General features: G+C 47.8%; 1 protein-coding gene and 1 long non-coding RNA gene across 2 annotated transcripts; both read right to left on the bottom strand.

Moving 5' to 3' along the window:
* Nucleotides 1-18,268: 18,268 nt before the first annotated feature.
* On the bottom strand, nucleotides 18,269-19,713 carry LOC130109400 (shaker-related potassium channel tsha2-like). Its single transcript, XM_056276292.1, has one exon. It carries the CDS (start codon nucleotides 19,711-19,713, stop codon nucleotides 18,277-18,279), a length of 1,437 nt encoding a protein of 478 aa, XP_056132267.1. The 3' UTR covers nucleotides 18,269-18,276.
* A 40,123-nt stretch (nucleotides 19,714-59,836) lies between these two features.
* Nucleotides 59,837-132,299, bottom strand: LOC130110853 (uncharacterized). The gene is made up of 3 exons (XR_008810078.1): nucleotides 132,277-132,299; nucleotides 113,921-113,984; nucleotides 59,837-60,017 (listed from the first exon to the last, which is right to left on the bottom strand). It is a non-coding gene; the product is annotated as an uncharacterized LOC130110853 (long non-coding RNA).
* Between the last annotated feature and the right edge of the window lie 11,880 nt (nucleotides 132,300-144,179).

The raw sequence follows: 144,179 nt of genomic DNA, 5'->3' as shown, positions 1-144,179 counted from the left end.
TATTGTGTGTTGTTCCATTTCCATAAACCAGAGCTTACTCCAGCTAGAGAGGCTAGACTAAGATGGTGTGCAAATCACAGGCAGAGATGAATGAGAGCAAATTATCATTATGCCCTGAGAGTATTCACTCTTCTTGCAAATTGTGTCATTTAGAATGCGCTAGTAACGGAAACAGTGGACCTCTGCAGAGAATGACTAGAGAACTCTTACTGGTCGTCTAGTCACTATGTATAACTGGTCGTGTAGTGATTATGTGTGACTGGTCATCTAGTCATTATATGTAACTGGCCGTCTAGTCATTATGTGTAACTGGTCGTCTAGTCATTATGTGTGACTGGTCATCTAGTCATTATGTGTAACTTCTTGTCTAGTCATTATGTCTGACTGGACGTCTAGTCATTAGGTGTGACTAGTCGTCAGGCCTTCTAGTCATTATGTGTGACTGGTCGTCTAGTCATTAGGTGTGACTAGTCGTCAGGCCTTCTAGTCATTATGTGTGACTGGTCGTCTAGTTATTATGTGTGACTGGTCGTCTAGTCATTATTTGTAAAGTTGGACGACTCACCTTACATGTGCCGCATGGGAGCAAATGGATCAAGTTACATCTCAGAATATTGGAGGTTTTTTCATCGACTGTGGAAACCAAGTGATAATTTACCCTGTGAGAAATTAACAATAGTTCAGTAATCTCACCAGCATTTCTGCCACCTCACCAGTGGGGGACCTGACTCTCCATCAAGTTTTAACATCTGGGAACGTTCCAGAGAACTTTAGTGCCTCATATGTTTTTCCTCTGTTGGAGACTGAGTGAAAGGCCTGTTGGAAGATAATGCTTCACTAAGCGAGGAAGAGCCTTCATGCTGTAACATGCACGAGCCTCCTGATGGGTCACTGTAGTTATCAGAACTTGTGTAGACCAGAACTTTGTAAATTCTTCCTAAAGAATGTACAAATAGGTTGTAAAGAAGTTCTTTAAAGTTAAATCTCAGGTTCTTACACGGTTGTGATTGCTACTGGTCACAGACTACTTTCCGTAACCAGTCCAAATGTTACACAACACCGAACCTCTTTCACTGATTAGTCTACAGAGATCACAGGCACCATGGGATGAAGTACTGGGTGATGAAGCACTGGGTGATGAAGCACTGGGTGATGAAGTACTGGGTTATGAAGCACTGGGTGATGAAGCACTGGGTGATGCATAATGTGATGATATCGCCACCTGAAGTAAATTCACACATACACAGAGGCACTAGCAGTCACCACAACACGACAAACACACATCTGCATGCTCCGTCCTCTACAACAGCCATGTGAGGTTTGAACCCAATGAGGATTAACGATTTATTTGATCAAAAATAAGATCACAGTGGAGAAATGCCCAGAAGAACATGACAATCATAATGAGGGGGAACTGCATCTTACTTCACAATGTTTCCAGAGTACAACTTCTGTCACACCCTGACAGCTTTGTAAACGTATTCTTGCATGAACGTGGTACAGTGGTTACACTTCTGCAAGCCTGAAATCTGCCATTGATCATGCAGCGTGGACTCATCCTGCAAGGCCTGAACCATGCATGTTACATGCCGTGACTACTGGATGCAGTTTAAACAGGATGTGTACGAGAGGCCACCAAGTACCATCGCACTGCAGCATGGCACAACACAAGCATGTACATGTGTACATGTGTGTACATGTGTACATGTGTGTAGATGTGTGTAGATGTGTACATGTGTGTAGATGTACCCAAGTACCACCGCACTGCAGCACAGCACAGGCATGTGCATGTGTTTACATGTGTACATGTGCGTAGATGTGTGTCGATGCGTACGTGTGTAGATGTGTACGTGTGTACATGTGTGTCAATGTGAACATGTGTGTAGATGTGTAGCTGCAGCTGCAGCATCTCGTCTGACAGGAATACAGCGTCAGGCCTGATGGTTTTGCCAGACCAGTGTGCATGTGTTGATATTATGTACTTTGAGCATAACACTGGCATGTGTATTACACATATGCAGAGCATAGTGATAATCACAACCTTTATATATATATATATATATATATATATATATATATATATATATATATATATATATAATGAGAAAAATCACAACTCTCCCTTCATTGTTTGAGGATGACATTGAAATGTTTATGTGAGACTGAATCATCAGAAGCCCAGACAGTGGCAGCAGTAATAAAAGATGGGGGTTGATGGAGTACTGTGTCCTGTACATAATGATATGAGTTGCAGGGCAGCTCAGACAGGAGGCTGACATGAACCACATATCCGTTTGTTTGTTTGTTTGTTTGATTGTTTGTTTTTTTGGGGGGGGGGTTCCCCCTTTTTCTTCCTACTTATATCCGGCCAATTACCCCACTCCGTCGCTGCTCCGCCCCCTCTGAACGACCAGAGGAGGCGCTAGTGCATTGACTAGGACACATGCCCACATCCGGCTTCCCACACGCAGACACGGCCAAATGTATCTGTAAGGACGCCCGACTAAGCCGGAGGTAACACGGGGATTCGAACCGGCGATCCCTGTGTTGGTAGGCAACAGAATAGATCGCTACGCCACGCGGACGCCCCTGTAGTATTCTTAAGGGGTTTCTCGAAGTAACGAGATTCTTTTTGTTTTTGTTTTTGTTTTTCTATGGAGTGGTGTAATTTGTACCGTAGTAATATACAAGTTGTGATCACTGCGAGGCATTGTGTCAGTTTACAGCACGTGTGTCAGTAGTGACCCGGTGTTGAGGCAGATGGATGAAGCTGTGGAGGGGAGGGGTGAAGCTTTGGAGGGGGAGGGGTGAAGCTGCGTAGAAATGAGGGGACACTGAGGTAGATGCATCAATAAAAGTTACAGCATTTTGATCGAACTGAAACACAAAGTAATCAAACATTCAAACCAACAATAAAGTCGAACGCCAAACACCTGCAGAAGATGCATTCAGCTGTGTTTCTGCTCTCTAACATTCTGAGAAAACACTTTTTTTCTTCGTTTTTGTGGCAACAACTTTCATTTGAGCCGTCCATACTTTTGTATTTATTGAGGCAAACAAACGAGAGAAAAAACAAAAAAACAAAAATAGAAACATATTAGTAGAAATATTAAAAAGCTAAAAAATATTTCACAAGTGTTACCAACCTCTTTTCATATAAAACATATGTAGTACTTTAAAAAAAATGCAGATTTAACGATAAAATCCATCCATCAAACAGAAGAAAATCTTTTTCTAATCATTAAATTATACCCACATGCTGCTGTTGTTCCCACATTGTACACGTGCGCTGCTGCATCAGGTCTGAGTCCTTACTGCAGCCGTGAAACCGGTTTCATTGTGTTACGTGCTCTTTCGTTCAAGCATACAGCAATATGTTTTGGTATCGGACATGAGATGCAATGCACAGGCCAGACGTCTCGCAGGTTCAACCCTCCAGCACCTCTTCTCACAGACGGTGTGGTTTCTACTACATGATCCCACAAACACCATGTACACTCATCTACAAACCCAGCAGAGGATAACAGTGACCTCCCTCCACCGCAGGAGGACTGGAGGAGGAGCTCCACCTCCATCGCTGTCATGGTTTGTGTGTGTTTCATCCATGCAAAGTCAGCCGGGGTCTTCTGTGTAGAGTCAGTGTTCTAACCCCCAGTTCATCTCACCCCCTACGTGGGATAGGGATGATGATGTGGAGGTGCAGCAGTGAGGACTCCTCTGGCAGGTGTTGCTGGCCCAGAAGGCGATGGTGCAGGAGGCTGCAGGAAGCAGCATGCATGAGCTGCAGGAAGCTGCATGCAGGAAGTTGCATGCAGGAACTTCTTGTAGGAAGCTGCCTCCTCCTGGAATCTAGAGGAGCCGGTACAGCAGTGTCCCTCGGAGCGTTTGACCTTGTTTTGTTTGGATGTGACATGGCGCCATGGAGAGATGGGATGAGGTCGGGCCTGCTCATCGTTTCTTCCCTTGGAAACCAAAACAGGTTCAGCGGACATTCTGGCTGCAGTGTTGCATTTTTCCTTTTGGGAGAAAACATATTCTATGTTCGGTGTTCATTTTGAGCAACACTGAAAAGCATTTGCACATAACTGAAAATATATAAGCTGTGTTTGTTCTATGATATCTTACACCCCCTGGAGTTAAAGTGGGATAATTAAGTGAATTACTTTCTCCAAGTCATCTGTACAGTGATGTGTGGCACGTGTGTCTGATGCCACAGTGGCAGCTATCATCATCAGCACACTCTGTTGGTGACGGGGGAGACCCTGAGCTCTGTAGGGCAGGGGGGTTCTCTGCTACCATGGCTGTCAGGACTAATAAGTGGCACGTGCCGGCCTCACATGGACACACTACATAGCCATGGTGCAGCAATACCACAAAGCTACACACAGCTTCCCACAAAACCAACTGCAAACGCTCTGCTGAATGAACACAATGCTGTAATATGTGTGTCTCAAGGGATGTCTGCTACACTGGAAATGTTGAGCTCAGATTAAATTTGCTGTCTTCCTCTGTGAGGGCACTAGTCCCTCTGTTTATGTCCTCACTGTTTTAATATAGCATGGCCCCGATGTGCTCTCCCTGTCATCATAACCCCACAAACATCCTGCACACAAAACCATGCTGACTATAACTGTTCTCCACACACAACCATGCTGCCTGCAGACACCTCAGCTGTCCTCTACACACAACCATGCTGCCTGCAGACACCTCAGCTGTCCTCTACACACAACCATGCTGCCTGCAACTGTCCTGCACACACAACCATGCTGCCTGCAACTGTCCTGCACACACAACCATGCTGCCTGCAACTGTCCTGCACACACAACCATGCTGCCTGCAACTGTCCTGCACACACAACCATACTGCCTGCAAAGACCTCAGCTGTCCTCTACACACAACCATACTGCCTGCAACTGTCCTGCACACACAACCATGCTGCCTGCAACTGTCCTGCACACACAACCATGCTGCCTGCAACTGTCCTGCACATACAACCATGCTGCCTGCAACTGTCCTGCACACACAACCATGCTGCCTGCAACTGTCCTGCACATACAACCATGCTGCCTGCAACTGTCCTGCACACACAACCATGCTGCCTGCAACTGTCCTGCACACACAACCATGCTGCCTGCAAAGACCTCAGCTGTCCTCTACACACAACCATGCTGCCTGCAACTGTCCTGCACACACAACCATACTGCTTGCAAAGACCTCAGCTGTCATCTACACACAACCATACTGCCTGCAAACACCTCAACTGTCCTCTACACATAACCATACTGCCTGCAAACGCCTCAACTGTCCTTTACACACAACCACGCTTTATGCAACTGTCCTCCACACACAACCATGCTGCCTGCAGCTGTCCTCCATACACAACCATGCTTTCTAGAAAACCTCAACTGTCCTCTACACACAACCATGCTGCCTGCAACTGTTCTCTACACACAACCATGCTTTCTAGAAAACCTCAAGTGTCCTCTACACACAACCATGCTGCCTGCAAATGTCCTCTACACACAAACCATGCTTTCTGCAAACACCTCAAGAATCCTCTACACACAACCATGCTGCCTGCAAAGACCTCAACTGTCCTCTAAACACAACCATGCTGCATGCAAACACCGCAACTGTCCTCTACACACAACCATGCTGCCGGAAACCCCTCAAGTGTCCTCTACACACAACCATGCTGCCTGCAAACACCTCAACTGTCTTCTACACACAACCATGCTGGATGCAAAAACCTCAACTGTCCACTACACACAACCATGCTGCATGCAAACACCTCAACTGTCCTCTACACACAGCCATGCTTTCTGGAAACACCTCAAGTGTCCTCTACACACAACCACGCTGCATGCAAAGACCTCAACTGTCCACTATACACAACCATGCTGCATGCAAACACCTCAACTGTCCTCTACACACAGCCATGCTTTCTGGAAACACCTCAAGTGTCCTCTACACACAACCACGCTGCATGCAAAGACCTCAACTGTCCTCTACACACAACCATGCTGCCTGCAACTGTCCTCTACACACAACCATGCTTTCTGGAAAACATCATGTCCTCTACACACAACCATGCTGCCTGCAAACACCTCAACTGTCTTCTACACACAACCATGCTGGATGCAAAAACCTCAACTCTCCACTACACACAACCATGCTGCATGCAAACACCTCAAGTGTCCTCTACACACAGCCATGCTTTCTGGAAACACCTCAAGTGTCCTCTACACACAACCACGCTGCATGCAAAAACCTCAACTGTCCACTACACACAACCATGCTGCATGCAAACACCTCAACTGTCCTCTACACACAGTCATGCTTTCTGGAAACACCTCAAGTGTCCTCTACACACAACCACGCTGCATGCAAAGACCTCAACTGTCCTCTACACACAACCATGCTGCCTGCAACTGTCCTCTATAGTCCATGGGCCAGAGCCCAAAATTTCCTATTTCGGTACACTCAAGGTGGCAAAACTTACTTATAATTTTTGAAAGGATCCATGTCTGTAGATGATATTTTGGTATGATAACCATTCCTGAGTGGCAGCTGTATCACAGTTATCAGCTCATGAAGTTAACCACCCCCCAAAGTAAAGTGCATTTTAGACGCTGGTGCATATCCTGGTTTAGCCTCATGGTCAGGACATTTTTCAATGTTCTATAATATTGTCTTTGGTATCATTTTAAAGGGGACCTTCTTAGCTTTCATTCAAGCCCTGTTGTGGATATTTCTCACAAATATAGAGGTCACTTGAGCTCTTCAACCCGTCAATAACACACATCTTTCTGCAATTTTCGCCTAAACTATATACTTTCTTTTAGCCCTGTGGCATCTAGGAATATCAGGGACACAAAACACAAAAACTGGAATACTCACAGGACTGTAAAGATTCAGGAAATGTATAATATACCCATACTATTTCATTGTGTGAGGTGATTGTGAACCTTAAATTAGAAGGGCATTATTACTAAGAAACTAACTAGACCAAAGCCAGTTAGTCCATGGGTCAGACCAGATATCGATATCACCCAAGGTGACACAACTTCACTGGTGCCATTTTATTTGGTACACTAACAGAAGTAAAATAATACATGATAACCTTTCCAAATGAGCAGCTATTTCATTTTTCTTTCAGGAAACCTGTTTCTGTGCCTCTCACGATTGTGTATTTGCCCAGATTTTTACAAAAATAGCATTTCAACACCCCTGGTACTGATTAGCCTAGCTTAAACTCTGGGACAGTTCTTAGTTGGCCAACAACCAAGGATAACCAGTACTGTGTACTTCCATTCATTGTGCTAAGCTAGGCTAACGTGCAGCCAGATAGCTTTCTACTAAACACATATAGAGGAAACTGGCATCTATCTTCTTGTCTCACTCTGGAGAAGATTGTAAGCTAATTTCCCATAATGTTAGCATGTTCTTTTAATGTATATGTTAATATGATTAGTTAAAGTGGCTATGAGGAACTTTCATCTTGTGTTGATTTTAGCGGCCTCATGTGGACAAAATACAGCTGTTGCATAGCAACTAGGTAATGTTTCTATTTGTGGCTATGTAAGATAAATAATGGTAATATGACGCTGGTGAAGCAAAGTAAACTTTGTTTTAGTAGTGTTCATACACCTAAGTTACATGTATTTGTTTATATGTGGCAGGTGAAAACTGACTGAATATGGCCACTGGTGAACAAGCAAGTTTTTACCCAATACCAAAGCGCCCACGGGTGGAGTGCATTATCCACTGTTCTGATGATACAGATAAGCTGGTTTCACTACAAAGTGTCGACTCATGGAGAACTCTGCTCAGGGCAGCTCAGATACGAAATCATGCACCAGTTTTGAAACTGGCAAAATACATTCCTGAGGGACAGATTCCAGCAATCTACTACCACAGAAAGTGTCAGTATCTTCACTATGAAGCAAATTCTTGATGGCCTCCTTGCAAAAGAAAAGAAAAGTTGTGTCTCTGCTGAAGAGAAACAATCCAAGAGAGTAGCTCGACATGCTCCAAGTACATCTAGGACTTATGATGCAGAGTGCATATTTTGTCAAAAAAACAGCAAATATTCCAAGAGACAGAATACGAGAGAAGTACTGGTGCAGTGTCGAGAACTGCGAGCTGATGCAAAGATCAGGAGTGCCGCCACAAAGAAAAGGGACAGCAGAATCCTTGCCATTGTGAGTAGAGACCTTGTAGCAGCTGAAGGGCACTACCACAGGTCATGCTATAGACTTTACACCAAAGAAGAGGTTTCCAAAGGAGAGGTTGCCAGCAATGAAGATGATGATGCTGCAGCCCAGTATGAAGCTGCTGTGAATAAGGCATACAATGAGCTGTTCCTCTTCATCAGGATGGAGCTTTTTGGCAATCCTCAAGTGATGACAATGACTGATCTCTCTTCTAGACTGGTAGCTTCAATGAACTCCCAAGGCATTGCCCAAGTCAAGGAATCAACCAAGAAGCACATAAGGCGAAACCTGGAGACTGAGTTTGCTGGAGCCTTGCAGATATTCCCTGATGAGAAAGGAAAATTCCTCCTCTATCCCGATAACTTGTCCATGAGGGAACTTGCCAAAGAAAATCAGTCTCTCAAAAGGGAGCTGCAGACCCTGAAAAGTGTCAGTGCACAATATGTTATAGCCAAAGCAGCCATCAAATTGAGAGCAGACATTAAAAGTCAAGATGTTCCTCAAACCTGGCCGCCTGAAGTCAAACCAGAAGCAGAATGTCCTACCATTCCAGAGTCGCTCATTATCTTCCTGTACTCTCTACTCACAGGCTCAAATGATCCTGATCATGCATCCCAGAGAGTGCAGTGCCTTCTGCAGTCATTTGGCCAGGACATAGTACATGCAGTGACATGTGGAAATACCAAGCCTTCCAAGCACATTGTTCTGCCATTCAGTGTCAAATCGTTGACAGGAAATGTAGAGTTGATAAACATCCTCAACCGACTTGGTCACAGTGTGTCCTATTCACAGATGGAAGAGATCAACACTGCCCTGTGTCTCCAGAAACTCTCATCATGAGGGAGTGGCATTGCCCTTCCAGCTAACATCCATCCTGGCATATTCACAACTTTAGCCTGGGACAATATCGACCGTCTTGAAGAAACTGTCAGTGGTGAGGGAACATCTCACAGAGTCAATGGGATTGCTGTGCAAGCAAAGCCAGTCAACCCACTTCCTGTCCAACCCATGCCCACTGTTCCCAAAACAAAGAAGAGAAGCATTGATGGACCCCCACCAATGTTACCAACTTACAATGCTGGACAACGGGTAGGGCCACCACAAAGCAAAAAGTCAGATGCCGATACTGCAGCCAATACTAAGCTTGCCAGAGAGAAAAACCTTCTTTGGGTCCTAGCACGCATGTCACAACAAGAAGAACAGTCAGTCAGCAGCTGGACAGGCTTCAACATCCTGACTCGAGGAGAGATGACGGTCATCCCCGACAATATAGGCTATCTGCCTACCATCAATGCTCCAGCGACACAAATGTCTACTGTCAACGAGGTGCTTAACCAGTCACTGAGCATCATGCAGTGCTTAGGCCTGAGGAAGATTGTATGTGTCTTTGACCAAGCCCTGTATGCGAAGGCTGTCGATATCACATGGAAACACCATGACAAGTTCCATGATATCATCGTTAGGCTTGGGGTATTCCACACCATCTGCACACTGCTGGCAATAATAGGAAAGCGTTTCCAAGATGCTGGACTCAAAGACCTCTGCATTGAGTCTGGCATGATTGCAGAAGGCTCAATTGCTGGTGTTATGGATGGCCGCAAGTAAAACAGGGCAGTGTGACTAAACAAGCTCCTGTATGAGGCTCTCATGCGACTGACCTTGAATGGTTTCCTGTCCTGGTTGGAAGAAACTCACAGGAATGACATGGTTCACCTGAATGAGATACTGAAGACCATTGACATCCTTGGGAAAGAAGTCTCACAACATGCTTTTGAAGGAGATGAATTATGCACGCTACCTCCCCTACTACTACGCCCAGATGTCTGAGCTGCCCATCACACACCCAGATGTGTACACAGAATTCATGGAAGGAGGCTTCTCAGTCCAACTGGGCTCCACCAATCCCTTTGGCCGAATCCCTGTTGACCAAGCTATAGAAGAAACGGTGAACAAAGACACCCAAACAGCTGGAGGGACAAAGGGATTCAGCTTGAAGCCAGGAGCTGTGACCAAATATTATCTCACAGCTGAGTATAGAAGCATGTACCTCAGACAGCTGAGAGACCTGACAGGTCAAGGCAGGTGCAAATGGTCTCATCCAGATCTACAGAGTCCAAGGATCAAGAGAGATGAAGCAGATGTCCAGTCTCTCATGGACCTTATGGAGAATAACTGGCTCAATCCTATGTCCCCTGATGAGATTGATTTGGTTAGCCTCTCCACTGGCAACATGGCTCCACCTGATGTGACCATAGATCTCTTGAGAGCTCTTGAGAAAGGAGAAGAGGCCTACCAAGCATTCCAGCAAACAAGGTTAGATGCAGACCCACCACCTGTGAAATTCCACGACAAGATGACCAAGCAAAGTCTGAAAACATTCTCCAATGTCAGCACAAAACAAGCTCATGGAAAGAAAGCACAGGATGTGGTTCTGAAGGCAGACAGAAACCTTTTCAGTCACATGATCCTGGTGGCTGAAAGCAGGAAGGTGAATCTGAAGGATGTCCTTGCCTACCCATTGGGCCCACTACCATGGGCACTGGCAAATGCTGATGGGTCCTTACGAAAAACAAACAAGGCTGCACTTGCCAGAGAGCTTGAAAAGAATGTATCTCCTGCAGAAGACATCCCAATCCCATCTACTTCCATCATTGATGGGATGAGCCTGGTCCAAAAAATGAATGGCAACAACAAAACCTTTGCACAGGTGGCAGAGTCAGCCTTGACCCAGGTCCTCCATGAGGGAGCACAGAGTGGGAGGATTAATGTTGTTTTTGATGTCTATCACCAGACTTCGATCAAAGATGCTGAACGACTGAACCGGGATGGAGACATCACTCTCCAGTACAAGAATCTTGCAGGGGGACACCACGTCCAGCAGTGGAGAACATTTCTGTGCAGTTCCTCCAACAAGACCAGTCTCATCAAGTTTCTGGTGGAAGAGTGGAAACTCCCACGATACAGAGCTATGCTGCATGGCAAGGTGTTGTACATGACCTGTGAGGAAACCTGCTACAAGTTGAAAGAAGATGGGTGTGAGGAAGCAGCAGAACTGCACTCCACACATGAAGAAGCTGACACCCGTCTGCTCCTGCATGCATTGCATGCAGCAAATGCGGGCTCAAAGTCAGTTATCATCACAGCTGAGGACACTGATGTCATGGTGCTTTGTCTTGGCTTCCAGAAGGACATCACCTGTCCCATCTACCAGAAGTGTGGGACTCAGAACCGCACACGGTTTGTCGACATCACCAAACTGGCAAGTTCACTTGGAGACAGCATCTGTGACAGCCTAATTGGCTTACATGCCTTCACAGGCTGCGACACTGTCAGTGCATTCGCTGGTCGAGGGAAGCTGAATGCCCTGAAGATAGTGAGAAAGCACACTTCCTGCCAAGAGACTTTTAGTCAACTGAGACAGACATGGAATGTGAGTGATGAGCTGTTCCAGAAAATTGAGCAGTTCACCTGTCGGATGTATGTTGCTAATAGCAGCACTGCTGAGGTGAACAAACTGCGTTACCAGCTCTTCTGCACCAAAAGGGGAGAGGTTGAGTCCAGCCAGCTGCCACCATGTAGAGACTGTCTCTTTATGCATGTTCAACGAGCCAACTATCAGGCAGCAATATGGAAGTGCTGTCTGCAGGCTAACCCTGTGGTGCCAAGCCCTACTGAGTATGGATGGACAGATGATGAAGGCAAGCTGGCCATTTACTGGATGCGCTCCCCACCTGCACCAGATGTGGTCTTGGAAATGCTAACATGCAAGTGTGTGCATTCATGCAAAATGCCAAGCTGCATGTGCCTGTCAAATGGACTTCCATGCACAGACATGTGCAGGTTACAGACCTGCAGTAACCAAAAACAGCAGGATGGTCCAGAACTGGACTTTGAACTTGGGGAGTCAGATGATGAGAGAAACGAGCAGTTTGATGAATGACAGTGTGATGATTCTGATGGTATTACTGTGGTAGTAGTCTATTGATGCACAGGATGTTGATTCTGGACTTGGTTACCCAGAGCTTGATAACAATAATGTAACCATATTCACATATACCCATTACCCTACCCATTACCATTACATATACCCACTAATGATATGGGATTACATGTATCATTGACTAAGTATATGTAAATGTCAATGTTGTTTAAAATATTAAAATAGTTCATTACCTCACTATGGTATTCCTTTTTATCATGTATTTTGATTGTGTATTTAAACAAATGTATAGAGACCAGTTTGTGACCTAACTGGCTTTGGTCTAGTTCTCATTTAAGGCTCACAATCACCTCACACAATGAAATAGTATGGGTATATTATACATTTTCTGAATCTTTACAGTCCTGTGAGTATTCCAGTTTTTGTGTTTTGTGTCCCTGGTATTCCTAGATGCCACAGGGCTAAAAGAAAATATATAGTTTAGGCAAAAATTGCAGAAAGATGTGTGTTATTGACGGGTTGAAGAGCTCAAGTGACCTCTATATTTGTGAGAAATATCCACAACAGGGCTTGAATGAAAGCTAAGAAGGTCCCCTTTAAAATGATACCAAAGACAATATTATAGAACATTGAAAAATGTCCTGACCATGAGGCTAAACCAGGATATGCACCAGCGTCTAAAATGCACTTTACTTTGGGGGGTGGTTAACTTCATGAGCTGATAACTGTGATACAGCTGCCACTCAGGAATGGTTATCATACCAAAATATCATCTACAGACATGGATCCTTTCAAAAATTATAAGTAAGTTTTGCCACCTTGGGTGTACCGAAATATCGTCTGGCCCATGGACTACTACACACAACCATGCTTTCTGGAAAACATCATGTCCTCTACACACAACCATGCTACCTGCAAGTGTCCTCTACACACAACCATGCTGCCTGCAAACTTCTCAGCTGTCCTCTACACACAACCATGCTGCATGCAAAGATGTCAACTGTCCTCTACACACAGCCATGCTGCCTGCAACTGTCCTCTACACACAACCATGCTTTCTGGAAAACCTCAGGTGTCCTCTACACACAACCATGCTACCTGCAAATGTCCTCTACAGACAACCATGCTTTCTGCAAACACCTCAAGTGTCCTCTACACACAACCATGCTGCCTGCAAATGTCCTCTACACACAACCATGCTGCATGCAAAAACATCAACCGTCTTCTACACACAACCATGCTGCCTGCAAAAACCTCAACTGTCCTCTACACACAACCATGCTGCCTGCAAAAACCTCAACTGTCCTCTACACACAACCGTGCTGCATGCAAAGACCTCAACTGTCCTCTACACACAACCATGCTTTCTGAAAAACATCAAATGTCCTCTACACACAACCATGCTGCCTGCAAAAACATCAACCATCTTCTACACACAACCATGCTGCCTGCAAACACCTCAGCTGTCCTCTACACACAACCATGCTGCCTGCAAACACCTCAAGTGTCCTCTACACACAACCATGCTGCCTGCAAATGTCTTCTACACACAACCATGCTGCCTGCAAAAACCTCAGCTGTCCTCTACACACAACCATGCTGCCTAAACCACCTCAACTGTCCTCTACACACAACCATGCTGCCTGCAACTGATTTCTGTAGCTCCTCACTACAGCCCACCTCCTACACATCACTGCGACCGTTGTGACCCCTTATGCATGTCTACATGCATATGTGCAGATTGGTATTCAACATCTTTTATCCCACTCATCCTGCTGTTTTGATCACAAACACACAAACACACTCTCTTTGCATGTGCACACTCCCATATGCACACACACAGTACAGCCAGTCACAGAAGCTGCCCTACACTTCAGGCCATATTTGTCATCACCACTACAGTCAGTTAAACATGCTGAGCAGCTTTCTTCTCCTCTGTCTGCTGCTTCCTATTCCTCTGTCTGCTGCTTCCCGCTCCTCTGTGTGCTGCTTGCTGGTTCTCCAGACAGGGAGAAGTGTGATCTGTTGCTACACAGTGCTACAGAGATATCCACAGAAACCATAACACGAAAGAAATCAAGAAACATTAAAAAGTGAAAATAAGGTGGGTCAATTTCCTGAGCTGTGATTGGTCTGGCCACTTAATGGACATGCCCACCACTGTGAAACTGCCTCTTCATGAGATGGTGACCACACCCAACATGTACAAAAACATAAATGTGACTGACACACAACATGGACTTGGCTTGTGGGGACTATTTTACATGGCCAAATAAATCAGCTTCTCATGATATTTGGTTACTGTGATCCGGTCACAATGGCAGCCACAGCTCACACATACCCAGCACAGAGGAGAGGGAACAACTGAAGGTGGTCACATGATGATAATTCATCACACATAAGTGGCATAAATCCCCGGATTAAAAGTCAATCGATGCATCACTGCTTTAAATAACTGTGACCTTTGCACCGAATGAAAATGTCACATGCGTTAATGCACTGGGCTGGAGACTGGACTGGACATAGCCAGGGAGGCTCACCTGTTCTCACACACACGCACACACACACACACACACACACACACACACACACACATGCAAACACACACACACGCACACACATGCACACACGCACACACACACACACACGCATGCAAACACACACGCACACAGTTGCTGGCCCATCACAGACTGATAGTATTACAGTTATATTGTGTTTCTGTGCAGCTTGGGTGTGTTTATGCAGCAGTGTTGTTTGGGCTGTTCCTCTCCGTCGGTCAGGAGGAGTAACAGTGAGAGCAGAACAGCACAGTGGCTTTGGTGTGTTTGTGCAGCAGTGTTGTTTGGGCTGTCCCTCCCCGTCGGTCAGGAGGAGTAATGGTGAGAGCGGAACAGCACAGTGGCAGAAGCACCGTCCTCCTGCAGGCCACTGGAGCGCTAAGGCCAGATTCCCTCAGCAGTGACATGGATGCTAACAATAGCTGTCGGAGTGTAACCCTGCCCTGTCGTGTGTGTGTGTGTGTGGGGGGGGGGGTGCCTGTTTACCTCCTCCTGTCCTCCTGCACTGATTGCATATGCAAGGTCAGGACTACTCCTGCAGGAGGAGAGGCCGCAGAGCAGAGTTTTCCATAGTTCCCTAGGAAATGCAGAACAGTTGATGCACGTGCACACTGTTGTTGCAAAGCCACGGCATTGTGGAGTCATTGTTGGGTTCGAGACAAGCTGCTGCACTACACACACATGTAAGACACACATATAGGAGGTAGATAGGACAGGGTGGACAGTGTTATCTGCAGAGTTTTTTTACACACAATTTTCCTCTGCTTCCCCTTCTCTCTGTTGTGGGGAACAAAACAAGCCTCAAATGAGCTGAGAGCTGTACTGCCACTATCTGCAGAATGAACGGAGCTGAGCAACAGCCATCCTCCTCATCCACCCTATACACTTCATTTGCAAGACCTTGGTCCCCTGTTGTGTTACCATGATTAAACCTTGCCAGCTACTGCGCTCAGTCATCAAACACTGTGTTGTGGGTATATGTATGTATGTGTGTATGTGTGTATGTGTGTATGTGTGTGTGTATGTATGTATGTATGTATGTGTGTGTGTGTGTGTGTGTGTGTGTGTGTGTACACATATACATTATATATATACATACACACACAGACACACACACACACACACACACACACACACATATATATATATATATATATATATATATATATATATATATATATATATATATATATATATATATATATATATATATATATATATACACACATGATGAATTTATGTGAGAGTGAGTGAGTATAAGATGTAGCTAATAGAATAAATAGGACCCCACTGCAGCTGCTCTACTGCAGCCTATCAGAACACGGAGCATCGAGGACCGTGTGTCTGCTGCAGTCAACCACGACAAACAACTCCAGCGGCACACACTGCCACCTAGAAGACAAAGAGTGGTAGTATTACTCTGTGTGACTCATCACTCACAGTGGCTGGATTGGTTACCAAACACACCAGCTGACTTGTGCTGCGCAGCAACATTGGCCTGCATTCCCTTATCTTGTTATTGAGGCTAGATTATCATCCCCAAGTGAGCAATGCAAAATGTGGCGTGCTGGGGGCTGGGGCTTCTGCCTACATCCTGCTGCTGCACAAACAGTTCGATCTGCATATGGAGATAAGGACTTCTTCTGCATCACTAAACATGCTGAGATGTTAGATGGAGTGAGAGGGACCTAGGTTGTTATTGAATGTGTGTTTCACAGCATGCTCACCACTCACCTGTGTGTGAAATTTCCCACGAGGTGATGGCCTCCAGGTGATCCTGGTGGTCAGGTCAGTTCACATCTGCAGAGTTGTCTGTCTGTCCTGCGCCACGGCTGGGGTAGAGGTCTGACCACTTACTTCCATTCAGCAGAATTCAGTCTACTCTTGTCAGCAAGGGCCTCCTTCATGAGTACATCCACAGTGGAGAGGAGAACCCACCTCACAGTCAGGTCAAACAATACTCCATCTGTCTTCATAGTTTCCTTGTTCTCGTTGATTGATTGGAGTGTGTGGAAGTAAGGTGCTAGGAAGTGGGCTGATTTACGACTGAGTGACATCTGATGGGTGACCTGGTTAATTGTGCCGTGGATTTCGAATCCAGATTTAATTTGACAGTTTTTTAACAAGTGGGTGCCTGAACAGTGGGCTGTGTGCCTGAATTTCTCCTAATCTTTGTGAGTTTCTGGAGACAAAAAGGCTGAATAACGTATGTGGGTCACGTTCTCTTCTCGGCTAATGCGCACAGGTAATGGATGTAAACCACGCAGCTCTGACAACATGGTGGATTAGGGCCTCACGTGAGTCTTCCTCTGCAGGTCTCATGTCCTCTGATTACGATGGCAGACAGCACAGAAAGGTCTGGAAGGTTGCAAGGTTGCTATAGAAACTGCATCCGCAGGCGCCTGCAGGGTCCTTTTTAATACACACGGAGGCGCTGTTGTTCTGGAGAGGCTGCATTTTGTATTTTTATTCCAGATAATCTGGCATTTACAAATACTTGATAGAGGCTCAGGCGAAGTTAAGTTTTTATTCCTAGAAGGATTTCCCCCTCCCCCAAATCTGTCTGTTTCATTGGCAGGGACTTCACCTAACAGGTGTAATTTTGTAGTAACATTTTTACAGCGTTACAGTGATTATATGTAGTACACACTGACGGGGTGACATCGAAACCAAAATAAACGCGCGCAAAGGTATTGGTATTTTGTTTAGTTTCTATATTCACTGTAATGAATCAATACATAGCAGCTACTTTATGATGAAAAGTGCTTAACTGCGATACGGAGGGATGTGAGATTTGGAGGGGTGTGAGCTTTATGGTAATTTACGCATGACGAAGGCTAGGTAGTTATTACGCATGACAAATATTAATTTGAGCAGATTCGTTTTTTCGCCAAAAATCAAAATAATAATTGTGTTCCACAATAAGGGACAGGTGGTTTTGGTGTGTGTGTGTGTGGGGGGGGGGGTCTTGCAGGGACGTTATTTCTCACAGTCTCGAGACGCGGCGGTGCCGACACTTCAGCCATAATGGACGCTGCGCGGACGCCGAGGGTGGAATCACAGGTGTGCGTCGAATCACGATCACACCTTCTGCACGAGCTTCAGTTTTCCGTAATGTTCCGTAATGTTCCGTAATTTAGATACATTGGTCCTGGTCAGGTCTCTAGTAGTTCCCTAGGCTAGCTACTTCATAGACAGTAAAACAAATGTAAACTTTGAAACCCCAGACTTGCAAGTAGGGTGATAATAAATGAAACAGTACTGAGAGTACGTTGATAAAGTGCTACAATCAGATAGGATGAGATAGTTTTAGAAGCTTTGCTTTTTTCCCTTCATCACCAACAATTATGCACATAATGGAAGACTACTAAGAGGGGAAGGTTGAATAATCTCGTACAATGAAACATCCACGGTTATGATATTGTATGAAATACATCCTTCTGCATTTAGTGATGCCGGGAACAGGGCTCGCCAGGTTACTGAAGCCCGAGCGCAAAATGAGGATGAAGTCATTGAAAGAATCGCGCGTCTCTCAGCTTACCACTGATGCGTAATTCACCAATCATACATCTGTAAGCTTACCAGTGTAGGTTTTATGTGGGCTGCAGTTGGTGTATTTTATTGAGTCCGCATCGTCACTGTCCATGTAGTCTGATTTTGTCAGTGACGGTTTGCTGTCACTCCTTTTGAATTCGCCGAACGACGGCTGCTGCTGACCGCAGGTCACATGAGTGTACTGGAACTGCTCCTCATGCTCCGTCTCCCTGTGGTAGAAGTAGTTGAAATTGGAGACAATGACTGGAACAGGTAACGCGATGGTGAGCACCCCAGCAATGGCACACAGTGACCCAACGATTTTGCCTCCAATTGTGACCGGGCACATGTCTCCGTAACCCACCGTGGTCATGGACACCACCGCCCACCAGAACGCGTCGGGGATGCTGCTGAAGCCAGAGTCTGGGTCGTCGGTCTCAGCAAAGTACACCGCGCTAGAAAACAAAATGACCCCTATGAAAAGAAAGAATATCAAGAGTCCGAGCTCTCTCATACTGGCCTGGAGGGTCTTGCCAAGGATTTGAAGACCTTTAGAGTGTCTGGACAGCTTGAAAATTCTGAACACTCGTACCAAGCGAATGACCCTCAGGATGGCCAAAGACATGGCCTGCTGGCCGTTCCCCTGATGCTCTGCCAGCTCTAATCCCAGCGTGATAAAGTATGGCATGATTGCCACAATATCGATAGTGTTCATGATGTTCTTGAAGAAGGCGGGCTTGCTTGGACAGGCGAGGAACCTCACCAGTAACTCGAAGGAAAACCAGATGATACAGAGGGTCTCCACTATGAAGAAGGGGTCTGTGAATGGATTGGGCTTCTTTGCGCGTGTAGTTCCATTCACTGCGAGATGGTCATCAAATGTTTTGACATCCTCTCGAAATTCGGGCAAAGTCTCCAAACAGAAAATGACAATCGATATCAGAATAACCAACACAGAAACTATTGCTATTCCCCTGGCAGGCCCGGAACTCTCTGGGTACTCGAACAGAAGCCAAACCTGCCGCTGGAATTCGTTGTCTGGCAACGGACGCTCTTCCTCCTTGATGAACCCTTCATCCTCCTTGAAATTTTCGATGACCTCCTCCCCCAGTTCATAAAATTTTATTTCCTCCATGAATATGTCCACCGGCACGTTGACGGGTCTCCTGAGCCTCCCGCCGGACTGGTAATAATAGAGAATGGCATCGAAGCTGGGTCGGTTCCTATCAAAGAAGTATTCGTTCCTCAGCGGGTCAAAGAAGCGCATTCTCTTCCTCGGGTCGCCCAGTAAGGTGGTCGGGAACTGGGCCAGCGTCTTCAGCTGCGTCTCGAAGCGCAGCCCGGAGATGTTGATGACCACCCGCTCGCAGCATTCCTGGTCGGCTCTCTGCGGGTCACAGACGTCGTGGGACAGGGCTGCCAGTGCCACAGTCTCATCCAGGTTCTCCCCGGGCACTACGGTCATCTTTCTCCCCCTAAAGGGCAAGGCTTCTCGAACCACGATCGTGCGTCGTGCTCCTTCCCCCCCTCCCCACCCTTTTAAAACCCGTGCGTATTTTGACAGACAAGTAAGCTGCGGTCACTTGTGGCGCTTTTAGTTGTTGGTTTGTTTGGTTTCCTTTTGTTTGGTTTTTTTTTTTTGGCGTCTTTTTTAGTCTCACGTCTGCGGGTGCGTTGGTCGTGCGGGCATTTTCTCCTCCTGTGCGCGGCGTGTCCCGTCACCTTCCCCACGTTGGTAGTCTGTCTGGACGATGGGCAGTCACATTCACTGCATTTTAAGCAGCAATGCCCTCCCCGAGCTGACGTGCGTAGACTCTCTCTCTCTCTCTCTCTCTCTCTCTCTCTCTCTCTCTCTCTCTCTCTCTCTCTCTCTCTCTCTCTCTCTCTCTCTCTCTCGCTCTCTCTCGCTCTCTCTCTCTCTCGCTCTCACTCACTCTCTCTCTCTCTCTCTCTCTCTCTCTCTCTCTCTCTCTCTCTCTCTCTCTCTCTCTCTGTCTCTTGTCTCTTGTCTCTCTCTGTATCTCTCCCTTTGTCTGTCTGTCTGTCTGTCTGTCTTTCCCCGAACGCGAAAACACACACACACATGTAATCATCAAGTGAATGAGGTGATGAATGTGTTCGGTTTATTATTCGGTGGAAGGAATAAATAAACAGCAATACGCCACCGCATGGGGTCTACTGTGCTCCAAAACACTGGTGCGTAATGTACCTGTTGTTCGAGCGCAGGGTATTATTCAGGGTTAACACTGGAGAAGGACTGGATACAACACAGACAGGAGGGTTTACGCAGGAGGGAATTCTGTTTGCAAACATTACTGATGGTCTAGACATTCCAATGACATCTTATGAGACCAGCCAAATTTTAGATTTTGTCAATAAATTATGAAGATCTAATTAAATGCATTATATGTTAAACTTGTCCTTCCTTTCAATATAAAGGTACTGTCCCCGTCTCCCACTACTTCACCATGTTGTGTTTGTGTGTATGTAGTTGAACATATATGGACTGATGTGTGATGTCTGCATCACCTGTATGAACGGAGGCAGTTTGGCAGTGTGTATCAGGTCTGTAATGGCTTTGCTGCAAATGACTCTGCACACACTTCAAGCTGTGGAGCTTTCTTTACGTTAAAGAAGAAAGTTCACGACAACACGTGCTTTGTTTCAGAGAGGACAGTCGCGTACATGGTGTGTGGACGGTGATTAGATGGTGTGTAGATGGTGTGGATGGTGTGTGCATGGTGTGTAGATAGTGTGTGGATGGTGTGTGGATAGGATAGTGTGTAGATGGTGTGTGGATGGTGTGTGGATGGTACATAGGGACGGTGTGTAGAGGGTGTGTGGATGGTGTGTAGATGGTGTATAACTGGTGTATGTGGATAGTGTATAGATGGTGTATGTGGATGGTGTGTAGACGGTGTGTAGATGGTGTGGATGGTTCTTGGTTGGTGTGTAGATGGAGTGTAGATGGTGTGTAGATGGTATGTCGATGGTGCGTAGACGGTGTGTAGATGGTGTGTCGATGGTGAGGATGGTTTTTGGATGGTGTGTAGATGGAGGGTAGATGCTGTGTAGACGGTGTGTAGATAGTGTGTAAATGGTGTGTGGATGGTATGTAGATGGTGTGTGGATGGTATGTAGATGGTGTGTGGATGGTGTGTAGACGGTGTGTAGATTGTGTGGACGGTTTTTGGATGGTGTGTAGATGGCGTGCAGATGGAGTGTAGATGGTGTGTAGATGGTGTGTGGATCGTGTGTAGATGGAGTGTGGATGGTGTCTAGATGGTGTGTAGACGGTGTGCAGATGGTGTGTAGATGGTGTGTGGATGGTATGTAGATGGTGTGTGGATGGTGTGTAGACGGTGTGAAGATTGTGTGGACGGTTTTTGGATGGTGTGTAGATGGTGTGCAGATAGAGTGTAGATGGTGTGTAGATGGTGTGTGGATCGTGTGTAGATGAAGTGTGGATGGTGTCTAGATGGTGTGTAGACGGTGTGCAGATGGTGTGTAGACGGTGTGTAGATGCTGTGTAGATGGAGTGTGGATGGAGTGTGGATGGTGTGTAGATCAGTGGCGAGCGGTAATCAGTTATAAATGCGGTGCATGCCCAAGGCATTTGAAAATGGCAATATAATTTACTACAGTATAATAATGAATTGAAAATCTATTTTCAAAAAGTAACGTGACCATTATTTACATTAAAACGTGTCATTTAAATATTTGTTTCTCAATGTCTTTGATTGTTTTCTTTTCAAGCGGCAACAGCGGTCTGGTTTTGCGACTCGCATCACCGCGGTCTGCCACATCTATCCTGCTCACGGCGAAGCTGCCAAGCGTTCAGCTTACTTCGCGCATGTGCTATGTGACTCCGAATATGAAAGTATATTGTGAACGTGGGAGTATGGTGGGCAGGAAAGCTGGCTGTGAACCAGCTTATCCGGAAACACACATGCGCAACGCTGCCATCTAGCGAGCTAGTTACTGTAAATTGGCCCTTGTATGTCTTGCTCAGTTAGCTCAGCGCCATACGTTTCAGTACCTGTCACTATGAGCGACAATTCGCATATTATAGAATCGTTATGTCCTGTCCCGTTTTCTCGGAGGACTTTTGAAGAGAAAAGGATGATTACTTCAGGAGGACGTCCAACTTCCGAACTTGGCATCACAAAATCAACGAAGAATTTCGTCCGTCACTTTCAAGCTACCACATACAGACATGACTAGCTGTCTGCCCGAAGGTTAGCAAACTATTCTGTTAGCCATGTCTCCTTTTTTCTACAGAACACAGTCTGGACCACGGCAGGTTATGGCGATTTAAACAGTCTCATACAGCAATGACAGAACACGAGGTGCACCTGCACACACACATTGCAGGGCTCTGTAGTCTCACGCATTGGGCGCGAGACACACGCATTTCAACTCGTTCACTGACACGCCACACCTTGTATTTCTCACGCAGAGACCCAGGGTAACGCCCACCAAGTTGCGCCGCTATTTTTCATAACAGTGGAACAGGTAGGAATCAAGTGGATTCCCCATATGGTTGAGAAGGGCCTGCCACGCAACAGCCAATCAAATTAAAGAATATAGCTGCCGAACAGCCAATCAAATAATATAATTGCTGTATCCGGGTAAGATTTAGATATTCCCGCTACAACAACTTGACAGAAGAGGACAGCTATCTACTAACTTAGTCACAAATCCGAAGTAGGACGACAACGACGTGGGAGAAGACCATATCCTATGCAGTAGTGGATCTAGAGATTTTTTCCTGGGGTGGCAAAGGGGTGGCAAGACTGTGTCCCAGAGGTGGCAGATCCGCGCCTGTGAGGGGGAGGGGGATTCTAAATCGGCGACTTCTGTTTGAGATGAGTTTGGTGCGGGTCTCATTGACCTTCACCATGCATGTACATAAAATATACTTTAAAAACATATTATCTGATTTATAAATGGGGTGGCAACAGGGGTGGCAAGACTGTGTCCCAGAGGTGGCAGCTGCCACCCCTTGCCACCCTGTAGATCCGCCCCTGATCCTATGTGTACAGTAAGTTATCTCATCATTAATGCCGTTGCTGGGGAATATTGTCTCTTTTTACTCTCTATGAATATTGTGTCCAGGCAGTTGGTTTAACCGGAGTGTGTGAACTAGCCTAGCTAGCTTAGGGTGACCAAACGGCCTCTTTTCCCCGGACATGTCCTGGGGGGGGGGGGTCATACATTCATGAAAATGTCCGGTTTTCTGTGGTAGGTTTGCGTGTTGCTGAACTGTTATATATTATACTTTTACCGATCTCAAGCAAGCCAGCTGCTTTATCAGCGATGTTAATGGCAAGAAACTGCTACGTGTTGCCTAGCAACAGGTGCAGAGGAGTCTGTGAGGTGGAGAATCTGCAGCGGTCAGTATTTAAAGTTTAAACATTTCAAACGTCACAGAATTTAAAACGACTCCCCTGAAACTAAACTAAGATACTGATATTATATTAATTTCTGGCGTTAGGTGATGTTAGCTAATTTGCGATTGTTGCTCAGACATGTTGATAATCAAACAACTTTAATGTTGGTGAAAATTCCTTTCAAAAGCAAATGAAGACATCTGATCCTTTTTAAAGAAGAACCAAAGTGTCAGTAACTGTTTACACATGATTAACTGATAATTTTCTGTAATTAATCCAAATATTAATCTTTGAAATTAGTGTGAGATTTATTTACTATTTAATGCCAACCCTTCCTTTTCCATTAGTGGCTCAAGAGCAGAGTTATTATAGTATAAGTGATATTAATGTGCTGCTACTTGTGTTGTAGTAAGACATGAGTATTATTTATAAGCTAAACTAGTCACAGCTTGTCCAACTGATTTGTTTGACTATCAGGCATCATTTTATTCTGAAAATCCTGTCAGCAGCAGCCTGAGCAGCACAGAGACACACAGACAGGTGAGCTGCAGCCTCTCAGGTGAGCTCTGATGTCATAGTGAAAGATTTGAGATCTTAGTTCAGGAGTTGAATGAAAGAAAAATAATACAAAGTTTTTGAGATAGTGTGAGGATCAATGTGGGTCTGTGTCATGAAATACACAAACTGAAAGCCAGAATCTCAGGTGAGGTTAGAAAAGCTCATAGCAGCTGTTACAGAGCAGCAGATTACCTACAGGTTTCTATACATTTATGTTATTATAACATTTCATGTGACAGAGTTATGTTATTTTTAAATATTAAGTGTGGTCTCAGATTTAAGTATTCTATCAAAATAAAATGTAAAAATCAGAGAAAAAGCCATGATAATAATTTAATATGCAGGTCAGCACATGCATATTCATTAGTGAACATGTTGCAAGTGAGACTCTTTATGTGCCTTGAAGAGAAAAGAGAGACAGAGAGCAGTTAAGTTAAAACCAAACCTACACCCACAGGGCCATTAAGCATGTACTTAAATAATATAAATAATAATTTTCTATCCATACAGAGGAGGCCTACTTTAAATATATTCAAATTATAAGGTATCTTTGAGTAAACTCCGAGTATAATTGAAGTATCTCGAGGCTGGAGGCAAAGTGTCCTCTTTTTTTGGAACGCCAAATATGGTCACCCTGAGCTAGCCAGTTGAATCCCTGCAAATTTCAGCAGCTATACTGACACTTGTTTTTTAGTCTTAGTTCAGGACCCATTATTCATAAAGCTTTTCTCTTAGGCCACCACTAAGAGTACTTATAAATTGCACTAAAAGTTTTTTGTTTTTTCTTAAGAGTAATTCATTCATTTCTTAAGAGTAGTTCACTTCATATAATTTACTGTTGTTTTTTTCTGGTTGTTATGAGCTCTCCATTTCCATGGAAATACATTTGGAATATTCAAAAAAGTGAGATTCATAAGCTTGGTGTTTTACTGTAAGACAGATTGTAACCTGACATCAACCCTGTCGTTTGTATTCATAATGCACATGTATACGGGCTTACTGCGCATATTAAGTGACATTCTCCTGTTCTCGTTCAGGTCACTAGTTCTACCTGCACTAAAAAATTATGAATTAAATAAATGTTTTTATTTGTATGAATTTATGTGTCATTTATCAGATCAGACCCCCATCCCCACCCCAACCAAACCCCCACCACCGCCGCTGCCAAAATCTCACTCTGAACTCAGTTCAAAACTTGAAAGCTCTGCACATTGTCTAGTGAAACTTCACACATTTGGCAACACACGAATCCATCATCAGTTGAAAGAGGGCGTGCGAAGCCACAGAGCAACATCACGAGCGCGTTAAAAAACGGACGTATTAGAGACTCGTGGACATCGTTGTGTACCCCAGAACCCAGGAGCAGACATTCCGGGGACAGTCGTGGGGGGGGGGGGGCTCTGACAATCGTGGTAATTATATTGAGCTCGTCAACCTACTCCGGAAATATGATGAGAGGCTAGCCCGTGATTTGGAGACGTGCAGTGTCTTTTCTGGCGTGTCAAGCCACATCCAGCATGATGTGATGGAGTCTGTGGGGAATGTGCTGCTGAATGAAATAACACCTGGAATCAAACACGCAGGCTTTGTAGCCATACTAACTGATGAAACCAACGATGTGTCCAACTTCGTCCAGCTTTCTACAGTGTGGAGGTACGTTACCAAAGAGGGTGTGTGTGTGTGTGTGTGTGTGTGTGTGTGTGTGTGTGTGTGTGTGTGTGTGTGTGTGTGTGTGAGTGTGTGAGTGAGTGAGTGAGTGAGGGGATGCGAGCGTGTCATTTGCAGTGATGGGAGGGGGTTGTAATGGGCGGGCGGTCGTGCGTGCGTGCCCGGGGTGGGGGTGGGGACGAGGTAACATACCCAGCTTCAAAGGTCACTGCTCGCCACTGGTGTAGAAGGAGTGTGGACGGTGAATAGACGGTGTGTAGATGGTGTGCATGGTTTTTGGCTGGTGTGTAGATGCTGTGTTGATAGTGTGTAGACGGTGTGTAGATGGTGTGTAGATGGAGTATAGACAGTGTGTAGATGGTGTGGATGGTTTTTGGATGGTTTGTAGACTGTGTGTAGATGGTGTGTAGATGGAGTGTGGACGGTGTGTAGATGGTGTAGATGGCGTATATATATGGTGTATGTGGATGGTGTGTAGACGGTGTATACATGGTGTGGATGGTTTTTGGATGGTGTGTAGATGGTGTGTAGACGGTGTGTAGATGGTGAAACAGAGCTGTGCATGGCAGGTAAACGCTGCATTAACAAGCTCGGGGAACTGAAACAGAAAGTTCTGGGAGGAATCAGAAGTTCTGGGAGGAACCAGAAGCAGTGACGTCTATTCTTGAAATAGCTGAATTCCTCCCACGGCTGAAGGAAAGTTTCTTTTCCCATGGAATGCCTCGGGGAGCTGCCCGGGGAAGACGAGATGACACAGAAACAACAATTTGCATTTGTACAGAGTAGAGATAATCACCATGCAGTAGTAATACTAACTCAGAAGTTAGGATTGTGTATAAAGCATGGTGTGTATTGTGTATAAAGCAGGGATTGTGTGCAGGGATTGTGTATAAAGCAGTTGTGTCACGTCATCCACATGGTGTCTGAGGCCTTGTTGTTCCTTCACACCAGTACGGGGAACATTACATTAGAGTTTTGGTGTCACGTCATTGTTTTGTTGCTTGGCTTTCATTACAATACACTACACAAACCAGATACTGTGAAGCTTCTTGCACTTTTTCAGCAGTTGTTTTTTCTTCCTTACTTGTTTTGGTGGTAATTTAGATCATAATCATCTCAGCAATTTCTGCACTGACTCACCCCCCAATTGTCACTTGCAAGCATCGGTGGAATCTGAGCCTGCAGTCTGGGACCACCTCACTTCCTATCACCGCCCACCACACACATGCACACACACACACACACACACACACACACACACGTGCCGTGCACACGCACACACACATCAGCCTTGTACAGTGTCTGTTCCTGTTTCTGTTTCACACGTCTGTCAGAACACAAGTTTAGAAAGCATACGACTTATTCTCCAGCAGTTTCTGCAATATTTCCCCACTCACACTCACCCTCCTATTGTCTTTCTGTCATGACCAGTAGACTTGTTTACTTTCTACCACATATCTCATCTACCACAAGAATTTCTCCTTGAGACTATCTCTGGTGAGGTCACCTCCATCTTGTGAGATCTAGTACAGTCCCATGTACTGATAGCTGTTAGCTATTCAGGTGGACAACACAGCAATTACCAACAATATTTTTAAAAAAAAATTAAACTTCCTGCAGAAGGAAGATGAGTTATCTCAGTGTCATTTTCTAGTTTGGAGTTGTCGAAATCTAAATAAAAAATATCGCAGCATGTAAACGTTGGTTGATTCTAATCTAAATAAATGCTTAAATAACATGACAATAAAACCTTTTTTTTTTTGCAGAATGGTGATTCTTACTATGTTGAGTACAGGGTGATGATAAGCAGACATGGCCTTAAAACCCAGCCGAAGAGCCATGAACTTAGAGTCCTTACAAATGTCATGGCTGATGTCCATTACACCCCTGATAACATTGGATACCTTTAATGTCCTTGAAACTAATGTAATAAAACTGTATCATTGAAAAGCCCTTGATTATGGGTTTTTTTCATAATGAGAATAGTTGAGTGTGATTGCAGTTGAATCTTGTTTCTAAAAATAAAAATGTTACTCCATCTCATTATGTAAAATCCCCGGATATTCCTAGCAGAAGGGCTATGTGTAGAAAGTAGGCTAATGTACCAGGGAGAGGCTGGGGAATCCTCTGGAGGAGGTCCTCCTGTGGGAGCAGAGCTGTCTGTCACATGGCCTGCGCACGGCCTCCTACACATCACTGTTCAGAGGAGGACTTCCTGATATTGCATACTCTACGCCGGATCTACCATATGGGCAACCTAGGCTGCGTAAAAAGACCCTCCGCGATGGGAGAAAAAAAATGGCGGGCTCCACAGATACATGACACAAAGCTTGACCCATTCTCTTGATGATTATCCAATCAAAATGAAATAATAGTAGTTTCCAAGAAAATTAAGTCTCATGATCGATTATCGTATTGGTGAGATGGCTGGACAAGTGGTGGCTGGTGAGCAAGCGGCAGTACACTGTATAGATTGGCTAACAGTCAATGTGGGTGGGCATAGAGAGCGCGTGGCTTACTTTGCACAGATTCAAGATCAGTTTTTATTAAGCCAAGTCGAGGTTAAAAACAATGGAATTAATTTTTACCTGACCCACTATCAGTTAGGTTGTATCAGCGAGAAGTGCGCGGCAAGCAGCAGAAAATGGACGGCGTTAACCAAAAGCCCAGCGGGGCTGGCAAAGAGCGAAAATAAATTAATAGGAAATGAAAGAAGCGGCCACAATACAAAATGTCCTGCTAAAGAGTTTTTGTTTTTGTTTTTTTGTTTTTTTTCTTCAAAAAAGCAAAACAAAGTGAAGAAGAGGGCATTCTGATGGAGGATGTTGAGATAGCAAGTAGTAACGATAGCCTGAAAGCGCCTACCATCGGTTGCAGCAAGACACAGTCTCAGCTAGCTAGCAACGAAAACGTTAGTCTGGAAGTCTTTAGCCCCAGCAGCGACACACTGCCTCAGCTAGCTAGCAACGAAAACGTTAGCCTGGAAGTCTTTAGCCCCAGCAGCGACACACTGCCTCAGCTAGCTAGCAATGAAAACATTAGCCTGGAAGTCTTAAGCCCCAGCAGCGACACACTGCCTCAGCTAGCTAGCAATGAAAACGTTAGCCCGGAAGTCTTTAGCCCCAGCAGCGGCACACAGCCTCAGCTAGCTAGCAACAAACACGTCACCCTGGAAGTCTTTAGCCCCAGCGACACACTGCCTCAGCTAGCTAGCAACGAAAACGTTAGCCCGGAGGTCTTTAGCCTCAGCAGCGACACACTACCTCAGCTAGCTAGCAATGATAACGTTAGCCCGGAGGTCTTTAGCCTCAGCAGCGACACTGCCTCTGCTAGGGGTAAAACAGAATAGGGAAAACGACGAAGAAACGGGAGAAGAAACGGACAAAAACGGGTTGACCAAACTGAGCAAAATAAGATAAGACTCCTGCAAACCTGTTGCCAGTTGTGCTGAGGAATGGACTCCAGATGATCTTACCCAACGGTTTTTGTTGCGTTCAGGCTTTTTCTCACACTGCCTGTATCCAACTGCGAGGGAGAGAGGACATTTTCACAACTGAAACGGATAAAAAATGAACTCAGAACAACCATGGGTCAGAAAAGGCTTTCAGCGCTCTCTTTGATGGCCGTCGAGTCTGAGCGTGTGAGGGAGCTGGATTTTGAGGACTTGATCACAGAGTTCGCAAAGAAAAAGTCAAGAAAGAAGAACTTCTAAAGGTAAGAACCATGTATTATGTTGTCTGTGCACTCAGCAATATTATCTGTTGTGATTGTGTGTTGCTATGTGTTTTGTGGGCGAGTTTATTTGATATGCTGTTTGCATAACATGTGTATTGCATCACTGTGATGTGATGCTGCTAAATTGTATTGCAGTCAGTTTGTCAAGTTGATTATATGTTGGTTTTTGCAGTTCTGTGTGAAGTTGCGTAGCCCACTTGATGCGCCTTATTATGCGTTGTTGTAAGCCTAGTCCCAGTCAGTCACATTATTATGTGTCAATAATAACTGGTGTGCTGTCTGCGTGGGTGGTTTTCCACGAACACAAATATTGCCATAGTCTAGAGTCATACACTTTAATCCATTGTTTCCTTGTCTTGTGGTTTCTGAGTGAAATGGCAGTACTTTGTCTTCTGAACTACCTGCTCAGCTGGACTGGTTATTCAGCCTTTGACCAATAGGTGTGTGATTATGGTCTGGTGGATTTGACATTCAAGCTTGACTGGAAACTCAAAATAATTAAGGTGGGGTTTAATGGCTGGGCGTGGTGTGTGTGTATGTGTACGTGTGTGTGTGTGTGGGGGGGGGGTATGAGCTTCAGTCCCCAGGGGCCCCTGGGGGGGTACTAATCCAGCTTTGTACATACTGATTCATTTACAGGATTCATTCAGGATAATTTCGGGGCTATTTGAGTGATATACTTTTTCTAATGACAGCTTTCTTATTGTGATTTGTTGGAGCCTCAACATGAGTTTCTTGACAGCTGACACTTCTACTTGCAGCCCTCTACTGGGATTTAATGTGAGTAGTTTAGAGTTGTTATGAATGTCTTCTGAACGGGTAAGTTGAAGGTGAAAAATGACCTTTTGTGTTTGTTTCAAATGAGGTTAACTTGGAAAAAAAAGTATTCCATGGTATTTTTCTTGTTTTGACAACATATTATATATATCAATCATCCCCGCGACCCTGAGAGCAGGATAAGTGGTTTGGATAATGGATGGATGGATATATGTGTGTGTGTGTGTGTGTGTGTGTGTGTGTGTGTGTGTGTGTGTGTGTGTGTGTGTGTGTGTGTGTGTATGTATATATGTATATATGTGTGTGTGTGTATATATATATATAGATAGATAGATAGATAGATAGATAGATAGATAGATAGATAGATAGATAGATAGATAGATAGATACAGTGCATCCGGAAAGTATTCACACCCCTTCACTTTCCCCACATTTTGTTATGTTACAGCCTTATTCCAAAAGGGATTAAATTCCTTTTTTTCTCTCATCAATCTACACACAATACCCCATAATGACAAAGTGGAAAATGTTTTGCAGAAATTTTTGAAAATTTATTGAAAACAAAAAACTCAAATATTGCATGTACATAAGTATTCACACACTTTGCTATGACACTCAAAATTGAGCTCAGGTTCAACCCTGTTTCCACTGATCATCCTTGAGATGTTTCTACATCTTGATTGGAGTCCACCTCTAGTAAATTCAACTGATTGGACATGATTTGGAAAGGCACACACCTGTCTATATAAGGTCCCACTGTTGACAGTGCATGTCAGAGCAGAAACCAAGCCATGAAGTCAAAGGAATTGTCTGTGGACCTCCAAGACAGGATTGCATCAAGGCGCAGATTTGGGGAAGGGTACAAAAAAATTTCTACAGCTTTGAAGGTCCCGAAGAGCACAGTGGTCTCCATCATTCGTAAATGGAAGAAATTTGGATCCACCAGGACTCTTCCTAGAGCTGGCCACCCAGCCAAACTGAGCAATCGGGGGAGAAGGGCCTTGGTCAGGGAGGTGACCAAGAACCTGATGGTCACTCTGACAGAGCTCCAGCATTCATCTGTGGAGATGGGAGAACCTTCCAGAAGGCCAACCATCTCTGCAGCACTCCACCAATCAGGCCTTTATGGTAGAGTGGCCAGATGGAAGCCTCTGCTCAGTAAAAGGCACATGACAGCCCACTTGGAGTTTGCCAGAAAGCACCTAAAGGACTCTCAGACCATGAGAAACCAGATTCTCTGGTCTGATGAAACCAAGATTGAACTCTTTGGCCTGAATGCCAAACGTCACGTCTGGAGGAAACCAGGTACCTCTCATCACCTTGCTAATACCATCCCTACAGTGAAGCATGGTGGTGGCAGCATCATGCTGTGGGGATGTTTTTCAGCGGCAGGAACTGGGACACTAGTAAGGATCGAGGGAAAGATGAATGGAGCAAAGTACAGAGAGATCCTTGATGAAAACCTTCTCCAGAGCGCTCAGGACCTCAGACTGGGGCAAAGGTTTACCTTTCAACACGACAACGACCCTAAATACACAGCCAAGACAACAAAGGAGTGGCTTCGGGACAAGTCTGTGAATGTCCTTGAGTGGCCCAGCCAGAGCCCAGACTTGAACCCCATTGAACATCTCTGGAAAGACCTGAAAATAGCTGTGCAGCGACGCTCCCCATCTAACCTTACAGAGCTCGAGAGGATCTGCAGAGAAGAATGGGAGAAATACCCCAAATATAGGTATGCTAAGCTTGTAGCTTCATACCCAAGAAGACTTGAGGCTGTAATCGCTGCCAAGGGTGCCTCAACCAAGTACTGAGTAAAGGGTGTGAATACTTACTATGTACATGCAATTATTTCAGTTTTTTATTTTTAATAAATTTGCAAAAATTTCTACAAAACCTTTTTCACTTTTTCATTATGGGGAATTGTATGTAGATTGATGAGAAAAAAAAGGAATTTAATCCATTTTGGAATAAGGCTGTAACATAACAAAATGTGGGGAAAGTGAAGGGGTGTGAATACTTTCCGGATGCACTATAGATAGATAGATAGATAGATAGATAGATAGATAGATAGATAGATAGATAGATAGATAGATAGATAGATAGATAGATAGATAGATAGATAGATAGATAGATAGATAGATAGATAGATAGATAGATAGATAGATAGATAGATAGATAGATAGATAGATAGATAGATAGATAGATAGATAGATAGATAGATAGATAGGTGTGTGTGTGTGTGTGTGTGTGTGTGTGTGTGTGTGTGTGTGTGTGTGTGTGTCTGTCTATCTATCTATCTATCTATCTATCTATCTATCTATCTATCTATCTATCTATCTATCTATCTATCTATCTATCTATCTATCTATCTATCTATATACTATATATACTATATAGATATATATAGATATATATAGATATATAGATATATATATATAGATATATATAGATATAGATATAGATATAGATAGATAGATAGATAGATAGATAGATAGATAGATAGATAGATAGATAGATAGATAGATAGATAGATAGATAGATAGATAGATAGATAGATATGGATATGGATATAGGTATAATAAACCTTTAAAAACCTTTGGAGGTTTACCGGGCACGACCAACTGGGTGGAGACCCCGGGGTAGACTCAGAACTCGCTGGAGGGACTACATGTCCAATCTGGCCTGGGAATGCCTTGGAATCCCCCAGGAGGAGCTGGAGGGTGTTGCTGGAGAGAGGGACGTCTGGAGTGCCCTACTTAGCTTGCTGCCACCACGACCTGATCCTGGAAAAGTGGCTGATGATGAATGAATGAATATAATAAATAATATACATATATAATTGCCTCTTTGCTACAATGTGATTTCCTGCTAAGGACTGTGTTTTTCTTTTTTTTAATTTTCTTTTTTTATGCTGTGCTGTCAGCAGGCTTGGCATATACAACACAGGGAATTTGTATGCCTATGTCATTGCAAATATTTAATTCCACTCCAACCACAAATGAGGAGTGAGACAAAAATCTCTGACAGTATTGTCACATTGTAATATGTTCATGAACAGAAAAACAAAGTATAGATAGTTAAGTGTGTGTCCTGATCTCGGAGCACACTTCCTTTATACCTTGCAGCCCAAACATGTTTATTGTCACAGTCACAAAGGTGTGTACCAAGAGTTTCTCCTCAAACCTGCTTAGAGGAAGTAGTTTATCTTTATTGCTGGACTTTCATCCTAACAGAGTTAATCTGCAGGTGGAGTTCAGGTTCTCCACCTGCAAAGGCCATCTTATATTAAGTATCAAGAACCACTTACAGGGTGTCATGGTGGCGCAATAGTTAGTGAGGTCGCCTTGGGTGGTCATCCCAGGTCGTCCTCTGTGTGGAGTTTGCATGGTCTCCCCGTGTCTGCGTGGGTTTCCTCCGAGGGCTCCAGTTTCCCCCACCATCAAAAGACATGCATGTTAGGGTTAATACTCCTGTCTGTGCCCCTGACCGAGGCATGGCAAGACGAACTGGAGTTGGACCCTGGGTGCTCCACAGTGGCTGTCCACTGCTCCTAGCTACACAGCTAGGATGGCTTAAATGCAGAGAAAGAATTTCCCTACGGGGATCAATAGAGTATATAAAAATAAAAAAAATAAAAAAGAACCCCCCCACTGAACCCCCAGCTGCACTCAGGATCTGTGTTGAGGATGTGCATCAGCTCTTCCAGAGACAGAAGACCAGGAAGGCACCGGGCCTTGATGCTGTGTCACCCTCCTGTCTGAAAGTCTGTGCTGACCAGCTGGCCCCCATCCCCACACTGATCTTCAACAGATCGCTGAAGCTATGTGAAGTCCCCTCCTGCTTCAAGAGCTCCACTATCATCCCAGTCCCCAAGAAACCCTGTATCACAGGAATAAATGACTACAGGCCCATTGCCCTAACGTCTGTGGTCATGAAATTCTTCGAGTGTTTGAGTGACTGGTTTTGGCCCACCTGAAGGAAATCACAGGCCCCCTGCTTGACCCCCTGCAGTTTGCCTACCGAGCAAACAGGTCAGTGAAAGACGCAGTCAGCATGGGATTGCACTACATCTTCCAACACCTTGACTCCCCAGAGACACATGCAAGGATCCTGTTTGTGGACTTCAGCTCAGCATTCAACACCATCATCCCATATATAGTTTCCATCAGTACCCTGTGAGGGCACAGCACCAATGGCGGTTGTTGTTAACCCTGGCCTAGACTAATCCGGTATGCCATTCCTGGTCTTATCATTCCGCATAGTGATTTGGTAGAATTTTACATCGGATGCCCTTCCTGACACAACCACTAATCCTATGGATGGGGGCACAGGATGCTATCCCAGTATTCATGGACTTACGCCCATGCCTGTTGCCCAGGCCAGTGAAACCAAATGATCCAATCCAATTCAATCCAATCCAAACCAATCCAATCCAATCCAATCCAACCAAATCGTATCCCTCCCTACGTTTTGTTCCGCCCTAATATCCTATAGGAAATACGTCACATTACAGGAGATACACTCTGAATGCTGTTTGATATTGTCCTGAACTGAATCAAAAAAAGATAAACACCTTGCCCCCTTTTGTAATTTTTGCACTGCTCCTTCTCAGCTACAGAATTACACTTTAAATCAGATAGTTTGTTTATAAAGTTTTATGTGGACTTACACATGATTATTTATATCTGTGAAATTCTGTGCCATGTTTCTAGGCTATATTGGTTTTGTTCAAGATCTCTTCCCTGTCCTACACCCTCACTAGAAGTATGGGCGATTGTGTCTTACTAGCTGCCCTAAAGCTGTACCCCCGAACGTCACATTAATACACTGTCGATTCCCATAATGCACTGCTAAAAACCTGTCTTCTCTCTGTCGCTTTTAAATATGTAGGGATTTTCAGTTATTTGTTTATTTATTTATATGTATTTCATTCCATTTTTATTTAATTTAATTTAATTATTGTATTTATTTTATTCTCATGTTCTATGCATTTCTTTGTGTGTGTGTGTGTGTGTGTGTGTGTGTGTGTGTGTGTGTGTGTGTGTGTGTGTGTGTGTGTGTGTGTGTGTGTGTGTGTGTGTGTTGCATGCTAAAATTCTGTGGAAAGACGAGGGACTGGTTGGATATGTTTTGATGCAGGTGTGCTACATTGCTGGCACACCAGTGTTGCTCTTAGCAGCTGCTGCCAGGGTGGTGAAGGTGACTAGAGTGCTGCAGTCATTTGAGTGACTGACCCTGCTGGTTCCCTTGTCCTGGAGAGATCCCAGGTCTGTGGAGCACATTGATGTGTTCACTTTAGACGTTTACATGAAGTTAGAAAAAGTGGATTTATTGTGTTATTATGGACTTTTAAAATACATGTAAACGTGTTAGTCCGACTGAAGTCGTACTAAATCGAATTTCTCGAAGTCGGACTAACACACCTAGATAATGCGGTTGGGGATGGATTTACTCTGGCATGTGTAGCGTCAATCGGCCCCGAACTAGCCTAGGCGTTCTGCGCATGCTCCATAGTTCCCGCGGTTCAATAGCAACCAGCTGAAAGGGGGCATATCGCCACCTACCGTACCGGGGTCGGACATGCTTCCGTCAATAAATCGATTCTCCCCTGGTTCTTGTATACTGGGACAACGACAGTAGTCCAATTACATGGCCTAATCGAGCTATAACCGTGGCTCGACTTAACTGTGCATGCAACTGACTGACTGTCAGCCCCGACATGTCTTGCGTCGATGCATTCGGGGGTTGCATGGCTCACTATAAATGCTTCTGCATGACAGAACCCATTAATTCCATGGTAAGTACATGTTCACCATGACAAATGACCAGGACACACACACACACACACAAAAAGCAGATTCTCGTTTGTTGACGGGCTTAATTGACAGGGAATTTATTGTAACAGATCAGTGGATGAGTATCAGCTCCCAATGGAGCAGGCTAATACAAGACCAGAGTAAGGTTTTGGGCTGGGAAGCCTTATTTTATAGCAGGGCTGATGAGTAAAAGCAGCATATATTAAAAAGGGTCCACTACTGAGAGGAGCGGAGCATTATTATGTCTGTTTGTGTACCCTATCATACACAAATGAGGCAGATTTAGCATCACATAGGGCAGTGTGGAGTGGGGTAGGGGCAACATTAGCTGCAGCTGATTGGAAAAATGGATGGAGCTTAATCAAGGAGAGCTGTGCCAGCACCGTGCAGTATGCTAGGGATGTATCAGTCAGCACAGCCAGTGTAATATTCTAGTCAGGGGGGAAGGGGTGAGGGGGACCGGCTGACCTCCCCTCCCCCTCCCCCAACTCCCAGAACAATGGATGGAGCATGTGTTTGGTGGAGCAAATGTGGGAGCCGTGCCACATTTTCCATGCCTACCCTCTTGAGAAGGGGTGGGGGCGAAGCTCAGCCCTGTATCACATGTCTCTAATGACCCAGCATCACTGGCATCAAGTCGGACGACACAGAGAATTCCCTGATAAGGGAAGCAAAGCAAGAACAGGCCATGGTGGGGAAATTGTCTGGAGTAAGCTGTGCTGCAGGAGAAGCCCTTCATCAAAGGGATGATGAAATAGAAAGAGATGTGTTTGGAGGCAAGATCTAGTATACTGTGGGTATGGAGCCAAGGTATGGAATGTAATTCCATCTACATGTATTTTAGCCATACATGGATGCAAATCAGTGTAAAAATAGTTCTGGTGGGATACAACCTATAGATTTGTGTTTTGTTGAATTAAAGAACATTGAAACTGTGATTTACCAGTTAGCTATTTTCCCAAATTGAGTCGTTTTAATCGGGTTAGCTGTGCCCATGCTGCTGCAGCGCCTGATTACTCTGATCTTGCTCATGTGTGTCTGTGACCTCTCTTCAGACTTCATTAGCATGGTTGATGAAGCTCCCAGACGACCCTCTGTCCCCATATGACTGCACCACCATACCCTCCCCAACACACACACACACACACACACACACACGCACACAACACGTATTGAGGATAATCAATTTGCAAATAAGTACTCATGGAGAAATGGCCATAATTACAAAGCTAATGCAGAAATAATTGTATTATTTATTGTCTTATTATGATTTATTCTGACATGACACTTGGTGCAAACAGACATAGGTTATTTTGCCCCCCTCCCCCATCACCCCCAAAGATGAGAAGAAAATCACTAAGGTCTTTTTTTATTATTTCAAAGCATGACGGCTGCAAAGAGTTGGTCATTGAACTGATGTTGGGGGAATAACTGTGATATGGCATCCACTCTATCTAGTAGTGTGTCACCTCTGACTCCTGACCACGACAGAGCTACTCATGGAGCTTATTTTCTGGTGCTCAGCAGCCTCACCCAGTACTGTCCATACAGTGTCTTTGTCCACGTCTGCGTCTAAGTTTCTCTTCGTTTGATGGCTGGGAGAGCTGGTGCCGGATCGGCTGGGAGAGCTTGGTCTCCTGCGTCTTGTGGGCCCCAGGATCATGGCTCTGCCTGGAGCTGTGCCCGAAGAGGAAACACTGAGCACAGTCTGACAGGACGTGGAAGCGGGGCAGGCTAAGCTCACTGCTAGCCCATGCAGACTGGCAGTTCCGACAGTCACCCTGGCTGGCGTTCGTTCTCCTGGACAGTGATTTTTTTTCTTGTTGTTTAGTATGGACATATGTGCTAGTTTGGATATGCGTGTTCTTGTAGTTTTTGGATGTGTTTTTGTCTTTGTGTTGCACTGCTGTGGACTGGGGGAAATTACATATATTTTCATTTCATGTCCGCAAGTGCATGAAATAAAACGACAAAGTGTTTCTGGTTCTGATTCTGAAGTGTTTTTAAGAGAGTAGAATGGGTACGTACCACTGAGGATTAACATGTTGAGACCCCTCTTCTCTGTTTTGCAGTGTTTCATACTCACTTAGTTTTCACAAACCCCCTTTTTTCAAGTTTTGCAATGCCAAAAACACAAGTATGTTTTCCTTGGCTGTCACCAGAGCTGTGTGTGGTGACACACTCAGAACGCCCCTCCCACATAACCTTCTTGCAGGTCTATTCAGCCATGCATTACCACCACTACCACCACACATTGAGCAAGGCAGCACCTGGCGAGCACTAATGTGACTATCTCAGGATCAGCGGAGTTGGCAGATTGTAAAAGGGCATAACAATAGGTTGAACATTGAGGACGTTGAAAACATTACCAGTCATATTATATTAGGGGGTGGAGGGCTGTGTAGCCTAGTCCCCATTATAGAAGGGATTATCACCCCCTGAATCCTATGCTGTTGGCAGTGTGAACTGGGCCTGTAGCAGTCCTGTGACTAACTGATTGATGGCCCGGCCTGCAGCCGGACTCTCTGAATCCCTGCTCCATACTAAAGCAAACACTGTCCTGAAAAACCTATTCTTATTTTTAGTATATGACTACGTTTACATAACGGGCTTGGGTAATAATAGCTCCATCGATCACTGGTGTACCATGACCAAACACTCTGGGAAAGCTGGGATGAGAAAACATCTAATTGTGCCAGAAAGGCTAGCCTCCTCAAATCCCAGGAAGTTGAATCAGTTCATCTGGACATGAAGTTTATTGGATGAAACGTTTCATCACTCATCCAAGTGACTTCTTCAGTCTCATCATAGTCTTAATCATAGCCTCATCATAGCCTCATCATAACTTCCTCAGTCTTTCTTGGCTCACAGCCTACTTGTCAAGACCAAGCTTTCTCTTACACTATTGAATCTCTCCGTAATAGATACATTAACGGATACAGTAATAGATAGTTATATATACAGCAATAGACAGTTACAGATACACTAACAGGTACAGTAATGGATAGTTACAGATACAGTATTAGATACATTAACAGATACAGTTATAGATACAGTAATAGATGCAGTAATAGACACATTAATATAAGTTGTGTTAGGGTTTGTGTAAGACCCCAAGCGCACGACACCAGACAGAGATGGGGTTAGCCGAAAACTGGCGTACTTTATTCCTTACGCGTACAAATAGTCAAACACAGGAAGGCAATGAGCGACAAGAAAAACGGAAAGTCCAAGGGGAAAAACTCGCGGGTAATCCAAAACGGGAACACGGCAGGATACTTCCACGGGGAAACTTTGCAAGGGAAAACATAAACCAAGGGCTGGGGTGAGTTCGGAGAGAAAAGGACCGTGAGGGAAGAGTAGCCGCTACTGCGAGGAGGTTACAACACGAACTGACAACGGGCGCGTGGGAGGCCACCAAACTTAAGCCCAGCCCTGACGGCTAAGCCCGGTCCTGACGAGCTGATTGGCTGCCGGTGCGGGGTGGGCGGGCCATGGCGCGGGGTGAGCGAGCCGTAACAGTACCCCCCCCTCCACGGGAGCCACCAGGCGACTTGCCCGGCTTGTCGGGATGGGAATGATGGAACTCAGTGAGCAGCTCAGGGTCCAGGATGAGCTGGCGGGAGACCCAGCTACGTTCCTCCGGACTGTAGCCCTTCCAGTCCACCAAATACTGGAACCCCCGTCCTCGGCGCCGGACGTCCAGCAGACGGCGGACCTTCCACTGGGGGTGCCCATCCACGATCTCAGGGGGAGGCGGAGCCGGGGCCGGAGGCATCAGAGGACTGTGGGAGACAGGCTTAACCCGCGACACATGAAACACGGGATGGGTCTTCAAGGAAGCCGGAAGCTTCAGACTCACCGCCGCGGGGCTGAGAACCTTCCTGATCTCAAAGGGCCCGACAAACTGGGGGTTCAGCTTCTTCGCGGTGGACTGAAGCGGGAGATCCTTCGAGGACAGCCACACCATTTGGCCTGGTGGGTACGTAGGCGCTGGGGACCGGCGTCGGTTGGCTCCCCGACTGGCGCGCTCAGCTGCCCGGAGCAGAACAGCTCTGGTCACCTCCCAGACGCGACGACACCGGTTCAGTTGGGCCTGCACGGAGGGAACTGCCACTTCCGACTCCTGCGTGGCAAAGAGAGGCGGCTGGTAGCCCAGGGACACCTCAAAAGGTGAGAGGCCGGTGGCAGAGCTGACCAGGGAGTTGATGGCATACTCGACCCAGGGGGGGAACCGGCTCCAGGAGCTGGGCTTCTTGGCGGCCGCGCACCGGAGGGCAGACTCCACGCTCTGGTTCATCCTCTCCGTCTGTCCGTTAGTCTGTGGGTGATAGCCAGAGGAGAGACTAACAGAGGCACCCAACCCCTTACAAAAGGCCCGCCATACCTGGGAGACGAACTGGGGCCCTCGGTCCGAGACGACGTCCAGGGGAAGGCCGTGGAGACGGAACACGTGGCTCGTCAGGAGGTCCGCCGTCTCAGAAGCCGATGGGAGTCTGGGGAGGGCCACCAGGTGCACTCCCTTACTGAAGCGGTCCACCACTGTCAGGATCACAGTGTTACCCTGGGAGGGAGGCAGTCCGGAGACAAAATCCAATGCCACATGGGACCAGGGCCGGCTTGGAGTTGGGAGGGGCTGCAGCAGACCCGCGGGTGCCTGGTGAGAGGCCTTGCTGCGAGCACAGACGGAGCAGGCCCTTACGAAGTCCCTGACGTCGATCCTCATGGTGGGCCACCAGAAACGCCGAGCCAGAAAGGTGAAGGTGCGGTAGACACCCGGGTGGCAAGCAAACTGTCTGGCATGGCCCCACTGGAGAAACCGGGGCCGGACTGCGTCCAGGACGAATAGGTGGCGTGGAGGGACGTGGCTCGGGGCGGGATGGGAGCGCAACGCCTGCCTGACCACGGTCTCGATGCCCCAGGTAACCACGCCAACCACCCTGGCCTCAGGAAGGATGGGAGTCGGCTCCTCTGTAGCTGGCTCCCTCCTCGGGTGTTGTCGGGACAGGGAGTCTGCCTTCGTGTTGCGGGACCCGGGGCGATAAGTCAGCGTGAAGTCAAACCGACTGAGGAAGCTGGCCCACCGTGCCTGCCGACCACTGAGGCGCTTGGTTGCCCCGATGAACGTCAAGTTCTTATGATCAGTCCAGATGGTGAAAGGCTGTTCCGCTCCCTCCAGCCAATGGCGCCACTCCTCCAGAGCAGCCACCACTGCCAGCAGCTCCCGGTTCCCGACATCGTAGTTCTCCTCGGCGGGGAGGAACCGGCGAGAGAAGAAGGCGCATGGGTGGACCTTCTGGTCAGACGCTGACCGCTGGGAGAGGACAGCCCCCAACCCGGTGTCCGAAGCGTCCACCTCTACGATGAACTGCCTCTTGGGGTCGGGGTGGAGCAGGACCGGGGCGCTGGTGAACCTCTCCTTGAGGGACTGGAACGCAGAGCGGGCAGCCGGGGACCAGATGAATGGCTGGGAGGGGGAGGTCAGCCTGGTGAGAGGTTCTGCCACGCCGCTGTAGTTCCGGATGAACCTCCGATAGAAGTTCGCAAACCTGAGGAAGCTCTGTAATTCCTTCCGTGATCTGGGATCGGGCCAGTCCACCACAGCCTGGATCTTGCGGGGGTCGGCTCGGGTCTGTCCCCTCTCAACGACAAAGCCCAGGTAGTCAACGGAAGGGGAATGGAACCGGCACTTCTCTGCCTTGACGAAGAGCCGGTTCCGGAGGAGACGTTCAAGTACCCGGCGGACATGCTGGACATGTTCCTCGAGGGTCCTGGAGAAGATGAGGATGTCATCGAGGTAGACCACCACAAACTCGTCGAGCATGTCGCGGAGAATGTCATTCATGAGAGCCTGGAATACCGCCGGGGCGTTGGTGAGGCCGAACGGCATGACCAGGTACTCATAATGTCCCCGGGGCATCTTAAAGGCTGTCTTCACTCGTCCCCCTTCCGGATCCGGACCAGATGATAGGCACACCGGAGGTCCAGCTTAGTGAAGACTGTAGCCTGGGTGAGGGGCTCAAGGGTGGAACTCATGAGAGGAAGGGGGTACTTGTTTTTGACGGTTATCTCATTGAGTTGGCGATACTCAATGCAGGGTCGGAGGCCCCCGTCCTTCTTCTTCACGAAAAAGAATCCAGCTGCCACCTGGGAGGACGAGGGCCGAATGAGCCCCGCTGCCAAGGACTCGGAGATGTACTCGTCCATCGCAGCTTTCTCGGGGATGGTCAGACTGTACAGACGACTGCTGGGAAGGGGTGCCCCAGAGTGGAGGTCGATAGCACAGTCATAAGGCCGATGAGGAGGAAGAGATTGGGTCCGGGTCTTGCTGAAAACCTCACCTAACTCATGGTACTCAGGGGGAACAGAGGAGAGGTCGGGAGGAGGGGCACTAGGGGCACTAGGGGGGATGGGGCAGGAGCAGCCTGGAGACATTGGGCATGACAGGAGGAGCTCCATTCCATGATGGTACCGGAGGCCCAGAGGCGATGTGTGGCTCATGCTGCACGAACCAGGGGCGCTCTAGGATCACAGGGACTAACGGGGACTGGATGATGTAGAACCGATTACCTGCTATGGTGAGAGAAACTGGCCTTCATGGACCAGGAAGCAGTGGCCCACTGAGCTGCTCGGCCTGTGAGCAGGTTGGTCACGTAAGCGACCCGGGCAGCATCAGACGTGAACATGCTGGGTTGGTGTAGGAAGACCAGCTCATACTGCATGATGAACGTGGCACAGGTCTCAAAGTCACCATCAAATGGTCGTGGGCTGGAGAGGCAGGGCTCCCGGGGAACTGGGTTGAGCCCCACAGGGTTAACCGGGGCAGCGGACCCAGGGGGCGGGTTACCCACGACTCCAGGGGCAGGCTGGCCCGGCGGCTGGATGGTGAGAGCCGCCGTGATGGTTTGCAACTGCCGCAGGAACTCTACTTGTTGGCTCGCCAACGCCGCCTGCTGCCTCGTTAGGTTACCCACACAGGCCTGGAGGGGCTGGACCCGAGTCTGAAGATCTCTCACCGCGGCGGAGGCCGCCTCTAGCTGCTGGCTGTGGGAGTTAGTCAATTGGATCTGTCCGATGAGAGCCGCTCGAAGCGGACTGGCCGGTACGCTCTCTGTGTCGGCTGGGGTCGTAATGGTCAGTTCGTACTGTTAGGGTTTGTGGAAGACCCCAAGCGCACGACACCAGACAGAGATGAGGTTAGCCGAAAACTGGCGTACTTTATTCATTGCTCGTACAAATAGTCAAACACAGGAAGGCAATGTATTGTATTTTTAAATCACGTCAGGACACAGCGCTGTCGCTTGACACAACCTCTCCGTGGCATTCTTTATTTAGACTGACACAGCATCAAAGGCAGACCCGATCAAACAACCAAGAGCCCGCAGGCATCACCAATCGATCCCAGCACAATAGAACAGCACCAAATCAAATGCAGCACTGTCGATGTGTGCATACATAACATCCCCCCCCCCCGGCAGGATTTCAAACATGAAAGGTTGACACAAATCCTCTAGGTGGCCAGGGCGTAAACGTGTGCGAACAGGTCGCGGGGTGGCCTGAGGCTGGGCAGGCCAAGGTGGGGAGGGAGATGGCAGGGGAAGCTGAGGCCCAGAAATGTCTGGGGCCCGTGTAGGAGCTGCATGAAGCACCGGGGCGTCTCGCCATGCTGAGGGAATGGCTATGGTTGTGTCACCAGCTGTGTGTGGCGGAGCTGACACCTTCCGTAGACGACTGGAGTGCCACCGAGTGCCATCGCTGAGGAAGTAAGTGGCTGGGCCCAGCTGACGGGTGACTTGGAGAGGAGAGGACCAGTATGAAGCCATTTTATTGTCCCTGTGGGGCCTGCGGACCCTGACCCAGTCTGACACATTGATGTCTGGCACCCTGGTTCGTTTTGACTGGTCAAACCGTTGCTTCATCCGCGTCTGCTGACGAGTGACTGAGGCTCTGACCCCAGAGGGAGGTGCCTGAGGTGTGGAGGGGCGGAGCCTGTCAAGGGGCATGCACAGTTCCCGGCCTAGCATGAGAGAGGCTGGGGAGACGCCTGTGGTCGAGTGCTGTGTGGCCCGATAGTGCAGCAGAGTGTGACGGATGGCCTGCGTGAAAGAGCACCCTTGGGCCATGTGTGCTCTGAGGCCATTCTTCAGTGACTGGTGAAAACGTTCAACGCCGCCATTGGCCTGGGGGTGGTAGCACGCAGTGCGTATATGACGGATGCCCTTGCTTTCGAGATAAGCAGTGAACTCAGCAGAGACCAGCTGAGGGCCGTTGTCAGTGGTGATGGCCTTTGGGAGGCCCCAGCGAGAGAAAAGAGAGTCCAGGAAGTCGATGATGATCTGTGAGGTCACAGTGCCGGAAGTGGTGAGTTCAGGCCATTTTGAGTGTAGATCGTAGGCAACCACCATGAAGCGTTGGTGGTGGGGAACTCCATGGATCTCACCACAAATGTCCAACTGCAGGTGTTCCCAGGGCTGAGAGGGCCAGGCGAGAGGTTGCAGGGGTGGGGGAGCCTGGTGGCCAGTCTTGCCACTCACAAGGCAGGCAGAACAGTCCTTCACCAGAGCCTCAATATCTCTGTCTATCCCCGGCCACCACACCTGGTCTCGGCAGCGCTGTTTCAGTTTCACAATGCCCAGGTGGCCTTCATGCGCCGTATTCAAAACACGTGCACGGAGAGCAGCTGGGACCACTGTGCAAAACCCACGTGCCACGCAGGTGTCGTTCCAGCAGGAGAGCTCCTGTCTGACTCGGGCGAACGCAGCCAGCTCCTCTGGGACCTTGTGAGGCCAGCCGTTCTGGATGTAGGTGCGGAGCTGGGAGAGGACAGGGTCCTGTTCGGAGGCTGCCCTCAGCTCCTGCAGAGAGACAGTGGCCTGGAGGGGTGTGTGTAGCATTTGGACAATGTCCTTTTCCACACAGTCAGTGTCCGTCTGTGGAGCTGGGGTGGAGACAGAGCGAGAGAGCAGGTCGGCGACAACATTGTCTCTGCCTGGGGTGAACTGCAGGCTGAAGTTGTACTGGCGTAGGCGGTCAGACCAGCGGTGCAGCCTCAGGGGTTTGTGGCCTGTCCCAGATGTGGACAGCAGCGCTGTCAGGGCCTGGTGATCTGTCCTGAGGGTGAAGGAGCGGCCATAGAGGTAGAGGTGCCACCTTTCACAAGCCCAGATACAGGCTAACGCCTCACGCTCACCCACGGAGTACCGCTGCTCGGTCAGGTTGAGGGCACGGGAGGCGAAGGCAATGGGCTTCTCCACACCGTTCTGGGTTTGAGACAGCACGGCCCCTAACACTGTGGCTGATGCGTCACAGGTCACAAAGGTGGAGCAGGAGATGTCGAAGTGAGCCAACACTGGTGGTGAAGTCAGTTGAGTCTTGAGATCACGCACAGCGTCACTGCATGCCTTTGACCACACCCATGGCTCGTCCTTACGCAGCAGCTGGCGCAGGGGGGCTGTGGTCGCAGAGTACTGGGGAAGAAACCTCAGGTAGTAACTTGTCATACCCAGGAAGGAGGCGACCTGGGCGGCCGAGCTGGGCTCAGGGATGGCCTGAATGGCGTCCACGTTGGATTGTAGTGGAGTTACACCGCTCGCTGACAGCCGGAACCCCACGAAGTCGATGGCTGGCACAGAGAGGGACACATTTCTCAGCATTGAGAGTTAGCTTGTGCTTGGACAGGGCTGCGAAGACCATGTTAAGGCGCTTGTCGTGGATTTCACTGGTGGGCCCGTGTACCACTATATCGTCCAGATAAATGGCCACGCCCAGTATGCCAGCCAGCACGGAGACCATGATTTTCTGGAAGCAGCTAGGGGCGGAGCTGAGACCAAAAGGCATCCTGGTGTAGCGAAACACTCCTGCATGTGTCACAAAGGCTGTGAGGTTTCGGCTGCTGGGGTGGAGGGGCACCTGTAAGTACCCCTGTCTGAGGTCGAGCTTGGAGAACACCTCAGAGCCATAGAACTGAGCAGTGAGTTCTTCTGAGGTGGGCAGTGGATACTTATCAGGGACCACTGCCTTATTTACTGCACGTAGATCGACGCAGACACGCAGGCCCCCTGACTTCTTCTTAGCCACCACGAGGTTTGAGACCCAAGGTGACGCGTCCACCGGTTCAATGATGCCAGCTTCCAGCAGTTGTTGCAGCTCGGCGGAGACCCCATCACGGAGAGCCAACGGGATGCGGCGCAGTGGTTGGATGACAGATTTCACAGCAGGGTTGAGGAGAGGTTGATGGGTGAAGGCGGAGAGGCAGCCCAGCCCCATAAACAGCGATGGCCACTTCTGCTGCCAAGGTGTGGCGACAGTCAGGATTGCTGCCCCCCTTGTGTCTAAGAGGAGAACCCCAGAGCGGAGAACAGGTCCAGGCCCATCAGGTTGGCCCCACGGCGTGCCACATGAAAAACTGCATTGGGCACCAGCTTGGTTCCATAGCGGACAGTCAGTTGGAGAGAGCCAACCAGATCGATTTTGGAGTCACCATACCCACAGAGGACAGCTGAGGGTGCGGACAGTGGCAGTGAACCGAAAAATTGACTGTAGGTATCAACATTCAGGAGAGACACACCTGCACCGGTGTCCAACAGCAGGGGGATGCACACATCATTAATGTTGACTGTGCATGATTTGAATGACACTGGCCCAGAGCTCACCTTGTGAATGACGGCGGTTGAAGACTGGGGGGTGTGGCCCTCTGACCCAGCCGGGGAAGATCGACAGACGTTGGCAAAGTGATTGTGCTTACCGCAGCTACGGCATGTCTGGCCACGGGCAGGGCAGTTCTGAGCCCTTGAAACATGAGACCGAGACCCACAGTTACCACAGAACTGTTGAGGGCGGGGCCGAGAACGCCGTCGTTGCAGTTGCAGGACGTCCCCAGTGGAGTCGGCGCCCGCCTCGCTCTGGCTGGGTTGCGTCCCGAGGGGCAGCCGTGAGTAGAGGGAGGAGTCGTTGGCAGCTTGACTGGAGGTGGCCACTTGCTGTGTATTTAGCATAGCAGCACACTCAGCTGCTCCCTCAACCTGTAGTGCGATGGTAATTGCTCTGGACAGCAGCAGATCGTCTTTTTCCAGCAGGAGAGTCTCACGCACCTTTGCGTTGTTGGTGTGTTCGATTAGCTAGTCGCGAACCATCTCGTCCTGAAGCGCGCCAAACTTGCATGAGCTAGCTAGCCCTCGCAAATTAGCTACGTACTGCCGCACAGACTCACCAGGCAGTTGGTGTCGCTGACGGAATATAAATCGCCAAAGGAGGGCACTCTGTGGAGCAGCGAAATGGGTGCTCATAAGTCCCACAGCTTCGGCAAAGCTTGTGACGTTTCCCAGAGTCCCGAGCACACGATGACCCTCTGCTCCCAAGCAGTGTAGCAACAGAGCCGTCTTCCTAGCCTGGCTCACGTCGTCGAGCCCTGAGGCGATGATGTAATTTTCAAAACTATGTAGCCAGCGAGTCCATGGTACCGGAGGCTCGCCAGGTAATGCCAGGAAGGGGGCAGGTGGTGGGAGAGATATCAGCCATCCTCGTCGCCAATATTGTATTTTTAAATCACGTCAGGACACAGCGCTGTTGCTTGACACAACCTCTCCGTGGCATTCTTTATTTAGACTGACACAGCATCAAAGGCAGACCCGATCAAACAACCCAGAGCCCGCAGGCATCACCAGTCGATCCCAGCACAATAGAACAGCACCAAATCAAATGCAGCACTGTCGATGTGTGCATACATAACACAATGAGCGACAAGAAAAACGGAAAGTCCAAGGGGAAAAACTCGCGGGTAATCCAAAACGGGAACACGGCAGGATACTTCCACGGGGAAACTTTGCAAGGGAAAACATAAACCAAGGGCTGGGGTGAGTTCGTAGAGAATAGGACCGTGAGGGAAGAGTAGCCGCTACTGCGAGGAGGTTACAACACGAACTGACAACGGGCGCGTGGGAGGCCACCAAACTTAAGCCCAGCCCTGACGGCTAAGCCCGGCCCTGACGAGCTGATTGGCTGCCGGCGCGGGGTGGGCGGGCCACGGCGTGGGGTGGGCGAGCCGTAACAAGTTGTGTGGGAAGATGGCAACGCGAATTCACGTTCTTAACGGCCTCACACAGTACCGGTATGGGAAGATGGTGACGCGCCACAGGGACCACAGCCCCTGGCTGGAGGCGAATTTACGAATCCTACTATGGCCACGCCAAGACCCGCCCTACTCTGTCTGTGATTGGCTGGGTTGCATGCAACTCAGCTGGACGCTTTAGAACTCTATCGTACCCTCGCTGTTAGCATTCGAAAACGTCACAAAAGAGCTTCTACGCTGCTTCAATGCTGTATTTTGCTTTGTGGAGACGTTTCGTTTGGCTACTAAAGATAAGTTTTTGCTTCCACGTTGACAAGATGCAATGAACCATTCATTTAAGTATATCTGGCCATGGAAGTTGCCGAATTATTTGTTCATTGCCTTGCTGTTTTTTTTTTTAAATAACTGTAACGTTATGTAGCCTATAGGCTACCCTTTTGACCACATTCTTCATGAGTTATTTCATGTTTATGTGTATGTTTATGTTTAGGCATTTAGCAGACGCTTTTGTCCGAAGCGACATACAAAAATACAACAATCTAAATTAACATCAAATTTAATCAAATTGTGACCTAAATTATTATGTTGTTGAGCCGAAGGAACGGAGAAGACCGTAGGTTCACACTTTAGCCGTGTAGGCAACTTTCTTTAATCCACGGTAAATCAGAGAAACAACAAAACCAAAGGTCGACTGAGCGGAGGCGGCAAGAATAACCAGAAAACTGGCTGGACAACCATAACTTAACCCTGCGTTAACCTGCCAGGGCAACCATGACTTAACCCTTAGTTCCTGGGTTGAATTCTGTCCCCAATACGTGTCCACCACATGAGCCCCCCCAGAATTCGCCCTAGTAATCGAAGTCAGGCAGGCGCGGGGGGACGACAGGCCGTCCGCGGCGGCTCCGGGTAACAGGGGCCGGAGTGTCTCTGGGAGGCATTGACGCGGGCCTGTGGAGGTCGGCCTGAGGAGCAGAAGAGGCAGCGCGGGCCTCCACGGGGGGAGGAGGCGGAGCCGGGGGACGACTGCGACGAGGAGGTTGGGCTAACTCCAACGGCTGCGTCAAGTCCAGGTGTGCGGGTTTAACTCGGTCCACTGAAACATGCTCGGCCGTGCCCCCAAAATCCACCACCAGGTGCTTAGTTCCCCGTTCCAGGACGCGGAAGGGGCCGTCATAAGGGGGTTGCAGAGGGGGGCGGTGAAGGAGGAGAAGGTTAAGGCATCGACCAGACGGCTGTTCTGAATGTCCACTAGCAAACCGTAAGCGCACAAAAAATCAGCTGCGAGGAGGGGAAGCGTTACATTGGCCATGACGAACTCCCACGTGAAACGTTGTCCACCAAAACACAGTTCTACAGACCGCACGCCGTAGGTGTGGATAAGGCTGCCGTCAGCCGTCGCCAACTGGGGGCCCCGCTCCCCGCCCATGATGTCGACGTCAGTAGCAGGGAGCACGCTTCTCTGTGCGCCCGTGTCACAAAGAAATCGCCGACCGGAGATGGTGTCGAGGATGAAGAGTAGCTTGCTCGTATCGCCAACACTCATTGCCACTACTGAGTGTTGGCCCTCTCGTTTCCCGTCGGCCTGTAGTTGCAGGGGGAACGGCACCGTTTAGCTTTCGCACCAAATCGAGCGTGGTACATACAGAGTCCAGAGGGCTTGTAGCGGTCTGATGCTGTGGCGCCACCGTCGGGCCACGCCCGCGATGTCGGCGGGGGGCCAGTGAAGGTAGGAGCCAGCACCCCGGCATGGGAGGAACGTTGTGTAGCGACGAAGAATCGGTCAGCCTCCTTTGCCAGCTCACGGGGATCAGTGATGGTAGAGTTAGCGAGCGCAGTCTGGACGTGGGGCGGCATGTTGCGCAGAAACAGCTCCATAAACAGGAAACATGGCTTTTCTTGACCCAGTAGGTTTAACATCCTGCTCATTAGCTCCGATGGTTTGCCATCTCCCAAGCCCTGAATTGCGAAGAGGCGACGTGCTCTCTCCGTTGTTGACGGTTCAAAAGTTTCAAGGAGGAGATGTTTAAGTGCGGCGTATTTACCATCGGCCGGTGGGTTGGTTATGAAACCGCTTATCCTGGAAGCCGTAGCGCACCCCAGCGCTGCCACTACGTAGTAGTACCTGGTCTCGTCTGCTGTTATGTCTCTGAGCGCGAACTGTGCCTCAGCCTGTGTGAACCACGTAGCCGCGGAAGACTCCCAAAACTCCGGCAGTTTAATTGCAACGGCGTTCGTAGCCATAATGTGTGTGGTTTCAGAAAACGTATCTGAAAACCGACGTCGGGGTCACCAGTGTAGAGCCGAAGGAACGGAGAAGACCGTAGGTTCACACTTTAGCCGTGTATGCAACTTTCTTTAATCCACGGTAAATCAGAGAGACAACAAAACCAAAACTCGACTGAGCGGAGGCGGCAAGAATAACCAGAAAACTGGCTGGACAACCATAACTTAACCATGAGTTAACCTGCCAGGGCAACCATGACTTAACCCTTAGTTCCTGGGTTGAATTCTGTCCCCAATACGTGTCCACCACAATGTGAATTATAAGATAAGAAAAAAAGCTCAAAAATCCCAGGGAATAGGAACAGGTTCTAACACTAGTAACCCTCATTGATGTTGCAGGTGTTAAAATCTATTTTGCAACAAACATCACTCATACAAACCAGATCTTTGGTTGGTCCTCTTCATTGCTGTGGCCTGCCATGATCCATCAGCAACACAGTCATAAGCTACCAACAATACTTATAGATACCAACAATAACAACAAATCTCACCACATATGACCAGGACATTTAACTAGGTAAATATACGGTGAACAGATGTGTCTTCAATCTCCTATTGAAAGACTCTAAACTATCAAGATTTAGTAACTGCAGCAATATGCTCAGTAAAAGTCAGTCCATCATCAATCATTACACTGTGGAGTTAGAAAACAACGAGACAGGAGACGTGAGAGTAGACGTAGTCGAGGTAGTTTACTAGCTCCAACTTTGCATGTCATACCTTCGACAACGACACTGAACTGTGAACCGGAAGCGGAAGTCTATTATCTGACCCCTCGCCTCTTCCCTTAAAGGTACACTGTCCTCTTAGGTGAATGTCTCTAGTTATCTAGATGTGGGTCACCACACAGCCCCCCCCCAGAATTCACCTACACAAAACAATGCAAAACAGCAAAAGCGCAAGTCATGAACATAAAAATAGACTCTACAACAGAACAGTCAATGACATAGTGCAAAGTCACGGGGAAAACAAGTGATGAGTCGGGGGGCGGACCCTGCGGCCATAACGGCTGCGCTTCACAGGAGGGGAAACAGATGGGGCCGAAACCCGGGCCATAGGCGGGGCCAAAGCAGGAACAGAGGCAGGTGCCGGGGCCGACCTAGGAGGGCGTCCCCGCCGCGGGCGTAGGGCCAATTGCATCGGCTCCCCAATGTCCAAGTGAGCGGGCTTGAGACGGTCTATAGCGACCCGCTCCAGCCTGCCCCCCATGTCCACCAAAAAGTTCTTATCCCCCGCCTCCAGGACGAGGAAGGGCCCGTCGTATGGGGGCTGCAGTGGGGACCGATGGCTGTCGTGCCTAATGAAGACGTACCTCGCCGATGGCAGATCCTTGAAGACGTAGGACCGGGGGAGGCAGTGTTGAGACATCGGAACGGGAGCGAAGGCACCGGCAGCGCTCCGGGACGCACTGAGGTGAGAGGCTGCCGACCAGGGAGCCGTAGCATCCAGAAGAAACTCCCCCGGAACTCGCAGGGGCTGGCCATACACCAGCTCAGCGGAGGAGGTCTGGAGGTCTTCCTTCGGGGCCGAACGCAGGCCGAGCATGACCCATGGGAGCCGGTCCATCCAGTCGCAGCCAGTGAGGCTTGCCCGCAGAGCGGCTTTCATGTCCCGATGGAACCGCTCACAAAGTCCGTTGCTCTGCGGGTTGTACGCCGTAGTGCGGTGGATCTTCATCCCCAGGTGCTCAGCGACCGCCGTCCAGAGCTCCGAGGTAAACTGGGAGCCCCGGTCGCTCGTGATGTCACCAGGCGTGCCGAAACGGGCCACCCAGCAGCCGATGAACGCCCGTGCTACCTCTGCTGCCGTCGTGGAGGACAAGGGAATAGCCTCTGGCCACCTGGTGGCCCTGTCCACAATAGTGAGGAGGAACATATAACCACGGGAGGGGGGCAGGGGACCCACCAGGTCAACATTGATGTGGTCAAACTGCCTCTCTGGAACCACAAACAGCGCCAAAGGGGCCTTGGTATGGCGGTGCACCTTGGCGCGTTGGCACGCCACACACGAGCCGGCCCAGGCTCTAACATCCTTACGGAGCCCAGGCCAAACAAACTTGACGCTCACCAGCTTGGTCGAGGCCTTCACTCCCGGGTGGGAAAGGCCGTGGATGGTGTCGAAAACTCGGCGCCGCCAGGAAGTAGGCACCAGGGGGCGCGGTTGACCGGGGGAGATGTCACAGAGGAGGGTGGTGTTGGCCGCGTCGAACGTCACGTCCTCCAGCCGTAGCGCCGTAGGGGTCGACCGGTAGTCTTGAACGGTCGCGTCCTTGGCTTGGTCCGCTGCCATAGCGGCGTAGTCGAGTCCCAAGTGAACGGCGTTAACAACCGCCCGTGAAAGGCAGTCGGCGGCGAAGTTATCCTTGCCCGACACGTGTTGTATCTCCGTGGTAAACTCGGAAACCGCCGCGAGATGGCGCTGCTGACGCCCAGACCACGGTTCTGAGGTTTTGGCCATACAGAACGTCAGCGGTTTGTGGTCCACGAAAGCGGTGAACTGTCGGCCCTCCAATAGGAACCTAAAGTGTCTGGTTGCGAGGAAGAGACCCAGTAGTTCCCTATCAAAGGTGCTGTATTTGCGCTCGCTCTCACGGAGTTGTTTACTGAAGAACGCCAACGGCTGCCAGCCCCCCCCACCCACTGCTCACACACGGCCCCCACGGCGTAGTCGGAGGCATCCGTTGTAAGGGCTATGGGGGCGGCAGGCGACGGGTGAGCTAGCAGCGCAGCGTTGGCCAGCGCGGTCTTGGCGGCCACAAAAGCCTCGTCCATCCCCGAAGACCAGTCCAGCTCGTCCTTAGACTTCTTACCCCGCAGGGCCTCATACAGGGGATGCATGATGTGGGCGGCACGGGGCAGGAAACGGTTATAAAAGTTCACCATGCCCAGGAATTCCTGCAGCGACTGTACAGTGCGGGGGCGGGGGAACATGGTGACAGCCTCAACCCTGGCAGGGAGGGGAACGGCCCCCTGTGGAGTGATGTGGTGCCCGAGGAAGGTGATGGACGACTCCCTGAACTGACACTTAGCTGGGTTGATGATGAGGCCGTGTTCGCTGAGCCTGTCAAACAGCTGTCTGAGGTGCGTCATGTGTTCCTCCACCGACGCGCTGGCCACGAGGATGTCGTCTAAGTACACAAACAAAAATGGCATGTCGCGGAGCACATAATCCATAGGGCGCTGAAACGTCTGCGCCGTCCCTTTAAGGCCGAAAGGCATACGTAAAAACTCAAAGAGCCCAAAGGGTGTGATGACAGCCGTTTTTGGGACATCCAGTGGGTGGACCGGCACTTGGTGATACCCCCGCACTAAGTCGATTTTGGAATAGATGGCAGCGCCCGCCAGGTGGGTAGAGAAATCTTGTATGTGCGGTATGGGGTACCGGTCGGGGGTCGTGGCATTGTTTAGGCGACGGTAGTCCCCGCACGGGCGCCAACCCCCGTTGGCCTTAGTAACCATGTGAAGAGGGGAAGCCCACGGGCTGTCAGAACGGCGGACAATGCCGAGGCGCTCCATAGTCGAAAACTCCTCCCTGGCTATTGCGAGCTTGGCCGAGTCGAGGCGTCGGGCCCGGGCGTAAACTGGGGGGCCCACTGTGGTGATATGATGTTCCACGCCGTGCTTGGCCACCGCCGAGGAGAAGGTGGGTGTGGTGAGCTCGGGGAAATTTGCGAGCAGGCGTTGGTATGGATCCCCGGTGGAGAGTGTGTTAGCGAGGCACAGCGCTCCAGCGCCCCCAAGCGTGCAGGGGTATGACGCAAAAGAGACGGCATCAATCACGCGACAGTTTTTAACATCCACCAGCAGGTTGAAAGCACAGAGGAAATCCGCACCTAGGAGCGGGGTGGATACAGCAGCCATCACAAAGTCCCAGCCGAAACGTCGGCCGCCAAAACACACGTCCACATGTCTGATACCGTACGTCCGAATGGACGTGCCGTTGGCGGCGTCCATCTGGGGGCCGTGACTGTCGGTCATCGTGTCCACAGCTTGTGCTGGTAGTATGCTGCGTTGAGCGCCAGAGTCAACCAGCAGCCGCCGGCCCGACAAGGAGTCTCTGATGAACAACAGCTTGCAGTTACGGCCGGCGCCCATAGCCGTTAACGAGCGCCGGCCTTGGCGTTTCCCTGAACCCTGTAACTGCAGGGTTTGCGACACCGTTTTGCCTTTGCCCCAAACCTGGCATGGTAATAACAGAGCCCGTCGTCAGGTTGGCGGCGGGCTGTCACCGCAGCCGCGGTGTCCATATAGTCGTACACAGGTGGTGGTGGGGCGGTCTGGTGGGGTAGCAGGGCATGCACAAACTGTTGCCGGTTGGCCAGGAAAACCCTGTCTGCTTCAGCAGCCAGAGAACGGTAGTCCTTGGAGGCGGCGAGAGGAGAACTGGCCAGTGCTGTGCGTACAGGTGCGGGGAGCTGCCTCAGAAAAATGTGTGTGAAAAGAAAGGCCGGATCAGCCGATCCTAGCACAGACAGCATTTTTTCCATTAACTCAGACGGTTTGCCGTCGCCGAGGCCATTCGGGGACAGTAAACGGTCTGCCTTCTCCAGCTCCGGCAGTTCAAATAGTTTCAGGAGGAATGTCTTTATAGCATCGTACTTGCCAGCAGCTGGCGGAGCTTCCAACAGTGTCATTGCTCGCGCCGTTGTCGATGCGTCTAACGCCGCCACTACGTGGAAGTACTGCGTTGCATCCTGCGTTATCCCTCTTAGCTGGAACTGGGCTTCCACATGTTGAAACCACGGCCGTGGATTATGCTGCCAAAAGTCGGGTAGCTTCACAGTAGCGGTGTAAATGCTAGCGTTAGCAATAGCCATGTTGTTAGCACCGGCGTCGTCGTTGTCAGACATACTCGTATTAGTAGTTCGATCACGTCGGGGTCACCAATGTGGAGTTAGAAAACAACGAGACAGGAGACGTGAGAGTAGACGTAGTCGAGGTAGTTTACTAGCTCCAACTTTGCATGTCATACCTTCGACAACGACACTGAACTGTGAACCGGAAGCGGAAGTCTATTATCTGACCCCTCGCCTCTTCCCTTAAAGGTACACTGTCCTCTTAGGTGAATGTCTCTAGTTATCTAGATGTGGGTCACCACAACACCCAGATTCCGTGCAGTTTTAGACGAAGTCAGGGAGAGTGAATCAAATTGGACGCTGATCTGCTGGGAAATAGTTGGGTTGCATACAAAATGACATAGCCTAGTTTCTCATTCTTAGAAATTCAAAGTAAATGTAATGAGTAATGTTTACCAAAGCGGTGTTTCAGTTATCATGTGTAATAGTGGCACAAAAAGGTGTTCATATACAAAATATGTAGCCCACTAAGCCTAGTAGCAATACCAAAGGAGTAAGCTACCGAAAAGAAAATGGTTAGGCTACATGATAAAACTCTCTCACTGAATCAATAGCCTGCTTTATCAGTGGAAATCGGAAAGACATTTTCCACTTACCATATTGAGCTATACACTTTGGCTATACCTTCTTCAAAAAGAACAGTTGTTTCTCTATACGTGTATCCTTCTTGAATAGTACGCCTGATTATTTGTGGAAATGTTATAAGGAATAAATTATTATGGTGCCAAGGAAAAAAAAAATCTGGTGTTGAAAATTATTGAAAATGATTTCTCTTTGTCTCAAGAAATTAGTCATGTCGAATTGAGATCTCATGTTTTCAACTCCTTTATTATCACAACGTTACGAACTTACATCAGTGTAATTTGTTCAAGTCTCTTGGGAGATGTCCTCTTTCGCTTAGCTCCTCCAAGCGAAGCGCTAGTCCACCACACACATTTCAAAAGCGCGGTAGTCGAATCAAAGATAGGGGTGACTTGTTGTGACGGACCAATCAGAAATGGAGGCGGGCGTGTCTTTTCGGGGTCTTGGCGTAGCCATAGTAGGATTCGTAAATTCGCTGCCCGGAGTTGCACCCGAGGAGGAAGCTTGGAGGGCGGTCTGACAGGACGCGTAATCGGTGCAGGCTGAGCGAACTGCTAGCCCATGCAGACTGGCGGTTCCGACAGTCATCCTGGCAGGTGTTTGTTCCCTTGGACAGTGATTTTTATTTATTTATTTGTTTATTTATTTATTTATTTATTTATTGGTTCGGATATATGTGTTAGTTTGAATATGTGAGTTCTTGGATGATTTTTTGTGTGCTGCACTGCCGTGGTCTGGGGGAAACGGCATTTCATTTAATTTCATGTGCACAAGTACATGAAATGAAGTGACAAATAAAGTGTTCCTGATCCTGATACAGTTGTAGATACATTAATAGGTACAGTAATAGTAGGAGCAGTAGTAGTAGTAGCAGCTACAGTAATAGAGTCAGCAATAGATACAGTAATAGATACAGTAGTAGATACATTAATACAGATACAATAATAGATACATTAATAGATAACAGTTATAGATACAGTTATAGATACATTAATAGAAACATTAACATATACAGTAATAGATAGTTATAGATACATTAATAGATACATTAACATATACAGTTATAGATACATTAATAGACACAGTTATATATACAGTAATAGATACAGTATAGTTATAGATACATTAATAGATACAGTAATAGATACAGTAATAGAGAGAGGCCTTTAGATTCTTGAACGGATAAGTGTTTCAGAGAGCAGGGGGGTCCGTTTAATTTTTTCCTTGGCAGTTATAAGCTGGTGTACAGATTTTGCAGGAGATACATTCAGGCCGATGTCAATGAAAAGCTCCCATTTAGAACATCAACGTGTTATTTAATGAGTGCACTAGAATCATGCGTCTGACTATACAAATGTGTCACAACAGCTGCAGGAGTCACTTAGTAACTGGTAGTGAGATACAGAAAGAGAGATGGCATCAGTTCAACATGTTTCCGCGTTTCTTCTCAGTTTTTGCCTTTTGTTATGAGAACTGATGGAACAAACCTTCATGACATGAGTTATAGTTCAAGAATAATGTGAAAACTGTCTTAATAAAAAATGAATACAAAGTGATAAAGTAGCCTTATTTCATTGTTTATGAAAAAAATCCTTCTGCTTCCGGTGTGGGAAAATGGCGGCGCAAATTCACATTTACGGCGGCCTCACCCAGTACCGTCCATGCAGTCTTTGTCCACGTCTGCGTCTAAGTTTGGATCAGCTGGGAGACCCTGGTCTGCTGCATCCTGTGGGCCCAGGGACCACGGTCCTGACCAGAGCTGCAACCAAAGGGGAAATAGTAACGGCAGTCTGACAGGACGTGGAAGTGGGGTGGGCTAAGCTAACTGCTAGCCCATGGAGACCGGCGGTTCCGACATTCATCCTCGCTGGTGTCCGTTCCCTTGGACAGTAATTTTTTGTTTAGTTTGGATATATGTGTTAGTTTGGATATGTGTTCTTGTAGTTTTTGGATGTGTTTTTATCTTTGTGTTGTACTGCTGTGGGCTGGGAGAAATGGCATTTCGTTTCATTTGATGTACGCAAGTGCATGAAGTGAAATGACAAATAAAGTGTTCCCGATTCCTGATTATGGACATGTTAATTGTCAAGGCTGTGATAAAATGCTGTCAGAGCAAACGTTTTTTATAGTTTAAAGTTGATGCATTATATACCCCAGTGTTATATTTTTTTGCAGTGCAGTCGCCTTGAAAAGGGATCACGTATCCTCGTGGTGAGGTGCTTATCATCATTATCTGGTGTTCCTCCTCTGAGGCAGTCATGGATGACGAGTGCTGCTCTCCCAGTTGCCAGGCAGAGGTGAGCCGACTACAGAGACCATACAGCCATGTCATTCGTATTCAGACAGTTAATCATAACTGCATACATCACATGCAGTTACAGCCTCGATCCACATCGCCCAACAACTATGACAGCCATGCATTTAACAGAAACCGTAATGTTTATAGGGTCGTCGGACCAGATGGCAAGAAGCAGAGGAGCATGGAGCAAAGATTGACCTGTCACACCCAATCTCCCACCTTCACCATTCACACAGCGTTTCGGGCAGTCATGACATTTCCCCGCCCAATTAAGATGAAATAGAACTTCCGAATCAGAATCAAGTTTATTGGCCATAGGTTCGCACATACATGGAATTTGACTCCAGTCGTGTGGCTCTCTTAGTGTACTTAACATAGAACAGTACAACACAATAGTCTTCACATATATACACAAGGATTGACTTATACAGGTGAAATAAGACTTACATATATATGCCTGAGGTAGATGGACATTACAGAGCGTACTAGTAGCACTAGTATATATACGATGTACAGTACAGTATATACAAATTAGTTGGATTTATTTGACAGTTTTAAGTGTTCATTTGAAAGACTGCCTGCAGAAAGAAACTCTTTTTTATCTGATTGTTTTGGAGTACAGTGCTCTGTAGCGCCTACCAGAGGGCAGGAGTTGGAACAGGTTGTGACGAGGGTGTGATGGGTCTACAGTGATGTTGCATGCCCGTTTTCTGAGTCTGGAGGTATATAAGTCCTTAATGGAGGGCAGGTTGGCACCAGTGATTTTCTCTGCAGACCTAACTGTCCATTGTAGCCTGTCCCTGTCCTGTTTGGTGGCCGATCCATACCAGACAGTGATGGATGTGCAGAAGACAGACTGGATTATTGCAGTGCAGAACTGAATCAACAGTTCCTGAGGCAGGTTGAACTTCCTGAGCTGGCGGAGAAAGTAGATCCTCCCCTGGGCCTTTTTGATGATTGTTAGCACACATCCCTGGGGAAGGGGGCGCCAGTGCTGATTGGTGTTGGATGTGATTTTCCCTAGCCTCACCTGCTGCCTCCTGTCTGTCAGGACGTTTTTAATCCACTTGCAGATGGGGGCTGGTACAGTGAGCTGAGTGAGTCTAGAGTAGAGGTGATCTGGGACGATGGTGTTGAACGCTGAGCTGAAGTCCACAAACAGGACCCTTGCATGTGTCCCTGGGGAGTCAAGGTGTTGGAAGATGTAGTTCAATCCCATGTTGACTGTATCATCCACTGACCTGTTCGCTCAATAGACAAACGGTAGAGGGTCAAGCAGACAGCCAGTGAGTTCCTTCAGGTAGGCCAAAATCAGTCTCTTGAAGGATTTCATGACCACAGACGTCAGGGCAATGGGGCTGTAGTCATTTAATCCTGCTATATGGGGTTTCTTGGGGATCGGGATGATAGTGGAGCTCTTGAAGCAGGAGGGGTCCTCACACAGCTCCAGATCTGTTGAAGATCAGTGTGAAAATGGGAGCCAGCTGGTCAGCACATACTTTCAGACAGGAGGGTGACACGCCATCTGGGCCCAGTGCCTCCCTGGTCTTCTGTCTCTGGAAGAGCTGGCACATGTCCTCAACACAGATCCTGAGTGCGGCTGGGGGTTCAGTGGGGAGGGGAGAGTGGCTGGCAGGGAGTGCAGTTGGTTTTGTGTTGTGCCCGGAGAGGGTGAGAGGTGCAAAACTTTGCTTTTCAAACCTGCAGTACAACCCATTTAGGTCAGTTCATGGTTACCTGCGAGTGACACAGTGGCACAGTGGTTAGCACGGTCACCTCATAGCAAGAAGGTCCTGGGTTCTAACCCTGGGGTAGTCCAACCTCGGGGGTCATCACGGGTCATCCTCTGTGTGGAGTTCACATATTCTCCACGGGTTTCCTCCGGGTGTTTCAGTTTCCTCCCACAGTCCAAAGACATGTAGGTCAGGTGAATCAGCCATGCTAAATTGTCCCTAGGTGTGAATGTGTCGACCTCCAGTTTTTACTCATTGGTCCATTTCCTCAGTTTTAACCAAAGGCTTTGCATATTTTAGTTTCTGCCTGTAGGCTGGGATATGTAAATACTTGGCTAATGCCCATGTGATCTGAGCTGAAAGCCCAGTTCAAACTAATATGGATCCAGACCCCTAAGGAGGACCTTCGGAGTTGGGCAACCGGCTCAGAAACTGAGGTGTACAAATACATTGCCAAATACACATATATCCTATTATCTCATCCCATTAACTTACATCTATAAAACAGTGAAACAGGTGGGGATAGGCTGAAAACTGCTGTGGAGGTTCTTCAAGGTGAGCTGCAGGAATCTGAAATCATGATGATATGACGACAGCACTACTATCACCATTAATTTGACTGGTTAGCTTGAATGCAGAGAGCTAAGACAGCAGTTGTAGATATCCAATACACTACACTGTGACATGTTCCATGAGACTTGATTCATCAGCTCATCTGTCACTGTCCTGTTCCTTTCATTACACCTTCTACCCATTCTAACAATCTTCTACACATTCATTACACCTTCTACCCATTCATTACACCTTCTACCCATTCTACCCATCTTCTACCCATTCATTACACCTTCTACCCACTCTACCCATTCATGACACCTTCTACCCACTCTACCCATCTTCTACCCATTCATTACACCTTCTACCCATTCATTACACCTTCTACCCATTCTGAAATGTCTTGGTGATTTAAATGTAAGAGTGAAGTCAGGCTGCTCATAATGACAAAGCTACGAGGGGATTTCAGATTCATATCCAGGTCCTTGTAGCAATACAAGATGTCCTGCATCAGTCTCTTGAAAAGTCTTATCATGGGTAGTGAGAGGATGAAGGTTGTGGTGCTAGTACACTGACACAACACGTGCTTGCTGTGTGATCAAATGGGTTCTAACAATTTCTATTAGCACTCCCAATTCGATAGAGTGTCAGTATTTAAAGTGTGTACATGTGTACAGTTGTGTGGGTGTGTACAGTTGTGTGAGTGGGCACGTGTGCAGTGGTGTGAGTGTGTACATGTGTACAGTTGTGTGTACTGTTGTGTGGGTGTGTACATGTGTACAGTTGTGTAGGTGTGTACATGCGCACAGTCGTGTGGGTGTGTACATCTGTACAGTTGTGTGGCTGTGTACATGTGTACAGGTGTGTGGGTGTGTACATGTGTACAGGTGTGTGGGTGTGTACATGTGTAGAGTTGTGTGGCTGTGTACATGTGTACATGTGTATGGTTGTGTGGGTGTGTTTGCAAGTTTGTACTTGTGTGAAGGAAAGATGGGAGTCATGTCATTGCTCCACTGACAGTGACATGTAGATTTACCACCCCAAACACACACACACACACACACACACACACACACACACACACACACACACACACACACACACACACTCTCTCTCTCTCTCTCTCTCCCTCCCTCTCTCTCTCTCTCTCTCTCTCTCTCTCTCTCTCTCTCTCTCTCTCTCTCTCTCTCTCTCTCTCTCTCTCTCTCTCTCTCTCACACCCTCTCTCTCACTCTGTCTCACACACACACACACACTCTCTCTCTCTCACACACACACACACACCCACACATACACTCTAACACACTGTCTCATTTTCTCTCTCTCACACACACACACACACACACACACACACACACACACACACACACACATACACTCTCTCTCTCTTTCTCTCTCTCTAACACACTCTCACTCTTGCTCACACTCTCTCTCTCTCTCACACTCACAACACACACACACACACACTCACTCTCTCTAACAAACACTCTCCCACTCTCTAACACACTCTCTCTCGATCTCTCTCTCTCTCATACACACTCTCTCTCTCACACACACACACTCTCACTCTCTCTCACACACTCTCACTCGCTCTCTCACTCTCTCATTCTCTCTAACATACACTCTCTCACTCTCTCTAACACTCGTTCTCTCGCTCTCCCTCACACACACACACACACACTCTCTCACTCTCACACACACTCTCACTCTAACACTGTCTCGTTCTCTCTCTCTCTCATACACACTCACTCTCTCACACACACAAACACACATTCTCTCTAACACACACTCTCTCTCATTCTCTCTCACACACATGCACTCTCTCTCTCACTCTCTTGCTCACAAATTCAAATGGCTTCATTTGCATGACGTAACACTGCCAAAGCAGGTGTTTAAATACTGAAAAGCTCAATAATCGTTGGAAAACATTATTGAAAACAAACACACTACAACAAAGAAACACAACACTGCAAATATACAACACACAGCAAAGAGACATTGTACAAAACAAAACGAACACACTGTCATCAAATAGAACAGCAACAGCGTGTGTTAGGTGACTGTAACTCATTGTGCCTCACATTAAGGCAGGCAGCAACATAGACAGCTGCTAACTTACACTCACTGTGCCTCACTTTATGGCAGGCAGCAACATTCGCAGCTGTTAACTTATACTCATTGTGCCTCACTTTATGGCGGGCAGTAACATGGACTTCTTCTAACTTACAATCACTGTGCCTCACTTTTTGTAAGGCAGCAATATGGACTGCTGCTACCTTACAGTCACTGTCTCTCATTTTATGGCAGGCAGCAACATAGACTGCTGCTAACTTACAATCACTGCGCCTCACTTTACAGCAGGGGGTAACATAGACTGCCACTAACTTACACTCACTGTCTCTCAGTTTATGGCAGAAAGCAACATAGACGGTTGCTAATGAACACTCACTGTGCCTCATTTTACGGCAGGCAGTAACATAGACTGCTGCTAAATGACAATCACTGCCCCTCTCTTTATCGCAGGCAGCAACAAAGACTGGTGCTAACTTACACTTACTGTCCCACACTTTATGGCAGGCAGCAACATAGATGCTGCTAACTTATACTCAATTTCCCTCAGTTTATGGCAGAAAGCAACATAGACGGTTGCTAACTTACACTCACTGTCTCTCACTTTATAGCAGGCAGCAAAATAGACAGCTGCTAACTTACACTTACTGTGCCTCACTTTACGGCAGGCAGTAACATAGACAGCTGGTAACTTACACTTACTGTGCCTCACTTTACGGCAGGCAGTAACATAGTGTGCAGCTATCTTACACCCACTGTGCCTCGCTTTTAGGCAGCAGCAACATAGTCTGCTGCTAACTAACACTTAATCTGCTTCACTTAATGGCAGGCAGCAACATAGACTGCTGCTAACTTACACTCACTGTCCCACACTTTGTGGCAGGCAGCAACATAGAGGCTGCTAACTTATACTCAATTTCCCTCAGTTTATGGCAGAAAGCAACATAGACGGTTGCTAACTTACACTAACTGTGCCTCACTTTACGGCAGGCAGTAACATAGACTGCTGCTAACTTACACTCACTGTGCCACACTGTAAGGCAGGTAGCAACATTGACAGCTGCTAACATACACTCACTGTGCCTCACTTTATGGCAGGCAGCAACATTGCCAGCTGTTAACTTATACTCATTGTGCCTCACTTTTTGGCAGGCAGCAACATAGACTGCTGCTAACTTACATTCACTGTCCCTCACTTTATGTCGGGCAGTAACATGGACTACTTCTAACTTACAGTCACTGTGTCTCACTTTACGGCAGGCAGTAATATAGACTGCTGCTAACTTACACTCACTTTTCCTCACTCTATGGCAGCTGCAATATAGACTGCTGCTAACTTACACTCAGTGTGCCTCACTTTACGGCAGGCAGTAACATAGACTGCCACTAACTTACACCCACTGTCTCTCAGTTTATGGCAGAAAGCAACATAGACGGTTGCTAATGTACACTCACTGTGCCTCATTTTACGGCAGGCAGTAACATAGACTGCTGCTAACTTACACTCACTGTGCCACACTATGCGGCAGGCAGTAATATAGACTGATTCTAACTTACACTCACTGTGCCTCACTTTATAGCAGGCAGCAACATAGACTGCTTCTAACTTACACTCACTGTGCCTCACTTTTTGTTAGGCAGCAACATAGACTGCTGCTAACTTACACTCACTGTCCCTCACTTTATGGCACGCAGTAACATGGACTGCTGCTAACTTACACTCACTGTCCCTCACTTTCTGACAGGCAGCAACATAGACTGCTGCTAACTTACAATCACTGTGCCTCACTTTTTGTTAGGCAGTAATATGGACTGCTGCTACCTTACAGTCACTGGCTCACACTTTACGGCAGGCAGCAACATAGACTGCTGCTAACCTACACTCACTGTGCCTCACTTTACGGCAGGCAGCAACATAGACTGCTGCTAACTTACCACCACTGTTCCTCACTTTATCGCAGGCAGCAACATAGACAGCTGCTAACTAACACTCACTGTCCCTCACTTTCTGACAGGCAGCAACATAGACAGCTGCTACCTTACACTCACTGTGCCTCACTTTTTGTTAGACAGCAACATAGACTGCTGCTACCTTACACTCAGTGTGCCTCACTTTATGGCAGGCAGTAACATAGACTGCTGCTAACTTACACTCACTTTTGCTCACTCTATGGCAGCAGCAACATAGACTGCTGCTATCTTAAACACACTGTGCCTCACTTTACGGCAGGCAGTAACATAGACTGCCACTAACTTACACTCACTGTCTCTCAGTTTATGGCAGAAAGCAACATAGACGGTTGCTAATGAACACTCACTGTGCCTCATTTCACGGCAGGCAGTAACATAGACTGCTGCTAAATGACAATCACTGCCCCTCTCTTTATCGCAGGCAGCAACAAAGACTGGTGCTAACTTATAGTCAATTTCCCTAAGTTTATGGCAGAAAGCAACCTAGACGGTTGCTAATTTACACTCTCTGTGCCTCATTTTACGGCAGGCAGTAACATAGACTGCTGCTAACTTACACTCACTGTGCCACACTATGCAGCAGGCAGTAATATAGACTGATTCTAACTTACACTCACTGTGCCTCACTTTATAGCAGGCAGCAACATAGACTGCTTCTAACTTACACTCACTGTCCCTCACTTTCTGACAGGCAGCAACATAGACAGCTGCTAACTTACAATCACTGTGCCTCACTTTTTGTTAGGCAGCAACATAGACTGCTGCTAACTTACACTCACTGTCCCTCACTTTATGGCAGGCAGTAACATGGACTGCTGCTAACTTACACTCACTGTCCCTCACTTTCTGACAGGCAGCAACATAGACTGCTGCTAACTTACAATCACTGTGCCTCACTTTTTGTTAGGCAGTAATATGGACTGCTGCTACCTTACAGTCACTGTCCCTCACTTTATGGCAGGCAGCAACATAGACTGCTGCTACCTTACACTCAGTGTGCCTCACTTTATGGCAGGCAGTAACATAGACAGCCACTAACTTACACTCACTGTCTCTCAGTTTATGGCAGAAAGCAACATAGACGGTTGCTAATGAACACTCGCTGTGCCTCATTTCACGGCAGGCAGTAACATAGACTGCTGCTAAATGACAATCACTGCCCCTCTCTTTATCGCAGGCAGCAACAAAGACTGGTGCTAACTTACACTCACTGTCCCACACTTTATGGCAGGCAGCAACATAGATGCTGCTAACTTATAGTCAATTTCCCTAAGTTTATGGCAGAAAGCAACCTAGACGGTTGCTAACTTACACTCACTGTGCCTCACTCTATGTCAGGCAGCATATTAGACTGTTGCTAACTTACACTCACTGTGACTCACTTTGCGGCATGCAGGAATATAGACTGCTGGTAACTTACACTTACTGTGCCTCACTTCACTTATACTCAATTTCCCTCAGTTTATGGCAGAAAGCAACCTAGACGGTTGCTAACTTACACTCACTGTCTCTCACTTTATAGCAGGCAGCAAAATAGACAGCTGCTAACTTACACTTACTGTGCCTCACTTTACGGCAGGAAGTAACATAGTCTGCTGCTATTTTACACCCACTGTGCCTCGCTTTAAGGCAGCAGCAACATAGTCTGCTGCTAACTAACACTCAATCTGCTTCACTTAATGGCGGGCAGCAACATAGACTGCCGCTAACTTACACTCACTGTCCCACACTTTGTGGCAGGCAGCAACATAGATGCTGCTAACTTATACTCAATTTCCCTCAGTTTATGGCAGAAAGCAACATAGACGGTTGCTAACTTACACTAACTGTGCCTCACTTTATGGCAGGCAGTAACATAGACTGCTGCTAACTTACACTCACTGTGCCACACTGTAAGGCAGGTAGCAACATTGACAGCTGCTAACATACATTCACTGTGCCTCACTTTATGGCAGGCAGCAACATAGACTGCTGCTAACTTACATTCACTGTCCCTCACTTTATGTCGGGCAGTAACATGGACTACTTCTAACTTACAGTCACTGTGTCTCACTTTACGGCAGGCAGTAATATAGACTGCTGCTAACTTACACTCACTGTGCCTCATTTTACGGCAGGCAGTAACATAGACTGCTGCTAACTTACACTCACTGTGCCACACTATGCGGCAGGCAGTAATATAGACTACTGCAAACTTACACTCACTGTCCCTCAGTTTATGGCAGGCAGTGACATAGACAGCTGCCAACTTAAACTCACTGTGCCTCACTTAACGGCAGGCAGCAACATAGAGTACTGCTAAATTACAATCACTGTCCCTCACTTTATGGCAGCAGCAACATAGACTGCTGCTAACTTACACTCACTGTCCCACACTTTATGGCAGGCAGTAACATAGATGCTGCTAACGTATACTCAATTCCCTCAGTTTATGGCAGGCAGCAACATAGACATTTGCTAACTTACACTAACTGTGCCTCACTTTACGGCAGGCAGTAACATAGACTGCTGCTAACTTACACTTACTGTCCCTCACTTTATGGCGGGCAGTAACATGGACTGCTTCTAACTTACAGTCACTGTGTCTCACTTTACGGTAGGCAGTAACATAGACTGCTGCTAACTTACACTCACTTTTCCTCACTCTATGGCAGCAGCAACATAGACTGCTGCTAACTTACAATCACTGTGCCTAACTGTATGGCAGGCATCAACATAGACTGCTGCTAACTTACACTCACTGTGCCTCACTTTATGGCAGGCAGTAACATAGACTGATTCTAACTTACACTCACTGTGCCTCACTTTATAGCAGGCAGCAACATAGACTGCTTCTAACTTACACTCACTGTCCCTCACTTTCTGACAGTTAACAACGTAGACAGATGCTAACTTACAATCACTGTGCCTCACTTTTTGTTAGGCAGCAACATAGACTGCTGCTAACTTACACTCACTGTCCCTCACTTTATGGCAGGCAGTAACATGGACTGCTGCTAACTTACCACCGCTGTTCCTTACTTTATCGCAGGCAGCAACATAGACACCTGCTAACTTACACTCACTGTGCCTCACTGTATGGCAGGCAGCAACATAGACTGCTGCTAACTTACATTCACTGTGCCTCACTTTATGGCAGGCAGTAACATAGACTGCTGCTAACTTACACTCACTGTCCCTCACTTTATGGCAGGCAGTAACATAGACTGCTGCTAACTTACACTCACTGTCCCTCACTTTATGGGAGGCAACAACATAGATTGTCTCTCACACACACACATCTCTCTTTCTCACACACTCTCTCTCCCTCTCTCTCTTTCACACATCGTCTCTCACTCTCTCTCTCTCTCTCTCTCTCTCTCTCTCTCTCTCTCTCTCTCTCTCTCTCTCTCTCTCTCTCTCTATCTCACACACACACACACAAACACACACACACATACACACACAAACACACACATACATACATACACATTTATTTGATTAGTGCATTTCATCATTGTGGTGACTGTGAGCTACAGTTTACACACCGGAAGCTGCTCATAAAGGAAACTGTTGGCTGGGTTGATGAGCAACCGTACAGTAAGTTTGTATTTATTAGGTTTCACTACAAAACCATGCATCCCCACCACACTGACAGCAGGAGGAGTGGTTCGGATTAGGGATGTAACGGTTACCGGTTTAATGATTAACCACGGTAAAATTCCCGACGGGTAGTATTACCGTTTCAAATTTTAATTATCATTAAAACCGTGTTTGATTACCGCGCTTTGAAAAACTCACGGTAAATACTGTCCAGCATAGTCTCTCAGACGCAGGCGCGCAGGCGCAGCATGCAACGTGGGTTTGTTTTGCCTCAATGAAACACGGAAGGCACAGGCAGTGACGGCGCTCGGGAGATTTTTTTGCCTACTAGAGGCGTTTGGTAACATGAAAGCCCAAGTTTACATTATTGACAAGCTATTAGCAAGTTAGACATGCAAACCATGATATTCTCCCCCATTCTGAAGTCCCCAGTCTAGAGATGTAACGGTATGAAAATTTCATATCACGATTATAGTGACCAAAATTATCACGGTTATCAGTATTATCGCGGTATAGTTAAAATGTGCTGAAAATGTTCAAAAAGTACTGATACACACACGGAAACAATTTCACCAAGTTTTGTTTTGAAAACCACAAATAAACTTAGCAGCACTATGCACTTTTTGTTTGCATAAACATTAAAATAATAAAAATAAATAAAATAATAACATTCCTGCTAATAACATGCTGTTTTGGTATAGATACGCATATGAAACAGTTTTATTTAGCTCAGTGCTCATGTTGAACATTAGGGCTACTGTCACTTTAAGAAGATCGCAAATTTATGTGTACGTGAACCAGGAAGCGTCTCGATTTGTGAGTGTTGAGTCGGTGGTGATTTTGGAGACTGAAGCTATACAGTTTTCTTACCGTAGCCGTAGTAATAATGTGGCAGTAATAGCCAGCCTTAGTTATAGTTTAGGAAAGTATTATTTGATTACTCCTGTATTAAGATTTCGCTGTGGAACCGGAATAAATTTTCGTTTTGTTATCTTTTTACACCGGAGTCCTGTGGAGGTTTTTTCCTTGCTTTTCCTTAAGAACGTACTACGCACGATTAGCTAACTTTAGCCAGTGGAACGGACTGTCGGCCCTCACAAAGAGTAACGTTTGGTTACATGAAAGCTCAGGTTTACATGATTGACAAGCTATTAGCAAGTTAGACCTGCAAACCATGACATTTTCCCTCATTCCGGCGTCCCCACATCAGGCATTCAGCTAAAAGTTAACTTATGTAGCGAATTCGGGGGACAACGCAACCACAGGAACTGCCGCGGCCGGGAAGCGAACCCGTATCGCCCGCACCGCAGGTGACGTCGCTAACCGCTCGATTAAAGGGTCACATCCGCGAGCCAGCGGCCAGCGTGTCTTCTTATCCATGCACGTTACACTACCCCCTCCTTCGGGATGCGCGTCCCCGCGCTTAAGCATATCAGCTCCTTCACGCCTCAGGGTGCTTACGCTTCCGATGGCCTTACGGTCGCTCCATCCCAATTCTGACACCAATGTAGCGAATTCGGGGGACAACGCAACCACAGGAACTGCCGCGGCCGGGAAGCGAACGCGTATCGCCCGCACCGCAGGAGACATCGCTAACTGCTCGGCTAAAGGGTCAGACCCGCGAGCCAGCGGCCAGCGTGTCTTCTTATCCATGCACGTTACATTATCTTGCATTCGCTGTAAAGTTGTGGATGGTGGTCACGGAGATGACTCATAAGATTAGAAGTGTTGCCCCCTTTCGCAGCGATTTTCTTTCTGCATGTTCTGCAGACAGGGTAACCATCTTCGATCAGTTTTCCCTCAGCACTCTTATAAAAACCAAAATACGACCACACTTCAGACTTAGTCCTCTTAGTAGGCGAAAAAATCTCCCGAACGCCGTCACTGCCTGTGCCTTCCATGTTTCATTGAGGCAAAACAAACCCACGTTGCATGCTGCGCCTGCGCGCCTGCGTCTGAGAGACTATGCTGGACAGTATTTACCGTGAGTTTTTCAAAGCGCGGTAATCAAACATCTTCGATCAATTTTCCCTCAGCACTCTTATAAAAACCAAAATACGACCACACTTCAGACTTAAGGTGAATCCCAATTCCTATCTTAACCCTCAATCTTAACCCTCAGTCTCAAAAATGCGCGCTCCCGCTAAGTGCTAGTGCTGTCCCAATTCTCAGAGTGTTAAATTGAGGGACAAGATTGAGGGCCGTGTAGCCCTCAATTTTAAGATTTTCCAGCACCTCCCTCGGCAGTAAGTGCTATCCCACAATGCCTTGCGTATCAACATTCAAAGCTGGCGGCGAACACCGGCAAGAAGGCGAGCTATAAATGTAAGTATTTTCTTTGTTAATAGAGATCTAAAAATTACGAAAACCACTGTATTATCTTAGTTTAATGTCATTTTATGGATTATATACCGTCGCTGATTTTCAAATTTTTCACATTTAAGGAGGAAGTGCACCTCTGTCTCCACCTTATCTTTCATGCACTGACCACGTGTTCGTTGCTCTTTTAGCAACCACATCTCCCCTTTTCTTTTTTTTAAAATAAATTTATTTCTGATTTTTCCCTTTTTTCTCCCAATTTAGTGGCCAATTGATCCCTATTTTAATTCAAACACCCACCCTGGTATTGCATGCGTTCGCCAACTGCATCTCTCCGGCCGGCAGTCTCGAAGGAAAGCGCCTCCCCACTTTCGTGACAAGGCGAATCCAAGCCGAACCCCTGTTTTTCCGACACACACAGAGACGCATTCACATGACGAACACAAGCCGACTCCGCCCCCCTCCCGAAGACAGCGTTGCCAATGATCGCTGCTTCGTCGAGTCCGGCCATAGTCGGATCTGACGAGACCGGGGCGCGAACCCCAGTCCCCAGTGGGCAACTGCATCGACACCAAGCCGATGCTTAGACCGCTACGCCACCGCGGACACATCTCCCCTTTTCAATGGCTAGACTGTGGTCACTGAGCCTGTATTTGGTGAGGATCTGTCGCTGCTTCCTGTCTCTGACAGTTAAGAGGTGTTCTTCCAAATCATAGTTTGTTTTTAGGGCCCGATAGACTTCTAGTTTGTTTTGAGTTTTGATTTCCGCGTTCCAATGTTTCAGATAATTGTTCTTGCTTTGTTTTATAGCGGATTTATCCTCATGTTTGTTTGGAATGCAGTGCTGGCCTGAGGTTGATTGGTCTTAGTATTTGTTGCTTGTAGTATTTGTATTTGTCTATCTATCTATCTATCTATCTATCTATCTATCTATCTATCTATCTATCAAGTTCAAGGACATAGAGGAACTTTTCTTTCACTTTTCATCTTTTCTTTGACAGACAGTCCAGCTAATATGACATCATAAGGCTGCTCAGCTTGTGGATTTGAACACTCATGCAGATAAAGGTTCTTTATTACTTCTGTAGCTATGTCACAGCTAGGTGTGTGTGTGTGTGTTTTTTTTTTTTTTTTTTTTACAGAATTTTACCTTGATCTGTTGCACAATTTGTTCTGAGAAATACTCTGTGAAACCTAATTTGGTTTCCTCACAGATGATTGGATGAATTCACACACACACACACACACACACACACACACGCACGCACGCACGCACGCACGCACACACACACACACACACACACATACACGCACACACACACACGGTGGAGGAGGAAGTCCCTGCTGCTCTCTGCAGGATGGTGTCAGGTGTCGGTGCCAGTAGAGGGTGTGTCCTACTAACAGACTGCTAACTTTCTCCTGCCGTGTTAACTGCTGTGTGAGCCTGTCTCACAGGTCATGGGTCAGGCATTCCCTCTGTCCGTAGCAACCACCAACCATCAACAAACACAGCGTGCTTGTTTATGGTGTGAGGCAAAAATATAAAAACTGTTTCAGAACAAGCTTCATGCCATGCAGGAGCAGAGCTTGGAGAGGTTGGCTGCATGAATGCATGGTGTTCACAGTTTTCATGGTATTGTAGAGGAGCTCAATCAGGAGTCGTAACAACTTTCTCTTTCGGCTACACAACGTGCACCATTTATTCCTTCACCATAACAAGAACAACCAAAAACCCGCGCAGCGGAAGTGTATCACTGTAAACCCGAACCGAGAAAACAGCAGCTGTAAACAAACGTTCCTACTAGCTCAATAAGGGGAATTATGTATCCCTATAACCACTACACACGTCCCCCCAGAATTCGCCTGGTCAGATGGGGTGCCAAAGCGAGCGACCCAGGTTCCGATGAACGCTCAGGCAACCTCAGGCGCTGTCGTGGATGAAAGCGGGACGGCCTCTGGCCATCGCGTGGTCCTGTCGACCATGGTGAGCAGGTATGTGAAACCACGGGAGGGGGGTAGGGGGCCTACCAGGTCCATATTCACATGGTCGAAACTCCTCTCGGGTACTGTGAAAGGTATCAGGGGCGCTTTGACGTGCCGTAGCACTTTGGAGCGTTGGCACTCCACACAGGTGTCAGCCCATCCCTCACATCCTTTTTGAGTCCATGCCAGACAAACTTTGCCGCCACCAACCTCTGCGAAGGCTTTCTGCCAGGGTGAGACAGCCCATGGACTGCGTCGAAGACCCGCCGCCTCCAAGCAGTCGGAACGACGGGTCGGGGCTGACCCGTAGAGACATCGCATAGGAGTGTGGCGCCGGCGTCGTCGAAAGCCACATCCTCCAACTGCAGCCCTGTGACGGCGGTCCTACATGCCTGCACTCCTGGGTCGGCGGCCCGGTCAGCCGCCATCTGGCTGTAGTCGAGTCCCAGATGGGCGGCTCCAGCGATGGCCCGGGAGACAGTCGGCGACCGGGTTGGACTTCCCAGCGACATGCCTCACGTCGGTGGTAAACTCTGAGATGTAGACCAACTGTCGCTGCTGGCGGGCTGACCACGGCTCTGCCACCTTGGCCATCGCGAACACCAGTGGTTTGTGATCGACGAAAGCCGTGAACTGACGGCCCTCCAGTAGAAAACGAAAGTGCCTAACAGCGAGGAAAAGGCCACGCAGCTCACGATCAAAGGTGCTGTATTTGCGCTCTCGCAGGTTCAACTGCCGGCTGAAGAAGGCAAGCGGCTGCCATGCGCCGCTCAACCACTGCTCATAAACCGCGCCGACAGTGTAGTCCGAAGCATCTGTCGTGATGGCGATGGGCGCTCCAGACACAGGGTGTGCCAGCATCGCCGCGTCAGCCAGGGTGGCCTTCACATCCTTAAAAGCCTCGTCTCTCTCTGCAGACCAGTCCACGGCGTGTTTGGGGGCTGTGCCCTTCAGAGCCTCATATAGGGGGCGAGGAGATCGGCAGCCCGGGGAAGAACTGGTGGTAGAAGGACACCATGCCAATGAACTCCCGGAGGGACTGGGCCGTGTGTGGGCGTAGAAAGTCTGCGACGGCTCCACCTTAGATGGAAGGGGGGGCGCCCCATCCTTGGTGACCCGGTGGCCCAGGAAGTCGATGGTGCTCAGACCAAACTGGCATTTGGCCGGATTAACTATCAACCCATGCAGGCTGAGCCTCTCGAAAAGGGCTCTGAGGTGGGACAAGTGCTCGGACATGGAGGTGCTAGCGACCAGGATGTCATCCAGGTACACAAAGAGGAAAGGCAGGTCCCACAACACTGAGTCCATGGGGCGTTGGAAGGACTGTGCGGCATTCTTGAGCCCAAACGGCATGTGCAGAAACTCGAACAGTCCGAACGGAGTTGTCAAAGCCGTTTTGGGGACATCAGCGGGATGGACGGGCACCTGGTGGTATCCACGGACAAGGTCCACCTTGGAAAAGATCACTTTCCCAGCCAGGTGGGCAGAGAAATCTTGGATGTGAGGGACCGGGTAGCGGTCCGGCGTTGTTGCGTCATTGAGCCGACGGTAGTCACCACATGGACGCCACCCACCGCCAGGCTTAGGCACTATGCGGAGGGGTGAAGCCCACGGGCTGCTGGAGCGGCAGATGATGCCAAGGCGCTCCATGTTCTCAAACTCCACCTTGGCTACAGAGAGCTTGGTCGGGTCGAGGCGCCAAGCTCGGGCGTGCACCGGTGGGCCAGTGGTGACGATGTGGTGGTCAACCCCATGTTTGGTCGTAGATGACGAGAATGTGGGCTGAGTGAGGTCAGGGAACTCAGAGAGAAGATGGAGAAACACGTCCTCGTTGGAGAACATGCTGGACAGCCTGACGGAGCCTGTATCACTGAGTGTACACGCGTGTGAAGCGACGGTGACGGCGTCAATCAGGCGTCGATTCCTGACGTCCACCAGCAGCCCATGAGCACAAAGGAAATCTGCACCGAGAAAGGGAAATGTCTTATTTATGTAAAAGAAAAACAACTTTCAGATAGGCTAGCCTATAGTGACTATAGTTTGTAGATGTACCTATTATGTTATCTCATGTGCCCGAAATTATCAGTTCAAGTTAATTTAAGCTAACATAAACGTCTAGGGGCTACTGTTAGCAAGCGCTAGCTAGTTAGCTAGCTAGTTCGTGAGGGGGTCTGAACTGATAACCCCAAACACAAGTTATAAACTAGATAAGGCTATAATTCATCCGGAAATACTTAAGAAAATCTAACTCAGAAACCCCAAAGGTAAGAAAGGGTGGTGTACTGGGCTAGACAAGCAAGCTGGCTAGCTACACTTGCTTACACGATCATTCATGCTCCGGTCTCCTGGTTGTCAGGAGCAACCGCAAGACAGCAACGAGGTCGGCAATCCCAGTTCGCTGACCCTACCCAAAGACACCAGGGCCAGCAGGAGCGCCACCTTGGCCGACAGCCACTTAACGTCAGCCGATTCCAAAGGCTCGAATGGCGCAGAACACAACGCCGACAGAACCAGGGATAAATCCCAAGTGGCCGTGCGGTCGTTCCGAACACCCTGCCTGTTCCTCACCCCCTTGAGGAACGCCACCATACGGGGGGTGAGAGAAGACAGTGTCGCCACCCAGCCTAGGCATAAAGGCTGAGATCGCTGCCAAGTACCCCTTGATCGTTTCGTAGGCTAAATTGTCAGTCGATCTCTTGTATTCCAAGAACCCCGCAACGTGGGCCAAGGATGCAGACAGAGGTTGCAGGCCCTCTCCCACGCACCACCTAGCAAAAACTCTCCACTTGGAGTCGTATTGCGCCGATGTGCTCGGAGCGCGCGCGGCTTGTATAGTGGCCACCGTGGCCTCATCAAAGCCCTCCTCTCTCAGCCTGGCCCTCTCAGAAGCCAGGCCGCCAGTTGGAACCCCGCTAGAAGGGGCTCCTGTTGGATAATCCCGTCTGCCTGCGTCAGAGCGTCCAGCCACATCGGGAGGAGGAACTGTGGCGCGCGCACCATGGAAACCATGTTCGGAAACCACGGCGCGCCTGGGTTGTTGGGAGCCACCAGGATCACCGACGCGCCCGTGCATCTGATCCGTTCCACCACCGCCGGTATCAGACCCAGAGGGAGAAAAGCATAGAGCAGCTCGCGTGGCCACGGCTCGATGCCCAGCGCATTCACCCCCATAGGCGGGTTGTCGCTCGGGCAGAGCGAATACCATCGTGCGCATTTGGCGTTCCTCTTGGAACGCAAACAAGTCCACCTGCGCCACTCCGAACCTCGCCCAGATCATCTCCACGATAAGAGGATTGAGGGACCAGTTGTCCCAGCTGTGCCCGCCGCGCGACATGATGTCTGCTGCCTCGTTCTGGCTGCCAGGCACATGAACTGCCCGAATGGACTGCGCGTTCTGAGGCACCCAACTCCACAGGTCATAGGCTAACGCACGGCACGCAGCCGACCGCGTCCCGCCCTGCCTGTTGATATACGCCACCGTAGTGGTACTGTCCGACCTGACCAGAATGTGTCGATGTCGTAGGAGGGGAGCGAAATGACGCACCGCCAACAGCACTGGCTCCAGCTCCAGCGCGTTGATGTGCGCATTGTGACTCACGGGCCATACTCCACTGATTGTGCCGTGGCCACAGATCGCACCCCAACCTCCCAGGGATGCGTCCGTGAATAGAATCACCTCCTCCGATCTGGGTCCGAGGGGAACCCCAACCCTGGATCTGCAGGCCTCTGCCCAGTGATCCAGGTCCAAGCTCACCCCCTCCGGGACCACTAACCTGTGCCGTTGGCGCAGCCGGCGGAACCGGCCCCCTCGAATAAGCCAACACTGGAGTCTCCTCATAAAAATCAGACCCAGAGGCACCACCTGGTGAGCAGAGGACATGATGCCCAGGAGCCGCCGCAGTTGACCTACTGTCACCGACCGGCCCGGGGCAAAACTGGCAAGAAGGTCCTCTAACCCCTGCCACCGCTCCTCCGAGACGGAAGCCAGCATCCTCCCTGAGTCCAACGCTAATCCCAGATAGGTGGTTTCGCGTGACGGCCAGGGAGCGCTCTTCTTCCAGTTTACCGTGAGACCCAGGTCTGACAGGTGCGAGACCAGGCGACTCGTGCGTTCCATAGCCAGCCGGTGATCTGGGGCTATCAGAAGCAGATCGTCCAAGTAGTAGGCTATAACGTAACCCTGGGCGAATAGCGGAGTGAGAGCCGCCTTGACGCACATCGAAAAGACCCGTGGGGCCAAACTGTAGCCGAACGGGAGGACTTTGTACTCGTAACACGTTCCCTGAAACGCGAACCTGAGATATTTCCAGTGGTGACCCACTATCGGGACATGGAAATATGCGTCCTTGAGGTCCACAGATGTGAACCAGGCTCCGCTCGATATCATGGCTAGGAGCTGGGGGACCGTCAGCATGTGGAATGATTCTTTGCGCACCCAAGTATTGAACCATTTCAGATCTAGAATCGGCCGCATGCCCCCCGATTTTTTGGGCACGAGGAAATATCTCGAATAAACCCCTATTTCCTCTGTGCCTCTCTCCATCACCTGTATCGCGTCTTTCGACAGCATCTCCAATATTTCCTGCCGCAACACCTCTGCTTCGGCAGGTGAATGGATCAGCGTCTGACGTATGCCCGTGTAAGGGGGAGGACCCTGCTCGAACCGAATCTCGTGCCCATGCCTGACCGTCCGGAGGATCCACTCTGGTACACCCGGCAGCGCCTGCCAGCGTGCGTGATGGGGAGACAGAGGGCGCGTGACGCGTTGTGTCTTGCTGTCGAGAAATCGGCCGTATCGCTGCCATTCCGGTCCAACCTCCGAGCTCTCCACGGAAGTGTTGAGAGGCTCCCACGGCGGACCGCGTCCCATATGGGGAGCGAATATGTGCAGGATTTTGCCCAACAGAAGGTGGGAGCGCGGAAAAATCAGCATCAGCATGCGCGCGCCCAGCACCCTCTCCGACTGGCCACAGACAGCGAGTCATGCGCTCCGGTAACCCTGCTTTACGCACGGGAAAACCCAGCGCGTAACTCTGGACGCCTGTCTGATGGGATAAACTAATTTCATTCCCATCTGACAGCTCATGATTATCCGAGACAGGCATAGATACAGATTTCAACAACCCACTCGGACACGGAGGTGCTAGCGACCAGGATGTCATCCAGGTACACAAAGAGGAAAGGCAGGTCCCGCAACACTGAGTCCATGAGGCGTTGGAAGGACTGCGCGGCGTTCTTGAGCCCAAACGGCATGCGCAGGAACTCGAAAAGTCCGAACGGAGTTGTCACAGCCGTTTTGGGGACATCAGCGGGACGGACGGGCACCTGGTGGTATCCACGGACGAGGTCCACCTTGGAAAAGATCACTTTCCCAGCCAGGTGGGCGGAGAAATCTTGGATGTGAGGGACCAGGTAGCGGTCCGGTGTTGTTGCGTCATTGAGCCGACGGTAGTCACCACATGGACGCCAGCCACCGCCAGGCTTAGGCACTATGTGGAGGGGTGAAGCCCACGGGCTGCTGGAGCGGCGGATGATGCCGAGGCGCTCCATGTTCTCAAACTCCGCCTTGGCGACAGAGAGCTTGGTCGGGTCGAGGCGCCGAGCTCGGGCGTGCATCGGCGGGCCAGTGGTGACGATGTGGTGCTCAACCCCATGTTTGGTCGTAGATGACGAGAATGTGGGCTGAGTGAGGTCAGGGAACTCAGAGAGAAGATGGAGAAACACGTCCTCGTTGGAGAACATGCTGGACAGCCTGACGGAGCCTGTATCGCTGAGTGCACACGCGTGTGAAGTGAAGGTGACGGCGTCAATCAGGCGTCGATTCCTGCCACGTCGGCGGTGACAAAATCCCAGCTGAACCGCTGTCCATTAAAACACATGTCAATGTGCCTCGTGCCGTACGTACAGATAGAGCTGCCCTTAGCAGCTTCCATGGGAGGGCCGTGAGCGCCCGACAGGGCGTCCACCCTCGATGCAGGTACGACACTCCTCTGCGCCCCAGTGTCGCAAAGGAAACGCCGCCGCGAGATGGAGTCTTGCAGGAAAAGTAGCCTGTTGTCCTCCACGCCGACGCCCATGGCCACTAGTGAGCGCCGGCCTTGGCGTTTCCCGACGAGCTGAAATTGCACGGGGAGTTGCACTTTTTCACCCTGGCCCCGAACTTTGCATGGTAAAAGCACAGGCCGGGCTCCTGTCTCCGACCGGGGGTTGCCGCGGCGACCCCCATTGAGTCACCAGGTGTTGGCGTGTGGGGGTGGGCGCGGACGCGCAGTGCTGCTGTTGGCTGGCCAGGAAGAACTTGTCAGCTTCTTCAGCTAGCTAGCGGCAATCGGTAATGCTGGTGTTAGCCAAAGTGGCCCGCACCTGAGCAGGCAGTTGTCGCAGAAACAGTTGGACAAAGAGGAAATCCGGTGTGTGCGCCGGTCCCAGCAGATTCAGCATTTTGTCCATGAGCTCGGATGGCTTGCTGTCACCCAAGCCTTGCAGAGAAAAGAGACGGTGGGCCCTCTCGGCGTCGGAAAGTTCAAAAATCTTCAAGAGGTGATCTTTGAGTCCCTTGTATTTGTCTGCCGCCGGAGGATTTGTAAGGAGACTCACCACTCTAGTTGCAGTCGAACACCCGAGCGCCGATACCACGTAGTAGTATTTAGTAGCGTCATCTGTTAATTTGCGGATAGCAAACTGCGCTTCCGCCTGGGCGAACCATGTCGTTGCCGATGACTCCAAGAACTCTGGCAATTTGAGAGAAACCGCGTTGATTTCGTCAACCATGTTCGTTCGAGTCTCTGATAAATACCAAGAGACAAACGCCGGGGTCACCAGTGTAGAGGGGCTCAAGCAGGAGTCGTGACAACTTTCTCTTTCGGCTACACAACGTGCACCATTTATTCCTTCCACCATTACAACAACAACAAAAGCCCCCGCAGCGGAAGTGTATCACTGCAAACCTGAACTGAGAAAACAGCAGCTGTAAACCAATGTTCCTACTAGCTCAATAAGAGGAATTATGTATCCCCATAACCACTACAACTTCAACATTAACATGTCTTCACGTCTTTTTTTTGGTTTACATTCACGTTTTTTTTTCCCAATTAGGAAGGTGTGTAGACTGCCAGCCTTCCAGTGAGATCAGAGCGCATTCTTGCTCTGTTTTTATCTCACTACGAACTCACAAAGTCTTTCAGATGAACAGGAGCCTTCCTTGCCCTCCCGGAGCAGCGTAGTTCAGATGGAGGCTCTGCTCTCACGTCCGGCAGTATGTCAGCGGGAGATTGTTCAGGAACTCCTTCAGGAGCGGTCACTGTCTCACTGACTGGAGCGGTGGCAACAGAGTCCTCATGCAAGGCCTCAGATGCATGTCCTGGATCTTGTAGGCTGGTTGGCTCTGTAGTCCACTTAAACGCGGTTGTGTTGTTGATTGTCATTGCATGACGCTTCCTGATTTGGTCGACGTGTCATCTCATTCCGTGTCCATTTCCTGTCTTTCCTCCTGTATATGAGATGGGTCCCGTGCTTCCCTCAATGACTGCGGGTATCCACTTTGGTCTGTGGCTGTAGTTTCAGAACGTCATCGCCAGGAGAAAAACTCTGCGACTTGCTGTGTGCATCATGTTGTTCTTTCTGCTTGAATTGCTTCTGACAGATCTTGGTCTTCACGTCTAGCAGCAGTAAATCCATTGTGGAACGTAATCTCCTGGCTATGAGCACTTCAGCTGGTGACAAGCCCATTGTTGTTTGTGGTGTGATTATGTAGTTAAACAGGAATCTGGCTAGTCATGTCTCCGCGGTGTCTCCTTTCATCTTTTTCATTCCTTCTTTGAATGTTTGCACCGCTCTTTCTGCCAGGCCGTTTGATGCTGGGCGGAGTTGGGCAGATGTTACATGCTGTATGCCATTTTGTTGCAGGAACGCCTCGAACTCCGCACTTTTGAAGCATGCTCCATTATCAGGTACGAGCATCTGGGGCACGCCATGTGTGCTGAAGCACTGTATGAGCTTTTCAATTGTTGCTTAACTCGTTGCTGTACTGGTAGGATACACATCTATCCATTTAGAGTGTGAGTCTACGATGACAAGGAACATCTTTCCTAGGAAGGGGCCTGCATAATCGATATGAAGTTGGCTCCACGGCATGTCAGGCCACTCCTATGGGTGTAGTGGCGCACAGGCTGTAGACCTCCTGTTTTCTTGACATCACTGACTGGACTGCATTTCCTGTTCAATCGCCATATCCATACCCGGCCACCATATGTATGAGCATGCTAGGCCCTTCATTCTTGATATGCCAGGGTGCATGTGGTGTAGCTGTTTCAGTATAGACTTCCTTCCTCTCGTAGGGATAACCACTCCTGCGCCCCACAGCACACATCCATCTTCACACTCAATTCCAGTCCTCTCTGACTGTATGGTCTGTATGACGGGTCCAGCTCTTTTGGCCATCCTTTCAGGCACCATTCATGTATTTGGGAGAGCGTTTCGTCCTTGGCCGTCCACTGCTTTACCTGTGCTGTTGTGATTGGTGGTTCGTCCATCACCTCTAGCATGAGCACTTGGTCTGTGTCATCCTCCTCCTCCATCTGGGGCAGCGGCAGCCTGCTCAGTGCGTCTGCGTTTGTGTGATCTTTACCTGGCTTATAAACCATTTTGCTCTAGTATGCTCTCAGCAGCACTGGCCACCTCTGCACTCTGGGTGACCCCATCGGGGGCAATGATTTCTTCTCATGAAATAGCGAGATCAATGGCTTGTGGTCAGTGCAGATTGTGAATGTCCGTCCATAGATGTACTTATGAAACCGCTTAATCCCAAACATTATCGCCAACCCTTCTTTGTTGAGCTGTGAGTAATATTTCTCCGCTGGTGTCAGCATGCATGACATGAACCCCAATGGCTTCTCACTTCCATCTTCCATCACGTGACAGCATGGCTCCAATTCCGTATCGTGAGGCATCACATGACAGCAGTAATTCCTTGTCAGCTGAGTAATGACCTAGAACTTTGGCTGATTGGAGCAACAGCTTTGACCTCTGAAATGCTTCTTCTTGTTCTCTGTTCCAGGCCCATGGCACATCTTTTCTCAGCAGCTGATGTAATGGGGCTAGGCATGTGGCAAGGTTATGCAGGAATTTGTTGTAATAATTTAATAACCCCAAATAAGCTTTCAGCTCAGCCAGTGTTTGGGGATGGGGCTTCCACTATGGCTCTCACCTTGCTCTCCATCGGATGTAAGCCTTCAGCATCTACCTTGTGGCCTAGGTACTTGACTTCATCCTGTAGGAACACACACCTACTTCTGTGGAGTCGCAGGCCAGCTTCTTTCAGTCGTCGGAGTACTTCATCCAGCGTTCTCAGGTGCTCTGCTTCATCTCTCCCGGTCAGTAGAATGTCATCCAAATACACAGCTACCCGGGGCAGGCCCTGCAGCAGGCTCTCCATCGTTCTTTGGAAGATTGCAGGTGCTGACGAAACTCCGAATGGTAAACTATTGTAGGTGAAAAGGCCTCTGTGTGTATTCACTGTTAGGTACCTTTTGGATTTCTCATCCAACCCAATAGAGTGTATGCATTGATGTCACTTTCCCACTGGAACACGCCCCTCAGTCGCAGTGAGTGGGAAAACATCCCGCAACATGGCTGCTTCTAGTAGGGGAAACAGGGAAACCGGGATTATAACACAATATTATCTGCTTAAATAAAAGGAAGTTGGACTTGACAGTGACCCGTACAGCTTACCAAATAACCAGTGGTCCATGGACATTAAAATCTGGCCACAAATCGAGTTTCCTGATATTTATATGTACTTGATTTCCACGCCAGGGAAATAAACAAAGCAAAGCCTGAAGGTATACAAAAGTCTTGATGCTTGGTCGTACTTCAAGGCGGGATTTGTTGGTGAAATTAAAGTGACGAGGATACTGATGGGCATGCTGGTTGTATGTGGACAGGTTTGTACAAATATTTATTTTATTTTATTAAGTTACAACTGTAAAAACTGTAACGATAAGCCAACCATTCTCCTCTTTGTTTGTAGAACACAACACAAGGACGTTTTTTTTAAAAAAAATATGCTGACAAAAACTCATGAAAAATGCTAAATATTTAATTGATGAATAGTCAATACAGTGTATGACTTTATGATTTTACCATTTAACGTTACCCAAAAATCCAACATAGCCTAACGTTAGCCTACCTGACACAAAATGGGAACTGCAAATCCACGATTCGGTACTTGGATTCCAGTTGTTTCTGCAAATTGCAGCGATCAATTTGTTTCTCTTTACCTTATTGTTCGGTAGTCTGTAAAAAGATAACTCCGAGTTCTTGTGAAATCTATTAGTGCAGTCTATCGCACAACAGCTCTTTCCCATTTTAGATGCATTTTCACTGTATTCAAGCTGGACGTTAATGCTACCACTCAGTCTTTTTGCCACTCAGTGCCACGTAGACCATTCATTTGTTGGTAGGCGTGGCTTAAGTCAAGTTTGGAGGACTGTTTCCCTCCCTCCAATGTGTTGAAAAGGTCGTCGACACGGGGAATCGGGTATTGCTCTAGTGAGGAGGCGGTGTTTACTGTTAATTTGTAGTCGCCGCATGTCCTGACTGAACCATTCTGCTTGAGAACAGGAATGATGGGCAGCGTACTTGACTGGTGATATTATGCCCTCCTTCAACAGTCTGTCTAGCTCTTCTTCCACCTTGGCCCTCATGGCGTATGGGACAGAGCGCGGATGACAGAATTTGGGGCGGGCTTAAGCAGACAAGCAAATCATTGCTTTCATGCCTTTCAGCATGCATAATTCTTTTTTGAAAACGTCCTAATTTTTAATGAGCACCTCCTGTTATTTCAGCGCCTCTGTTCTCATGTGCTTAATTTCATCTCACTTCAGCTTTATGGCCTACAGCCACCCTCCTCCTAGTAAACTAGGATCCTGCACCTTTCACCACCACCAGGGGTAATGTCTTCACTTGCTGTGCATAGTTCACTTCCACTTCTGCCACACCAACTACACTAATTTTCTCCTGTGTGTGACTTCAGTCTGAGTTTGGTTTGTTTTATTTGATTCAGGAGACGGATGATTTGTGACTGTAAGAAAGGACAGCTCCATTGGACCACTTTGCTATTTGACTGTCGCTGCGGTTTCTTTCTTCGCTGCTGTTTCTTCTGCACTCTGTTGAGCACCCATCACCCAGTTTCCCCTCGTCGTTCCCCCTCTAAATGTTCCCTGGATCTGTGAGTACTGAGCATGTGCTTTTATTTAGCTTGTGTGACCAAGTGAAGCGGCCACTACAGTTTCTAGGCCTCTACGCTCCCAAGCCACGACCCAGGCCTGCAACAGGGGTTTGGTTTACAAGTGGGTTTACCATAGGTTGTGGAGTGAGTGTGTGGGCCTATGATTGATATTTCATATTATTTTGTGTTTATTCATATTTGTGATTTAGTCCTATTTGTCTTTATTCATGTGATTTTGAGAAATTGTTTTATGTAAATGAATAGCCTACCATAATTTGGCATTACATTTAAAGAAACCTTGTGTCATAGCTCGTAGGTAATTCATGTTTAATAACTATTAAAATGATGGATAAACATTAGGACAAGAGACAAAGCAACAGTCTAAATGCTATATCTTTATTATATATCCTAAATTTATTTGGAGGCACAACCAGCTATTTTAGTTTAAAGTAGAGTAGCATTAAAATAGTTTAAAAGCATACAGGTAATAGCGCCATTTAGTTTGAAACCTTACCCAGGCCCCACCCACAGTACTACTACACATAGCAGATTTTCATACCACCACATGGGATGGGTGTTACACCTGTATAACAGCGGAGCATGACTACATCAGTTTGCACCTGGAGATAAAGTTCTCGTATTACTTCCAACGTCTAGCTCCAAATTACTCGGGAAGTGGCAAGGACCCTTTGTAGTAGCCCCATCGTCCTCGTGCACAAGAGAGAGAGAGAGAGAGCGGGGTCAATGAGAGAGGGAGTTAAGGAAGCATGAGTTTGTGTCAATGTGAACATGATGTGGGGAAATAAATTGTCTTTTGGATGGGTTTTTGTAAGATTGAAGATAAGGTACCAATCTCCAGTACAGAGTGTCATCTGTGGGAGCCTCACCATACACGGCCAAATAAATACCCTGCCAATAGCCTGAAGAAGGGCAGCACATGTGTTCTTCGCTACTAGTCCAGCTGCAAAAAGACTGTGAAATGAGGGTGATGAAATAGTTATTAACTTCAACTCCTGCGGTCACTTCTATAAGCTTCTTTAGTCCATGCACACTGTTCTAAAGTGACAAAGCCAGTGTTCATTTCCTTCACCTCTCTTTCAAACCATCTATCTTCTCCGTCCATAATGTGTACATTGCTGTCTTCGATGGAGTGTGTCTTCTCCTTTAAGTGTAGATAGACTGCTGAGTTTGTCCTGAGGAGTTTGGCCTTCTGTGTTGGGCCATCCATTTGTGTAGTGGTTGTTTGGTTTCTCCTATGTATTGACCCTTTGCACGTGACGTCACGTCCAACTCACGGGGGATATGAACGCCATGACGGACGGCAGGAAGTGATAGACCGGGAAATTCAAAAGCGAACAACAAAAACAAAGAAAATATTGCGACGGATGAGTAGCTATTATAGTTTAAATTTAAGAGATGGCTACCAATAGTCAGAGTAATGTTGTGGAGTTGTCCTGTGAAGTGAGTCACCTTGTAGGATGGCACAAAGAGCGATATGTGGAGAAGCTAGCGATAGTAGGGTTAGCTACCAACCCGTACCTTCTTCCTACCGATGTGTTCACGGATCTAGCAAAATCGTCCAGTCTGCCCGAGTTCAATCCACACGATCTGTACCACTATGTTACCAATGGAGTGTCCCCATACACAGGTGCTGACCTAAAAGCATACAAAAGTCTGGATGCTTACCAGTTCTTTGTAGCTGGTTGGGTTACAGAATCGCGGTGCTACGCTCACAGCAGGGGGATGTACCTCATAATGGCAAAGGTAAGACATAGCTAGCCAGCTGTGTATGTTTTTAACCTGTTTCCCCTAGGATGCCATCAAAACTCAAATCGACTGTAACCAAAAGCAGCTCATACTTTCCTTGCCATTTCATATGAGGTTACACAGTCTTGCCATCTAGCTAGCATTTGGGTCATTCCACAGAAATTGTTAAGTTTGAGTCCACAACATTCAAAGGGGACAAGGAGGCATAATAAAACTGTCAGTAATGTTTTCAGTGTCTGAAGCCACTGATTTAAGTGGTTAAAATGAAGCAAAATACAATTAAATAATAAATATACAACTTGTATATTTTTAGCTGTTTTTGTTAAATTACAATCATTTTCTCATGTCCACTCTGACCATTTCTCACATTCATGTAAGGTAACACTTAAAAAAATATCACATAAATCTCAGACTTTTATTGTTTATATATATATATATATATAATTATTATTATTATTATATATTCTATGTATTTTAACCAAAAATTGTTCATTTTTAATTTAATCAACACATTTCATATGAAGAGGGAAGCATTTTTGCTCATAATAACAATAAAAGTCTGAGATTTATGTGATATTTTTTAAGTGTTACCTTACATGTATGTGAGAAATGGTCAGAGTGGACATGAGAAAATGATTGTAATTTAACAAAAACAGCTAAAAATATACACATTTAATTGTATTTTGCTTCATGCTAACCAGTACACTTGAATCAGTGGCTTCAGACACTGGAAATATTACTGAAAGTTTTATTATGCCTCCTTGTCCCCTTTGAATGTTGTGGACTCAAACTTAACACTTTCCATGGAATGACCCAAATGCTAGCTAGATGGCAAGACTGTGTAACCTGCTATGAAATGGCAAGGAAAGTATGAGCTGCTTTTGGTTACAGTCGATTTGGGTTTTGATGGCATCCTAGGGGAAACAGGTTAAAAACATACACAGCTGGCTAGCTATGTCTTACCTTTGCCATTATGAGGTACATCCCCCTGCTGTGAGCGTAGTGTTACACTTTTAAGAATGACGCGATGGCCGGTTCTTGTGTAGCACATTCATTTTTCTTTTTATTTCTGTTGGAACATAAACAAACAACATCAGTCCTGGCGTCTGTGTCTTATTCGTGCGTCTGACGTCTCACTCTACTAGTCACAGGCGTCAGTCACCGATACCTTACACCTACAGCTAGTGACAGGCGTCTAGCAACACACATATTACATATTAAACAAACCAAAAACACTCAAAATACAGCCATGTGATCATGTCACAAACACCTTTGTAGCAACTTTGTACTTTGTGTATTTATATCCAATGTATTTATATCTCTTTAACCCAATGGTCACAAAACATAACAATGAACTTGAATACTGTAGCCGTGTGATGTAAAGGGGACCTCTTATTTTGTAACAGGAAACGATATACAGTTTTCCTGGCCAACAATTAGTCAGAGCCGCAGTGAAAGCGGGCTTTTACGGTTAGCAACTGTTATTAGCTTCCACTGGTTTACACATCAATTGAGAAGAGTTCACAACACACCTTAGCATGGGCTAACTAGAAAACACCCTCATTGATCGTTGTTTCATTCGCTATTGTACATTTCTTTCACACACAGTTTCATAGTTCGTTTCCAATGTTATCGATTAGACGGATCCGCCCGGGTAGCGGGAATAACCAAACCGCCTTTATCAAGTCCGTCTACATTCAAAGCTAGTTAGTTACTACACATCGCACTCACAGTCTAAGACCTTAGCAGTTATTATCTCGCTTTCATATATTGTTCTGTTTCTGATATCTGATTATCTTACCTGTTGGAACATAAACAAACAACATCAGTCCTGGCGTCTGTGTCTTATTCGTGCGTCTGACGTCTCACTCTACTAGTGACAGGCGTCACGTCACCGATACCTTACACCTACAGCTCCCCCTGTTGACCATGTGTTCCAACCATTTAAGACAGAACCAGAAATACTAGAAAATAATAGAAATCACATGAACAACATTGAAGCAGTAATTTTAACATATTTTAAAGTCTTTCGCTTTTTTTATAAGGAGTTTTAATTTTAAATGGGGGGCAAGATATTGTTGCGGGACAGCTCCCTGACAGACAGACAGTCTGACTAAAGTAACGCGAGACCCTGTTAGCCAATGAGAAGAGACTTAGGAATGCGTGCGTGCTGCCTATTGTTATCCATTGCACAGCACAGCGTGAGTTAGTTGTTATAGTGGTTTACAGACTGTCACACAGTGTTAGCTTAGCATAACGTGTTAGCGATCAGACGTAACATTCCTGACTCCTACACCTCGACTGAGCTGACGCTAGACAGTGACTAACCAGCGACGACCATAATAGAACCAGTAAGAGTGATTACCAGCCCCCAGAGAGAGATCAGAGTGTGCAGCCAGTGACAGTGCGAGTGTCTGCAGAGTGAGACCATCCCAGCCAGGCTAGCCAGCGTCCGTCATCGTCTGCAGACTGCAGGAGCAGTGCAAGGTGGGTTGCTAAACCCGTAGCCTAGCCCGGCTAATTAACGCCAGAGACTGTGTTGTCGCACCATAATTCCCAGCCTCCAACTACTTAATATAAGAACATCTAAACCCAGTCCCGCGACAAGTGGTGTCAGAAGTGGGATAATTGGATTGCATTCTGTCTCCATACAGAATAGCGGTGCTATTGCTATTTACGTTAGCGTCCTTGCTAACTAGCAACCGGCTAATTACGTGCAGTAGCACTTTATCAAGGCCATCGTTGCATGTGATCTAGATGATGTTGGAACCTACTGAGGAGATCGAGCACGTGGAGCACGGTGCTGTAGGGGGGGGAGAGGATAGCGCTGTGGAAAGCGAAATGGAAAAGCAGATGTGTCGTCTAGCCCAAATGTTTGAGCGGTCCCTCCTTAACCAAGAAAAGCAGGAACAATCAATGGAGGAGGTGAAGTGCATGCTTAAAGGGGTACTTGTCGGGCGAGTTGTGCCACATCCCCAACCTCCCGCTGTGCAGCAATTGAGCACGGGACTCCACCCGCTCCATAGTTCCCCGCAGCCATTCAATGGCTATCAGGAGGGCTTTGATAGTGGCCATGGAGCCAGTCATAGCATTACAACATTGGAGGTGCAGGACATGGAGTTAACTACTCCACTGGTCCCCCGTCCAGACGGACCGGATGTGAGACCCCGTGAATATGCTTTGCCCCCGGGAATGGAGAATGTCGGCCCAGTAGCGGATGGCCGCAACAGAAGTCACCATCCCAAACCCCTTGTCACCAGTACTCCAGCGGAGCGTAAAGGGGGAGCGCCAAACCCGACATCGACGGCCACCGGCGCGACGCAGTCCGACCTAAATGCTGACATCAAGGAGTTGAAAGCCGAGGTAGCGGCGCTGCTGCAGGAAATGCGGCGTTCCTGGAAACCGTCCCCCCCGCAGCTGACATCCGACACAGCCGAACAGAAGAAGGAGGAACGGGGCAGAACTCTAGAGCGGCCGGCGAGCAGCACTAATGGGCAGCGGCGTTACCAATCACCGAGTCCGGGCGCCACCCCTAGAGGCTCCTGTTACCAGTGTGGAGGCCAGGGCCACTTCCAACGAGACTGCACCTCCCGCTCACCGAGCCCTCACGTCAAGGAAAAGGCGGATAGCCAGCCAGCACCCCGCATAAACCGAGCAGCAGGAGATGGTCCTAGTCTGGTAGTGCCCATCACGGTCAACAAACTGGAACTCAAGTGCGTTGTGGACACCGGCGCGGAGGCGACCGTCATGTCTGAAGACACCTTCCGTCAGCTGGAGCTAGCTGGTCAGCCAAGTGTGGGGACTGCCGTCCTGAGGAACGCGGAGGAGGGGAAAGAAATGACCGAGACTCCGAAGTATAGAGTCACCATCCGCTTGGGCCGTAAGACCAAGGACTGGGACGTCTACGTCGCACCCATCCGCGACCCCTTTCTCCTGGGTCTGGACTTTATGCTAGCCGCCAGAGTCACAGTTTCGGTCGGAGGACAAGTACACGTTGATGGAGAACCGATCGGCACTGTCGTCATAGGCAGGTCGCTAGGAGAGTACACGGTTTCCAGAGTACTGCTGGAGTGCCCCTCGACTTTACCAGCGGAGAGCGAACGCGACGTCTGGGGTCTAGTGGAAGGCCCAAAGCCAGGAATTTCTGCCGTCCTGGAGCCCACTGGCCTTGCAGAAGGAGTCTCTTCAGGCAGTGTAGTAGTCGACGTTGCCAAGAGAGTCCCTGTGCGACTATGCAACTTGTCGCCCCGCGAAGTGACCCTAAGGAGAGGTGTTTGCTTGGGCGTGTTGGTTGAGGCAGAGGAAACCCCGTCCCTAGAGCCGAACCCCACGAACCCGGCGGAGAAGGAACAAGTGTCAGTGCGACGGCTGGAGTCCGCAACAGCCTTGGATCTACCAGACCATCTGTCATCCCTGTATGCAGCCGCCAGTAAGGAGCTCGAAGAGGGGCAGCAGAGAGCCCTACTGCAGCTTCTGGTCAAGCACAAGGAGGTCTTTGCAGCAGCAAACGACGACCTGGGCTGTTTTGATGCTGTCCAGCACCGCATCGACACCGGAGAGGGACGCCCAGTACGCCAGGCAACGCGCCGCACACCGCTGGGGTTCCAGCAAGAGGAGGAACAGCACCTCCAGGAAATGCTGAAGGCTGGAGTGATAACGCCATCGACGTCTGAGTGGGCTTCACCTGTGGTCTGGGTGAGGAAGAAAGATGGAGGCGTTCGATGGTGTATCGACTACCGAAGACTCAATGAACTGACACTGAAGGACGCGTACCCGCTTCCAAGGATTGAAGAGTGTCTGGACACCCTGGAAGGCGCAACCGTGTTCTCCACGTTAGACATGCAGAGTGGATACTGGCAAATTGGAGTCCATCCTGCTGACCGATGCAAGACGGCCTTCATTACTCGCTATGGCCTGTACGAGTACGCCCGAATGCCTTTCGGACTCTGCAACGCGCCAGGCACCTTCCAGAGGGCCATGGAGGTTGTCCTGCGCGGGTTGCAGTGGAAGAGCCTCCTCGTGTACCTAGATGACGTCATCGTCATTGGCCGCAGTGTTGAAGATGGGTTGAAGAACCTGGCCATCGTCCTCGAGCGGGTCCAAGCCAGCGGGCTCAAGCTCAAGCCCCATGAAAGCCCCACGAAAGCCCCACGAAAGCCCCATGAAAGCCCCACGAGCGCCCAGGTGTCTCCCTCCTTGTCTCCGCCCTTGGCTGCCAGCAGTTCTCCAGGGGAGCCGACCACTACTCGACGCCGAGAGGCCGCAGCCCGTGTTCCAGGCGGGCAGTCTTCCGCCCCTGACCCAGAGGGAGCCGAAGCAGACGTTGCTGAGCCCCTGCCCCTCCCCACCACTAGACGGGGCAGACCAGTCCGGCCGCCTGCCTGGCTCCGGGACTCTGTTCGAGACTGATCTTGACGGACGTGACTAGTTGACTTAGGGGGTTACTAGGCTAGTCACAGGAGTCCTACTTTAATAGTGACCACCCAACCAGTTTATTTTGACGCCCTTAGTTCCAGGCCTAGTTGTGTGCCGGGTGTTTTGTCCCGGGTGTAATTCCGACTCTAGTTCCCAGAGTTATTTTATCTTTATGTTGAAGGGACTCAACAATCTAAAGGGGGGGTAGTGTTGCGGGACAGCTCCCTGACAGACAGACAGTCTGACTAAAGTAACGCGAGACCCTGTTAGCCAATGAGAAGAGACTTAGGAATGCGTGCGTGCTGCCTATTGTTATCCATTGCACAGCACAGCGTGAGTTAGTTGTTATAGTGGTTTACAGACTGTCACACAGTGTTAGCTTAGCATAACGTGTTAGCGATCAGACGTAACATTCCTGACTCCTACACCTCGACTGAGCTGACGCTAGACAGTGACTAACCAGCAACGACCATAATAGAACCAGTAAGAGTGATTACCAGCCCCCAGAGAGAGATCAGAGTGTGCAGCCAGTGACAGTGCGAGTGTCTGCAGAGTGAGACCATCCCAGCCAGGCTAGCCAGCGTCCGTCATCGTCTGCAGACTGCAGGAGCAGTGCAAGGTGGGTTGCTAAACCCGTAGCCTAGCCCGGCTAATTAACGCCAGAGACTGTGTTGTCGCACCATAATTCCCAGCCTCCAACTACTTAATATAAGAACATCTAAACCCAGTCCCGCGACAATATTTTAATCTTGTTCATGCCAATGTCTATGAAAACACTCAGTGCCACAGTAGCACCGCGATTCTGTAACCCAACCAGCTACAAAGAACTGGTAAGCATCCAGACTTTTGTATGCTTTTAGGTCAGCACCTGTGTATGGGGACACTCCAATGGTAACATAGTGGTACAGATCGTGTGGATTGAACTCGGGCAAACTGAGCGAGTTTGCTAGATCCGTGAACACATCGGTAGGAAGAAGGTACGGGTCGGTAGCTAACCCTGCTATCGCCAGCTTCTCCACATATCACCCTTTGTGCCGTCCTACAAGGTGACTCACCTCACAGGACAACTCCACAACATTACTCTGACTATTGGTAGCAATCACATAAATTTAAACTATAATAGCTACTCATCCGTCGCAATATTTTCTTTGTTTTTGTTGTTCGCTTTTGAATTTCCCGGTCTATCACTTCCTGCCGTCCGTCATGGCGCAGTCTCCCTCGTCACGTGATAATTGTGATGTGTCTGCAAAGGGTGAATAGGTCAGTGCAATCCTCATTGCATTGTTCAGCATACACCAGATTGCTTTTCCGGATGTGTGGTACACGGTCTTTGGGATGAACCAGTCTTTGTCGGAGTGTTTTGCTGGGTTTGAAGTATACCGGGATGCGGTGTTTGTTGAAAATTCTCCTGAGTTTCCCGGAGACCCCAGAAACATACGGCATGACTGTGCTATTCCTTCTCTTCCTTTTCTCCTCGTCGCTCACCTGGTTGGTCTTTTTGGAACGTGTTGCAGTTTTCACAAAGGTCCAATTGGGGTAGCCGCAGGTTTTTAAAGCTCCCCTCAGGTGTTTTGTGTTCTTCTCGTTGGGCCCGAGTGCTGTTTGGCACATTGTCAGCTCTGTGTTGCAAAGTTCTGATGACGCTCAGTTTGTGTTCCAGCGGGTGGTGTGAGTCGAAAAGTAGATATTGGTCTGTGTGTGTAGGTTTCCTGTAAACCCCAATGTGGGAGGCTCCTGTCTTCCCCAATGTGGACGTCACAGTCCAAGAAGGGCAAACTGTGTTCTTTACATCTTCCCTTGTGAACTTAATGTTCTTGTCCACAGAGTTGATGTGTTTGGTAAACGCTTGCACTTCTTGTGTTTGGATTTTGACCCATGTGTCGTCCACATATCTGAACCAGTGGCTCGGAGGTGTTCCTCTGAAGGAGTTCAGGGCCCTGTGTTCTACCTCTTCCATATATAAGTTGGTCACAATGGGCGATACTGGTGAGCCCATTGCACAGCCGTGTCTGTCTGTAAAACTGGCCCCTGGATTGGAAATATGTAGTGTTCAGGCAAAGGTCCAGTAGTTGGCAAATCTGGTCTGGGCTGAGGTTGGTCCTATTGTGGAGTGTGTCATCCCATAGCAAACGTTGCCTCACAGTTTCCAAAGCCTCCATGGTTGGGATGCTGGTGAATAACTAGGTCACGTCGTAGGATCCCATGGTTTCATTCGGTTCCAGTTTTATGCCTTGCACCTTATCCATGAAGTCAATGGAGTTTCGGATATGGTGAGGTGTTTCGCCCACTAAAGGGGTCAAGATGTTGGCTATATGTTTGGCAATGTTGTACGTGACCGAGTTTATGCTGCTGACGATGGTCCTGATGGGGGTTCCATCTTCATGGATCTTAGGGAGTCCATATATGCATGGAATGTTATCTTGTGGGTAGAGACGGTGGTATTGTATCCGATCAATGGTTCCTCCTTTCTGTAGTTTCTGTAGGTGCTCTATTATTCTCCTCTCACGAGTAGGATCGCGTCTCAGAGGTTCATAGGTGTCGGTCTCGCTGAGTAATGACGTGATCTTGGCGTGGTAGTCTGTTGTGTTGAGGATAACCGTGCATCTCCCCTTATCTGCTGGAAGGATAGTGATGTTTTCGTCCTTGCTCAGGGCTGTCACGGCTTTCCTTTCCTCCATGGTTAGCTTGGAACGAGGGAGTTTTGCATTGGACAGAGCTGCTGATACCTTTAACCAAAGCTGTTCCGCCTCGGTTTCCGTTAGCTTGTTTTTCCTTATGGCTGATTCTGTGGATGTGATGAGGTCAACTATAGGTAGTTGTTTGGGTGTCATGGCGAAGTTCAGTCCTTTGGCTAAGACCTCCTTCTCTGATTGGGAAAGTACCTTGTCCGACAGATTTTTTTTATCCATCTGTTCTGCGTTCCGTTTTGTGTGGGATGTTCTGTCTTTTGTCTCCAGGTAAGTATATCTGCTTGTCTAGTGTTGTTGGTTCGTCGCTGTAAGTTTTGAAAATTCCTTGTCAGTCTTTCTTTGGTTTTGTGGTGTTGAGATAGTTGGGCTTTCTTGGTGAAATCAGCGATCCTCTCCGAGACTGCACCAGGCAAGTGGGATGCTATTTGCTGGAGTAGTTGGTCAGATTTCTCCTTCACCCATTCAATAGTGAAATGGACCTGTCTCACTCTTTTAGTCCATGGGCCAGAGCCCAAAATTTCCTATTTCGGTACACTCAAGGTGGCAAAACTTACTTATAATTTTTGAAAGGATCCATGTCTGTAGATGATATTTTGGTATGATAACCATTCCTGAGTGGCAGCTGTATCACAGTTATCAGCTCATGAAGTTAACCACCCCCTAAAGTAAATTGCATTTTAGACGCTGGTGCATATCCTGGTTTAGCCTCATGGTCAGGACATTTTTCAATGTTCTATAATATTGTCTTTGGTATCATTTTAAAGGGGACCTTCTTAGCTTTCATTCAAGCCCTGTTGTGGATATTTCTCACAAATATAGAGGTCACTTGAGCTCTTCAACCCGTCAATAACACACATCTTTCTGCAATTTTCGCCTAAACTATATACTTTCTTTTAGCCCTGTGGCATCTAGGAATATCAGGGACACAAAACACAAAAACTGGAATACTCACAGGTCTGTAAAGATTCAGGAAATGTATAATATACCCATACTATTTCATTGTGTGAGGTGATTGTGAACCTTAAATTAGAAGGGCATTATTACTAAGAAACTAACTAGACCAAAGCCAGTTAGTCCATGGGTCAGACCAGATATCGATATCACCCAAGGTGACACAACTTCACTGGTGCCATTTTATTTGGTACACTAACAGAAGTGAAATAATACATGATAACCTTTCCAAATGAGCAGCTATTTCATTTTTCTTTCAGGAAACCTGTTTCTGTGCCTCTCACGATTGTGTATTTGCCCAGATTTTTACAAATATAGCATTTCAACACCCCTGGTACTGATTAGCCTAGCTTAAACTCTGGGACAGTTCTTAGTTGGCCAACAACCAAGGATAACCAGTACTGTGTACTTCCATTCATTGTGCTAAGCTAGGCTAACATGCAGCCAGATAGCTTTCTACTAAACACATATAGAGGAAACTGGTATCTATCTTCTTGTCTCACTCTGGAGAAGATTGTAAGCTAATTTCCCATAATGTTAGCATGTTCTTTTAATGTATATGTTAATATGATTAGTTAAAGTGGCTACGAGGAACTTTCATCTTGTGTTGATTTTAGCGACCTCATGTGGACAAAATACAGCTGTTGCATAGCAACTAGGTAATGTATCTATTTGTGGCTATGTAAGATAAATAATGGTAATATGACGCTGGTGAAGCAAAGTAAACTATGTTTTAGTAGTGTTCACACACCTAAGTTACATGTATTTGTTTGTATGTGGCAGGTGAAAACTGACTGAATATGGCCACTGGTGAACAAGCAAGTTTTTACCCAATACCAAAGCGCCCACGGGTGGAGTGCATTATCCACTGTTCTGATGATACAGATAAGCTGGTTTCACTACAAAGTGTCAACTCATGGAGAACTCTGCTCAGGGCAGCTCAGATACGAAATCATGCACCAGTTTTGAAACTGGCAAAATACATTCCTGAGGGACAGATTCCAGCAATCTACTACCACAGAAAGTGTCGCAGTATCTTCACTATGAAGCAAATTCTTGATGGCCTCCTTGCAAAAGAAAAGAAAAGTTGTGTCTCTGCTGAAGAGAAACAATCTAAGAGAGTAGCTCGACATACTCCAAGTACATCTAGGACTTATGATGCAGAGTGCATATTTTGTCAGAAAAACAGCAAATATTCCAAGAGACAGAATACGAGAGAAGTACTGGTGCAGTGTCGAGAACTGCGAGCTGATGCAAAGATCAGGAGTGCAGCCACAAAGAAAAGGGACAGCAGAATCCTTGCCATTGTGAGTAGAGACCTTTTAGCAGCTGAAGGGCACTACCACAGGTCATGCTATAGACTTTAAACCAAAGAAGAGGTTTCCAAAGGAGAGGTTGCCAGCAATGAAGATGATGATACTGCAGCCCAGTATGAAGCTGCTGTGAATAAGGCATACAATGAGCTGTTCCTCTTCATCAGGATGGAGCTTTTTGGCAATCCTCAAGTGATGACAATGACTGATCTCTCTTCTAGACTGGTAGCTTCAATGAACTCCCAAGGCATTGCCCAAGTCAAGGAATCAACCAAGAAGCACATAAGGCGAAACCTGGAGAGTGGGTTTGCTGGAGCCTTGCAGATATTCCCTGATGAGAAAGGAAAATTCCTCCTCTATCCTGATAACTTGTCCATGAGGGAACTTGCCAAAGAAAATCAGTCTCTCAAAAGGGAGCTGCAGACCCTGAAAAGTGTCAGTGCACAAGATGTTATAGCCAAAGCAGCCATCAAATTGAGAGCAGACATTAAAAGTCAAGATGTTCCTCAAACCTGGCCGCCTGAAGTCAAACCAGAAGCAGAATGTCCTACCATTCCAGAGTCGCTCATTATCTTCCTGTACTCTCTACTCACAGGCTCAAATGATCCTGATCATGCATCCCAGAGAGTGCAGTGCCTTCTGCAGTCATTTGGCCATGACATAGTATATGCAGTGACATGTGGAAATACCAAGCTTTCCAAGCACATTGTTCTGCCATTCAGTGTCAAATCGTTGACAGGAAATGTAGAGTTGATAAACATCCTCAACCGACTTGGTCACAGTGTGTCCTATTCACAGATGGAAGAGATCAACACTGCCCTGTGTCTCCAGAAACTCTCATCATCAGGGAGTGGCATTGCCCTTCCAGCTAACATCCATCCTGGCATATTCACCACTTTAGCCTGGGACAATATCGACCGTCTTGAAGAAACTGTCAGTGGTGAGGGAACATCTCACAGAGTCAATGGGATTGCTGTGCAAGCAAAGCCAGTCAACCCACTTCCTGTCCAACCCATGCCCACTGTTCCCAAAACAAAGAAGAGAAGCATTGATGGACCCCCACCAATGTTACCAACTTACAATGCTGGACAACGGGTAGGGCCACCACAAAGCAAAAAGTCAGATGCCGATACTGCAGCCAATACTAAGCTTGCCAGAGAGAAAAACCTTCTTTGGGTCCTAGCACGCATGTCACAACAAGAAGAACAGTCAGTCAGCAGCTGGACAGGCTTCAACATCCTGACTCGAGGAGAGATGACGGTCATCCCCGACAATATAGGCTATCTGCCTACCATCAATGCTCCAGATTGTATGTGTCTTTGACCAAGCCCTGTATGTGAAGGCTGTCGAGATCACATGGAAACACCATGACAAGTTCCATGATATCATCGTTAGGCTTGGGGTATTCCACACCATTTGCACACTGCTGGCAATAATAGGAAAGCGTTTCCAAGATGCTGGACTCAAAGACCTCTGCATTGAGTCTGGCATGATTGCAGAAGGCTCAATTGCTGGTGTTATGGATGGCCGCAAGTACAACAGGGCAGTGCGACTACACAAGCTCCTGTATGAGGCTCTCATGCGACTGACCTTGAATGGTTTCCTGTCCTGGTTGGAAGAAACTCACAGGAATGACATGGTTCACCTGAATGAGACACTGAAGACCATTGACAGCCTTGGGAAAGAAGTCTCACAACATGCTTTGAAGGAGGTCCTCGAGAACAGCTCTTGTACACGCATCATGGATCTATTTGAAGTCTACCGTGAGTTCCTTAGAGGTGGAAACGGCAGCCTCTCGAACTTCTGGATGTCCTGTTTGGACATGGTTGAAATCTTGTTGGGGCTCATCCGAGCATCCAGAGAGGGAGACTGGATGCTACACTTGGCTAGCATTCGAGCAATGATCCCATGGTGCTTTGCTTATGACAGGATGAATTATGCATGCTACCTCCCCTACTACTACGCCCAGATGTCTGAGCTGCCCATCACACACCCAGTTGTGTACACAGAATTCATGGAAGGAGGCTTCTCAGTCCAACTGGGCTCCACCAATCCCTTTGGCCAAATCCCTGTTGACCAAGCTATAGAAGAAACGGTGAACAAAGACACCCAAACAGCTGGAGGGACAAATGGATTCAGCTTGAAGCCAGGAGCTGTGACCAAATATTATCTCACAGCTGAGTATAGAAGCATGTACCTCAGACAGCTGAGAGACCTGACAGGTCAAGGCAGGTGCAAATGGCCTCATCCAGATCTACAGAGTCCAAGGATCAAGAGAGATGAAGCAGATGTCCAGTCTCTCATGGACCTTATGGAGAATAACTGGCTCAATCCTATGTCCCCTGATGAGACTGATTTGGTTAGCCTCTCCACTGGCAACATGGCTCCACCTGATGTGACCATAGATCTCTTGAGAGCTCTTGAGAAAGGAGAAGAGGCCTACCAAGCATTCCAGCAAACAAGGTTAGATGCAGACCCACCACCTGTGAAATTCCACGACAAGATGACCAAGCAAAGTCTGAAAACATTCTCCAATGTCAGCACAAAACAAGCTCATGGAAAGAAAGCACAGGATGTGGTTCTGAAGGCAGATAGAAACCTTTTCAGTCACATGATCCTGGTGGCTGAAAGCAGGAAGGTGAATCTGAAGGATGTCCTTGCCTACCCATTGGGCCCACTACCATGGGCACTGGCAAATGCTGATGGGTCCTTACGAAAAACAAACAAGGCTGCACTTGCCAGAGAGCTTGAAAAGAATGTATCTCCTGCAGAAGACATCCCAATCCCATCTACTTCCATCATTGATGGGATGAGCCTGGTCCAAAAAATGAATGGCAACAACAAAACCTTTGCACAGGTGGCAGAGTCAGCCTTGACCCAGGTCTTCCATGAGGGAGCACAGAGTGGGAGGATTAATGTTGTTTTTGATGTCTATCACCAGACTTCGATCAAAGATGCTGAACGACTGAACCGGGGTGGAGACATCACTCTCCAGTACAAGAATCTTGCAGGGGGACACCACGTCCAGCAGTGGAGAAAATTTCTGTGCAGTTCCTCCAACAAGACCAGTCTCATCAAGTTTCTGGTGGAAGAGTGGAAACTCCCACGATACAGAGCTATGCTGCATGGCAAGGTGTTGTACATGACCTGTGAGGAAACGTGCTACAAGTTGACAGAAGATGGGTGTGAGGAAGCAGCAGAACTGCACTCCACACATGAAGAAGCTGACACCCGTCTGCTCCTGCATGCATTGCATGCAGCAAATGCGGGCTCAAAGTCAGTTATCATCACAGCTGAGGACACTGATGTCATGGTGCTTTGTCTTGGCTTCCAGAAGGACATCACCTGTCCCATCTACCAGAAGTGTGGGACTCAGAACCGCACACGGTTTGTCGACATCACCAAACTGGCAAGTTCACTTGGAGACAGCATCTGTGACAGCCTAATTGGCTTACATGCCTTCACAGGCTGCGACACTGTCAGTCCATTCGCTGGTCGAGGGAAGCTGAATGCCCTGAAGATAGTGAGAAAGCACACTTCCTGCCAAGAGACTTTTAGTCAACTGGGACAGACATGGAATGTGAGTGATGAGCTGTTCCAGAAAATTGAGCAGTTCACCTGTCGGATGTATGTTGCTAATAGCAGCACTGCTGAGGTGAACAAACTGCGTTACCAGCTCTTCTGCACCAAAAGGGGAGAGGTTGAGTCCAGCCAGCTGCCACCATGTAGAGACTGTCTCTTTATGCATGTTCAACGAGCCAACTATCAGGCAGCAATATGGAGGGGCTGTCTGCAGGCTAACCCTGTGGTGCCAAGCCCTACTGAGTACGGATGGACAGACGATGAAGGCAAGCTGGCCATTTACTGGATGCGCTCCCCACCTGCACCAGATGTGGTCTTGGAAATGCTAACATGCAAGTGTGTGCATTCATGCAAAATGCCAAGCTGCATGTGCCTGTCAAATGGACTTCCATGCACAGACATGTGCAGGTTACAGACCTGCAGTAACCAAAAACAGCAGGATGGTCCAGAACTGGACTTTGAACTTGGGGAGTCAGATGATGAGAGAAACGAGCAGTTTGATGAATGACAGTGTGAAGATTCTGATGGTATTACTGTGGTAGTAGTCTATTGATGCACAGGATGTTGATTCTGGACTTGGTTACCCAGAGCTTGATAACAATAATGTAACCATATTCACATATACCCATTACCCTACCCATTACCATTATATATACCCACTAATGATATGGGATTACATGTATCATTGACTAAGTATATGTAAATGTCAATGTTGTTTAAAATATTAAAATAGTTAATTACCTCACTATGGTATTCCTTTTTATCATGTATTTTGATTGTGTATTTAAACAAATGTATAGAGACCAGTTTGTGACCTAACTGGCTTTGGTCTAGTTCTCATTTAAGGCTCACAATCACCTCACACAATGAAATAGTATGGGTATATTATACATTTTCTGAATCTTTACAGTCCTGTGAGTATTCCAGTTTTTGTGTTTTGTGTCCCTGGTATTCCTAGATGCCACAGGGCTAAAAGAAAGTATATAGTTTTGGCGAAAATTGCAGAAAGATGTGTGTTATTGACGGGTTGAAGAGCTCAAGTGACCTCTATATTTGTGAGAAATATCCACAACAGGGCTTGAATGAAAGCTAAGAAGGTCCCCTTTAAAATGATACCAAAGACAATATTAAAGAACATTGAAAAATGTCCTGACCATGAGGCTAAACCAGGATATGCACCAGCGTCTAAAATGCAATTTAGTTTAGCGGGTGGTTAACTTCATGAGCTGATAACTGTGATACAGCTGCCACTCAGGAATGGTTATCATACCAAAATATCATCTACAGACATGGATCCTTTCAAAAATTATAAGTAAGTTTTGCCACCTTGAGTGTACCGAAATATCGTCTGGCCCATGGACTATTTCATTCAGGAGTTGATTCTGTGTCTTCTCTATGATTATGTCTGCTCTATGTCCTTTCATTGTGGTACACAGGCGCAGGCTAGTGGGTATGAGCCTGTGTTGTCTGCATCTCAGATTAAATCGCAAGTGATTTCTGTAGTCTGCAGTCTTCCCACCATCCTTTCATATTCCCTCACCATTTTAAGGGTGGCAGACCCAAATTGTTCCGCAACATGTCTGTGAATGTTCTTATTCATCCAGGTCATGGTTATCCAAAGGAGTTGAATCAAGTGCAACTGGACTTGGTATATATCCATGAAGACGTTTCGCCTCTCATCCAAGAGGCTTCCTCAGTTCGTGCCTATCTGACTACACCAAGCTAGTCTGACTGGCTGGTGATGAGACTCAGAATTCACCCTCTAGGAGTCGTTGTCAGAGCTATTGATATGCGTGGTTCTTTGTGATCCGATGTTTACCAACGCCCGTCGCTAACAGAGCCATAGATACGAGTGGCTCTTTTGTGTACCGATGTTTGGCCGCGCCCGTCGTTATCGGAGCTATTGATGTGCGTGGCTCTCCTGTGCTCCGATGTCCAGCCGCTCCCGTCGCCATCGGAGCTATTGATTTGCATTTGTTTAGCAGCGACGGTCGTTGGGGGTGGTAGTTTCGACTTCATTATTCAGTGGTCATGAGAGTCGTTGGAGCCGTTAGTGACCGACTGTTGTTCTTGAAGGCTAGGCTTCTTGAGTCTCCTGGGTAGAGATGAAAGGACGGCATTGTAACTAACGGCTCCAACGACTCTCATGATCACTGAATAATAAAGTCGAAACTAACACCCCCAACGACCGTCGCTGCTCCTTTGGATATTTCCAACAACCAAATTCAGGAAAACCTCATGAAAAAATACAAAAATTTCATATATAAGAAATAGGAGTTTCTATACACATTTAAGTTTCCTATATGCACAAGTGCAAAACAAAGAAAGGAGCTGGTATGAATAAAATATCTCACCAGTGCACTATACACTTAATTTGTTTTATGTTTTATTTTCTCGCTCCAGCCAAAATCGTTTGATTTTTTTTCTGAATGCCAATTAAGGCTCGAGTTAGGTCCTACTTAATTGTGCTGTTTCAAATAAAGGATAGTAATGCAGGCTTGATGGTAGTGTGGCTGATTATACTTTTAACCTTGTGCCACCTGAAGAAATCCGGGCCATGAAACTAAATGAATAATACTTTTTAATGTGCCCTTGGTAGGTACAGTACGCACAATGAATATGAAAAACAGTACTGACCCCCCAGAAAAAAACTGTAGGTTACTTCCATAACCCCGGTTCTCTGAGTAGCATGAGTGAGTGAGACATTGAAACGAATGCTATGAAAGAGAACCTTGTCTGTCCTGGGTTTAAAAACAGAAGAAGTGGCATTGCAGCAGAGAGATATGTGTCCTGTTATCCTGTGAATATTTCATTGGGCATCAAACATGAAGACAAAAGTGGAGAGATGGAGGTATGCACTGGAGAGAAGAGGAATGAAAGTCAGTAGGAGCAAGACAGAATACCTATGCGTGAATGAGAGGGAGGACAGTGGAATGGTGAGGATGCAAGGTGTAGAGGTGATGAATGTGGATGAGTTTAAATACTTGGGGTCAACTGTCCAAAATAACGGGGAGTGCAGAAGAGAGGTGAAGAAGAACGTGCAGGCAGGGTGGAGTGGGTGGAGAAGAGTGTCAGGAGTGATTTGTGACAGAAGGGTACCAGCAAGAGTTAAATGGAAGGTTTACAAGGTGGTAGTGAGACCAGCTATGTTATATGGTTTGGAGACAGTGGCACTGGTGAAAAGACAGGAGGTTGAGCTGGAGGTAGCAGAGTTGAAGATGCTAAGATTTTCGTTGGGAGTGATGCAGAAGGACAGGATTAGGAACGAGTATATTAGAGGGACAGCTCAGGTTGGATGGTTTGGAGACAAAGCAAGAGAGACATGTGTGAAGGAGAGATGCTCGGTATATTGGGAGATGGATGCTGAATATGGAGCTGTCAGGGAAGAGGAGAAGAGGGAGGCCAAAGAGGAGGTTTATGGATGTGGTGAGAGAGGACATGCAGGTGGCTGGTGTGACAGAGGAAGATGCAGAGGACAGGAAGAGATGGAAATAGACGATCCACTGTGGCGCCTGCTAACGGGAGCAGCCGAAAGTAGTAGTAGCAGTAGTAGATCAAACAAAGACCTTTTTTTTGTTTTAAAATGAAAATTTTGCAAAGCCAGACACCAATAAGAGATAAGCACTTGGGCTGCAGACTACCACGTCTCCTCCGATACATGTGGAGTCACCAGCCATGTGAGGAGTTTCACCAGGGGCACATAGCACGTGGGAGGATCACACTATTCCCCCCGGTTCCCCCTCCCCCCCGAACAGGCACCCCGACCGACCAGAGGAAGCACTAGTGCAGCGACCAGGACACAAACCCACATCCAGCTTCCCACCCACAGACACGTCCAACTGTGTCTGTAGGGACGCCCGACCAAGCCGGAGTTAACATAGGGATTCAAACAGGCGATCCCCATGTTGGCAGGCAACTGAATAGGCTGTCACGCTACCCAGACACCCCTGGTTCACTGGAAACCTGTGGAAAATAATTAGTTAGCTCCTAGAGCAGGGGTGCCCAACTCCAGGCCTCGAGGGCCGCAGTGTCTGCAGGTATTTGTTCCAACCATGCACTATACCACCTGACTTAACTAATTAGCTCACCTCTTGGACCAAGGAGGGAAAGGAATTAGTTAAATCAGACAGTGTTGTGCATGGTTGCAACATATACCTGCAGACACTGTGGCCCTCGATGCCTGGAGTTGGGCACCCCTGTCCGACAGGGTTTGTGGCATTTGTTTGACTCTTTGCAATGCGATAACCAAGACTTCCTGTTGGCAACCCCACCCCTCTGTAAGACAGACAGCTTGTCACCCCACTTCTAACATTAGCTATGCATAAAAGATGTGAATGACTTTGCAACATGGTTGGATGATGAGTTATATGAGGAAGATGCAGAGGACAGGAAGAGATGGAAATGGACGATCCACTGTGGCGCCTGCTAATGGGAGCAGCCGAAAGTAGTAGTAGCAGTAGTAGATCAAACAAAGACCTTTTTTTTGTTTTAAAATGAAAATTTTGCAAAGCCAGACACCAATAAGAGATAAGCACTTGGGCTGCAGACTACCACGTCTCCTCCGATACATGTGGAGTCACCAGCCATGTGAGGAGTTTCACCAGGGGCACATAGCACGTGGGAGGATCACACTATTCCCCCCAGTTCCCCCTCCCCCCCGAACAGGCACCCCGACCGACCAGAGGAGGCACTAGTGCAGCGACCAGGACACAAACCCACATCCAGCTTCCCACCCACAGACACGTCCAACTGTGTCTGTAGGGATGCCCGACCAAGCCGGAGTTAACATTGGGATTCAAACAGGCGATCCCCATGTTGGCAGGCAACTGAATAGGCTGTCATGCTACCCAGACACCCCTAACTGAGATTTAAACATTTATCCATGCAAACATTATCACAATCTAAGAAACAGGAAACCCTTACTTAAAGTTGTTTTTTTTTTTTTTTACTTTTGGCAGGCATCGCCCATCAACAGGTAATCATTTTTTTGTTCTCATCGTTTCCCTTCCTATGTGACTGAAGTTCCATGGATAAATGCTCTGTTTGCCGTAACCAAAATAGAGGTGAAGCTGATCACAGCTGTCCAAAGTCTCCATGTGCTTTACAACTTTCACCAAAGGGTATGCACAAAGATAAATGTTTGAAAAGCAGTGCATGGTGAGAAGTTTCTACTATCTTCCATCGGTGTTGATGGTAAGTGAAGTGATACTATTACATTTTGTAGAATTTTTAATGATATTTGCAGTTTAAAATTAAAATATTTGCCATTGATCCAAATCTTTGTGGCTATATGACTAATAATAAAAATATACCTGGGAACTTTCAGCATCGCCCATAGTAAGTGAAAACTCAGTGTCTTGACAACCAAGTTGATGTCTGGGTGAATGCAGCGGAATGTACCATATAATGTACCATATAATGTACCATACAAATGTTCCTACGTTAAATGTACTTATTGTAAGTCGCTTTGGATAAAAGTGTCGGCTAAATGACTGTAATGCAATGTAATCTAATATAATGTACCATACAGATGTACCATATAATGTACCATACAAATTTACCCTATAGTGTACCATACAAATGTACCATGTAACGTACCATACACATGTACCAGACAAATGTACCATACAATGTACCATACAGATATACACTACCGTTCAAAAGTTTGGGATCACCCAAACAATTTTGTGTTTTCCAAGAAAAGTCACACTTATTCACCACCATATGTTGTGAAATGAATAGAAAATAGAGTCAAGACATTGACAAGGTTAGAAATAATGATTTGTATTTGAAATAAGATTTTTTTTACATCAAACTTTGCTTTCGTCAAAGAATCCTCCATTTGCAGCAATTACAGCATTGCAGACCTTTGGCATTCTAGCTGTTAATTTGTTGAGGTAATCTGGAGAAATTGCACCCCACGCTTCCAGAAGCAGCTCCCACAAGTTGGATTGGTTGGATGGGCACTTCTTTGAGCAGATTGAGTTTCTGGAGCATCACATTTGTGGGGTCAATTAAACGCTCAAAATGGCCAGAAAAAGAGAACTTTCATCTGAAACTCGACAGTCTATTCTTGTTCTTAGAAATGAAGGCTATTCCATGCGAGAAATTGCTAAGAAATTGAAGATTTCCTACACCGGTGTGTACTACTCCCTTCAGAGGACAGCACAAACAGGCTCTAACCAGAGTAGAAAAAGAAGTGGGAGGCCGCGTTGCACAACTGAGCAAGAAGATAAGTACATTAGAGTCTCTAGTTTGAGAAACAGACGCCTCACAGGTCCCCAACTGGCATCTTCATTAAATAGTACCTGTTAGAGCCTGTTTGTGCTGTCCTCTGAAGGGAGTAGTACACACCGGTGTAGGAAATCTTCAATTTCTTAGCAATTTCTCGCATGGAATAGCCTTCATTTCTAAGAACAAGAATAGACTGTCGAGTTTCAGATGAAAGTTCTCTTTTTCTGGCCATTTTGAGCGTTTAATTGACCCCACAAATGTGATGCTCCAGAAACTCAATCTGCTCAAAGAAGTGCCCATCCAACCAATCCAACTTGTGGGAGCTGCTTCTGGAAGCGTGGGGTGCAATTTCTCCAGATTACCTCAACAAATTAACAGCTAGAATGCCAAAGGTCTGCAATGCTGTAATTGCTGCAAATGGAGGATTCTTTGACGAAAGCAAAGTTTGATGTAAAAAAAATCTTATTTCAAATACAAATCATTATTTCTAACCTTGTCAATGTCTTGACTCTATTTTCTATTCATTTCACAACATATGGTGGTGAATAAGTGTGACTTTTCATGGAAAACACAAAATTGTTTGGGTGATCCCAAACTTTTGAACGGTAGTGTACCATACAAATGTACCACATAATGTACCATATAATGTACCATACAGATGTACCATACAAATGTACCATATAGGATCCGGATGCCTGTCCCAGTTTGGACTTCTTTTGTACTCAACCTACTCAGCCTGTGTTTTACAAAACAACGATATGAGTAAGACTGTGCAGCATCAGGTCATGGGGGCAGCCATCAGTATGGGACACCGGTTTAAATGCAAACAGCAAGGTGTTGTCGTTCTACCAGTCAGTTAAATCCCCCATGGGAAGTACAAATTTAATGCTGCAACTTGTGCTCAAAGTGAGACTGAGCACCGGGTTACTTTTGTGTGACTTTTAAGAGAAGTGATACACTCCTGACTCTTTCTGTTCTTCTGTGCTAGACCATCCCACGATCACCCCCACACAAAATCCTACACCGGCCTACACCTTTTTATAGAGTAAAGGAAGCAGTATGCTCAAAACCAAGCAAAACTTTTCAAACAAAATTAAAGCAAAAGATGAATAAAAGACAAACAAAAAGTGATGCGTGTTAGCACAGCAGGAACACTGGTTTGAATGGGGAGTCAGAGGCCATCAATGTGAAGAGGGAATGACCATCCCTGAATTGGGGGGGGGGCTAAGAGTACATCTGTCACCATCTTACATTGCTGTGATTGCAATTATTCCCCAATCCTCTGAGAACAGAACACATGACCATTGTAACTCTAGTTAATGGTCATGGCAATTAATATTTGAAACCAATCGTTGGTTTCATTCGTTATGCCACTGTATTGTTTATAAGGGTGGGGACACCTGCAGTCACTGTATTGTTTATAAGGGTGGGGGTATCTGCAGTCACTGTATTGTTTATAAGGGTGGGGACACCTGCAGTCACTGTATTGTTTATAAGGGTGAGATACCTGCAGTCACTGTATGGTTTATAAGGGTGGGGACACCTGCAGTCACTGTATTGTTTATAACGGTGGGGGTACCTGCAGTCACTGTATTTTTTATAAGGGTGGGGTACCTGCAGTCAGTTGAGACTGAAGAGGTCACTTAGATGATGATGAAACGTTTCTCTCAATAAATGTTGTGTCCAGATGAACTGATTCACTTTTCTGTGATAGATTGTTTAACACAATCTTGGAAAATGAGGGGATGCCTGAGGAGTGGAGAAGAAGCAACTGGTACCGATTTTCAAGAACAAGGGTGATATGCAGAACTGTAGCAACTACAGAGGTATAAAGTTGATCAGCCACAGCATGAAGATATAGGAAAGAGTAACAGAAGCTAGGTTAGGGGGAGATGTGATGATCAGCGAGCAGCAGTATGGTTTCATGCCATGAAAGCGCACCACAGATGTGATGTTTGCTTTGAGAATGTTGATGGAGAAGTATAGAGAAGGTCAGAAGGAGTTACATTGTGTCTTTGTAGATTTAGAGAAAGCATATGACAGGGTGCCAAGAGAGGAGGTGTGGTATTGTATGAGGAAGTCGGGAGTTGCAGAGAAGTATGTAGGAGTGGTGCAGGATATGTATGAGGGAAGTGTGACAATGGTGTGGTTGGAATGACGGATGGATTCAAGGTGGAGGCGGGATTACATCAATGATTGGCTCGGAGCCCTTTCTTGTTTGCAATGGTGATGGACAGGTTGACGGACGAGATCAGACAGGAGTCTCCGTGGACTATGATGTTTGCAGATGACATTGTGATCTGTAGCAAGAGTAGGGTGCAGGTGGAGGAGAGCATGGAGAGGTGGAGGTATGCACTGGAGAGAAGAGGAATGAAAGTCAGTAGGAGCAAGATGGAATACATATGCATGAGCGAAAGGGAGGACAGTGGAATGGTGAGGATGCAAGGAGTAGAGGTGACGAAGGCGTATGAGTTTAAATACTTGGGATCAACTGCTCAAAGTAACGGGGAGTGCAGAAGAGAGGTGAAGAAGAGAGTGCAGGCAGGGTGGGTGGGTGGCGAAGTAAATGAGTGATTTGCTGCAGAAGGGTACCAGCAAGAGTTAAAGGGAAGGTTTACGAGATGGTAGTGAGACCAGCTATGTTATATGGTTTGGAGACAGTGGCACTGATGAAAAGACAGGAGGTGGAGCTGGAGGTGGCAGAGTTGAAGTTGCTAAGATTTTCATTGGGAGTGGAAGGACAAGATTAGGAATGATTATATTAGAGGAACAGCTCAGGTTGGATGGTTTGGAGACAAAGCAAGAGAGGCACCATCTTCCCACTTTGCTTACGGTGTGGGAAGATGGCAGCGCAAATTTACATTTGCAGCAGCCTCACCCAGTACCGTCTTTGTCCACGTCTGCATCTAAGGTGGTCTTTGTTTGATGACTGGGAGAGCTGGTGCTGGACCAGCTGGGAGAGCTTGGTCTGCTGCGTCCTGTGGGTCTAGGGACCACGGCCCTGTCTGGAGCTGTGCCCAAAGAGGTAACATTGAGGGCAGTCTGACAGGATGTGGAAGTGGGCCAGGCTAAGCCAACTGCTAGCTCATGTACACCGGCAGTTCTGATAACACCGAGGGTGGTCTGGTGGCAGCCTCACCTAGCCTTGACTGTGTGTTTTTAGTGTTATCGTGTGGAGTGCGGGGAGGTGTGTCAAAGGTTTCTGGCTGGGAGATCTAGCACTGGATCGAATGGGGGAGCTTTTTCTGCTGCATCCTGTGGGCCCAAGGACCACGGCCCTGACCGGAGCTGCGGCCAAAGAGGAAACACCGTGGGTGGTCTGACAGGATGCGGAAGCAGGGCAGGCTAAGCTAACTGCTAGCCCATGCAGACTGGCAGTTCTGACAGTAATCATAGCTGGTGTTCGTTCTCCTCGACAGTGATTTTTTTTTGTTTTAGTTTGGATATACACTCACTGGCCACTTTATTAGGTACACCTTGCTAGTACCGGGTTGGACCCCCTTTTGCCTTCAGAACTGCCTTAATCCTTCGTGGCATAGATTCAACAAGGTACTGGAAACATTCCTCAGAGAGTTTGGTCCATATTGACATGATAGCATCACGCAGTTGCTGCAGATTTGTCAGCTGCACATCCATGATGCGAATCTCCCGGTCCACCACATCCCAAAGGTGCTCTATTGGATTGAGATCTGGTGACTGTGGAGGCCATTTGAGTACAGTGAACTCATTGTCATGTTGAAGAAACCAGTCTGAGATGATTCGAGCTTTATGACATGGCGCGTTATCCTGCTGGAAGTAGCCATCAGAAGATGGGAACACTGTGGTCATAAAGGGATGGACATGGTCAGCAACAATACTCAGGTAGGCTGTGGCGTTGACACGATGCTCAATTGGTACTAAGGGGCCCAAAGTGTGCCAAGAAAATATCCCCCACACCATTACACCACCACCAGCAGCCTGAACCGTTGATACAAGCAGGATGGATCCATGCTTTCATGTTGTTGACGCCAAATTCTGACCCTACCATCCGAATGTCGCAGCAGAAATCGAGACTCATCAGACCAGGCAACAGTTTTCCAATCTTCTATTGTCCAATTTTGGTGAGCCTGTGCGAATTGTAGCCTCAGTTTCCTGTTCTTAGCTGACAGGAGTGGCACCCGGTGTGGTCTTCTGCTGCTATAGCCCATCTGCCTCAAGGTTCGACGTGTTGTGCGTTCAGAGATGCTCTTCTGCATACCTCAGTTGTAATGAGTGGTTATTTGAGTTACTGTTGCCTTTCTGTCAGCTCGAACCAGTCTGGCCATTCTACTCTGACCTCTGGCATCAACAAGGCATTTTCGCCCACAGAACTGCCACTCACTGGATATTTTCTCTTTTTCAGACCATTCTCTGTAAACCCTAGAGATGGTTGTGCGGGAAAATCCCAGTAGATCAGCAGTTTCTGAAATACTCAGACCAGCCCGTCTGGCACCAACAACCATGCCACGTTCAAAGTCACTTAAATCACCTTTCTTCCCCATTCTGATGCTCGGTTTGAACTGCAGCAGATCGTCTTGACTATGTCTACATGCCTAAAAGCATTGAGTTGCTGCCATGTGATTGGCTGATTAGAAATTTGTGTTAACGAGCAGTTGGACAGGTGTGCCTAATAAAGTGGCCGGTGAGTGTATGTGTTCTTGTAGTTCTTGTAGTTTTTGGATATGTGTGTTTGTCTTTGTGTTGCACTGCTGTGTGGGCTGGGGAAATATGTTTTGTTTCATTTCATGTGTACAACTGCATGAAATGAAATGACAAATAAATTGTTTCTGATTTCTGATTCTTAAGATTGAGATGGTTTGGACATGTGTGGAGGAGAGATGCTGGGTATATTGGGAGAAGGATGCTGAATGTGGAGCTGCCAGGGAAGAGGAGACGAGGAAGACCAAAGAGGAGGTTTATGGATGTGGTGAGGGAGGACATACAGGTGGCTGGTGTGAGAGGAAGATGCAGAGGACAGGAAGCGATGGAAACGAGTCATCCATCGGCTGTGGTGACTCCTAACTGGAACAGCCAAAAGTAGTAGTAGTAGTAGTAGTAGTAGTAGTAGTAGTAGTAGTAGTAGATGAGCATCATAACCAATCAGCATCAGTTATTTGAACTCATGTTCACATGAGGCCAATTGTAGGTCAGGCTGTCAGAAAAACTAGTGTTGCATACCAATTAATATGGGCTCTATACTGAAATTTTACATGGGGATATTTTGGCTCTGTAATGAACAATTTTAGCACAATAGACTGTCAGTCATTCTGAGTGAAATATGCACTCCCTGACTCACCAACGCCTAGCAGCTAAGGCTATATTGCAGGTTCACTGGAAACCTGTGGAAAATAATTAGTTAGCTCCTAGAGCAGGGGTGCCCAACTCCAGGCCTCGAGGGCCGCAGTGTCTGCAGGTATTTGTTCCAACCATGCACTATACCACCTGACTTAACTAATTAGCTCACCTCTTGGACCAAGGAGGGAAAGGAATTAGTTAAATCAGGCAGTGTTGTGCATGGTTGCAACATATACCTGCAGACACTGTGGCCCTCGATGCCTGGAGTTGGGCACCCCTGTCCTACAGGGTTTGTGGCATTTGTTTGACTCTTTGCAATGTGATAACCAAGACTTCCTGTTGGCAACCCCACCCCTCTCTAAGACAGACAGCTTTTCACCCCACCTCTAACATTAGCTATGCATAAAAGATGTGAATGACTTTGCAACATGGTTGGATGAAGAGTTATATGAACTAATTTGATTGAAGAATGAAGAATGCTTGAGTCAGGTATGACTGAAGGATGACAGGAACAGGAACTAAGGAGATAGGACCAAACAGCTGCAGCTGCTAGGGAGCTGTCATAGAGCATGTCTACAATTTCACCAAAAGCCCTCGGTGTTCTCCTTAAGTGTGTTGGAGAGATAGATGATTGTACAGTTGCACTTTGACTGCACCCAAGGTAAAGTGTCACTAACACTGAACCCACATTCTAGAGGCCAATAAAAAATTGCTACATTGCCACCTTCTTGATGATCTCATCAGGAGTGGAAAACCCCTAGTGTGGTCACAGCCTGTAGGAGTCAAGAAACTGTTAGAGTAGAAGAATGGATGGTTGATCCTCATTGGTGATATCCTGGAGTGCACATAAATAATCCTTCCTCCGTCAGCCCAAGCTGATTGAGGAGCACATCCTCAGGAGTTAGTCGTCATCCTGGAGGGAATGACGCAGACAGGGACTTGCTTCCTTCACCTACCCTGTGTGCAGATGAAGGACAGGCTACTTCCATTTTGACAATCGCTGCTACCCACCCATCAACACAGTTGAAAACTACCAAAGGATTATTGCTCATATCAGACTGGTGTAACCAGTCTCTTCAGCTCTAAGTGAGAGTCTTGGCTCATGTGCTCATGTCTGTATGACCAAGGCTCTATGCACTTCCACAAAGAGGAAAAGATGGAAAACAAACAAAACGATTTAAGGAAATTCAAACTAGTTCAGTGGCCTGTTACATTTGCCCCTCCAAGACAGCCAAAGACGCTGGGAAGGAGACATGTAGGGCGGAACATCTGCTGACTAGTCCATAAATATCTGTCTCCATTACAAAATATTGACCAGCCCAACAAAGGAACTGGCCCCAAAATAACTTACTGAATGGACTTCTGTGTATCAAGTGGCTGTGCTGCATACAGGTATACTGCAGAGGTCAGGGCATGAAACTTATCACAACTTTGTGCCCTCCCTCCCTTTTCTTTCCCTTTCTTTCCTTTTATCTTTCTTTCTTTCTCTATCTATCTCTCTCTCTATCTCTCTCTCTAGCTCTCTATCTGTCTGTCTGTCTGTCTGTCTCTCTCTCTCTCTCTCTCTCTCTCTCTCTCTCTCTCTCTCTCTCTCTCTCTCTCTATATATATATATCTGTCTGTCTGTTTAGCACTTAATTTTGTTTCTGCATGTCCTTTCCCTTAGTCTTGTTTTACACTTTCTTTTTGTCCTCACAGACTGAAACTTAAGCTGTCTGTTCTCTCTCATGCAGATCATTAGTCAACATGTGAAACCGTGGCTACTTATTTGATGAAGTCAAAAGAGTTTTTTTTTACTCCCACAAAAGCCTTCCTGATCCCCACAAGAACCTTCCTGGTCCCCACAAGAACCTCCATGATCCAATAAACACACAGGTGTGTTTCCTTGAACAATAATGTTTTACCAGGTGGTTAGTTTTAAAAAAAAAAAATTCTGATTTTTCCCTTTTTCTCCCAATTTAGTGGCCAATCGATCCCTATTTTTGTTCAAACACCCACCCTCGTACTACATGTGTTCACCAACTGCACCTCTTCGGCCGGCAGTCTCGAAGGAGACGCCTCTTTCGTGGCGAGGCGAATCCAGGCCGAATCACTGCTCCCCCCCCCCCACACACACACACACACAGACGCAGTCATGTGACGAACACAAGCCGACTCCGCCCCCCTCCCGAAGACAGCGCTGCCAATTATTGCTGCTTCATCGAGTCCGGCCATAGTCGGACCTGACGAGACCGAGGCGCGAACCCCGGTCCCCAGTGGGCAACTGCATCGACACAAAGCCGATACTTAGACCGCTACACCACCGCGGACCCTAGGTGGTTAGTTTTTGGACCACATTACAAGCTAAATATTTTTTGATGGACAAGATGTTGTCCAGAAGCCCTCATAGTATGGCAGTAACATTTCAAGGCAGAAAAGTGTGTTTGTGCCTTAATATGTTTTCTTTTTGGATTTGCTTTGTGTTTCTTATCATTCACCTTAAAGTCAGGGACTTTGCCATCAGCTGAAAGGCAGTCAAGCCATCCGTGTGCTGGCACTCAGCTGGGAGAGTCGATAATCCATCCCAGTTCCGTCTCCCAGCCTCATTTTCTTTGCACTCTGGGAATTCGGCCCCATAAATCCCAAGAGCTAATCAACTCCCGAAGGGGAACAATTAATAGTTGGGGCTGGGACGATGGAGGAAGTTAAGGTTAATGGTGCACTTCTCGTGTGCATAATATCATGTCAGATGGGTGAATGGATGACTCACTGAATACCTTTTCAGTGAGTCATCCAGTGAGGAGAATCTGGTGAAGGTGCTGACTGCTATCCATTTTATATTAGCACCACAATGGGCCACAAATGGTGCTCTTTAGAATAGTGTCTTTCCCTAACGGGTGACTTGACATGGAAGTGACTGATTATGTATCCTAACGTGATGACAGTTGCACGTACTGACCTGGGCTTTGGGGGACTGGAACTGAGGCAAGACAGGATGTCTAGGATGAGGGAGCAGCTTCAATCTGCAAACACAAGTAAACAGGGAATAGGCAAAGAAAAGTAGTGCACAAAAATATTCTGGAGTAAGACCTTTCCATGTCCTCCTGTCTCTTTGCGGTCTGTAGCATTACTTCAGTGTATTTGTGTGTTTGTTTCTTTTTTGCTGATATAAATCGTAGAGAGAAATTAGATGCTATATTCAGAGGGACACGTCAACAGGGACCACGGCCCTGCCTGGAGCTGCACCCGAGGAGGAAACATGGAGGGCGGTCTGACAGGACACCTAATTGGGGCAGGCTAAGCTAACTGCTAGGCCATGCAGACCGACGGCTCCGACAGTCATCCTGGCTGGCGTTTGTTCCCTTGCACAGTGATTTTTTGTTTTGTCTTTTGGATTTATGTGTTAGTTTGGATATGTGTGTTAGTTTGAATATGTGTTCTTGTAGTTCTTGAATATGTTTTTGTCTGTAAGTTGTACTGATGTGGGCTAGGGGAAATGGCATTTCATTTCACTTCATGTGTGCAAGTATATGAGGTGAAATGACAAACAAAGTGTTCCTGATTCCTGACGTCATCTCTTTTGTGACTGTAATAAAGATAGTGGAAGCAAATGGCCCACCCAGGCTAACCGTTAAATAGCTTAGGGCATATCTTCCTCTGTTTAGAGTTCATAATTATTGGTGGCAGAGAGACACTTTGCAGCTGATCAAATGGCTGCCCTTTGTCTTTCCAGGTGGGCAAAATAACAAAGAGAGGGAACTGGAGAATACAAAAAAGGGCTGACAGCAGGAAACATAGTCAAAGATAAATGAGTGAAATAACTGAGAGCAAAAGCGTCAGAAAGAAATAAAAATGTCTTCACGCTGTCACCAAACAGTGTGACTTAAGTTACCAAAGGTCAGAGGGAGCTGCGGGTGGAATCACTGAGTGTCTCCTGGAGGAAGGGGCAGAATTAGAGAAATATTCATGGGGTGGCAAGAGGGTGGTAGGGAGACTTTAATGGGTGGCAGGATATATATATAACATTTTTTTTCTCCTCCGGAAACCATTAGCAGCTGATGAGTGCGTGATGCACGAAACAAGCTTGTACTGCTATGTATTAAAAGTTTTTTTTTTCCTACATCTATATATAAAATTATCCACTTTAATGCAGCACCAACTCCGATGGGCAAGGCCATGTCATCCGCCTGTCTAACAGATGTCTCCTCAAACAGATCCTACTACTCCCAGCTGAAGGAAGTACTTTGAGCTCCCGGCGTGAAAAAGAAACATTTCAAGGACATTATCAAGACCAGTCTGACAAAATTCAACATCACATTGAGCAACTGGGAACACATTGCACTGGATAGGTGCTCCTGAAAGATATCTATGCAGACAGGAGCCGCATGTCATGAAATTTAACTCCACTGTACCACAGAGAAAAAGTGACAGCACCACAAGGAGAGAGAGAAAAGGGCTCAACCACCACCACTTTCCCCTGTCCACACTGCACCAAAGTGTGTAGATCACGGATCAGCCTCTACAACCATTTGAAGATCCACAAGTAGACAAACTAACAGAGAGGACTTTCATACTCACTTCGAGCGACCGCCGATGATGATTATGGTAGACCCCTGTCTCAACCGATCTAGGCCTGAGTGCCTGTTCTTGTGCTGATATTATCAGAGCCTCTGTGCTGTCTTTCAGTCCAGCCTTTTCAATCCAATGGCAGGATTTCTCGACATTAGCTATGTCTTCTATCTGTCAATGCTAGTATATCCCATGGAGGCGCTTGATTTCCATGATACCTCCTTCTTCCTCCACACTCTGTCTTCTGCTGCCTGAGGTACTCACTCAGCAGTTCATCCTGGGGGGGCCCTCTTTCTGATGTACTCATGGATGTTCCTTGTTTCATCCTGGATAATGGCCCTGACACTCACTAACCCTTGGCCCCCATCTTTCACTTATCGTACAGTCTCTGGCTGCTGGACTTTGGGTGGAACCATCGGTGCATTGTGAGGAGTTTCCATGTCCCGATATCTGTGGCCTTTATCTCCCGTTTTGTCCAGCTTATTATCACAGCTGGGTATCTGATGACTGGTAGGGCATAGATCTTATTCTTCCCATTGAGCTGGTTCCATATTTGGCTATACTCTGGAGGTATTTGGCTATAGCTGACCTCCTTGCTGCCTCCTCATGGTTTCTATTTGACTGTGGAATACCCAGGCACTTGTAACAGTCCTGTATTTCTGTTATCCTACCATCTGGTAAATCAACCCCATCAGTGCTCACCACCATTGCTCTTTTTGCCATCATTTAACCGCACTTGTCCAGTCTAAATGGCATCCCTATGTCGTCACTGTAGAACCAGGTAAGGTAGATATGCGAGTCAATGTCTCACTCATTCCTGGCATACAGCTTGATGTCATCCATGTATAGGAGGTGGCTAATGGTAACTCCACTTCTGAACCTGTATCCATATCCATTCTTTCTGATGAGGGGTTCAGGCCTATTCAGAACAGAAGCAGGGATAGTGCATCACCTTGGTATAGGCCACATTTGATGGTTACCTGTGTGATTGTCTTTGAGTTAGCCTCTAGTTTTGTTTTCCACTGCCGCATTGAGTTCTTGATGAGGGCTATTAGTGTCCTGTTGACTTTGTATAGTGCCAAGCACTCCAGTAACCAGGTGCGGGGCATTGAATCATAGGCAATCTTATAGTTTAACCCAGGCTGTGCTCAGGTTAGTGTGTCTGATCTTAGAGTCTTGGGTGACTGCTGTATCAACCAGTAGCTGATGCTTTGACCCTCTGGTGTTGTCCCCAGTTCCTTTCTGAGTTTTGCTCATGCATTGACTCATGTGCCCATTCAGCTTAGCTGCTATGATGCCTGACAGGATCTTCTATGTTGTGGAGAGGCAGGTTATCGGTCGGTAGTTTGAAGGTGTTGTACCTTTGTGGGGATCCTTCATGATCAGTATTGTTCTCTCCTATGCTAGTCAGTCAGGGCCTCCCTTATGGACAGCTTGCTATACTTTTTCAACCAGTGCCTGTCTTTCATCACACCTTACTCCACCTCTGTTAACTGGCTAACATCTCTCCATGCTGCTTTGATCTTGGCTTCCAGCCTTCTCTTCCAGTGTCCTGTTGGTGACCTGTGTCACTGTGTCACTAATCTTGTACCCAAGTATCTCCTGGATTATGGTTGCAGTGGCATATACAACCTCAGTGGTCTCTGTTATGGTGACAGTTGAGATATTGCCTAAGGCTGTGTTCACATCCACAAGCAGGTTTTTTGTGATGGTGCTTTGTCACTGAATCATGGAAACCATGCCCAGGAAATGACTGTCTTTAGCCTGGCCATGATTACCATTTGAAACTCAGTAGATTCAGCTGTCCTGGCTAGTAGGATTGTTTCAGCTGGTTAGGGTCTGTCCTTGTGTATCTCCTGCTTACTGGACAGCCATTCAAGATGCTGAACTGTATGGTCACCCTGTTGGAGCCTCTCCATTCCGAGTCGTGATAGTAGCTTCCTTCTATTGATGTTCGAGCACTGAGCTACTAGCTGATACTGAGTCAGTGTGGAAATAGGTCTTCTGCTGGTCCACAGTTCCCACATTCGCTTCATAGACCCCTTCTCCAGGGGCTGCAATTATAGTAGCATTTCATCAGTTCCAGGTTCTCGGCCCTTGCCCATGAACGTCTGTTCCATTAACCCATTTCTTATCAGTTTGCCCTGGTTCCTCAACACCTGACATGGACCTTGTTAACCCGGGTGACGTCAGAACTGGTATGACTCTTCATCTATTCATGTTACTCTCACTCGTATCCATTATCCAAACAGCTTATCCGCCTCTCAGGGTCGCGGGGATGCTGGAGCCTATCCCAGCAATCATTGGGTGGCAGGTGGGGAGACACCCTGGACAGGCTGCCAGGCCATCACAGCCCCGCATAAACATGCACATGCACACACACACACACACACACACAAACACACCTAGGAACAATTTAGTATGGCTGAATCCCCTGACCTACATGTCTTTGGACTGTGGGAGGAAACCCACGCAGACACAGGGTGAACATGCAAACTCCACACAGAGGATGCCCCGGGACGACCCCCCCAAGGCAAGGTTGGACTCATGAATTAGATTGTCCAAACTGCGGTGGCAGCCGGGGTGGAAAGGCATTTTTTTTAGGGGTGGCAACTGCCCCATGCCACCCTGGCAGATCCACCCCTGCCTGGAGGTGAAGCCCTGTCTCTCTGTCGGCCACCTGATACCTCTGAGACACTGCGTATCTAACTGTTACTCAGCAGTTGTACTCCCGCATGTGCCCCCCAGCCCCCAGCTGAATATAGCACAAACAAATATTTGTCCCTCATACTAACACACTGCTGCTTCCCAACGATATGAGTTTGCAGGGGTTTTTTTGCAGGGGTTTGAGAACTGATGACTTCACCCTTAAGGGAGTGTGTGTGTGTGTATGTGTGTGTGTGACCAATTAGGCCCAATTTATACTCCAAATGTCGGCTAGCAGACAGATGTCTCTCTACAATTTTGATGTCATGAGAGACACTTTTTGTGTCTCCCAGGGCTGTCTTGTACACGACACATTTTCTTATGTCGGCTAGCAGATATGCTAGCCGACATTTGGAGCATAAATTGGGCTTTAGAGATTGTACCTGTCAGAGTAAGGACATTTTTACAAAGTGAGGACTTTTTGTCAAGTCCTTGCTTCTTTAAGGGTCTACTTTTGGGCTAGAACTTGGATTTTGGGTTGGGATTAGGATTAGGTTAAGGTTAGAGTAAAATTTAAGGTTAGGATCAGGTTAAGGTTAAAGTAAAGTTTATGGTGAGAGTAAAATGTGTTAGGGTTACAGTAAAGGTTAAGGTTAGAGTAAAGGTTAAGGTTAGGATTAGGTTAAGGTTATAATAAATGTTAAGGTTAGAGTAAAGTCCAGGGTTAGGGTAAAGGTTAAGGTTAGGGTAAAGGTTAAGGTTAGAGTAAAGGTCAGGGTTAGCGTAAAGGTTAAGGTTAGGGTAAATGTTAAGGTTAGAGTAAAAGTTAAGGTTAGAATTAGGTTAATATTAGAGTAAAGCTTAAGGTTAGGTTAAAGGTTAAGGTTAGGGTAAAGGTTAAGGTTAGAGTAAAGGTTAATGTTAGAGTAAAGGTCAGGGTTAGGGTAAAGGTTAAGGTTAAGGTCAGGATTAAGTTAAGGTTAGGGTAAAGGTTACGGTTAGGATTAGGTTAAAGTTGGGGTAAAGGGTAAGGTTCAATTAAAGATTAAGGTTAGAGTAAAGGTTAAGGTTAGGGTAAAGTTTAAGGTTAGAGTACAGGTTAAGGTTAGAGTAAAGGTTAGGTTTTGGGTAAGGGTTGAGGTAAGGATTAGGTTTGTTGTGGGTCGGAGAGGAACAAGTGCAGGGGTCCGGCAGGGTCAAGCCCGTAGGCACGTTTATTTCTATTCAGGGAAGGGAAATGCGGGATGTGTATGGTGCAACTAGTCCTGGATGTGAGGTGTGTAAAAGACTGTGTGTCTGTGTGCAGGGCGAGTGTGGTGCGTGTGTGCAGGAATGTAAATGACTGGAGGGTGTTTGTGCGTGTTGGTGAAGCGCAAATCCAGGAGTAGGGGTTCTGCGGGAGGCAGCATGGGAGCACAAGGGAGGGGTCCGAGGAACACAAGGGACGCGAGAAAGACAGAGCCCGAGAAGCACCGGCACCGGGGGGTTTGTACTAGATGGCACAATCTGGCAACGATTGCACGTCAGCGTCCTCTCTTATAGCTGGCTGCAGATTGGCTTCAGGTACGCTGATCACCGATGAGCCTCTGGTGCGTAGCTGCGTTCTCAACGAGCGCGCTGATTGAACCCTGCTGGTAGACTCAGGCGGAGACGCGCCTGGACCACAACAGTACCCCCCTCCTACGGGAGCCACCGGGCGACCGTCCAGGGGCATCAGGGTGTTCCAAGTAGAAGTCCGACAGGAAGGCGGGGTCGGCGATGTAAGACCAGGGCACCCAGCTCTGGTCTTCCAGACTGTAGCCCTCCCAGTCCACCAGGTACTGGAAGCCCCTCCCATGGCGGTGGACACGCAACAGCTTCCGGACCAGCCAGACCGGGTCGCCATCCTGGAGTACACGGGGAGGAGGCGGGGCTGCGACAGGTGGGGCGAGGGCACTGACAGACACAGGCTTCAGCTTGGAAACATGAAACACGGGATGTGCATGAAGAGAAGGAGGGAGAGACAAACGCACCGCAGTGGGGTTGATGATCCTCTCCACAGTGTAGGGTCCCACGTAGCGAGCGGCGAGCTTGCGAGAGGTCGTCGGGATGGGAAGGTCCTTGGCCAGGAGCCAGACACGCTGACCAGGCTGGTAGACCGGGGCTGGGAGGCAACGCCGGTTAGAGGAGCGTTGGGACCGGTCGTTGGCTCGCAGCAGGGCAGCACGAGCAGACCTCCACATGCGGCGGCATCGGCGGAGATGATCCCTGGCTGACGGGACCGCCACCTCAGTCTCTTGCTGGGGAAACACGGGGGGCTGGTAGCCCAGTGAACATTCAAAAGGAGACATTCCAGTGGCAGAGCTAGTCATGGTGTTGTGAGCATACTCAACCCAGGCCAGGTGCTTGCTCCAGGTCGAGGGGCTGCTGGTGGTCACACATCTCAGGGCAGACTCCAGGCTCTGGTTGGTGCGCTCCGCCTGTCCGTTTGTCTGAGGGTGGTAACCAGAAGAGAGACTGACCGTGGCCCCAATTCCCCTACAGAAGGTCTGCCACACCTGGGAAGAGAACTCGGAACCCCGGTCAGAAACAATGTCCAGGGGAATGCCATGGAGACGGACCACGTGGACAACCAGCAGTTCGGCGGTCTCGGCGGAGGACAGGAGCCTGGGGAGCGCCACAAAATGGGCCTGCTTGGAAAAACGGTCGACAATGGTAAGTATGACTGTGTTACCCTGAGAGACCGGGAGTCCAGTCACGAAGTCCAGGGAGATGTGTGACCAGGGGTGACTGGGGACCGGGAGGGGATGCAGGAGACCAGCAGGGGAGCGATGGGAGGTCTTACTCTGGGCGCAGGTGATACATGCCGCCACAAACTCCCGAATGTCAGCCTCCATGGTAGGCCACCAGAAGTGCCCCGGAGGAAGGACAGTGTCCTGGAAGCGCCAGGGTGGCAGGTGAAGTGGCTGGAGTGGCCCCACTCGAGAACCCTGGAGCGTACAGGGGCAGGCAAAAACACACGGTTAGGGGGAACGTTACCAGGGCTGGGGTGAGTTCGCTGGGCGGTCCTGACCAGAGAGTCGATGGCCCAGGTGACGACGCCCACAGCACGGGTCGGAGGCAAGATGGTGTCCAGGGCACCCTCCTGGGTGCCATCCTTCGTAGATGCCCCCGGGTGGAGCTGAGAGAGTACATCTGCTCTGGAATTCTGTGACCCTGGACGATAGGACAGCATAAAATTGAACCGGCTAAAGAATTGCGCCCAGCAGGCCTGGCGGTCACTCACCCATTTAGCTGACCGGATGTACACCAGGTTCCGGTGGTCCGACCACACCAGGAAGGGCTGCTCCGCCCCCTCGAGCCAGTCTCTCCATTCTGCCAGGGCGGCGTGGACGGCCAGCAGCTCCCAGTCGCCGACGTCATAGTTGCGCTCAGCTGGTGTGAGGCGCCGGGAGAAAAAGGCGCAGGGGTGCAGACGGTGATCCTCTGCTGAGCGTTGCGAGAGGACCACCCCCAACCCAGAGTCAGAGGCGTCCACCTCCACCACGAACTGGCGGGTAGGATCCGGGTGGGTGAGCACCGGAGCCTCGGAGAACCTGCTCTTGAGGTCTGTAAAGGCGGTCTGATCCTCCGGGGTCCAGTCAAACTGGCGGAGGGTGGAGGTGAGGGCTGAGAGGGGCGCGGCGATGCGGCTGTAGTCCTTGATGAACTTCCTGTAGAAGCCAGCAAAACCCAGGAAGCATTGCAGCTCTGACCGGTTCTGGGGTCTGGGCCACTCCAACACTGCCTCGACCTTCTTAGGGTCGGTCCGAATGCGCCCCGCCTCCACAATGTGGCCAAGAAACTCCAGTGAGGGGGTGTGAAAAGCGCACTTCTCCGCCTTGACAAACAGGCGGTTCTCCAGAAGGTGCTGCAACACCAGGCGAATGTGTTGGATGTGTTCGTTGAGAGAGCGGGAAAAAACTAGAATGTCGTCCAAATAAACCACAACGAAAACACTGATCATGTCCCGGAGCACATCATTAACAAGGGTCTGGAAAATTTCAGGGGCGTTTGTGAGGCCGAAAGGCATAACTAAGTACTCGAAATGTCCCAGATGTGTATTGAAAGCAGTCTTCCACTCGTCTCCTTCTCTGATGCGGACGAGATGGTAAGCACTGTGTAAATCAAGCTTGGAAAAAATGGTGGCAGCAGAGAGGGGTTCAAACGTGGAGCTCATGAGGGGTAATTGATAGTGGTTCTTAACCGAGATGTCATTAAGTTGTCGGTAATCAATACAGGGGCGGAGCGTGCCATCCTTCTTACCAACAAAGAAGAATCCGGCCGCCATTGGGGAGTCGGAGGGGCGAATGATCCCGGAGGCGAGTGAGTCGGTGATGTACTCCTGCATGGCCTTCTTCTCCGGAAGGGTGATGTTATACAGCCTCCCGGGTGGAATGCGGGCACCAAGGAGGAGCTCAATAGCGCAGTCGTAGGGGCGGTGTGGAGGGAGAGAGAGCGCCTTGGTCTTGATGAAGGCAGCCGCAAGGTCATGATAAACCTCGGGCACATCGGAGAGGTCTGGAGGAGGAGGCTCAGCCTTAGGAGCCCCAGGAGGATAGGAGGCAGAGCGGAGACAGTTCGCGTGGCACGCAACACTCCACCCGATGATCCGAGCGGAGGACCAGGCGATGTTGGGGTCATGCCTCTGCAACCAAGGCCTCCCGAGAACCAGTGGTGAGGAGGGAGCAGTGTACACAAGGAGGCGGATTGTCTCGACATGGTTGCCCGAGACTGTTAGCTTGAGAGGCTCAGTGGTGTGGGTGATGCGACAGAGAGCGTGTCCATCCAGCGAGCGGGTCTCAATAGGGGTCTCCAGCAGGGTGAGACTGATGCGAGCCTGCTGAGCTAGGGCACTGTCGATGAAACTCTCGTCGGCTCCAGAGTCGATAAAGGCGCCGATAGGCAGAGACTGCTGACCCCAGGTGAGAGACGCAGGGAATAAAGGAGAGGGGGGTGGCTTGTTCTGGGGCAGAGTCATGCAGCTTACTAGTAGCCCCTCCCCTAGTAAGCTCGGCCTTTTGGGCATGTGGTACAGTCCCGAATGAAGTGTCCGGCCTGCCCACAGTACAAACAGAGCCGGCCTCGCATGCGCTGTTCGCGCTCAGCCCCGGTGAGGCGTGACCGAGCCACCTCCATGGGCTCCACCCCAGGCTCAGGTGGTCGTGGCGAGGGAGTGGGTGGAGCTGCTGGTGCTGGCTGGGGATCCCGGAAAGGGCGAGGTGACTGGTGGGTACCCCAGGGAGGGGTGAGGGACTGGCGCTGAGCTCGAGCGCTTTCGTCTCACCTTGCCTGGAGGCGTTGGTCCATCTTCAGAGCCAGGCCGATTAACTCATTGCAGGTCGCCGGCCAGTCTCTAAAAAGTCCATCCTTGACCTCCTCGCTTAACCCTCGCCTGTATGCACTCAGCAGGGCCTCGTCATTTCAACGGCACTCTGCGGCCAGGACTCGGAAATCAACGGTGTATTCGGCCACCGAACGAGAGCCCTGTTTGATGGTGTGGAGACGGGCGGTGGCGTCACAGCCACCAATGGGGTGATCGAACACACTCGTGAATTCCCCGAAAAAGGCTGCATAATCAGAAGACATGGCGGGTTTCTGGTCTAGGGCAGCCGTGGCCCATCTGAGGGCCTTACCCATAAGCAGGGACATGATAAAGGCGACCCTAGCGCCGTCTGAAGTGTAACGGCTGGGCTGGTGGTGGAATACCAGCTCGCACTGGACTAAGAAGCCACGGCAGAGCTCAAACTCACCCTCATAGGACTTCGGGGGGGTTAGCTTGGGTTCTCTATGAGCGGGCCCGAGAACTGGAGCTGGGGCTGGTCCTGAGCCAGGTTGGTCCGCTTGAGGCGCGGGTTGCGGTGGGCTTATCGTCACGTCCAGGCGATCCAGCCGAGCGAGGACCTGAGCGAAGGTGGCGGTGAGACGGTTCTCCAGCGCCGTCATCCGTGTGTCCTGTTGTTGGACTGCTGCGTTGAGTCCTACGATGAGCGGAGGATCGCCAGATCCACTGGGAGTAGCCGCCGGAGTTGCTGCTGGAGTTCCTGCTGGACCCGGTTCCGTCGTGGCCAGATTGTACCGTTGTGGGTCGGAAAGGAACCAGTGCAGGGGTCCGGCAGGGTCAAGCCCGTAGGCACGTTTATTTCTGTTCAGGGAAGGGAAATGCGGGATGTGTATGGTGCAACTAGTCCTGGATGTGAGGTGTGTAAAAGACTGTGTGTCTGTGTGCAGGGCGAGTGTGGTGCGTGTGTGCAGGAATGTAAATGACTGGAGGGTGTTTGTGCGTGTTGGTGAAGCGCAAATCCAGGACTAGGGGTTCTGCGGGAGGCAGCGTGGGAGCACAAGGGAGGGGTCCGAGGAACACAAGGGACACGAGAAAGACGGAGCCCGAGAAGCACCGGGATGGCACAATCTGGCAACGACTGCACGTCTGCGTCCTCTCTTATAGCTGGCTGCAGATTGGCTTCAGGTGCACTGATCACTGATGAGCTTCTGGTGCGTAGCTGCGTTCTCAACGAGCGCGCTGATTGAACCCTGCTGGTAGATTCAGGCGGAGACGCGCCTTACGTCTGGACCACAACAAGGTTAAGTTTAGAGTAAATGTTAAGGTTAAGGTCAGGGTAAAGGTTAAGTTTAGGGTTAAGGTCAAGGTTAGGATTAGGTTAAGGTTAGAATAAAGGTTAAGGTTAGAGTAAAGGTCAGGTTTAGCGTAAAGGTTAAGGTTAGTGTAAAGGTTAAGGTTAGAGTAAAGGTTAAGGTTAAGGTTAGGATTACGTTAATGTTAGAGTAAAGCTTAAGGTTAGGGTAAAGGATAAGGTTAGAGTAAAGGTCAGGGTTATGGTAAAGGTTAAGGTTAAGGGTAGGATTAAGTTAAGGTTAGGGTAAAGGTTACGGTTAGCATTAGGTTAAGGTTAGGGTAAATGGTAAGGCTCAATTAAATATTAAGGTTAGAGTAAAGGTTAAGGTTAGGGTAAAGCGTAAAGTTCAAGTATAAGGTTAAGGTTAGAGTAAAGGTTAAGGTTAGAGTAAAGGTTAAGGTTAGAGTAAAGGTTAAGGTTAGAGTAAATGTTAAGGTTAGGGTAAAGGTTAAGGTTAGAGTAAAGGTTAAGATTAGGGTAAAAGTTAAGGTTAAAGATTAAAGTTAGATTAAAGGTTAGCGTTAGAGTAAAGGTCAGCGTTAGAGTAAACGTTAAGGTTAGGGTATAGGTTAAGGTTAGAGTAAAGGTTAGGGTTAGAGTAAAGGTTAGGTAGGGTTAGAGTAAAGGTTAAGGTTAGACTAAAGGTTAGGGTTAGAGTAAAGATTAAGCTTAGAGTAAAGGTTAGGGTAAAAGTTATGGTTAGAGTAAAGATTAAGCTTAGAGTAAAGATTAAGTTTAGAATAAAGGTTAAGATTAAAGTAAAGGTTAGAGTGAAGGTTAGGGTTAGAGTAAAGGTTAAGGTTAGAGTAAAGGTTAGGTAGGGTTAGAGTAAAGGTTAAGGTTAGAGTGAAGGTTAGGGTTAGAGTAAAGGTTAAGGTTAAGGTAAAGGTTAAGGTTAGAGTAAAGGTTAGGGTTAGAGTAAAGGTTAATGTTAGAGTAAAGTTTAGGGTTAGCGTAAAGGTTAAAGTTAGGATCAGGGTAAGGGTAGTGTAGAGGCTAAGCGCAGTGCTTTAAGCCACTGAGGCGCTACTGCTCGGTTTGACCTAATCGACGCACATTTCACACTACCACGTTTGTAAACAAAGTAGAATCGAACGATACAAACTGCTGTGTGAACACTTGGTCCATTTATTGTTCTTTGGCAACAATCCAGCAATAATCCATTGAACATGTAAACGCTACACAAGTGTGTGAGTAGTGGTCGAAAACTGTTTGCCCTCCGTGCAGCAACACCTAACAAACAACAGGTGAGAACGTACCTATGTGTTCCCCATAAAGTGGGAGGAGCAAACACCTTGACCCAATTAACCAATTGGAGGAGCAAAACATAAATCCAAAGGGACACCCTGAATTTGGTTCTTACAACACCGTCCCCTAATTGTTCGAGGCATCAAGCCACAACAATTCAAGACAAAAGAGGCCAAATTCACAACCAAAACAGGAGAATCAAATGAATATGATTAATCAACCTCTTGCACCAAACACCACTTTGCTATGGGTCTTTTTACATTGTTAGTTTTGGTTTGTAGAGTGACAGAACACACCAGACCACCTTTATCTGGGAAAACCTCCAGCACTTTGCCAAGAGGCCAGGATCCTCGTGGGGCTGCAGCAGGCACGGCTCCAGGCTTTCAGTTTTGGCTGGGCCAGGCCAATTATGGATGGGCCTGTAATTCCCTAGGGGGGTCTGGGGGCATGCTCCCCCTGCAGAAAAATGTTCAATATTGACCATTTAAATGCATCAATTTGGTGCATTTTGAAACCAAAATCGAGCTAGATAGAATAACAAATTTAATCACAAAAACCCCTCATAATTTTCATGCAATACTGACAAAATGATCCAAAATGTTAAAAATTACTCAGTGCAAAATATATATTGCTTTAACAGCAGCAGTATCATCACTTGCCAACGTTGAAAGCCAGTGAGTGACCATTTTGAACTATAATTCTATCACTGACCGACCAATAGAGGGCGCAACAGGTCTGTGACCAAGCAACCACAGCCCAATCAAAGGCCCTGTCCCAATACCCACCCTACTCGCTACCTTGAGTGGTGCAGTTAGGTATTACAGCGTTGCGTAGGGCATGCAAAGTCCCCTTTGGGAAGGAGGTTTAAATGAATTGAATTGGGACGCCTGAGTAACACGAGCAGAGCAGCGAGCCAGTATTCAGAACTCGCTCATAACGTTATCTGTCATGTAAAGACATGCTACTAGAGTTCATTATCAATCACAGTCTACAAATCTCTATGATCACAAGACAATGGGCTATGCTAGATGATTTCATTAACACCGAGTTTTTTTCGATTTCATAAAGGCACATAGAGAAGATGCATTAAACAATTTATTGTCGTCACAGAGTAGGCCTCCTGTAGTGATGCACATCGGCCTTTCTTTTTTTACATGGCTCAGCCTCAGACCATCTAGCAACAAAGTCGGCTGCATTACAAAGGCATTTCATGGTATGGCAGTTGGAACTAACCCAGCCTATCCCGCCGGCGTCGAACATCACATCACGTGTCTCATGAACTTGCTTACGCATGAACATCAACATGTAAAATTATGTTTATAAAAACTTTTTAGCACAAAATCATGCGATTATGGCTGATTTCGAATCATTTATGACTAAATGAAAATTTGTAAAAAATAATATATAAGTTAGGGTTAGCGTAAAGTTATATATAAGTTATATATATTTTTGGGTAGGAAAATTGTAGGGTGGGTCTAGTGAAAAGTGGGCGGGCCTAGGACCGTCAGGCCCACCCATAACGCCGTGCCTGGGCTGCAGGATCCATAATCACCACCACGTCCCCAATCTTCAGACTTATTTTCCTTCCATTCCACTTCTGTCTCTCCTGTAGCAACGGCAAATATTCCCGGATCCATCGCTTCCAGAATAAATCTGAAAGGCATTGCACCTGCCTCCAACGTCGGTTTGCATACATGTCGGATGAGTCAAACAGCCCAGGTGGCATGGCTGGCTTACCCTTCAGCAGGAGCAGATGGTTCGGTGTCAAAGGCTCCAAGTCGCTTGGATCATCAGACAGTTTTGTGAGTGGACGATCATTAAGAATGGATTCCCCCTCACACATGATTGTGTGGAGCCCGTCATCATCCACCACTTGCTGGTGCAGGACTGAGCTGAGGATGCGTCTTACTGAACGAATCAGACGTTCCCATGCCCCGCCATGGTGCGAGCCCCCTGGTGGATTAAACTGCCACTTGATACCAGCTGAAGTGAGAGCTTCTTTGATGCGATCGTTATCCAATGCAGAGAGCGCCTCCCTCAGCTCCCTTTCTGCACCATGGAAGTTGGTTCCATTGTCTGACTTCATGAGGACCACTTGACCTCTTCTACTTATGAACCTACGCAATGCATTTATGCAAACGTCCGTCTCCAAAGAGCTTGCCACCTCCTAATGGACTGCTCTACTGACCAAGCAGGTAAAGATCACTCCATACCGCTTGTAGATGGTTCTGCCCTTCTTCACTTCCAGAGGTCCAAAGTAATCGACCCCGACGTTAGTAAACGGGGGAGATCTGGGGCGATTCGTTCTTTAGGAAGATCAGCCATCTTCTGCTCTACAGACTTTCCATGATGTCACCTGCAGAAACTGCATTTTGAGATCACACTCCTCACAGCTGAATTGGCACACGTAGTCCAGAACTTCCTCCTCACTGCCGAAAATATGTGGCTTCGTCCACTGTGACCCAATAACTGATGAGTATCTTTGAGGATGAGCTTGGAAATGTACTGACCCTTGGAGAGGATGAGCGGATGTTTAATCTCTGAGGGCATAGCTCCTTTGCTTAATCTTCCCCCTACTCTCAGGAGCCCATCCTCCGCGACTGGATCCAGCTTGTAGATGGAACTCTGTTCTGGCTTACTGTTACCTTAGACAGCAAAGAGGAAAGCTCGTCTTGAAACATCTGCTTCTGACAATAACGAACAATGGCCAACTCAGCCTCCGACATCTCACTTGGTGCCAAGGATTTTGTCCTCTGTGTGCTCACGGCCTTTTGCCTTCCCACTCCATCTCCAAAGGCCTTCCTTCTCCGACTGCGTTCCAACAAGATGGCTTTCAATCTGAGGAACCAGGCTACAGATGCCACGAGCTTTCTCCAGTCGGAGAAGTAGGTAAGAAGATGATCAGTGGCGCTGGATGGCTCACTACCAATGACATTCACCAAGACATCCTTCTTGACCTCCGGCTCATCTGACGTCACCTTGATGTCAGTGCCATAGCTGGCTGGCCACTCTTCCTCAGGACCCCAGGGAAACTCCGGACCTTCGAGCCAACTGCGATCCTTGAGAAAGTCTGGCGCTGTTATTCCTCTGGATACAATGTCTGCTGGGTTCTCTTTGGTTCCCCACGTGCCTCCTCATGATCTCCATAAACTTTAGATCCTCTCTCGACGCCTACTTTTCCTCAGACGGTACTTCATTGAAGTCGTGATCATACCGATTCTTCAGCATAAGCTCCAAGTTAGAAACTGAAATTCTATTCACCGCAACAGAAGGCAGTGCCATGTTACGGTTGCTGACATCCCCACTTCCATTCAGAGGACCATTGATGACCCATCCCAACACTGTCCTTATAGCGTACGGGCCATCTCCTTGGCTGTTAACAGTTTCCCAAGGCTCCAATAACCTGGGAGCGTTACTTCCAATTAACATGTCAATGTTAGCCTTTATGGTGGGAATTGGGATCTTTGACAGATGTGGCCACTTTTTCACATCTGCAGCCACTACAACATTATCTGTAGTTGCCGGCATCTTCCTCTGTGTGAGTGTTTCGGGGAGGGGATAGAAGTTATTTTCATTCAAAGCAGACACCTCCAGGCCAGCTAAGGAGTAAGCAGAAACAACCTTCTCCTGTCCCATGATTGTCAAAAGGAAATGAGTTCTTTTTCCAACCATGTTCAATTTCTGCATGAGATCTTCTGAACAGAAAGTGGCCGAGCTTCCTGGATCCAAGAATGCGTAGGTCTGTATAACTCTACTTCCCCTTGTGGCCTTGACCTGAACTGGAACGATGGGAAGAATACAACAGTCTTTTCCGTCCCCTGTTTGAGCACATGTCCCAGAAGGAGACGTCACAACTGCAGCTGATGGTTGAGAGACTGATGCTCCACCTGCTGGTGGGGAGGCAGGTGATGGTGGAGAGGCTGATGCTCCAACTGCTGATTCCTCCATATTAGTCTTGTTGATGTGAAGCACAGTGAGGTGTTGCTGTTCACAGACAGCACAGACCAAGCGTTTACTGCAATCGCGGCTTATATTTCCAGTGCTTAAGCATCCAAAGCAAATGCCCTTCTCCTTTAAAAGGCTGATTTTATCTTTGTGCCTTTTACCTTTAAATTGTTGGCATTTCTCAAGAGGATGAGTGCGTAAACAGCAGTGGCAAGATGGCGTGTCTTGCTTCATTGAGCTATTGGTTGGTGGCTTGTCTTCACCAGAATCCTTCTGTGTCACAGTAGTAAAGCTACTGCCTTTGTACTTTGACTGTGTTGGCTGTACAATAAACTTGTTGGAAACGGCACTTGATGGTGATACACCGTCAATATCACCAAAGATGGGGTCAGACAGCATTTTCACATGCTTCTCCATGAACCTGACCAGGTGCTCAAAATGAGCTTTCTTGAGAACTTTCCATTATGTCATAAACTTTATTTCTCCACCTCTCTCTGAGCTTATATGGAAGTTTTGAAATGACCATCCTCATGTTAGTTGGCAAATCCAACTCCTGCATGTACTCAAGTTCACCCATCACATTGCAACATCCCCATAAGAACAAAGCATAAGCCTGCAAGGCTTTGGCATCCTCAGATTTTATTGTTGGCCAAGCTAGTGCCTTTGCTATATAAGCAGTGGCAATCGTGTACTTGTTTCCAAAGTATTCCTCAAGAAGGCACTTTGCCTGGCTGTAGCCCCGCTCAGGAGCCATGTGCTGACAGCTTTGAACCAATTCCTTTGGCTGTCCTCTGGTAAACTGCTCCAGATAATACAAACAATCAGCTTCACTAGCTTTGTCCTCCACAAGTTGCTCAAATGCTCTAATGAAGGCTTGATACTGTAATGGGTCCTTCAAATACAAGAATGTCTCGTGTGGGCAGCGACAACATCATCTGCTGGTAGACAAGAGGGGCTGTGATTTCATTTTGTTTATGTACACTGCTCAAAAAATAAAGGGAACACATAAGCAATGCAATGTAGCTCCAAGTCAATCACACTTTTGAGATATCAACCTGTCCAGTTAGGAAGCAACACTGATTTGTGAATCAATTTCACCTGTTGGTAAATTGTCTATTTTCCACCAGGTGGAAATTAGACATGCATGCTCCTGTTGCCCGTTTCATTGGAAACGAGACATTTTTCTTTGGCCTACAATCCACTGCTGGTGGTTGGCGTGCCAGTGACCAATCCTGTGGGTGCGAGGTCTGCGCAAAAGGTCTATATGGCTTGACAGTAGGGTCAAGGGTGTAAGCAGGTTTCATTTTCCTCTTTTGCTTTTCACAATTAGCGTTCATGCCATTAGAGGAGACTCGAGAACCACCTGCTTCCAAGACACTCAGTTTAGCAGTAGTTACTGCAAGCTCCGCTTCCAATCCCATCTGTTGCTTTTTCCTCTTTAATTGTTGCTCCTGTTCCTCCAGTTTGTGCAGCTCCTGTAAGGCCGTCATGCGCGCAAGAAGTACAGCCTTCTCTCCTGCTGCTTTCGTTACTGATGAAGTATTTGACCTGTTCGTGTCACTTTTGTTTGAGGGACGAATATTGGACACACTGTCCTCTGGATTAATTTAATTTTCATCACCATGAAATTCACCTTTGTCACAGTTAAGTTCACCTTGATTTTCAACATTGCGATCATTTCTATCAGAACCATATTGTATCTTGTTTTTCAACCACAATTCTATTTTACGGAAAAATTCATCATTGAACAACATTTTGGCTCGAAACCACACTTCATGTTTCTCATGTTCTGCTGGTGGCAATAAAGACATTAAAGAATCATGTGTACACCTTATGTCGTCACAACATTCAATAAATTCATCAAAAGCTTGTTGCACCTGTGAAACATTGCCATTTGACAGTAAACCTTGTATCATGTGTCTAAGATTACAAGCTTTAGTTAGATTTGATTTTCAAGCTTTTTGCAATCTGTCCAATTTATTACACAAGGCTTTGGGGGTAAGTGTAATCACCCGTTTGGGCCTGATAACGTAATCGGTACTGTTTGTTGTACCAGACGCAACCGGCTCATTTGCGTCCGCGAGCAGTGGCTTGTCCATGCCTCCACTCGCGCTCGTAGTGACGGTCAACAGTTCGCAACAAACACCGCGAAAGTTTGTTTATCCGCTTCGCGACCGATGCATCGGAATTACACAATATTGTGTGCATACGTACTACAGATGGCCAAACGTTGGTAGCGCGCTACACATACCTCCCCAAAGATGAAGATGATCCTGTCACCGGCTCCTTCTCGTCTACTGCCCGTTCTGTTGTATCCGAAACCGCAGACCCAAGTGCAGTCAGCCTGTGAGCAGATGAGAAGCAGCCGGGAGGTAGTAGGATATTCCATTCAAACGCACGGTTCACTTTTCTGGCTACGGTGCTCCATTGCCGTCCAGACTCGCGAACACTTGACACGCCGTGGGTTTGTCTTCAAACCAGCTTCTTTGGCAACGTTTTCGACTTGTTGTAGAGGCTAAGCCCAGTGCTTTAAGCCACTGAGGCGCTACTGCTCGGTTTGACCTAATCGACGCACATTTCACACTACCACGTTTGTAAACAAAGTAGAATCGAACGATACAAACTGCTGTGCGAACACTTGGTCCATTTATTGTTCTTCGGCAATAATCCATTGAACATGTAAACGCTACACAAGTGTGTGAGTAGTGGTCGAAAACTGTTTGCCCTCCGTGCAGCAACACCTAACAAACAACAGGTGAGGTCCTACCTATGTGTTCCCCATAAAGTGGGAGGAGCAAACACCTTGACCAAATTAACCAATTGGAGGAGCAAAACATAGACCCAAAGGGACACCCTGAATTTGGCTCTTACAGTTAGGGTAAAGGGTTAAGGTTAGGGTAAAGGTTAAGGTTAGGGTAAAGGTTAAGGCATGTAGGTCTGATGGTTAAGGTTTGGGTTAAACGCTAGGGAATCAAAGTAGGCAGTAATGAGGGGTCCTCACAAAGATAGAAGTACAACAATGTGTGTGTGTGTGTGTGTGTGTGTGTGTGTGTGTGTGTGTGTGTGTGTGTGTGTGTGTGTGTGTGTGTGTGTGTGTGTGTGTGTTTGTGTGTGTTCTCCTGGATCACCAACTTGCCGTGATGGAGAAGCTTGCATGTACCAATGATCTCAAGAGCTATGCCGTCTGGAGCTTTGCTCCTGGTAGGATCACCCAAGGTGGACAGGTCAAGGGGGAGGTTCCAAATGAAGTGCGAGCCAACAAAGACCTCAATGGTGGAACTGGTGGAAGATATCTCCTGGTCACAATGGCAGTGAAGGTGGATGAAGGCTCAAACAGAGGGTGGTCCCCAGTCGTCTTGGTTCTCCATGCCATTGGACTGTGGCCACCTCCTGCCAAGGACGGTGTGGTTTCTGCAGGAGCTTCAGCCTATCCATGTAGGAAGCTGTCACGTGCTTCTTCTGTATGAAGCTGTCTTCCCATTATGTGGCTCCAGGATTGAGCTCTATGCCCACCTGAAGACCCAGAGGGACCCAGAGGGAGGATGGTCATACTCGACCCCGAGTGAGCGACGATGATGGTGATGATGATGATGATGTGTGTGTGTTAGGTTAAGATTAGGGTAAAGGTTAGGATTAGGTTAAGGTTAGGGTAAGGGGTAAGGTTAGGTAAAGGTTAAGGTTCAAGTAAAGATTAAGGTTAGAGTATAGGTTAAGGCTAGGGTAAAGTTTAGGGTTAGAGTTAAGGTTAAGGTTAGGGTAAAGGTTAAGGTTAGGATTAGGTTAAAGTTAGAGTTAAGGTTAGGGTAAAGGTTAAGGTTAGGGTAAAAGTAAAGGTTAGAGTAAAGGTTAAGGTTAGGGTAAAAATTACAGTTAGAGTAAAGATTAAGGTTAGAGTAAAGGTTAGGTTAAAAGTTACAGTTAGAGTAAAGATTAAGGTTAGAGTAAAGATTAAGGTTAATAAAGGTTAAGGTTAGAATAAAGGTTAAGGTTAGAGTAAAGGTTAGGGTTAGCGTAAAGGTTAAGGTTAGGATTAGATTAAGGTTAGGGTAAAGGTTAAGATTAGGATTAGGTTAAGGTTAGGGTAAAGGGTAAGGTTAGAGTAAAGGTTAAGGTTAGGTAAAGGTTAAGGTTCAAGTAAAGATTAAGGTTAGAGTAAAGATTAAGTTTAGAGTAAAGGTTAAGGTCAGGGTAAAGGTTAAGGTTAGGGTAAAGGTTAAGGTTAGTAAAGGTTAAGGTTAGAGTAAAGGTTAAGGTTAGAGTAAAGGTTAGGGTTAGCATAAAGGTTAAGGTTAGGATTAGATTAAGGTTAGGGTAAAGGTTAAGATTAGGATTAGGTTAAGGTTAGGGTAAAGGGTAAGGTTAGAGTAAAGGTTAAGGTTAGGTAAAGGTTAAGATTCAAGTAAAGATTAAGGTTAGAGTAAAGATTAAGTTTAGAGTAAAGGTTAGGGTTGGAGTAAAGGTTAAGGTCAGGGTAAAGGTTAAGGTTAGGGTAAAGGTTAAGGCATGTAGGTCTGATGGTTAAGGTTTGGGTTAAAAGCCAGGGAATCAAAGTAGTCAGTAATGAGGAGTCCTCACAAAGATAGAAGTACAACAATGTGTGTGTGTGTGTGTGTGTGTGTGTGTGTTTGTGTGTGTGTGTGTGCTGTCCCCAGATCATAGCTTGGCAGCCAGCTAAACTCAATTCCCTCTATCAAAGACTCTGAAGAAACGTCTTGATTCCACAGGTTTAATGATAGACAGGATCAGGTGAAACTGTATGAATACATAGAATGCAAATTGTAAATACAACTCTAAATACTTGTAAATGAATCTACATGAAATAAACTATTATGAATGACATAGCCTTTCTCCTTTTTAACGTATTAACTCTTATTTATGAATTGCAACTTATGACTTTATGAATTTTACATGAATTATGTATATAAACATAGCTATTTATCTGTATCATCCTCCGTTTTTAGTGAACTATGAAATGAACCATGAGATGACGTCACGTGAGCTAGCTTGCTAGCAACGAAAGCTACAGCCAGACAACATGTCTATTTTAACAGTCTGAAACATCAAAATGAAGGGATAATAACGTTTACCAAGAATAATCAGATGCATATCTAAATCAACAACAAGATACATACCAACAATGCAACGTGTAGGTACAAGATGTATGATGATCGACGATACCTAATAGGACCACGTTATGACTGAAGACTTTCCCAACTTTCTACTGAATGAACTGAGCTCCGTCATAGAGAATCATGGGAACGTTTTCCTATTGTACACAGTTCCTACTTTCTGCCACTAGACGGCGCAAATGGACCGACAATGAAACTCTTAAAAGCAAATAATGAAGCATACTCCAGTGGTCACATAATGAACAGAATGGCACATAATGCAATAAAAAAAAAATACTGTCTTATAACAGCACACTCCCCGCCTGACGTGATTGAACGCCACTCAACAACATAGTCGATGCCTAAACTACATTGGGGGAAGGAGGAGCACTATCTCTGAGATAGGCCTAAGAAGAAGTTTATTTCCTCCTGGACATTTGACCTTTACTTCCACCTTTCGGATCCTCCCATCTTTACTGGGAAAGACCTGAGTCACCAGTCCGAAAGGCCATTCGTTTCTTGGTGCTTGGCTGTCCTTAAGGAGGACAACAGATCCTGACTTAATGTTAGCCTGGATTGACTGCCATTCCGACGTGCTTGTAGAGTGGGGAGGAATTGTTTCCTCCATCTGTCCCAGAACGTGTTGGACAGGTGTTGGACTTGTCGCCATTGTTGCTTAAAAAGATCAGAAGCCCCATACTCGCCAGCAGGGGCAGAAAGAATGTCCACTTTCTGTGTAAGAAGAGCAGCTGGGGTAAGTATGAACGGGTCGTTGGGGTCGGTAGACACAGGGACGAGTGGCCTAGCATTGATAATGGCTGCCACTTCTGACATGAAGGTCACGAGCACTTCATGCGTGAGTTTGTTGTTCTTCATCTGCAGGAACATAGAATCCAAGATTCTCCGTGCAAGACCTATCATCCGCTCCCATGAGCCACCGAAGTGAGACGCGTGCGGAGGGTTGAAGGTCCAGCTGCAGCCATGTTCTGTCAGGTAAGTCTCCACAGCTGTCATGTCAATGTTTGAAGGTATTTTTAATTTGTTGCAGGCACCAATGAAATTGGTCCCACGGTCCGAGCGAATGTGTTTCACTGGACCTCGGACTGCGAGGAAGCGTCTTAGCGCGTTGATAAAACTGGATGTGTCAAGGGACTCGATTACTTCTATATGGACAGCCCTGACGCCCATACAGGTAAATATCACAGCCCACCGTTTGTTTTCAGTAGAGCGGCCTCTAGTTTGCCGTGAGGAGACAGTCCATGGGCCGAACACATCGAGCCCAACGTTGGTGAATGGGGGATCGGTCGAGAGACGATCATGTGGAAGGTCAGCCATTTTTTGAACAGGGAGGGGCGCTCGAAGCCTTCTGCAGATGACACATTGGTGAATGAGGCTGCTCACTTTCCTTTTACCACCAACTACCCAGAAGCCAGCTGTGCGTACAGCGCCTTCTGTGTAGAGACGTCCTTGGTGGTGAGTCTGTTCATGGTGATGTCTTATTACCAGGGCTGCGATGTGATGATTTCCTGGGATGATCACAGGGTTCATTTCATTGTGAGTGAGGCTGGAGTTGTGAATGCGCCCGCCGACTCTCAGAAGTCCATGATCGTCGATGACAGGGTCCAGATTTTTGATCGGACTGCTCTTTGGAAGAATTTCCTGATTTCTGATGCACTTGATAAGCGTAGACTTCTTCTTGGACTGTTTTGATGATGATATTCTGAGCTTGAAGAGAGTCCTGCACTTTGCATTGTGGCTGACTTGAGGATTTGATGAAGGAACGAGCAAGGCGCAGAAGAGCGGTAATGGCTCGTGTTAGTGACTTCCAAGAAGACAACTTGGAAAAGCGCTGAGAGCCCAGACGCTCAGGATGAGTTGTGGTGGTCAAGGCAGACACCACAGGACGAATGTCGGGGTCTGACTGGGGATCAACAAGATCGTAAGTGTTCTTAGGCAGACTCTCTTCTGGTTTGTACAAGAACGCAGGACAGGTGAACCAGTTGGTGTGCATCAAGCGGTCTGCAGAGACGAATCTCGTGCCATGGTCTGCCGGATTCTGTTCGGTGGGAACGAAGTTCCACTGGTCGGGATGAGAAGATCGACGGATGCGCTGGACTCTGTTATTCACATAAACGTAAAAACTTCTAGTCTCATTGGTGATGTAATAAAACAAATACTGTCTTATAACAGCACAGTGTGTGTGTGTGTGTGTGTGTGTGTGTGTGTGTGTGTGTGTGTGTGTGTGTGTGCTATTACCCTTTCAACATGCGTTGATCCTGTTCGTCAACCTACAACATCAAAATGCTGATGAGCTTTAATGACTCCCCCCAGTAGAAACAGAATTGTTGTGGTAAAAAATAGATTGTGGCGGACACTAGGGGCTATGCCTCTCACCCAGCAGGGCTGTGAGCTGGGGGTGTGGTTGTTCCTGTTTCAGTTTTGTTTTGGAACTGAGGAATAAAGTTCAAACTCGCCTTCGTCTCCTATGTTTTTCCTCATCCTGCCACACTGGTGATCCCGAAATGAACATGTTTGGAGCAGAAGAAGAGTGTGAATCCACTTCGGCCACGCCGCCCCAACTCTCACAGCCGGCCGTTCTCGCCGCGGCTGTGAAGCTCCCAGAGTTCTGGCAGAGCGACCCGGCTTCGTGGTTCCAGCATGTTGAGGCGCTGTTCCACCTGCGTGGAATCTCCGCGGACGACTCCATATACTATTTGGTCGTCGCTGCGCTGGACCAGCAGTCCACACGCCGGGCCATGCAGCTGTTGCGCGCCCCTCCGCAACACGGTAAATACGTCGCCCTCAAACACCTTCTTCTCCGGAGGTAAAGCCTATCTGCCGCAGAGAGGGCAGATAGGATCCTTTCCCTATCCGGTTTGGGCGACGGGACGGCTGTGGATCTCATGGACAATATGCTGTCGCTGCTAGGCTCGGATGAAGGTGGGTTCCTTTTCCCGCACGTTTTCTGCGCCAGCTCCCGTCTTCTGTGCGCGCGGTTTTGGCTAACTCCCCGTGTCTGGCCGCTGGTGACTGCCGAGGTTTGGCTGAGGAGGCTGATCGGGTCCTGCTGGCTACCAGACGGTTCTCTGTGCAGAGTGTGGCATCGGAGCCTCTGCAGCCGGCGTCGGAGGACGCGGACCCGGCAGTGGTGGCTGGAGTGACTGCCCGGAGACGGCGCGGGAGCGACCTCTGTTTCTTCCACCAGCAATTCGGCGGCAAGGCGAGGCGCTGCGTCCCTCCGTGCACGTTTGAGGGGCCGGGAAACTCCAAGGCCCGCGCTCAGTAGCAGCTGTGGGCGCTGGCGGACGTAGTGAGCTGCTCTTTATTAAGGACTCAATGTCAGGAAGACGGTTTCTGGTGGACTCCCGCTCGCAAAAGAGCCTACTCCCTCCAGCTAGCACAGACATGTCAGCTGAAGGCGGCGGCCCACAGTTGAGTGCAGCTAACGGTTCGTCCATTGCGACGTTTGGCACAAAGTTGGTGACTGTTTGTTTCCACGGGCGCCATTTCGAGTGGGACTTTGTAGTCGCCTCCATTACTGTTCCTATTATCGGCACGGATTTTCTCTGTGCTAATGGTCTGCTGGTTGATGTTGCAAACCGCCGTTTAATTGATGCTGTGTCTTTCGCCACTTATCCGTGCGAGACAGGGGGAACCGGGCCGTTAACACACGCTAACTTTTTAGCATTAGGTGATGTTTTTCAACGTTTGCTGGCGGATTTTCCATGGGTGACTACGGCTGCCTTTTCCACCGCGGTTACTAAACACGGGGTAGAACATTTCATTCCCACTCTGGGACCGCCAGTTTTTGCGCGCGCGCGGCGCCTCGACGCGGTAAAATTGGCTACAGCTGAGGAGGAGTTCGCCATCATGGAGCGTCTGGGTATAGTGAGGCGTTCCAATAGCCCGTTGGCCTCGCCGTTTCACATGGTGCCCAAGGCGGATGGGTCGTGGCGGCCTTGCGGCGACTTTCGCCGCCTGAACGACGTCACCGCCAATGACCGCTATCCCATCCCACACATGCAGGACTTTTCCATACGCCTGGCAGGTACCACTATTTTCTCTAAGGTGGACCTGGTGCGCGGCTATCATCAGGTTCCCGTGCGCGCAGAGGACGTGCCCAAGACCGCAGAGATCACCCCATTTGGGATTTTTTGAGTTCATGCGCATGCCTTTTGGCTTGAAGGGGGCAGCGCAAACCTTTCAGAGGCTGATGGACTCGGTGTTGCGTGACCTTGCTTTCGTGTTCGTGTATCTCGACGATATATTAGTGGCCAGTCCGTTAGCTGAAGAGCACCTGGCGCACCTGAAACAGGTTTTCCGTCGTCTGGACGAACACGGCCTGATAGTCAACCCGGCAAGTGTCAGTTTGGACTGCCGGTGATTGACTTCTTGGGTCACCGCATTTCGCCGCAAGGCGCGGTCCCGTTGCCTTCTAAGTTGCAAGCGGTGGCGGAATTTCCCCGCCCAGTCTCTGTTAAGGCATTGCAGGAATTCTTGGGCATGGTGAATTTCTATAACCTTTTCCTTCCTCGCGCTGCCCACCTCCTTCATCCACTTTACGAAGCCCTGCGGCTTAAGAAGGCTAACGACCATGTCGACTGGACTCCAGAACGGGTCCAGGCCTTTGACGGAGCTAAGTGCGCCCTGGCTAACGCTGCCCTCCTCGCCCATCCCACACCCACGGCGTCCATAGCTTTAACAACCGACGCGTCTGACATAGCCGTGGGGGCTGTGGTTGAACAGCGTGTGGCGAATGCGTGGCAGCCACTTGCATTTTTTAGCCACAAACTGCAAGATAGCGAGCGCAAGTACAGGGTTTTTGACTGGGAGTTGCTGGCACTGCGCCTTGCAACCCGTCATTTCCGCTTCCTGCTGGAGGGTTGCTCCTTCACGGCTTATGTGGATCATAAACCGCTGACTTTCGCCATGTCCAAGGTGACTGAGTCGTGGTCTGCTCGTCAGCAGCGCCACCTGGCGTCCATCTCTGAGTTCACAACGGACATTCAGCATGTGGCCGGGAAGTCCAACCCTGTTGCTGATTGTCTGTCACGTGTGCTTGTGTGTCCTGTGCACCTCGGTGTGGATTTCTCCACTATGGCTGCCGACCAGCCCAGCGACCTTTAACCAACTTTCTTTGTACCTCCACCATGTCACCTCACTCCTACGAGGTGACATGGAGGGGATCTGTGTCGGAGCCTCGCAGACTGACTACAGGCATTTCATGAGGTTCGGTTCTGGGTCCTCTCCTTTTCTCCCTGTACACGACGTCCCTTGGTTCTGTTATTTGCTCGCATGACTTCTCTTACCATTGTTATGCCGATGACACCCAGCTGATCTTGTCCTTTCCTCCCTCTGACACACAAATAGAGACACGCATTGCTGCGTGCTTGACTGGACAAGACGGAGCTGATGTTCCTCCCGGGGAAAGGTTGCCCGGACTAAGACCTGGCCATCACCTGGCGACACCGTGGGGACGCCAACTGTTGTTGCATCAGTTGCTTGCTCCTGCAAATTTCTCTTCTATAACATCAGGAGGATTCGCCCATTCCTCACTGACGAGATGGCACAGGTGCTCATCCAGGCTCTGGTCATCTCCCAGCTGACTACAGCGGCTCCCTGCCTTCTGGCGCTCCGGCATCGGCCATCAGACCTTTGGAGCTTGTTCAGAAAGCTGCAGCTCATCTTGTGTTCAACCGCCCTAAGTTCTCCCCCACAACTCCCCTTTTCATGTCCCTACACTGGCTCCCAGTAGCTGCTCGCATTCAGTTTAAGACTCTGGTGCTAGCCTACAGGGCAGTGAAAGGAACAGCTCCTTCCTATCCCCAGGCCATGGTCAAGCCCTACACCCGGCTACTTCACTCTGCTGCCTCGGGATGCCTGGTTGCCCCGTCGCTCAGAGGCCCCTGCTGCCGATCAGCCCGGTCACAGCTCTTTTCTGTCCTGCCCCACAGTGGTGGAATGAATTCCCCACTGATGTCAGGACAGCGGAGTCACTGCCCATCTTTTGGCACAGGTTGAAAACTCACCTCTTCAAGAACTACTACCCTGTTGCTTGCTCTTAGCACGTATTGTATTCACTCATTTTAAAAAAAAACCTCTTTCTTGCGCTTTTACTTTAGCGCTGGTGTTGCTCTGAGATACCTGTTTAGAGAGAAGATGCACTTATGACCTCTGATGACTAGTAGTTCTCCTGATTTCCTACGTTAAATGATGCTCTTATTGTAAAGTCGCTTTGGATAAAAGCGTCGGCTAAATGACTGTAATGTAATATTAAAGTAAACCAAATAATTCTGCACTTAAGATAAATTACTCATGTAAAATGCAGGTCTAATCTACAGGCTGACATATTTATTTGAGATGACCCCAATCAACAGAATGTCCTCAGCAGAGAAAGGTCTCCACATGCCCTCTCTGATGGAATCACATCTGTTCTTTCAAACCTGCATCATCACATGCACGCAAGTTTCACTGTATGTCACCAAACACTCACACTTGCATGTTACGAATGTGGGACATGCCAGTAATCTCACACCCCACACCATGGCAAACACACTCCACGCCACGGCATGGGAGTGTGTATGCTTTGAAACAGAGACGCTTGATTGCTGCATAAATATACTGTGTGCACTGTGGTCTGAAGACCGTTTGATTAGACGCTATATTCATATTACAAGAGCTCCAATGTCAGATCCAGACAATGAAAGGAGATGCCAGAGATTTGTGCAAATATAGTCGATGGCCAAGTGCATCATATAATATGATGTGACCAGGACTGTCTTCCGCTGCATCATCTCTCTCTCTCTCTCTCTCTCTCTCTCTCTCTCTCTCTCTCTCTCTCTCTCTCTCTCTCTCTCTCTCTCTCTCTCTCTCTCTCTCTCTCTCTCTCTCTCGGTGGACTTCAAAATACCCCTGGCCAGAGGAATTGTTGGACCTTTTCTTGTGTCTTACGAAATGATGGTACAGCAGCAATTGATATACAGCCCACCTGGTCGTAGCCGAGGGTGGAGGTATGTAAGCTGAACCGCTCATGAAGGCAAACAGTGATAATAGTGTCAGCTCTCATAGCAGCACCATGCATTTCTTTGTTTGAGCCTCAGGTGTTGTGAGGCAGTGGTGCTGGTGCACTCCCCCCAAAAGCCACAGATTTGCGATGGCATATGTTACAAATTATAATGAACAAGACCCCCACGCCCCCACTTCTTAGACGGAGAAGATGAGTATCACAAGCCAAGGACATCTCTACATTGAATACACATACTACTTAACAATTCTCTATAGAAATGCGAGAAAGGGTGTGGGAAGATGGCGGCGTGAATTCATGTTTGCATCGGTCTCACCCAGTACTGTCCATGCAGTGTCTTTGTCCACGTCTGCGTCTAAGTTTGTCTTCGTTTGATAGGAGAGCTGGTGCTGGATCAGCCGGGAGAGCTTGGTCTTCTGTCCTGTGGGTCCAGGGACCACGGCCCTGGATGGAGCTGTGCCCGAAGAGGAAACACCGAGGGCGGTCTGACAGGACGCAGAAGCAGAGCAGGCTAAGCTAACTGCTAGCCCATGCAGACTGGCAGTTCCGATAACACCGATGGTGGTTTGTTGTAGGCGGCCTCGCCTAGCTTTGGCTGTGTTTTTAGTGTCGTTGTGTGGAGTGCGGGGAGGTGTGTCGAAGGTGTCTGGCTGGGAGAGTTGGTGTCGGATCAGCTGGGGGAGCCTGGTCTGCTGCATCCTGTGGGCCCAAGGACCACGGCCCTGACTGGAGCGGCCTGTGCCCAAAGAGGAAACTAATTGCATGGAGACCGGCAATTCCCACAGTCATCCTGTCTGGCGTTTGTTCTCCTGGACAGGGATATTTTTAAAAAAAATTTTTAGTTTAGATATATGTGTGAGTTTAGATATATGTGTTAGTTTGGATATGTGTGTTAGTTTAGATATATGTGTTAGTTTGGATATATGTGTTAGTTTGGATATGTGTGTTATTTTGGATATATGTGTTAGTGTGGATATGTGTGTTAGTTTGGATATATGTGTTAGTTTGGATATGTGTTTTAGTGTGGATATGTGTGTTAGTTTAGATATGTGTGTTAGTGTGGATATGTGTGTTAGTTTAGATATGTGTGTTAGTGTGGATATGTGTGTTAGTTTAGATATATGTGTTAGTTTGGATATATGTGTTAGTGTGGATATGTGTGTTAGTTTAGATATATGTGTTAGTTTGGATATATGTGTTAGTTTGGATAGGTGTGTTATTTTGGATATATGTGTTAGTGTGGATATGTGTGTTAGTTTGGATATATGTGTTAGTTTGGATATGTGTGTTAGTGTGGATATGTGTGTTAGTTTAGATATGTGTGTTAGTGTGGATATGTGTGTTAGTTTAGATATGTGTGTTAGTGTGGATATGTGTGTTAGTTTAGATATATGTGTTAGTTTGGATATATGTGTTAGTGTGGATATGTGTGTTAGTTTAGATATATGTTAGTTTGGATATATGTGTTAGTTTGGATATGTGTGTTATTTTGGATATATGTGTTAGTGTGGATATGTGTGTTAGTTTGGATATATGTGTTAGTTTGGATATGTGTGTTAGTGTGGATATGTGTGTTAGTTTAGATATGTGTGTTAGTGTGGATATGTGTGTTAGTTTAGATACATATGTGTGTTAGTTTAGATATGTGTGTTAGTGTGGATATGTGTGTTAGTTTAGATATATGTGTTAGTTTGGATATGTGTGTTAGTTTAGATATGTGTGTTAGTATGAATATATGTGTTAGTTTGGATATGTGTGTTAGTTTAGGAATGTGTGTTAGTTTAGATATATGTGTTAGTTTGGATATGTGCGTTAGTGTGGATATGTGTGTTAGTTTAGATATGTGTGTTAGTGTGGATATGTGTGTTAGTTTGGATACGTGTGTTATTTTGGATATGTGTGTTAGTTTGGATGTATATGTTCGTAGTTCTAGTTTTTGCATGTGTTTGTGTTGCACTGCTGTGGGCTGAGGGAAACCATGTGTCATTTCAGTACATGTGTGCAGTGCATGAAATGAAACAG

Source organism: Lampris incognitus, chromosome 3, assembly GCF_029633865.1.
Source record: "Lampris incognitus isolate fLamInc1 chromosome 3, fLamInc1.hap2, whole genome shotgun sequence".
NCBI classification, from domain to species: Eukaryota; Metazoa; Chordata; class Actinopteri; order Lampriformes; family Lampridae; genus Lampris; species Lampris incognitus.
This window is presented reverse-complemented; position numbering and strand designations above follow the sequence as displayed.

Bases quoted from the DNA above. Each gene is read 5' to 3' on its own strand.
- LOC130109400 (XM_056276292.1), bottom strand. From the start codon at position 19,713: ATGACCGTAGTGCCCGGGGAGAACCTGGATGAGACTGTGGCACTGGCA.